Below are 144,179 nucleotides of genomic sequence, written 5' to 3'. Positions count from 1 at the left end.
TGCTTGGTAAATAATTTGGTTTGATACGATCATGATGTGGTTAGAGTTTGAACATTGCTCATCTGTAATGCAGATTAATGTCCAAACTGATTGTGGTGGATTGTGCGGTGACGGTTTAATAATGCCTCATACTTTAAGCTTGGGTCATTCACTGTGAAACTGGACCCATCTCACTCACCATCGACACCTCGACCATCGCTCCCTCCCCCCTGGCACGCAATCTTGGCGTTATCCTGGACTCCACCCTCTCCTTTGATCCCCATTGTCAAGACCTCCTACTTCCACCTTCGCTACATCATCTCTTGCCGCCTCAACTATTGCAACTCCCTCCGTCCTTACTGGCATCCCCTCCCATTCCCTCCATAGACTCCAAATGGTCCAAAACTCTGCTGCCGGCCTCCTTACTAACACCCGGTCCCGTGAACACATCACTCCCGTTCTCCACACTCTCCACTGGCTCCCCATCAAACAACGCATCAGTTTCAAAATACTCCTCCTCACTTTCAAAGCTCTCCAGCCCCCCCCCCCCCCCCCCCCTCATTCCCCATCGCCACTCCCGAGCCCTCCGATCCTCCTCCACTCTCACCCTGACCGTACCACCATCAAGACTACAAAGCTTCGGTGACCAAGCCTTCACCAGAACAGCTCTCTCCCCCAACCTGTCCTCCCTCACTCCGCATCTTCAAATCCCGCCTGAAAACCTACCTCTTTTCCCAAGCCCATGACCTCCCACCCCTAACCACCTTCACCCCTGGCTTCTTCCCTTGACCTTCCCCTCTACACTCTCCTAAAATGTAAGTATGTATGTTTTGTTTCTTTGTCTGTGCTATTATCTACAGTAAGTTAAATTCCACCATTGCTTTTGTTCACTGTTGTGCTGTCTTTTGCTTGTCCCCCGACTGTCATTAACCTTTTCTTGTATTAATTTTGTCGTCATTGTAAGCGTACAAATAAAATGAATTATTATTATTAAAAGGACAACGAGGAGTTTCTCCATCGGCAGAACGAAAAGCGTTTCCTTACTTTCGGTTTCGCGGCGAGTCATGAGAATAACGCTGCCGAATCGCCGTTTATGGTCGGAACTACGATACGTCACGGTGCGCGCGGAGGCTCATAAATGTAGTGTGAAAACGCTTCGCTTTTCTAAAACTCCTCGTTGTCCCTTTAAACAACTTTTGCCAGTGAAGACAAACTAAGATGATACTGTGAAACAGGGCCGGCTCTACGCAGGGGCAAGAGGGGGCAGCGCCCCCTCAAATAAATGTCTTGCCCCCTCAAATCCAAATTTTAGAAGTTGAGAAAGCACATTTTAATATACTCAAAAAATGGGTATATTACAAGTTGACAAAATTATCTGTAGTAGCACAAAAATCTGCCGAAAAAGGGACACTGTTCTTTTCTAAAATGTTCTGTTCTGTTCTTTTCTTTTCTTTTTCAGTATTCTTAAGACTACCTTTCAGTTTTGTCAATCTTGACCATAGTAGAACCCCCCCCCCCCTTCTCAGTGTAGGCCTACACCAGAATGCTTCACTCACATTTTAAAATCACAAACATTTTCTGGGGGGGATGCCCCCAAACCTTAGCTACTCACCTTTTTCACCCCCTCTGGGTTTGCAATGCATCTTCAGGTATATGCACCCCTAACCCCCCATATAATGTGGCTCTTTGCATTATGACAGTAACAAATTTGGGCTCTAAGACCCTGGTTGGCCACCCCAGCCCCTAGTTGGACAGGTCTGAAGATAGAGGCCTGACAAAGTGCAATCCACTTCTCCAGGTTGGGGTTGGATAGTCAACAACCCAATTCAATGAAGTTACTATAAGCACGGAGAAAAAAAAGTGCTGGAGCATGATGTGTTCACATGATGCCCCCTTCACATTTCTGACTGCCCCCTCATATGCCTGCCTAGAACCGGCCCTGCTATGAAAGAAGACTAACTGCTTCAATGAAATGTTATTCAGCAACCTTCATTTTTGTCATTTGCTATCATCGTCAAAAAGTAGTTAATACCATTGTACAGATTATTAAACAATTTTATGAGAAGGCCTGAAGAAACTAGGCTGCACTAGATGCAAAGATGAACACTGACACTTGAAGATAAAGTTTGTTTCAGGACTGCTGGATTGGACTGCATGTTTGTGTTAGTTTTACCTTCCAATCTTATGTATACACATTCAACTTGATAGATTTCAACAGGTAATAAAATACCATCACTCTGCTGATCATCTTAAACTCTCACTCCATCCAAGGTGTTAACAGAGAGGATTAACTTCAGAGAATACACCGCAGCTATGCCAAGAAAACATGATGCGCTGTGTGGTCTGCCAAAAAGAAAAGGCCTTTCTCTCTCACACTCCTCCTCCTTTTTTCCACCTCTCCTCAACAGACCCTGGCTGACATGGCTTATAAGGCGCGATGTCCTGCATCAACTGAATGTGTTACCCTGTTTATTTCTTGGAGCTATTTATTCTGTATTTCACCTACATTACTCCACACTCGGGCAAAAAATACAACACATTACTGTGGGAGGAAACAGAGATAACAGAAGTCTGACAACATTATTGTCCAATTGCTCTGGCAGTCAGGCATCTTGAACTTTGACCTTGTGGAGATTTCACACACACACACACACACACACACACACACACACACACACACACACACACACACACACACACACACACACACACACACACACACACACACACACACACACACAAATACGAAGAAGAAGACGCCATCGCCGCTTTTCATCTTGCATTATGTTTCAGAAGTCTGCGCCTTGCCTCCCTTCGATTTAAGACGTGTTTTTTAAGGATTGAAAATAGCCTACCCTTACTGTACATCGCACAAAACCGAGTGCTATAGGGCCAAAATCAATTGGAAGTGGTTACTGTAAATAAGGACAGGGCCTTATGATACTGTACAAGATAAAAGTATTGTTATTGTCAGTTTTAACATCTGCATACTCATGAATCAACCGGGACTTTTTGCACTCCTGGTTCCCCCAACTTTTGGCCATTTGTTAGCTGAACCAGGGTGAGACTATCAGTTTTCAAAACACTTTCTGGAAACCCTTTTGGTCTTGCTGAATGGACAGATTAGCCTCATTCAAATAAACGTGAGGTTTGCATTTTTTCAGCTCTAAACACAGCAGTGCTCTTCACCACTGTGATCTAAATACCAAATTAGGGAGTGTATTCGGAAGAAGGGTTTTAGGGAGTTCAAAGACAAATTAAGTCTGAGTTTACAGTAAGTTGATTATTCAAGACCATCTTTACATCACACTAATATGTGTATATGATGAAAATGATAGATGACAGTGATGGAGGTTGTCCAACAGGTTTCCTGTAGCATTTTTAAAACTTTAGGCCTGATCTCAGCCTCTAGCCTTGGTCAAAATGTTTGGATGATTCAGCTCCAGTCTGATTCGTATAGGGTCCTATTTTGTGACTGGCAACCATAACGTGTGTGCATGTGTTTGAAGAAATGCTATATGGCGTCTGGTTTTGAAAAGCTATATGTCTTGAAACCATAAACACAGGATGTATAATTAGGAGAGCGAGAAAAAAGATCAGCGTCTAGATCAGCGTGTGATTGTGGTTTTAAGCCTTGAGTCGAACAATATGCGGTCCACATGGTGAAAGCTCTGGTCTGCTTTTCACATGTGCGATGTGTTGAGGATACACACAAGAGCATGCTGTATTTATCTCTGTCAGTCGCCTTTCGCTGATCCGCCGTCATTGAAAGGAAGTGCCCTTTAGCTATAACAAAATAATGCTATTGTCCCATTTTCACCATGCTTTGCTGTTGTCTGCTTTTGCCATTTGATGTTTGGTCCATGCGTTCCACTGTAAACTCTCCATCTGTTGCCGCTTTTATTGCGTCTCCTCTGAGCTTGATTATCACTTTGGAGACTGGAGAAAGACTAGATATATGAACCATTTTATTGTTATATTGTGAGCGGTGCGACTGCTGTTGACTCTTCACCGCTCTGTCTTCAACAGGGGGACACACACCGGTCAGCATCTAAACCAGATCAAGCTGTTTTCCATTGCTTCTGCTCAGGCCAGCACATCATTATTTTGTTTGGATGTCAGCCCCGTCACATGTTTGTCATGCTCTCTGGATGTTTCATCTCCACTGTAGCCAGTGGTGCATTTTCCTCCACTGCAGAAAGAGGGGTTGCGATTGAGTGCTCCCATTGCACAAAGAGGGCCATTAGGTGTAGGAATAATAAATATGAGAATGGTTTTCTTAGGTATTCATACTCAGGCCCGAGGGACAGTGAAGACCACATGGTATTACCCAGGGGCTTCATGAGAATGATACTGAGGTCTTACTGTATCTGGCATAGATCAGCCAGGTGCCATGCTGACTCAAACACCGGTCGGTCTGAGAGGCCTGTGTAACCCAACATCAGCCCGAAGAGCCTGAGTAGACAAAACTCAATATCATCACAGTATGGGAGCATCGTTATTCACTTAAAATCAAACATCTACATCAAAGAAAAGGCAAGATTGTAAAAACCTTGAGGGTATAAGGGCAGAAAATTGATTTGCATCCCTCATTTGCTGCTCTCTCGTGCAGTCAGAGGTAAGACCCATGTGGCCAAAACCAAGACCATGTGAAAGTGTATAGATCACAAGAGGACAATGCAATGGAACATTCTCCTGCCTTCTGAGTCAAACGAGGTCATGCATTTCATCAAATAATATTTTGAGGATTATGCTTTAAAAAATAAATGACAGGAAATAGATAAAAGGCAAAAGATGAAGCCATCCTGAATAATAAAAAATCTGTTTTTCTCTTCTGCATTAAATTGAAATGAATAAATGAACAAAAGGCTAGAGGATCAGTTTGCCAGGCACATATTTTAATGTCAAAAATAACTTAATCTTAATCATTACATGAATAAAAAGAAGAGAGAAGAAGAAAAGAGAGTGATCTTCCAATCGTGCCGCGAACACAACAGCAGGTCACAAGGGGCTAAATGTCTCCGTTCCTGTGACTCACATCCTCACATTGTCACGCATCCATGACGTTGATGACATCAGTCAACACCAGGGCAACGCTGCATGGCGATACGAGACATCGCTCAGGGAGTCAAAGGTCAAGAGATGGGAATTAATGATTGCTGGCCTGTATCAGAGGCGTGACATTGTCAGCCCTCATGACGTCTGCATGAATCACCGCACAGTTGTATGTCATACACTAGAAAGGAGCTTGAACCCAGTGGGAGCACGACAACAAATCAGTTATCCGAATGTGTGCGTGTAAGAGCCAAAGCATGTCGCATGTCAGAGTGATCACGGCTGCAATAATGAACTGTGTGGGGATGAGAGAGACAGGAGATTTGATACTGGGGGAGTCCACCATCGTTCCAGTGTGTTTACAGTGTTTTTAGAAAGTCAGAGAGAGATGGAGAGAGACATCTAAGCCTGGACCAACTTAAACAAACTCAACCAATCACGTCCTAAGGTCACAGATCAGGTTGAGGAGACCGCGTGCTGTTGGGATTTGATGAGGAGCCAGACTAAATGGAGATCTAGACGAAGTGGGAGTGAGGAGTTTCTGACCACTAGTGGCACCATGGGGCTGTTTTTTCTACTGTATGGGTGGGTCTGGGTTTCCCTGTGGGTTTGTTTATCTCATGCAAGCGTATAAAGACGCACATGCATGAGCTGGTGATGTAGAAACAGGTTCTCGCTAATGATTTCACACTATTCCACTCCATGAAGCATCAAGAATCTCTTCAACATGCCAGTAAAGGCAGGGAAGAAGAAGAAGACTGCAGACTGTTAGCAAATAGATGTAAATGACGCAGGTCAGGATTCATAGTCAAGACATTAGACCACAAAAACCTAGATTAATTTAATTAAAAAAAAAAAAACATTTTCAGTGTTTCATTCTGTTATTTTGGTAATGATTTGATGTATTGCTTCATATGGTAAAAAAAAAAAAAAAAAAAAAAAAAAAGTAACAGTGGGAGTATTTAAAAGTCAATTACCTTCAATTGGAAAAGGGTTGACCGACATTTTTTTAAATCACAAAAATATACTTTGTAGTAGCATTCATTTTTTGTCAAATATTGGGGCAGCTGGAGATGCTGTAAGCACAACACTGAAACATTATCATATACAGCTAAAGCACACATTAAAAAACAGCTGCCTACACAGCAAACACAGACAGTTATCATTATGTATTAATATCTACCTTCCTTTTGGCTCTGTTTTGGTCTCCTCCAACTCCTGAGCTGAAAAGCTTGTTGACATGAAATGCTCTACTGTGTTTGACACTAAAGCAGCCGAGGTGTATACTTCTTTAATTCTCTGTGGGTTGATCCACTGATCCCAAAGTTGCCTAGTGTATAGTGCAAAAAAAAAAATTCAACAAGACTAAAAAGGTAGGAGAGTGGCAATTGCTAAATTACACAACTATAAAATGCTTAGTGTAAGTTCAATCAGAGAGACTGCTTCAATTCCTTATTCACATCCAATGGCAATAAAAGATTATCTGTGACACATATGAGTCTCCTCTGATTGAACTGCACAGTTAACTTAAATAAAATATATGTTATGGTGTGTTTTGTCTGTGAAAGTTTCCTATATTGTCTATGTTGTTTGTGACATCTTGAGTGTTGATGATACTGAGAAACACGCTGGTGGTTGTACATCAAGTCTTATAAAACAACATACTGTAGACAATTACCAGCAATCAGAGTCGGATCATCTGCCGGGACAGCATTTGTCATGAAATTAGAAGATTGGAATCCATTTGCGGTGACGGAAATTGTCATTGCCCTCCACATACTGTCCATGTGTAAAGTCTGCAGTGCAACATGTTGGTCAGGATCCATGGAAAAACATCAATTGTAATTAGGGGTTACATCAGCACGGGGTGGATGTTTTTTTCCCTTCACATGGGAACCCAATTTATGGTCAAATTCTGAGGTTAAAATCACAGAGAAAGTGAAGCAACAGCTGTCAGTCTGGTTCAGACGGGACAACATGGTTGGAATGAGGAACACACAGGGTGGTACGGTACGGCACTTGAGGTTTTTTCGCTATAGCGTTATCTTGGGCTACTGCATGCATAACTTGATCATACCCGGAGGGCCGAGTCCATTTTGAACACTGTGTGTGGGAAAAGCTACTGTGGGCAGGTCAGTTTAGCCCTCATAGAATAAAATGAGAGCTTTCTCCTTGCAAGGATGTGCATGCCTCATAACACAAGTATAATATACAAAGGATGTTGCATATACCTTAATGCAAAACAGGAAAAGAGAGCTATATACAGCCTCATATGATATAATCTTCGGGATCTCTGCAATGGGGTAAAATGATAGGGTGCACGGCGTCTGTATGGAGGAGGGAAGATGTCACTGAAACCTCTCACGATATATAACGCTGTGCAGTCTTTACTCATCCAAACATCGTGAAAAACTAACGAGCCAAAGAAGACACACTGATGTATCTTTACCCCATCCGTGGAGGTAAACACGGCCCCGGTGGAGTTACGGGGTGTGGCCGGCTGCGTGCAGGTCAGTGTCCGCACCCGTAACACTGTGATTATAACTGACCTGAGTAAATATTTCACAAGGCAAAAATGGGAATTAGGATGAAAGTAGGATTAAATACCAACAGATGTGTAATTACATCAATGCCATGTCCTCTGAAGCCATATCGCCCAGTGCTGCTGAGGTCACGTAAGGACATGGTGCATACAAGTACAAGTACTAGCACAGCGTGGTACTACTCAAGGTCTCATAACAGGAAACATACAATAATTTAACACTGCAGCGGTCTGGTGTTCATCCCCGAACGTCTGTGAATTAACAACCACGGGATACGGCACAGCATCCAGTAAAGAAACAGCAACATGAAATACTGTCTTCATATCTTGGTTGAATTGATCTCAGGGTGAAACGTTTCCTGTGGGATGTGAAAGTGGTGGGCGGTGCAGTGTCTCACAGGTCGTCTGGTGACTAATAGGAATGAATGATACAGAATGAATCAGGATATTTATTCCCTGTTATTCATGCATATGATCTGTGTTCGGAAAATTGTTTAATTTAAGAAAAAGAACAAAAAAAAAACTGCCATGGGGGAGACTGGATGCTGATTTGACACGAGAGCTCTTCAATTTCAGAGCGCAACAACGATTTGATCATAATGAATTATGTGGTAATTTGGCCTATTTCGGGCCCGAAGAGAGTTTTAGGCAATTTATACTACAGTATAAGTCACGGCATCTGTGGTCTCAAATTTTCCTCCGTTTCTGTCTTTAATTTGTGACCTCACAGGTTAAGGTCGTGCCAAGCGTTTATGTTTCATAGTAGTTTTTTTTCTTGAGTGAGTGAGTTTTTGTGCAGCTGATACCGTACGCTTCTCTGCTGCTCCAGCTGGAAGGCTCAGGAGTCAGATCCAAATCTTAGCTTACAACTTCCCACAAATCTATGGCGCTCGATTATTTCCTGGATCTTTACCTGTGCTCTTAATCAGGTGGGCCGCTTGCTGTGCAGCTCACTGGAACGTGGTGAGAATCAATTAAGGGGAAACTTGGAAGAGTTTTCTGTGAGGAAGAAACACAAATCCAAGGGAACGTCAGGGGGGGAAAAAAAGCTATAAAACTAAATTGTACAGAATTTGAAAAAATAGATTCACATTATTCTCCCAGCTGGTGGTAAAAAATGAGCTGTGAGTATCTGAAAACTGTATTTTTCTTTCCCCACTTAAATGAATAAAGTATCTTTGGGATGTCAGGTTCTGTTAAGAGGATCTACATTATTGCTGGGAAAGTAATGATGTCAGCACAAGTCCAGCTATCCATCAGAGTGTGTGAGGTCCCTGCTTATTGACGGTATTTGTGTGAGAGAGAGTGAGAGAGAAAGTCAAAATCTTCAACTAAACATGAGCAGATATCACATTTAAAACAACAACAAACAAAAAGCAATCTGCAGAGCAGTTGGTGTATTTTCCTTTGATCAGAATAACTGTGTGGTGTAAGATATGATGAAGCCTTCGAGGAAGTTTGAAGATAAGCAAACGGCAAACAGAGAGCGTGCACAAAGACATGGGGTAAAAACACAGAGTGGCTCGACTGTATTTAGCCATGTGTCAAACAGGGCATGTGGAGATGAGAAACAGCCTTTCAGTAAGAGCAGCCCTGGTGAGAGGGTGGATAAACACATGAATACAAAGACAAAAATGAATGCACTGCAGGAGTCACACAGAGGTTATGAGGAGAAGTGAGATAGAACAGAAATCAGTGTAAATCAGACTGAGAAAGGACCTACTGTAAATTACTGTGAAAAAGAATAAATGGTGGCAAGAAATGAAAATTGGACATTTTTAGTTCAATTTAGTGATGCATAAAATGAGAATTTAAAAGACGGCAATGCTGTCAATATTTAAGAGAGAAAGATTGAATTATATTTAAAAAACAAAACAAAAAACAACACAGTAAAGTGCATGAAGGGCATGACAGAATGGGAAACTTCTCTTCTAAACAAAATGTGACACAGCTTCCCTTTCAGTAGAACTAGCTGTGGAGAGCCGCCAATGCATAATGTTTAGAAGAGGTAATGAACTGGCTATAGACCTGATTTCTGTGATATATTGATGCATGTGCATGTTTATGGAAATCTCTGCGGTTGGTTTCCTCACATGATGTTCCCCAACAAAACATATGCGACTGGGGACTCCACAGTTGGAAACAGACAAAAATTGGGATTAAAATGTATTTCACTCTAAATTGCTGCTGACGTTCACGGAGACATTACTGTATGTGTGTCAGCTGTTACCTGCCAGCCAACAACACAGTTGTGTTGCTAAGGGGGAAAACTCTCAACAGGTTTTCATTTCTGTGTCTTACTTATTTTCTTTTGTCATAAATCAGTTTTATTTCTGTACAATGTTGCATAATTTACCTTTTAAATAGCGCCACCGCAAACCGGCAGCTATAATTTACTTAATCCCACTTAATGACATTGACTGTGCAGCATTTAGCTCGTTAATCCACTAATGCTTTGGATGGTTTTTTGCCTTGTGAAAAGCAGATATCTGTAAACTTTTAATTACTGCAACTTTAAATACATTATTCTGATATGAGTTTATTTATTTAATGATTGAACAACTAGAAACTGACACTCGCCAAACAATCTTATTCATTTGTCTGTCTGATTATTATCTGGACCTGCACCAAACTGATCACAGATCTCGACACCATAAATGTTGTAGCCTACTTATTTTATTACATCGATATCTAAACATTATTTCCTGAGAAGCGTTGAAACCTCACAATGTTATAGAAGTTGATTTTACTTTGAAATAAAAAAGGTGGGAGCAGGGGATGGAGGTTCCTGATCCCATCTCATGACCAAGTTTGGTGTGAAATGGTTCTGCACTATTCCTGCTGACAAACCAATTAACAAACACACACAAGTGAAAACAGGCCACGGTGATGTGATGAATAATAAACACAGATTCTGGATCAGCACTATGATTGTGGTGCAAATTTGTGGTCCTAGTAAAAGGTATGAAATGTCACATGTCACTGTGTGTGTGTGGGTGTGTGTGGCATGCAGTGCTCAGTCCTCTGTAAATTCCTTTGCTATTTTGCCCTTTGCTTGTTGCATGCTTGTATATTAGTGTTACACAACAGTGTCATCTTCAAAGTGCGCATCTGTTATGTAACATAAGTTTATGTTTGGCCCTGACTGTACAGTTCAGTTATAGGCAATTGTTTTCTGCCACTCTATAACAAGATCTAACAATCTATGATATAGTTGAATGCTTTTTGCTGTCAGACTCTATAATGTTTGACTATGGGATGCTATTATTCCATATATATTCTGTAAATTATGTTAGTGTATGCCATTTTATGATCTTGTTCCATGCTCTCTTTTGTGGACATGGAGCATCTGTGCCTCTACAGGCCTCAGCTCGGCCTTGTCTTGATGTAATACATAAATAATGCAGTTAGATAATGAAAAACATGTGAGTCAGAACATGAGGGACTCGACTCAGCATCCCCTCCAACCTAAATACATCTAAGTCAGAATGAGTTTTGTTATAAATATGTAAATGTTACATCATTACTTTTAAAGAACAGGTTTTGAAGCAAATACCCGTGGAGTCCACCTAAACACAGATTTAGTGTTATGTGGCCTACTTCGTATGATCTCATTCAGTCTGCTCAACATTTGTCAACACAGGCAGCTCTCCCTAAATGCTGGAAAGCTGATGATTTTAAGTCTGTAATATCATAACAACACAAACAGATGTCTGACATGGTATGTGATGATGAAGCTTGGATGAAACTGTAACAGAAAACCACATATGGCTCTGAGTGATAATTTCTACAATTATGGTAAACCAAACCAAACATATCCTGGGATCATTTGTACATGTGACAACAGGATTCATTTTATTTGAAAGAACAAATAATATCTGCTATTACATATTCGTTATTTACTCATGGATCTGTCTATTTAACAGAAATTATACAAACAAAGATCAATGATGTATCAGATGTGCTATGAATCAGGTTCATAGAACTGGCTATGACCCATATCATCTCTTTCTTTTTTCCCCTTTAAAAACCAGAAACCTTGATCAGAAGACCAGCTGGTCCAACCACTTTCTCATCTCAAACAAGCTGTTCTCATTGATATTAATACCAATAAGTCCAAGCTGCTCCACAGAGAGTTAGCAAAGTTTACATCAGGGAAAATGCCAGATGGCAAAATTATACAGTATATATTTTTTATGTCATTCTGTATTTGTATTTTTTTTTTTATTTGCAGTCACTGTGCACTCATATATTGATTTTATAATTATTTTAAATTGCTTTTATGTTTCCTGCTGCTGGGCATTAGACCACAGACTCTTAACTAATTACGTTAATCGGGCTGAGCTTTTACTTTTGTATCCAAACCAGGAAGAATGTGCGGATTTGATGGACCAATGGTTGGGCTGTGGGGGGAGGACCATGGCATGATGGGAAGATAATCAGTCGAGGGGAAACACAGGGATCGTGATTCATGACAAAACGGAAAAGCCAGCCGGCCGAAGGGAAAGCACCCAGAGCACAGCGTGACACAGACATGTGAGTCACGCTGGGCATCCACAGTAGTCACGTCACGTCAAGTCAAGTCAAATTTATTTATATAGCACCAAATGACAACAGAGGCTATCTCAGACCCAACAGATCCCACCGGCAGCATTTACACAAGGCAACAGTGGCAAGGAAAGGGTTCCTCGAGCACTGCATGAACAGTGTTTAAAAAGGTTTCATACTTTTATCTCCAGGACAACTGTGGAGGCCAGACGGACCTGTAATGAAAGAGCAAGCAAAAGCCTTGTGTTCAACAATTGTTTTTTTAAGATTGTAAACTCCCAAGAGTTGACATATCTCGCTCGGTCTCGTCGTCAGGCTCTTTGCACTGTTATTAATGCCATTACTTATGAATAATAATTCCTCATTTTCCAACTGGGACCTGACAGAACCACTCCTGAGGCATCACTGTATAAATAAATGAGTAATTCCCCATAGCAAGCAGCTGGTTGTACAGACATGCTTGTATTTACAGCACATGTTTCACTCCTGTCCTAATTTGGATCATCTACTGTATTAGAACAGTCTATTTGCCACAGCCACAATGTGAATTATACAGATACAACAGAGAACAGGGTTTTTTTCCTGGGAAAAGTCATGCACATGTTCCAATGAACTTAAGTGTTACAGTCTTTACAGTATCATGCTTGTTCAACTGAAGCTGTGAAATGAATGTAGTGGAGCACAAAGAACAATATTCCTCGCTGAAATGTGGTGGAGTGGAAATAAAAAGTGACATAAAATGGAAACATGTTCTGTTCTTAGACTAAATGTACTTGGGTTACTTAGATAATTACTTATACTTTGGCACTAATTGCTCAACTTACTGCCACAAAAATGGGGACTATTACTAGCAATTATTATTAGTAAAACCTAATATCATACAGGTAAAAGATTAACTAAAACAAGACAGCTACATAAGACCATTATTAACTCTTTATTGTCAGAATTTAGCTCTAAAAAATCTAATTCCCAGTTGTCTCACTATTCATGACTGAGCCCCAGTCTTTGTTCAAAATGAGAGAATATTGATAATCAAATTACAAGCTGGCATTTGAAATGAAAGTGAGTATTATAAGTGATATCTAATATCAGCTGAACCAAACAAAAGGACAAAAAAGGCTGTGCTTCAAAGTCATCTGTGCTTTGAACTTATTGTTAATGTTTGTGTAATAACATGCGTGCTTGAAAATCACTCACCAAATCTGTTTCATGGAAATCAAACCAATATCTGTCCTTTTCTTTCACGCTGGACAAGATGTTTGGCTGATGGTCAGACACACTGACTAACAGAGGAACTGATGAACCAACTGTCAAACAGTCCCACCACTATGTGGCTTAGGTCAAAAAGTTTAACATGACTCACAAAAATCTGGTTGTCAGATTCTCTGAGTCAACAGTGTTTCTTTCTTTTCTTTTCTAATTTGTACCACGTAAGTTTCTTATAATTTGTCTTTTGATTCTTATGACTGAAGACCAAGGCCTTTACGTTTTTTGAGTTATGGGTTAAGAGTTAGAATAACATTACAGTTTGGGATGAAGGAATGACCGGTAGTAACACAAATGCATGCATGTGTGTGTTTGTAACACAGGGTTCATTGCTATTTCCCCAAATATTTGCCTAGGGTGTAGGGCTGGTCGGTGGCTGAGTGTTGGGGGCCGTGGAGAGTGAGCGGGTGTGTCTGCAGCGTGTCAGTGCCTTTGAAAGGAGATCAGAGCGAGTTCTGGCCTAATTAACAGCATGTTTACACCTACACATCTGGGCCGTGTCGCCATCTGCTGAGTGACGGGGAATATGGAAGAGCATCATGGGAACAGGTCAGCACAGACACATGTAGAAGCAAGATGTTCAGTGGCGGCCGATGAACAGTAAAGTTATTTAAAGATAAAAGACTTTAAACAAAGTGCTCGGATTCAATTTTAGTGATAATAAACACTTATCTATCTGGGATATTCCACAGCTTTTGTTTTATAAACTTAAGACGATGAATGATTCAAACGATGATTAAGTCCACCCCTGTTTATTGACTCTCTCCAAATAAGAATATTTAGCCTGTCTTTGATTCTGTCATAAAGGATCATATTGCCTTGATCTTCACAGGGGATGCTTTCTACAAGCTAACATCAGCTTGTGCTTTCTTTGGCATCTACAACTTGTGTTAAGTGTGTTAAGTGTTATGTGTTTAGACACATCTGTCCACACACCCACATCCTACATGTTTTAACTAAAGCTGTGTTACAATATACTGGACATCCAGATCCGCCTGCATCCATCAGGTAAACTACCATAGACTTCCTGCAGTGCAAGTGTTGCACTAACTAGAAGCATCTGAGACCTGACCTGGGGCCTAAATCCTGCAAGGCACAAATTATATTAAGTCTCGTTACAGGTCCCATAATTAAGAAAGCAAAAAAGATTAACGAGTCATGTATGATAACAGCTTTTTTGTATGGTAGGCCAAGGGTGGTGCGAATATGCAAAAAAAAGGATAGTGAGCATGTGCAGTGTTGTTATTTTTACTAAACTCTCTTTATTTAAGGGTGAAAACTAAGTTGTCACTGTGGGTATCATTTACTGTGTGACAGCCCTTCAGTTTTCTTTTTTTTTTTTTTAATTTAAAGTAATTTGAATTAATTTTCCAAAATTACAGTGCTGCAGAAGTGGAGTCCCCCTGCTGCTCACTCGTTTGTGAACCACAGACAAGTGAATGTGTAGAGCCTTTGATTCAAGTTTCACTTTTTTAAGGAGTCTCAGCGGGGATCCAAGGAAATGTCTGCCAGCCACACCCACGCTTCCTGTTCAGGCCTGCCTCCATGGGGGGACACAAACCCAAAACAGCTATCAGTATTAAGACACAGCTTCCTCTTATCAACACTGCCACAGGGAGATTAAAACACTTTGTTCCAAAATGTCTATTATTACGTCTTAAATCACCCGTGTCACCCGAGATTATGGGGAACAAACACTTGTCTTAATTACAAGCAGCCACAATATTCATCATTTAAGCTGTGATTCATTATTATTTATGCCCAATGTGCCAAACACATTTGGGTTAAACTAAAGCCTTATACTAGACATGGCACCACAGCTATTCAGACTGAGTGTAAAACCCTGCAGCTCAACAATCAACTCCCTGTCATTGGAGGAAATAAACTGGCTTTTACCCTCTGCAATGAGTGGGTTGTTTTACAGTATCTCGATTTAAACTGCACTGTCACATTGAGGAGATCTGCACTGAGTCAGTGCTGTGAAGACCTTGCTTGCTGCAGGCAGCCATTGTTTCCTCCATTGTTCTCCCTGGTGACTTAAATAAAGAGAGTCTCCAAAGCCACACGACTCTAAATATGTATTTCTGCTGTGCTAATTAGAGACTGTCTATCAAGCGGGCACTGAGCCCAGGACGAGGGACGGCTAAATATACCAAAACAAAAACAAAGGTTCCAAATGGAAAATTATAAACATTTAGACAGAAAGTTATGGACAAAATTGCAAATATAACTGGAAAGGTGACTTTTTGTGTGCGTTTGCTTTAGAGGAGGAGGAGCACAGCCGCAACAAGAGTCGGTGGTTTGGTCACAAACTTTGAGACTGAGCGGCCAGTCCTTTTCAAAGGCAGGATAGGTCAAACTGTCAATAAGGAAGCAGTTCAGGAACAACCATCCCTGTTGTTTTACAATGGCTCAGCTGAGATGGTCAGTTTCAGATTTTAGCCGCACTGCAACAATGTGATTTGGTTTCACTTCACATGATAACCATTCACGCCACAAATACATTTCAGATTTTTCTCAGTAATAGAAACTGTGTCAAGTCCAGTAGGATGACATTCTCTCTGTTCCTGGAAACACTGTAACAACCTATTTTATTAAGAAGATCAGTTGTGTCCCTCACATAGTAGAAGACAATGAACGTATGACAGCCAATAAATCTGTACATTTTATTGTGGTATTTTACACTTTCCTGAGTTTTATCTTAAGTTTTCATATTTGAAAATATATATTTGTCGTTTTAAGAATGAAGAACCATCTCTTTTTAGTTCTTCATATCTTTTCTCAACTTTCTCTGTAGCTCTAGTAGCAACAGGTCGGTGTTAGCCAATCAGAAGAGAGGATACTTTGAGTGGGAGATTGTAGATAACCACCAAAAGGAATCAGATCCAGCAAGGTTGGATGGTGGGCCTGGGTGGGTGCGGTTTATGACATTGCTGTGGGCGGTGACTATGTCGTAGTGACATCACAAAGTAACAGTAGTCCTAATGACTCGTTTGAAGGCCCCGTGTGTGAATACAGAAGCATTTTGATACTGTCACAGTATTAATATAAAACCCAGACCTGCTTTAAAATAAAAAATGACATGGAAATCTCAGTTACATCTTCTGGAAATTTTAAATAATCATTTCCTGATAGAAAAGATCCCAGATTATATTCCTGGCGTTATAGGATATTTAGCTTCACACTGCTTTTACCAATGTTGCAGAAGTTCAGACTTGTATGCCGATGTCAGGTCAGAAAGATGTCTTTCAGCACATCATTAACCATTTCTTGATACTTATACTTTATCTAAAAACAGCTTTTCCTGTGCAGAGGACAGCTTTACTGTCACATTTAGTGATAAAGGAAAGAATTCTGATGCTATACTCTATTATGAGACATTTCATAGGGAAATTAAAAGAAAAAGTGTGTCTGCGGAATTCCTTTACGATAGATTTATCACTGCAAACCAGCGCCAGACTCAAATTCATATGACATCTCTCTGAGGAAAGTTGGCGCTGCTTGTTAAAGACATTCTTAGCAGAAGCATACCAAAGAAAGTCTGCAGTCTAAAATTTTGTTTGACTAAATTGAAATTCTAAAGCAAAAAAATTATTTAACTAAAACTCCAGAAATTTCTCAACTAAAATATCTGCATCAACATTTGGGATGTCTCCTCACCCAAACAACAACAGCTATATGTGGATGTCTCTGCTACACCCAAAGTACAGCACTAACCCTGACATCTCAGCAGCAGCGGCATGTTACTCTGCTGTGTTTTTCTCCAAGACAGTCTTGTTCATATTTTTGTCTCTGAGTAGTAGCAGAAGGCCAGTAATCTAATTTACCCCTCCAGTGCAGTTTCAGGGGTATCACGGGTCGGTCAATTGCCATAACTTCAACTGTCATGTCACCAGATCCTCTCACTCCTGCTCCAGTCCTAGCTCGAATAAAAGCGCTCTGACTCAGCCTCCAGGAAGGTGAAATGTTTTACTGTTCACACATTTCCCCCTTGCTGACCTCAAGTGACTCCACTCTTTTCTCCCTGCAAAATAAGCGTTCCTTGAGATCCTTCAGCACCGCCGCTCGCCGGCACATCTGACACATCTGGGAAACAAGAGTGGATTAAACGCTCTATGTGTGTCTACAAGTGTTTTTGAACAGGCAGCGTGCGTCAAGGGCAGGAAGACACGCCACAAGTCCTGACTAGCATGTTCAAACTCTGGAAATATGTGACCAGCAAAATGTTTTACAAAGCTCAGCAGCACTTTTTAATTTATGAACTTGAAGTTGAAGGAGAACCAAGATTCATGTGTTGATATCAAACTGCAATAATGATTCGGTACAAGCTACTGATTGACCAATGTTATAACAAATTGTTAGTGCAATAAATTCTCTGTGGTGATGAGTGCCGGTAATCTGAACATTTTTTTCCCTGAAAAAATAGAAAATACACTGTGAGCGCACTACTGTTAGAAGCTACTACAGATGCATTACAGGGGATACCATATAATAAGAATAATAGTTAAAGTACTAACGTAAACTGAACTTTCCCACTCCGCCTTTTCCTCTTTTTGTAGATAGAATCTAAACTGATTAATGGCACACTCTGAAATGACTCATGTTCCCCAGGGAAGCTCTTTATCTGCTGGAATGCAGGGAGATGCAGCTTTGTTCGTTTGCAAATATAAATCTCGGACATGCAGCTGAAATCAAAACAGCATTTTCAGGAGAAGGATATGAGTAGTTTACACTTGTCCCTCTCAGTGTATTACTACAGATGGACATCAAAGTGCTGGATGGAGATAAAGCACAGCCACATCCACTTGATCAAGCACATCCACATTCTTCTTTACCTATCTAGAGTTTTCCTCCGAACAGCTGCTGAGCAGAGTCAGCACCAGATGACCACACACAGCACAGTGTATAGTATACAGAGTGTGACTGTATGCATGCATGCATGCAACATAATATGAAACCTGGAAAATCTCACAGGGCTCTGCTTGTCAATCACTAATAGCTGAACTGGTGTTAACAGCTGCACTCTCCGTTCTGGTGGAACTACAGTACCATAATAAGGAAACGTTGGGGAGAAAAAATCAAAGTCTGATTCTGCCAACTGGTAGTGTTAAAAAAAATATCAGGAGTCAGGGGGGTGGATGGGATTGTTGCATTAACCAGACAAGAGATTTTCTGACATTCAGAGCTAGCTGGTCAACATGCTAACTTCAGAGAAAGTAATGATGTGACTAGATTAAACGTGGCCCTGGTTTCCAATAACAATAGCAAAACTTAGGCTACATATATACTCCATATATACCCATTCCACAGGATTGTCTACTTTTTATATAAGGAAATAATAATGAAATCACATCTTGATGCGACAAGTAGATACAGTGGCTTTAAACATCAACACCTTTCCTGTTTTTAGGGTCAACAACTTATTAAATTGGTCATGTTTGTTGATATTTCAGCAACTATTTAGATTAAATAGCTGAAATCTAATCTGAAACCACATTTTTTAATTCAGTTATCCTTAACATAAAATCTTCAAGGGAGTCAACAAGGGAATGCCTTCATTTTCAGTGATGTCATGTTGTTCAACAAACAGTATAAAAAAATACACATATAGAATAAATTAGTAAATATAAAGCAGCAAAACAAAGTTAAAGCAGTTATATTGAAGAGCAAAGAAGTTTGTGATCATGATTTTTTATAGACCGATAGATATAATTGTTTACAATTTTTGTGGGTCCGATAAATGGTCCAATCGTCTATACCAGAAGAAAACCAAAAGCAGGTTTCTGAGCTTTGGGACTTGGAGCATTATCCAATCCTTTGAACGGGTCAGATAATGACTCTGGGACCAGTTTAATGAGGAAGTGATGTATGACGACTGTCACTGGTAATGAATCTTAGTGATAAACTGGATCTAGGGTTTTAAGAGTGAGGGCAGAGGCATGTGCAGTATAGATGACATCACAATAATCAGGGACAGACGAAGAAGAAGACGGCCTCCATTATGCACTTTCTGCTAAGAAAATTGCTGTTTCTAGACAAATGTCCACTTTTTTCTGGTCTCATCTCCACACACACATGGCCAATTTACACTTCTCCGATTGTCAGAGCTTCTAAAATGACAAAAATGGTTGCATGCTACATTTCCACAAAAGGACATCTAAAACATACCCTGTAAGTAATCTATTGCAAGTTTCATCCATCTTTTATCTTTTTCCACAACTCCCATCGACACTGACTAGACTTAAGAATTTATTGTGTCCCTTTTTCCGTCTTGTTTCGTTGCATTTAGAAGATGGAGATGGTGAAAATTCAGATGATGCAAAGATTCAAAGGTAAAGCAGTCACACGAGACTCAAAAGAGTTTCTATTCCAGCTGCACTAGAGAAATAGTGCGCTGGCAACTCATCTATCTTGATTTTAATTATGTCCCAAAGTCAGAATCCAATCTAAATATAGAAGAACCGAATCTGTTTCCATTACAACCGCTGCTTTGATGACATAATCTCGCCCATAACTATAATGTTTTCCTCACCAAAAGCTTTTTGGGGTCTACAAAAGTCAACTCCACGCTGGAACTTTACAAACATGTTCCCCCCACAGTCGGACAGATGGTGTGCATTTGTGTCGTATCAACTTTCGCAGACAATAAGGTCTTGCTGCATGGAGAACAGAAACGCTGCCCTTGTTCGGTGGGGGAACAAAGTATCATCCCTGACTTAGAGACAGACTCCCTCTTTGGGTGTAAAGCGTGTGAGCCTCACATGCAAAGCTCCTTCAATTAAGGCTGGAAATTATTTTGTAGCCACACAAATTAGCACCACTTACGTCAGATGAGACTGAACCACCCTCTATGTCTAACAGGATGTCATTGGTACACAAACACCCTGTCAAGCCGACAGCCAGGGCAAAATTACCTCCGTTGGACCAAGAGTGTTTTTGTCTCTCCCCCCACCCTCTTGCCTTAGCAACCATTTGTCTACCCCAACAGTCAGAATTAAAACCAACCCTTGTCTGATTTTTTTTTCTTTTACTTTCATGATGAATTGGTTGTAGATCTTTACCCATGCATATGTACATATGGTTTGTGTTTTAAGACTGTTGTGAGCCCTTAAAAGAAAGCAGTGGACCACAGCCTGGAAACCCAAACAGTATATGCTGTGCAGTGAGCTTTCAGTCAGCTAATGTACAGTACATGCTTTATGTGTGGCTGTGTGTGTGTGTGCATGTGAGCTCTTGAAAGCACTTGCTTGCAGGTAAATGTTTGATGGGGTAATGAAGCTTTGGATAAACGGAACAAAAACACCTGGTGTTCTCTTTCTGTCCCTTGTGATTCCAGTAAGTACACGCAAGAGTCTCTGTTTTTTGTTTTTTTTTAGCACAAAATATACACATAGGAGCGGTATGCCTCATCGTTCAGCATTATATCATCTTTGGAGGTTCGTAGAGGTTTCAGTTCTGTCCTCAAGCACAGGATTTGTCTCACAAACACACCATAATATTCTTTTCCATGAAACTCAAAGAGCTGACAGCGCAACACAAGGAACTGATCTCAGAGTTCCCTTTCTTCAGTCTGACAAAGTCTTTGCACCATATCTCCAGGATGTAATAAAATATACATCCTGCTTTGCATTAGCATGCCCCTATAGCTCTGGTACACAAACCTTTGAATTGGATTCAGTTCTGAACAAGTCTTCTTGGAAAGATACTTACAATACTCCCTTAATATGGCTGTGTAAAAACAAAACTAGCTTCCTTTTAGCTTGAAAACAGAGAAATGGCATTATTTGGGGACAAGACGGTTATGTAGATCAGTCTAGGGCAGCCACAACTATGTCTTACATCCACTACTATTCAGTTTGGTGTCAGTCAGATGTATTGGATTTGTTGACCAGATCTGACTTCCTCTCAAGGGATTTTAGCATTTGGGTCACTTTAAAAATCACGTATTTAACCTTGGTAATGTCTATCTGTTTTTCTTGTTATGATCGTATCGTCAGGCAACACCATGGCTGCGTATTTCCGCCGAGTGACAGTCTCATCAAAACAGATTTAGACATCCAGGTAGAATTTATTATATCACTAAGGAAGCAACATGCAGAGACAAAACAAACCTACAGTCAGTAGTAGGACCAGAGTTTACATTGGCACAACCACTAACGCCGTGTCAGCCACTGCCAGTCACAAACTAACAACATAAATAAATAAAATGGTAATGAATGGATTTTTCTGATGTAGTCTTTGTTCCTCTAGTCATATTGATGCTCTCTTCTATTTCAATGTGAAGCAAGCAGGTGTTGGGTGAGGCAAAAGGTCTGATCCATATTTTTCAGTAAGGTAGTGAGTGTAGCTGTACTTCCAGCCCAGTTTACTGTAAGTTTTTTTTTCTTTTCACATTTGTATGTGGGAAAACCGTGTTAAATAAATAATTATGGGGTTTTATTTTATTTTTTACATAGCTGTGAACATGAGAAACTTTTAACCTCACAATTATCAAGTGTAAATATAGGAACACTGTATGTAATTCTGTCAGACACTGTGAGACTTGATGTGAAACGAATGGCGGCGGCAGCACCAGCTGTTGTTACTGCATGTATGTTGGTAATGCAAATCTAAATTGTCTGTGGCTGTGGGTGTGATACGGTGTGTTGCTCATTTGCTGTTTTCAATAAAAACCTGTCGTGTTTTTCTTATCGGGGGTAAAAGGAACATGTTTCTCAGGGAATGAGTTTCTACTTCAATTATTGCAGCAATGTAAGAGAAGGGCAAACAACCCTCAGTGATGCTGAACTGAAATGAACTGATTCAAGTATTTTTTCTGTCAACCACGCATCATTTTATTTCACCGCCATCATCATTTTCCACTTTAACCACAGGACAAACTATCCCAGGCTGCACCTATTATAATTAACTATCAAAATAAAATACCCAATTGGATGCTGGGTAAATACAAACCCATGAATGTGTAATGATGTTGTAAAACATGCTCCGCTAACCATTAAAACGCATAGCGGGCCATATTACAGGCTGGATTGTTCTGTAATCTCCAGTAATCTCTGGTTGTACGGTACATGCACCAGAGCATCTTCACCCCCCGTAGCTTCACGTCCTGACCTACCACCCCTGGTTTTTGCGTTTCATGTAAATATAGTGTGTAATGACACACTGTCAGCACACAGATGCTATTATGGCCTTCCTACCAAGCAGAGGTCATCTTTGCCACCCCGCCCAAAGGAGGGGCCGCCTCACCACCGTGGTTAAAGGCCCTGCTTTCACCCAGACCAAAATGACAGACATGACTTTATCTTTACATTTTGACCAGGGTTTGTGGTGCAGAGTGCTGAGAATCCTATCTGAAATTTTACAAGGATTTAGCAGATACTTGCTGATTAGTGGAATTGTTTCAGGATTTTTATTCTATTTTTTTTTTTTATTATAACATTTAGAAAACCATTTTGAGTCTTCGCCGCCTTGCTGATTCCAGATTGTAGAAACTGCCCAGGCGTTGTGAAAGGTGTCCCACCGGCAAGGTGAGAGGCGGGAGCAACAGATCTCAGCGATTATGAGAACCAGGGAGAGAGCATTTGGCACAAAGGCAAGAATCCGTTACATTCCTGCTTTGAGCCAGTCCAAGAAGATATTTACAAATGTCTCCCTTTGAAAGTTCAGATGGTGATCGGCTGTGTGTGCACTGTGGATAGTCTGCTTAGTGTTACAATACAATAAGTTCAGTTTTATCACAGCCACTCCAAATATACTTTTTTTTTTTTTACAAGCCACAATTCAAGATATGCTGCCAACTGGTTTTTATTTAGCAGCAGCGTGCTACTCGCGTACCCTCAAAAAATGCCAGTGATGCAGTTTTCATGTAGTGCACACAAACCAATTACCATCATATTTACAAATTGTTTACAAAGTGACATATTGGAAGCAGTTGCTCCTAGAAAACAGGAAAATCCAGCGCACCACAGCACACATCTTGATTGCTATATATGGGAATATTTCCCAACGGTACAAGGAAATAGCCAAAAGAGCAAACTGAGTAATGTTCATCATTTTAACATAAGGTTTTCCAGATGCCTGTGTTACATTAAAACAATGGGACTCTCTCTCTGTGGCGCTCTGGATTGACTTAAAGTCATTTTGTCAAGGCATTTGTGGGACAGTGAACTCTTTGGAATGACCTGTTTTCTGCATTGATTGGCCGTAAAATGTCATTTTCATTTCAGTCAGCAGTCAAAAAGTCAAAAACAATGACTTAGAGCTAGTAACACACAAACAAACAAGCAGGCAAACCCTTGGCTTTCATAACTGGTCAAACCTCTTTTGGCACCACTAACCTCACACAGTCTCTTCCAGTAGCTGCTGCTCTGACCTTCACAATGTTCACAATGAAGAGCTTTCAGGGCTTCTGTCTCCAGGTTAGTCCACACAGCATCTCTGCTGGGTGAAAGTCTGGACTCTGACTGAGGCCACTGCAACAGAGGGATTTTCATTGTTGAAGTCATTCTATAAGAAAGCTCCAACACAAATCCCCAAATCATGATGCTGACTCTTGTCATATTTCACCTTTGGGTGCCCTTTTACTACTGACAGAGTAAAGCTCCATGTTCTTTCCTAGCACTTGAACCTATATTTAATCACTTAAAACTTTCCTTCAGTGTTGTGGGATATCAAGCTGCATATGACATGTCGTCATGCTCCATTCAACTGTGCGCCATAATGTGCATATGGTAGACAGAGATGCTTGTCGACTCTAATGATTCCTGTAAGCCTTCAGCTCTTACTCTGGGTTCATTTTTGTCACTGATCATTCAGCTCTGTCTTTGGACGAGTCATGGTCGGACGCCCACTAATAAAGAGAACAGCCGCAGAACTAAATCCTCCCCATTTACAGATTGTCAGACTCTACACTGAGGGATATCGAAACTCTTTGAGATGACTCTGTAACTGTGTCAGCCTTTAAGTCTTTAGAGATCTTTTTGTTGCAAGGCGTGTTTCACATCAGCAGATGTATTTTCGTGAGTGTTTTTAACAATCAGTGTCTCTTACCCACATGTTCAGTCTTGCGTCATTGACTGGACTCCAGGTTTGATAACGCCTGACTCCTGTTGTTGCTTTTGTCCAGGTCGCTGTCGGAGATTTCACATACATTTTCAAATCAACCAATGTGAATACTTTAATTATGGATTCACATGGAGAAACATGATGTTATGAATTCTAACCAAGATGAATATAAATATCAACAACATTTGAGGACACATTTTTAGAGACAGCTCCAAAGGCTTCACTTACGTGCTTTTCCACTGAATATTGCTCTCTCTCTCTCAGAAGCTGTGTGTGCTGCAGGGCAAACACCAATAATTTATCACAGTCACAGTCGGTCTCACCTTTCTCTTAAACTCCACTGATGGGGGTTTAGCTCTGCGTTTAAGACACAAATGAAAAAGCAAAGTCCTTGAGGCGTAAGGCCATCTGGGTTTAAGCTGGTCTCTCTTATGTGCTCTCCACTGTAAACGTTTCATAAGCGGGTTGATTATTCTTTCCCTACAGGCTTAAACTGCATGAGGAGCAAATGACTGTAAGGCATCCATACTGTACACAGTGAGGGCGAGCAATGAGAGAGCTGTCAAAGTCACATCAACAACAACTATCGGGCTTGTTTGTAGATTGTAAACTGTACATTTACCCAAAATAAAATAACTGGCGCATGAAGAAAATATGTTATACCACAGGGAGGGATAAATAAATCTCACAAAATAGCAGTTTCCACATGTTTATGTTTTCTTTTATGTGTGGCTGAAGAAGTGCAGGAGACCCCAGATGAGGTTTGTGAGAGTTGAGGAGCTCTGTCCTAACGTGCTCTTCCAAAAAAGATGAACAGCATAGCTACAAAAAAGTAAAAAAACAAAAACAAACTGCTTGTATTAAATTCCTTATCCCAAATTCTATTAACACTGATTCACAAAACATCTATGACGAAACACAGAGATAACTTTAAGCACCTGGAAATATAATTTAAGTTTCAACATTGGGCAGCCGTCCTTTCTTTTATCAGTTTGAACAGAAAACAGACTGTGGCAATTATGTAAACCAGAGAAAAATGCAGCTGCTCTACAGACAGTGGATAAGTGAACACCTGGGATACAATGACAGCAGATTTTCAGACTCCTAGCTGTAACTATAAAATGAAAATTACAATGCAACCGTGATTTGATGCCAGTTCAGCCCCATTAAAACTGCATTAAAGCTCCACTTATCAACATTTTTATATTAACAATAGATCAAATGACTATGTTTCATGTGAATGGGGTATCTCACACAGCCCACAGTGAATCACCATCAGTGCCGCAGTTCCCCTCAGCTCTGCAGAGTGCTTTAGCATCAGCTCATTGTTTTGGTTTCACAGGCTGCAGCTTTAATGTTGTTGGTTTATTTAGACAGCATCAACGTCTCTGCAGCCGCTCCAGGCAGCTGACCCGGAGAGCTCTGATAAACCCTTCGCACACTACCCACCCAGCACTAAAAAGGACAAACTGGCAGAGTCGACTATAGCTGATGAATATGTACAGTGGGCTCCAAAAGTCTGAGACCGCTTTCATAAATTGTCTATTAGAACATTTTGCCGCAAGAGTGGATTGCATCTCAATGAAAAGAGAGCTAAAATCAAAGTAAAATTTAGACTGACATTCACCAGGTGGCACAGAAACATGACTCCAAATGAATGCTAATGTTGCTACATGTCTGCTGGATGTATAATCAGACAAGGCTCCTGTAGCTGCTCTCACAAAGTGAAGTAATTAATTCTGCTTTATGAACACTGAACCAAACATAAATTTACTATATTACGTATGTATAGTGACTGAAAAAGAACAATTTAACCTAAAAAGTAAAACAAATAATCGTCTAAGCTAAGAGATTTGTTCAACAGAGCAGGAGAGACTTGTGGCGTTTGTTCTTTAATGCCACCCTGAGGTGAGACTTCACATCTACCCCCCCTGAAGAGTTCTGTAAGTATCAGTCAATACTTCGTCCATCTAATCCTGATACAAACACTGCTTCTTCCGACGTGAAGGAGCTTTACATTTTTCACTCTTGCTTTCCCCAACTCACTTGCACTGCCTGCGCATTACTGTAGATATATGAGCGGCAGAGTGGTTGTGGACACATTTTGCTTTTTTATTTTTTTCGCCGGCGTCTGCTAATGGAGGCATGGGCAGACCTCCAATTTCTGACGGGCAGTTTTCATGGTTGTTTAAGTAATCGTTTACCCACCATTTCTCAGAAACTCATGCAGCAGATGGACAGAGGTTTGGAGTTCATGACTCTCATATTGAAATTTGAAATGGTAAAAGATAGACAACTAGTTTAACAAGGAAAGACAATTTTCTTATGGAAGCAGTGATAAAATGGAAAGGTCTTTAAACTTTATAGCGGGACAAAAGTTCAAACTGTGGCCATGATGTAATGCACTTTTACAGTTTTAAATCTTTAAATCAAAGTACAGTAACTGAAACGCGTTGGTTTGGGTTTTCCCCACGGACAAAATGTAGCTCACTGAAAAATTACTATATAATACAATAAATGTGTTGGCGTGTTGTAAAACAGGTCTTGGCACTGTAAAACTCAAATTTTTCATCAGAAGACCCATAAAATTCTGACTTTACCAGTCTGGTAGGATATATGTTGCTCTTAATCATATGAGCAGAAGTGTATTATATGCAACTTGTTTGTGTCTTGCTGCCAAAACAACAGAGTAAAAATCCCAACAAATTTGAAGCAATGCAAATCACCATACTGATTCAGATTATTTTATTTTCCTTAAAAACCACAGATCCATTTTTTAGTACAGTAAGGTTCAGTTCATGTCAAACTAAATAAAGATTAGAGCACCGTTGGACACAATCAATCTAAAGTAACAGCACAGAAAGGCAAACGGTCACAAATGCAACCAAATACAACTTCCCCACACAGTATCCAACTTTTTTTTTATTTAAGAGGAAATCGAATTTGAGAGTTTTCTTCATATAGCCCGCATCAGGACATCTTCCCTTGTCGCAGAATCACGTTCCCTAACCCAGAGGTAATGTAACAGTCTTTTAGCTGGATGACGCGGAGGGACATGGAGCCCATCTGGATACTGCTTCCTGATTGGATGGTCAACAAAGTGTCTTTTCCTGGCTGCTCTCCAGTGATTGGATGAAGGAGGAGGAAAAGGGGAGAGCATGGAGTTCAGGGCTACCAGAAGCTGCCTCTGGAGAATGAGAGGTTCAGTAAGTTAAAGAGAATAACTTGGCGTGACAGTGGATGGCAGACGAGCAGGAAAAGTCGAGCTGGATGGAGATACTGAGAAGTGGGGAGGAGAGGTGACATGTTGGATTCAATTAAGTGTTTTATTAATGGCTCCTTGCTCCATCTATATTGAGGCCAAAATTGTAATGGCTACAAGTCAAGATGAAACTGACAGTGATTATAAAACCGCCCGACTCTCCAAAGGGGAATTATTCAACACTACGGCAGCTAATGAAAGACAACAGTCCGACCAACACAGAGATTGGAGGTTAGGGTTTCACAGCCCAGTGGAGCACGTCCATGACAGGTAGGCTCTGTTAACACTTGCCGCTAAGACCAGTCTTGGGTGGTCTGATTACAAGTCGGCAGCTTTAAATACAGGTGTGTGTGCACCTGAAACAGATGCCTAGCGCTCCTACAGATACTTGAGCTTCACATTGAGGGGCTTTAGTGGAAAAGGAAGCATGGCCACAGAGAATAAACACCCTTCAGCACATAAAGGGCCTGGGCAGTTGAGTGATAACTTTTTACTACTGGTTTTTGTAACTACAGAAACTTTCCACAGTATTTGTGTGATGCTACTGCACAGAACAAGAACAAGACACAGACCACATGCAGTGTTGGAACAATTAAACAGGTATTTTTCCAATGTTTACTGAGGTACAAACAGATAATTCTACACAGCTTCTTATTGATTTTTTTTTTTTTTTTTTTTTTTTTTTTACATTTCTGACATTTTAAATGCACCAAAATTGTTTCCATTCAGGACTGCAGAGTTTATACACTGATGATTAAGGAGGCCTTTTCAGATTGGCTGGAGCAGTGGGACAGATGTGGTCCACAGCTGAAGCCATCCCCCAAGTCAGTGGATTGCTCCATGCACCATTACATTTTTGCCATTTCTTTGATGGCGACTGATAAAACAGCAATTTTGAGAATGGCTTAGACTGGCAGGTAAAATTAAAAAAAATAATAGATAAAATGAATCATTAAATATCATCTTTGGAATATTTCCATCATTATGCCAAAAACTTAAATTAGTTATGGAGACCAGTTGATTTTTTGTGTTACATAGTAAACTGAGCATCTTTGGGTTTAAGACTTTGTTTGGCATTTGCATATTGTGGAGAGCTTTTTTCCCCAATATTAAGAATATCCTGTAAACCAACTCAATTGAGAAAATAATCTTAAAGTTGAACAATAATGAAAACAACGATAACGGAAACTTTTTCAACCAGATATAACCTGAAAATGTGTCCTTTGTTAAGAACAACTGACTGGAAAATGTGGTCATGCGAAGATAAGCAAAGCTAATCGTGCCAAGTGGCAGTAATGCTGGAAAGATTAGATTGATATGACTTGAACATGTCGAATGAAGCTTTAAAAGGGCACCCACTGTTTTCACATAGAAAATTCAATTTACCGGAGAGTACAGGGATGATGTCATTGGTTTCAGACTGGAGACTACAAAGTCTTCCGAAGTCTGCACACATGACTTATGGAGAAAATGTTATTAAATACATGGATGTTTCGGGCCAAGACTACAGATTTACTACCTGGGCGTGCACAGTTTGAAGGATGTGGGGATTCGGTGTATTGAAAGACTTCGTCAAGCTTTAGAGGAAATGCAGGCTTCATTGTTTTTAAGAACTTGATCCACTTTTGGAAATAAAAGTCAGGATATTTCAGCCTCTAGTTTATTGATTTTGCCTCTTTTTAAAATCGTGTATCTCTCTCCAGTCCACTAACTTCGTGTGGTATTAATTAGCTGCAGTCCCGTCTTTTCTTTTCTTTTCTTTTTTTTTTTAACTGTATTTGCCGTTTCCATTTGGAATAAATCTGTCCAGCTCTTGCTGTTGGCTTCTTGGCAACTAGTTACACACTTCCATCTTTATTGTATTATCATTAGGTGTAATGTCAGTGTTTCTCACTAATTGAAGCAGAAAGCATCTTTAAATGCAGCCACTGTTGAGTTTTAGTCTGTTTACAAATAGCCACTCAAATATCTCCTTTAACTAACGTGGTCAAATGCAAATGTTCATTTATTTGCTTGATTCGGCAGATAAAAGTCAATGTGAGCTGGGAAATAAATATGGGGTTGTGTGGAGTATATAAGGGATGTACTACATAGTCATGTGTTTAAGTCAAATTTTCAAATCTTTATGGCTACATTATTAAATTAAACTATGCAGTTCATAAGTCAGTTGTTGACATTAATATGAACTAATTTAATAAAAATTGCTGCATGTTCTTCACTAATGAGCTTCAAAGGAAGCCGCCAGATCTTTGTACCTGACAGAGGCTCAGTAGTTGATCATCCTCTTGATCGCATCAAAGCACTTCCACTTGTCGGGGATGTAGAAGGGTTCAAAGATGTGGGGGAAGGGTGTGTCGTAACCACAGACTCTACTGATGGGAGCCTCCAGGTTAAGGAAGCACTGCTCCTGCAAGAAGAAACACAACACAAATGAGGGACATAAACTCTTGTTCTTGTTGTAACATCAGCACTCAAAACAGAAGCATTCAGGCTGGGAAGCCGATCTAACATGTTAAGACTGTGTGTGTACGGCCCGCAGCAGCACGTCACCAGTATTGAATCTTCAAGTGTGGCTAAAGAGATGTAGCTCGGTTCTCATTGCACAGTGGTGACAGCCGAGTAAATCACTGCCTTGTGCACAAAGCAGATAAGGATGTATCCAAATCAACTTGTAATTTGCACCTGTTCACTACACCTCAAAATGATGAGCAATGTAACTCATCGAGTGAGCAGGGAAATAGAAACAACACAGCCATATGCATACACAGCCTGCAGTGAGGAAAAAAGTCTGGAGTTACTCAAGGTCCTTCAGCTTCCAACTTTTTTTTTTTAAAGGAGCTCAATAAAGAGCAAACACCATCTGCTGAGGAAGACTCTGAGATATGGTATATATGGAAAATGCTAATAAGATATTTTGTCAAATTAATGTTGTCAAGGTCAAAAACGACGCTTTCACGCTCAGTAGTGTTGTTGCCTACGAATAAATGTGTACTACGATTGGATGAGACCAACTCAATATTGTTTCTGTATTAAGAGAGAGCAGCACGGTGCCTCACAGCAGCCCAAAGACATGCACATTAGATGATTTGATGTCCACTGGTGTGAATGTGAGAGCGAGTGATTGTTTGTCTCTATGAGTCGGCCCGGTGATAGACTGGTGTCCACACCCAGTGTCAACAGGGATTGGCTCTAGCTCTTCCCAATGGCCCTACAAGAATAAACAATAAGGATGGATGGATGGATGTTGAGGAGAGGAATGCAATATGGAGAAGAGACTGACTCCAGGGAAAATGAGCTTTTCTTTTTTACTTTCTAATTGTTGCTGTTTGTTATCAGTCTGATGATTTAAATGTATCATGCCTGCATGTTCTGATAATTTGAGGGTGTTTCGTCATTTTCTGCACATTCAAACAATTAAGTACAGACACTTTTGTGGCTCAGCAGTTTGGTCTAAAGGGGATTTGTTTCCAAACTAACATCAGCTGTCGTCTTGGCAGCAACCCTCTCACTCACAGAAACTTCAGACACCTAAGTTTACCCTTGTGCATAGACCTCTGAGTGTCCAAAACTATCAAAAGTGAATAAGTAATATTGACAGGAACCTAAAATGCAGAACAGAGTTGTTTTAAATGGTGGTCAAACTGCTAAATGTTATTTATATTACCGTACCTGGCTAGAAAATCTGCTTCAATCAGGCTCCTCAGAAAAGGCCAATGCTCAGGCAATTTGGCCCGAGTGCAAAACAAGCCATGACTCGTGTCTCTATATTGGCCTTTGACCTCCTCCCATGGAGACAAAGCAGAATGAAGTTGGCCAAAACACTCCAAATGGGACAAACCCCCTGATGAGTTAAATGAACACATTTGGACGCATGCACACAGATTTGCAGAAACCAACCTGAAGTACCCTCTCTCCGATTATACCGTCCGACAAACAACTGCCGCACAGCACCCTCTGTGTGCGTTGCCTGTTTGTGCATGCATGTCTGAGAGACGGCACACAGTTTGACCTGTTCCTTATGACACCGACAAGCATCAAAAACTCAGCCATCCGTGTAATCCCTCATTACAAAACCCACCCAACTGGCTGCCATGGCGTCGTATGGCGTTTGGCAGGGCAGGACTTGTATGTTTCACACTATGTTTTTTTTATTTCTTATAAAACTTCTGGCAGAGACCAGGGAATGTCAGACTTAATGAGGCGGCCTTTTGTGCTTTTCTGCTTTTACAGGCTGTAAAAATACAACACAACAAGAGAAACAGAGGCAGAGACTGTGGCAGAAGCTGCTGCTCTCTTTGCCTGTGGAGCTGCCATGGTGCAGAAGAAACTTTTCCAGTCTGGATGTGTAACTGTAAAATGTTCATCAAACAGGAGGGGACATATGAAGCAGTTAGTGTAACAGGTGAATGGAGAGAAAATATCAATCCTGTAAAATCTAAGCTTGAGACTTTAGTGGAGTAGCGTGACTGTGGCAGCGGTGGATAAAGCACTTGGAGCAGTGTAGGAAAGCTGCAGAGATGGTTTTATTTATGATGTGATGACAAATTTCAATACAAATCAAACCATCTGATGCTCTGAACCGATGTTCGACGAGTGGAAAAAAATAAATATAATGTTCAAACAACAATGAACTGGTCAGATTCTTTAAATTTATGGTCTGTGAGTGTGGTGTTTTATGAGTGTCATTCAAACAGATTGAGTGTCAGTTTAAATTCATTTAAACTTGGCCTTAAAAAAAGCCAAACAGCTACAAGGAAGCTGCCATCTAGTGTGTTACAATCCCTGAGTAAGCCAGTAAAGCTAGTGAAGACGGGCCAGCCCAGAAATCACGGGGTCTCTCGTTTTGGTGCCAGTGGGAATGAAACCCAAAACCAGGGGGAGCGCGTCCTGATTTGCTGCGCAGGGCTCAGTGCTGCTGGCACTGTTATCTGCCTGGCAGCTGGACTCCTGCACCGTTGGACTGGGAGTCTGCTCCTCCTGGCTTATTAAGTGCGATTAGCTTTAATGAACGTGAACTGAATGGAGACAACTAGTTCAACAAATCCTCCATTGCTTTTCATTGCTGTTTTCTCTTTCCTGTCTGACTTGAGAATAACCTGAAACTGATTCTCCCCAACAGGCTGTGGCAGATCCTGACAACAACTCTACTTCTGGTGATGTGAAAGCCTAATCTCGGTATTTTTTTTTCTTTGCCCCCTCAGTGAGTTTAAGCATGTTAATTTCATGTGCTGACAAACGTCCGTGGCCTTAGGGCTTGTGAAGCCCTCCACTACGAAGTTTGCAGCGTATTCACACTCTGTTGTGTATTAAAAACTGTAAGTCAAGGAGAAAGCCGGTGGTTGAAGGCTGAGGAATCTGGAATCTAGACCCAGTGCAACAATATGCATCACAGGTGTTTTGTGTTTCTGCTTGCAGAGCCTCAAGCAGGCTTTACAAAGACAATGTCAAAATTGTTTTGTAAATCAATGAGATCTGCAGGAGTGGTTTCTACACACATGAGCTCATTTCAACAGCCCAGTCTTGTTTTAAAGATTAATTTAACATAATTAGCGGATGGCATACCTGACTTAAAAAAAAGGCAACAGCAAGTTGTCTTCGGATAAATTCACTTCACAAAAAAATCCTGAGATTGCCAAAGTCAAACAGGAGTGGACTTGAATCGACTGAGGCCCCTGGAGCAAATCTGGATGTGGATATTATCATCTTTGATTTGACAGACATGCATAAGAGGGTTTTATCTTGTCAGATCCAGTTAAACAAAATCAGAGCATTTCCATAAATCCATAAATCTGCTTCATTGCAAACTTGGCTTAAGACTACAATGTGCAGTGAATGAGCTTCAGTCAAAGGTATTTGTGAAATATTGCATTTCTGCAGAAACTGAGGAGAGAAGGAACTTTCCTAACAAGCACCCCGAAAAAATAACACCAGAAGGTACCTTGCTTTCTTCTCATCCCAGTGTATTGATGAAAGTGACAACGTGATTACCCCAGTCCACTGAGATTACAACCTCAGGATCTATTCCCTGCCCTACTACAGACAAACACTCAGACAGTACCAGGGAGTTTGCCTTTTTGTCTGGATCACATCTGTAATCTCCTCTAAATACATTTACTGGAAGTGGGAGAAAAGTACAGTAGTCTGACTGCCTGCCTGCCACCACAGCTGGATGGAGGAAGGCCACACAACTCAGATTTCATTCAAATCGGTGTTTATCTTTTGGGAAGTGCATCATTATATGTAATACACTTGAATGTCAGAATAAAACTATGTGGCATGGCAAGTAACAAAAAGCAGGCATCCTACGGTGGCGCAGGATTTATAAATACAGAACAGCGGGGGCTCAGAGCTGCAGTGATGATACCATGTCTCCTGTCGCATAGAAGTCAGTTTGTCAGAAACACCCGCAGGTTGGGAGGTTGCAGCCAGAGGTGGTAAAGTGCCAGCGTCAGTGAACAAAGCCTCTGACCAGCTGGACTTCAACTGAAAACAGCCTGAAAGTGGTTACAAGTCTTCTACATGTTTCTATATTTCTCTGGTTGATGTTCAGGTGGAAGAAAAAATTGATGTTGAAAGTCTGAGAGACTGGTGACTGACACTAATGTGTCTCCTACAACCTATGGCAAAATGCTCAATGATAAATTGGTTCTACTGTAAATATGCACTTTAACATGCTTGAGCCTGCTGACACTGTCAAAGTGCAGCGTTAGATGGCCCATCTCTCATGTTAGCTCAGGCAGGTGTGTCAATACACAGATGAATGTGACTGTTGAGACATAGAGAGATATGCACTGACTACAGACTGCACTGAGTGCTGTCTGCACAAATAAATAATGGACTTGCATTTGCATTGGCCGTACCAATGACAGTCTCATACAGCATGGTTTTCAATACATAATATAACTATATAACCAAACCTGTGACCACTGCCAGGTACAAGCTAACAACATGCATGACTGGTTATGTTTGCTTGCCACTGATTTTGCTGCACACTGTTGACTCCTTGACTTAAAGGTAGGGTTGGGGATCTTATTCTGTGGCATTGTTTTACTGAATTGCTTGAAATCCTCTCCACACCCCGACTGCAACCAAGTAATTTAATGCTTTTTCACAAAAATGAAAAAGATCAGTCACCTGTGGAACAAACAAGCCTGGAAAAACACCATCCAATCATGTTGAACGCAACATTTTCAATGATTGGATTGTGATGTGTCGATCAAGCTGCCGTCTCTGTCTCGCTCTCCCTCCTCTGCACGTACCGCTCTTCCTGCACTAATTGCGTGGGCGATCAGAGTCTTCAATGAGCAATGACCGCGGAAAAGACAACGTCAGTGATACAATGTACCACACTGCAGTCTGGTAGGTGGCAATGAAGCTCTAAGCTGGATGCTGGATGGTTTATTATGATGTCAGGTGTTTTCTTTCACGTGAATGAGCCATGAGAAAAAGCTGGCGGACAGTTTGTGATGCTGCGCAGTGTCGGGCCGCGAAGGCGATACGGTAAACTTAATGTGAACTACGTGGCTTTCCGTGCCGTGGTACCTTTGTGTGTTGCGAGGCTTCACCCTGATGTGAACCCAGCTTGTGTATTTTCAAAATGTGGCCTGCTAGAACCGTTTTTCCAGGATCTCCAACCCCACCTTTAAGGGAGAACAAGGCCTTCATCTCAGGTCAGGTCTAAATCAAAAGGGACTTCATTTCTAACATTTCACATTCTCGGGCCAATGCAAACTGATAAGTTGTTCAACTTTTAAGTTCATAAATGCTGTGAAATGTCACAACACTGACTCCATCAACCATGTCAGGCTTTGCCAAATGTTCCCTGAATGATGTTAAGCTATTATGACAGAAACTCCACAATTTTCTCATTAAAAAGCAGCTTTCCCTTAGGTTGGTGATTGATGGCAGCTTTACATCGATCTGGAGAACAGCAAGGAGGAAATGACCTGAATTCATTTTAGTGTAAAGAGGAGAAACTAAACAACAGAGTGATGGAGCACATCATGACTGTGTTGCACTCATGGAATTGCAGCTGTGGAAAATTTACATTATGCTAAATCTTCCATTAGAGCTGTTGAAATGAATTACAAGTAATTCAATCCCCTACATGTGTTTTTTTTAAACATACAAGCATTTTAACAAAAAGAGGCGCAGGAAACATGGCGTCTCATTAAAATGCAAAAAGAAAAAATTAATAGCAAGCCTTGTGTCAATGAAACTGAAAAAAGGTAACACTAGATCACAGGCATGTATTAGTTACTGTGTATCCCTTATCTGTGTTAAATAGCCAGCTCCACCTTTAACAATAAACGTTTCTCAGTGTCTCTCATCCATTTATCTATCTTGTCCCGTTCTTAATGAGTTCTCATGGTGCTTCTGGCGAATAAGATAAACTGACATCAAGCAGATTAAGGGTCATTGACCTGTATTAGTGATTGTAGTTCAGAAGTTGAGAAACGACTCTGCACAACATCCTGCAGGGAAATGAAGGCTAATGAGTGAGTCAGGCTTTGGGGTATTAAGCAACTGATAGGAACAAGCAGCAGCAGTCCAGCATTATATAACATTCATAACCTCCCAACCCAACATGGTGGTACCTGTATCCAATTCACTAGCCCTTTTAAAGGAGCCTTCCTGTATAAACACTGTCCTTTGAAGGCAATTTAATGTATCGCCTGATGGAGAAAGACTTGGTGGGGGGGTAGGGGGGGCAATGGGGGGGCTACCATGACTTTTACAGTGGAGCATAATGCCCCAGGCTGCGGTGGTTTGACTCCGATTCAGAGAGCAGAAAACGTGCAAATCTTCATCCTCAGCTAACACCGACTGGGCCTGAGTCTTTGAACCATGTCCTAGAACAGTACCGCAACCACAACTCGGCGGGAAATGCTGGGCTGGATGTTACATTTTAGTTAGTTCGAATTACACACAAATAATTGAAAACACTACCAGTGGAACCCAAGGCGGTCGATCCAAGGGTCCCCACAGTTAATTCTGAGCCCCACTCGGTCCCAGTGCAGCGGGGCGTACATTAGTGTGGAAAATAGACCCTCTATTATAAAATAAAAAAGACCCATAATGTGATACTTTTCTGTCGTCACTGCAGCTTGGACTGGTTGTCCACACTGCAAACATCTGCCTCTAACTTACCTAACCCTCAAGGACAGACTGACGAGCTCCTGTCCCCGTCAACGGGGCGGTCATGCAAAACTGTACATGCAATGTTATAATTTACTGTATAAAATGATTTGTATTTGCAAGTTTGACACTTAAAGACTGTTCTTCTTTCTTCATCTGCTGAAAGTGAAATGTTTTTCTGATACCAAAAGGTTATCTATAGATTCTGGTAGAATTGATACATGATAACATGACGCACCTGAATACATTAAAAACATGAAAATACGCCCTTTTATTTTTATTGAAAGTTGAGTAATTTATCATTTTCGTGTCATGTGTAAAGCATCAAATCACTCAGCATGGACTTAATGACAAAATCCCTGGCCTGCTCTGCAGTCTATCTGGTTTGTTGTCTGCGCCTCTTTCTGATTGTTCAGAGCGGCCAACAGTTCCAACAGTTCTTGTAACACATAGCGGTCACAATTATACATCATTTCATTAAATCTTTCACAACCAGTGGAAAAATTATTATATTTCTCCGAAGCCCAACTGATCAGCCAAAGCTTGGACTTCTTGGAATCAATTATAGTCAAGGCTGTTGTGGTTTGTAGAGTTAAGGGGAGGGTGATTCACCACTTCTCTCTGTGCATCCCTGAGGTCCACGAAAGCATTGTCTTTAGCCGCATCTCGTTCTGCCCCTCTCTGTCCTATTCTGTCATCAGCCAAACACTCAGGGAAGGGCCAACCAATGACACATTATTAAATCATGAGGGCCACAGCCAAAGTCTGATAAAGGAAAACTGGCCAAGACCTACCAAAATCCCCTCTGTTCTTAATATGAAAGAGAAAATCAAATCCATAAAAGGGATCTTTCTGGAATAGCCCGAGGCGTTTAGGTACATTTAAAGCCACTCTCGAGAAATAACAGACTAACTTAAAACAACACAACCCAGACAACGCATGCTAGACTATACAAGAGTTACTGACAACCAGTTTATCTTTTCGTCCCTTGATTGCCAACGAGGCCCACGCAAGTAAACAAAGAGGTGTGGTACAAGTTAAGAACTTCAACATACCCGCTGCTGTTGATCTGTATTAGTTTCACTCTGATAGCGTCAAAGTGAGGATGTTATTGTAGTCCCTGAGGACGTGTGACTCAATCTTTCTGCTAAAAGCTGTATTTTTAGTAGCTTATCATCCCATTATCAAGGCCAAGTTGAACTGTACAGTAAATTGAACAGAAAAACAGTCTCACTCATAGACGACAGCATTTCTGCTGCACATTATAAACATTAAACTAGAGACTCAGGATTTCACCTCAAGGTGCATTTCATGTAGGACTGCCAAGATAAGTCGACTAATCGTGATTGCGTCGATGATTTTGAAAACTAATTTAATAGTAGACGGGTCGCTTATTTTTTTAAGTTTTGTTTTTCTCTCAAAACTGCCGCTGTACCTTCCTTGTACTTGTCTGCCTTTCTGTCCTTCACGCACATGCGCAGTAGTGGTAATCGGCTTCAGCGATGAGCTGCAATTTACATATGATCTGATTAGTCCACTAATCGCAAAAATAATCGGTGACTAGTCGATTATCAAAATAATCATTTGTGGCAGCCCTAATTTGATGCTAAGTGTGTTTAAACATAGTGATAGTAGTTCTAATTCTCAGGTAGTCTCTCCAGGACTGCATAATTATTTCATGCAGACTAAAAGTTAATCATTTTCTCAAAGTGTTTTTCAGACTTTTGAGTTCTCTTTCCCCATCCGCTGCAATATGGAAATGTTAACTTGGAAATGTTGATGCCTGTTGCCCAGCTTTTTCTGATATTTTGCAGACTACATGATCATTTGATAAATCGTTAGATCAACTGCTGAAAAATATTGTCTGTTGAGGCTGCAGACTGCAGAGTGCTTTTCTATTTATATTTTTAAGTACTTGTGGACAAAACATTAAAAATGCTGCCTCACCATGTTGTGCTTCTATCTGCATAAAAAAAGAGACAGATTCAATAGATTATAAAAAACAATAAATTGCTTTATTTAAAATTGTAATACTGAGAATCCTGATCCCTGAACCTAAAATATTTTATTACTATTAAATCAAACAATCTGTAACCCAGCCTCCATCACTTCCCACTTCTTTCATAATCATTTATTATTCTAAATGTGTTATTATATAATATCATTTGCAGAGTTTGTGACCCTCAGTCTGCTCTCCGGGAGAATTAAAACAATATCCCCAAAATCTATCGTCTTGAGCATAAATCCACTGTAGCAGTGAAACATGTTCAGCTTTCTCACAGGCTGCGGTGGCTGTAGTCAGCTTGGATTCACAGCGGTTACAACAGATTCCAATGGTGACCCAGATTCACAGTGAAGGAAAAACAATCAAAACAGCCAAGTCCTCTCAAATCACTCAAGTAGCATGATCCCCTTCTTTACTGTACACCCACGTGCTTCATATATACCAGAGGTACCAGTAGCATGGTGCACCATGGTTCAGATCCCGACACAGATGTGATGTTGTTCTACATGGACCCAGACCTAGAACCTATAAATTATTGGAGATTATTAAATTATGACACAAAGTTTTCAGCTTTTACAGAGCCGGTCCTCTGATGATACTAAATATGGTGTGGCTAACAAGATGTGAAATGGAGTTAACAATAAGGTAAAGGGCGGGGACACTTATTCTAATTAACTTTTCTTCTAATATTAGGCACGTTGTTCTAATTGAACACATTATTCAAAGTCTTTCCATTACTCTGTGTACCTCATATTACAGCACTTACTTTCCTTGAAATCAGTAAAAGAACATTTAATTATTATTTGAAAAGTTATTTTAATTTTGCCCTTTCAATTTTAATTGAAAACTAGATTTTAACGTAATGCTTGTTAGGTCTTGTGAGATGGAGGCAGATGGTTTAGTGGAGTAACGTTACTATAGCCTCATGTGCTGAGCATTAAGCCATCACATAAGAGGTTTGGCTGGTTGTTACACTCCACTGGAAGCCATTCAACCCTTTATTGAGAGACAGACTGTGTGTGTTGAAAGAGAGCACAACACACTCTCTTTGAACTAGGAATAAATATAATGTAATGTGGGGTTTAACAGTATGACAGAAGCCTGTGGGTCAAAGTGTAGCCTTTTTAAAACCCCGACCAAGAACCACTCCAAAAGGGTTTCTTTCCAACCAGAGCATCCAACTTGCTTGAGGCCATCTGAAAAGTGCAGTTCGATGCAATCAGTGAACGCACCAACAACTTACATCATCCATACACAATGTGAAAACATGGAAACATGGAGATGAGGGGGGATGACTCACTGGCCATTTCAGCCCTTACTGGCAGGGCAGCGAGGGAGCCGGGTCTGACCGACCGTAAATGAGGAGAGGATCGATTGATTTTTTTTTACTGCTTCAGATCTAACTTCATGCGTATTTACAGGGAAACTGCAGCAGGTAAAGTAAACAATGTTTTGCTCAGGTATCACAGGGGGAGTCTTCATTGTTCAGACACAAATTCTCAGAGTGTAAGACTCAGGGGGAAAAACGCCACACATACTGAAGATAATTATCTCACCATGTAAATATAGACGTAGTTGGGATGATGGGAAGGGGAGGCCTTTTCATTTAGTCATGGCATAACACTTAGCTCAGACTTTGTCACCCACTGTCTCTGGCACGTCTTGGGTACAGTGTCCAGGCCTTCTCTATTGCCAGCAACAAGCAATATTTCGTAAACCTTATATGGGTGGTTAGCGCCACTGAATCAGCACTCCCTGACGAGTTGAAGAAAACTCCCTCTGTTCAGCTTTATACATTCAGAATGAAACTGCTAATTAGTCCTCTGGTATTCATTAAACCCTGGAGCCCAGGATAGTTTTTAAGTTTTTAAGAGGGTTTTAACTTGCTTTTCAGAAGACGTTTAGCTGCTCAGTAGTCCCATCAATTCGTATGTTGGTGGCACTGTACGTGTTCTAAGGACACTGATTATACAAATGTTTTTTGGTTCTTCAAAATTTCTATTTTTGGCCGTTATGCCCACAGGTTTTCATCGTGGAGGAAAAATCTTATATACATGGAAAGAAGAGAGGGTCACTCACCATGTAATATGTTCTCAGCATCAGTGGATTTAGTTTGTTGTACTACTTTAAGGAAACATGGTCTTAGTTTGGGAACTCAAGTTACCATAACTCTTTGACGGATGGAACAAGAAATTATTATACACCCCAACTATGTCAGCCACACCTTTACTATTAAGCTGTTAGTGTTTAATGTTTTGGCCGATACAGACCATGAGAAATTAGCTGTTCCTGTTTACATAGCTGCAAAATGTACAACTAAAATTACTGCAATACTTTTGATGTTGAAGATAAGTTTCAAAACGAGTGACTGTGAAGTCAGATACAGTTAGTGTCATAGTCTTTCCTAAAAACACCCCATTTTTGTGCGCGCATACAAAAATGTTCGTTTTGCATTATGTACAAACAACGATCAAAGTGAATTTCATGTCAAAGAGCCCATCTGATACCGCTCTAACTGAGAAAAAAATCATGAACTAAATAAAAAACTGTTGCTCATTTTTCTGGGGGATCACCTCCTGCCTCCAGCTTCCTGCCTAATGCCTTGTCAAACACTTCCATAGCTGACCGCGGGGTGCGGGGTAGCACAGCACCTCCACTGCTCTGAGGCATGCAGTGAAAGGCAATTTTGGCTTTATTACAAAGTGGAGCTTTTATTGACAAAACCACTGCAACCTATTAAGACCGGTACCTTTGAAGACCATCTCCTTCCCCTGGGAGCTCCACAGCCCAATAAAATCTCATCAAATACAGTATGTTCTCTTCACACACACACACACACTTACCTGTACTGTGGAGCTGATTTCAGCAGCAAAGCCTCCGGTGACTGGAGCCTCATGACTGATGAGCAACCGTCCGGTTTTCACCACCGACTGAAAAACAAAGACACATACAGCTGATTAGAGAAGGTTCAGAGTTTGACCTTTTCACAGTGTCAAAGCAGCACTGTGTCTGAACCCTGTCTTTGGTTTTATCTTCTGCAGAGCATAATGATATTGCTCTAATCAAACAACCGTTTTTATGACTTGCAACTGAAGGTGAAACATTTTCAAATTCAACTTTTGTGAATTACTGAATGCATTTGTACTTGTTAGAGATGCTTTGCAGAGGTTATAGCGCAGATATGAGGCGCCACTGGTGCCATTGTTCCACAACAAGTTTTTCAGATATTCAATGGTCTTGTTTTTTTCTGCTTTCACAGGGTCACCTTCAAAGTATAACTACTGCAACACAGCACAAACAGTTTGAATGGAAATTACAATAACACATTTATGGATGCTTCTTGCCAATCTTTAACCAATCAGATGTAGCTACAGTCATGCCACTGCCAAAATGTCAAAATGTGATTAGTCAGGACCTCTGTCACCTCTTTCACCTCTGACCCCAACAGCACTGGGGAGCACGGTCACAGAGTTTAAGGTTAAGTTTAACAATAAGGAAGTGTAACCTATGTAAAATGATAAAAGGCCCCCCACTAACCCCTCTCACCACATGGAACATGGAAAAAGAGGATTTCTAAATTGATTGTTTTACGCATTAGTGCAAAACACCATGCATGTTTATATAAGTGCAGACAGACCTGCAGGGCACCAGCACAGCCTAATGAACAATGATTACGCACTCACATGAATGTGAACCACCCACATATAAATTTAACTCACACACTCTCAGAAAATAGTCGCTCCTGCAGCCATTTTGGTAGCAGCTTAGAGCCCCGCATGTGGCCCGGGGAGATGGGTGTTACCAACTAAGACTGGTTCACATGCTGCCTGCTGTGGTATGCTATATCTGCTTACTACCCTTGGACTGCATGGTGTGTCTGGGACTATGTGTGTGTGCATGTATAAAATGGATACGACACAACAGTATGAGCTGGAAGGCTGATTTAGGCTGGTACACAGGGCCAACGGGACAATCATGGACATTAGAGGTCTCAGCCTCCCAGGCATTTGCATTTGGGTTTTCTGTAACCTGACATTACTGCAGAAGGATGCCTCTGCTCCACCCGTTATCTACCACAGCATAAAACCAATACTATACTATAATCTCATCCACTTGCCACTGGTCCAGACCAAAGCTATGTCTGTTCTCTGCTACCTCAGCAAACCATTTCTCTCCTCTACACTTTCTATTCATTTCTGGCAATAAATTGTGTAAATACATCTGAAACTCGACTCAAAATCTCTTACATTACGACTTAAAGTAAACGTACATGTGTATATAGAATGAGTGAAATCCCTGTTAAGGAATGATTGCTGATTTTTCCACTCAAACAGTGACAATCCACAGCACACACAGCATTTAAAGATCACGTGCCTCACTGTTCCTTTAAAGCCACAAACCGAAGAGCCTTCATAGCTAATTAACCCGCTATAAATAAGCATCACATGTCCATATGGCTCTGTAAATTAGGCCTGACATTTTTTCTTTCCCCCCTCCTCCACTTGGACCACATAATATCAAACACAGGGGCATTCTGGCGCTTCATGCTAATGCTACACAGGCAAATGTTTACATTGCTGCGGTCCTGGGTTTGGCTGCGAAGCACTAAACTGTGGCAAACTGTACCACTATCACCAAGCGGTACTGGAGGCTAAATGAGTCAGCACTGTAACACTAATATTTTGGCGGCGCACACTGGAAGGCACTGTATTGTATGGGGATGTTTTCGAAAAAGCGTGGCAAGCGAGGATTCCTCAAATCATTAGTGCACATTAGAGAAGTAAAACTCAGCACTCTTGTCTGTTTAGCCTGCAAGCTTTGAACCGGATGAGGTGAAGGAGTTTAATTTGCAAAATTTACTGGTTATATGACACTATCTTCAGGAATGTGGAAGTTAATAACAACACTGTAAGACAATAACAACAGTTGGCAATCTGCACAGAGAGGAGGAATCAGGCGAGGAGCTGAGAGTAGGGCGATGTCTTGATATGACATGTTGCTGTTAGATTCGCCTTCACGCGATGACTCATACAGGTCCTGTGTATAAACAGAGCTGCTGCCCAACCTCCTACTCTACCCTGATGCTGAACCCATTCCTCGTTGCACTCACACACACACAAAGCCCATGTCAAACATAACGTCTAATTTACACTAGCCCTTTTTTAGACAAATATTCCTGTCCTGACACACGGTCTTTGATAAGACCTTGCTTTGTGTCAGTTTAAGCTGTTGACATTGAACCAAACAAGGCATATCTCTGTCTCAGTGTGTGTTTTAAAGTTTTAGCATGCCAGCAATTCGGAATGAGAAGCATGACGTACAACGCAGCTGGCTCTTGTTCACCATCCATCCTGCTCTGTGACTACCTACGATGTGGGCTCATTGCCAGAGCAGTGATATCCCCTCACCCTTTAAATTCTGTGTTTGCACCTTTTATATGGAAGGGGCGAGGTGTGAACACATAGCAATAAAAGAGGATACGTTGTGTTGACAACCATATTTATCTCATTTCCCCAATGGTCATCTCCCCTGAGGGGAGACCCATCATGCTGCAACAGGAGCGCATTCTTCAAATGTTTTTGACACACACACAAAAAAAAGAGCCGGTTACTGTTTTTACAATATCGAAGGATAGAATTACAGACTCTGAGGCCTTAGTAAAAACTCCTGACCTACTTAATAAACTGGTCCCCAATAGGCGCTGCTTAGCCACAGCGACTTTTATTGGCACAGCGTCCACCAGATGGCATAAGCCGAGGGAGTATTCCAGTAGTGGTGCTGTGATGCCAGCTCTTAATATGACAATATGTTCAAAAAAAGTGGCAAAATGCGGTAATGTCTGGGACAGCGAATGCTCCGGGTGCGCTGGTACAGGTAATGCAGTTCATATGATGAGCTGAAGTCACTGCACTGTCGTCACAGCGGAACAGGAAAAAAGATTACCCAGCGTTCCATGAAAGCAATGACATTTGCTCACTGTAATGCTATGAAAATGACACAATGCCCTATGAATATTCCGGTGCATACTTACTTAGAGATATTTGCTTCGACCCTTGCATATTTTGATATGATAACTGTATTTGCTCATCTGAATAGACATGCATTATATTGCGGGACCTTCTGTTGGGCTAGTAAATCAAAATTTACAAGACAAAAGCCAGATTTATAGATCACACAAGGGAGTCCTGTCTCCCGCCTACGCTGTGGGCTTCTTTAAAGATCCTTTAGTGCCGTACGTCTCCAGTTCAAAGAAACCACAACAAAATAATCGCGTTGAATCATGCTTTGATTATTCTCCAAAAAGAAGATCTGTTAACATTATTTCATTGACTTTAGTAATACAAGGATGAGACAGAGGGGAAGTATTTCAATAATAAATATGAGACTTTTATGTCTGGTCATATCTAAGGTATTTTATTCACTGTAATAATGTGGGGATTACAGTGAGCAAAATCCTTTTCAGTGGTCCCACATGGCATTACGGTTCACCCTCAGGTCGCCATGGATATCTACACCAAATTTTACAACAGTCAATTTACTGACCAACAACAAATTTTAACATCTTGGTGGAAAAAGCAAAAATCTTCGCACATTTCCTTGGCAGGTGCGTCGGAAGATGACAATTAAGTCCAAATTAAACAAAGAGGAGTTCCCGCACACATAGCCAACTTGCAGAATTTATTGCGACGTTTCGGTACTACCTTTTTCAAGCAAATGTTTTTTGTTTGAAAAAGGTCTAGTACCAAAACGTCGCAATAAATTCTGCAATTCTGACCTTTTTCAAGCAAATGTTTTTACCGAAACGTCGCAATAAATTCTGCGAGTTGGCTAAGTGTGCGGAAACTCTTCTTTGTTTAACATCTCGGTGGAGCCAGAGGAAAAGTGTGGGGCCTCAATAGAGTAGAGTCACTGAGACTTGTTCTTGTGAGAACCATGACTATCTATACGTAAGGTTGTGTCATGTGTATCTAGTGGGCAGTGGGACTTCTCATTGGATAAGAGAAAACTTTGACCTACTGCTACACACACTCATTTTTACATCTGCGAGGCTGTGACAGCACTCTAACTTCTACATAGTAATTGTGGCTGTTGCCTTTAACCCAGTAGCTTCCGGTTGCTGGATGGGTTTTCAGGAGACTGAACCATCCACTCTCATCTTGTGGTTTGACCCTTCTCCCTGAAGTCATCCAGTCCTCTTATTTGCCCATGACAGCCACCTTTCATGTCGGTAAAATTGGGACTTTAAAAATGGGGGGCGAGTTGTTTCTTTTAAGAGAGTGGTGGAGCCACAGGAAGTACAGTGGACCGTGTAGGAAGATGATCAGTTAGACACATCCAAGGGGTAAATTGTATGCCTAGATTAAGTGTCGGCAGTTAAACATGTCATGAATCTTTCCATCTGACCTCAGAGAGACATGCTGGCAGGGGAATATCTCTGTCACGGTTGTTATGGACACATGCCTGATGAGTTTATTACCGAGTGGCTTGTGTCTTGTGAAAAGAGGATCCTCTTCTGCAAACAAGAGGGATGAGAGAACAGATAGCGATGGTGCAAAATGGGCTAAAATATCATTGTATATTGTAATGTTTCCAATGTGTGATATTTTTCTGAGTCTGCTCAGTCTGAACTCCCACCAAGACTGACCCTCATAAACACTGTTTTGGTTACTTCTTATTATTCCACTGTTTTGGTTACTTCTTATTGTGCCTTAGCATAATATGAGAGAGCTGCTTTCTTGGCTTTCTCTACCCTTTTGCACCTCCTTTTATTCATGTGTTCAATACTTATTCCCCGAGTCATTTCACTTTATTACACATTACTTAATTTATGGGCATAAATGTTTGGATTTCTTTGTATGTGTTCATTACTTGGTTTGTTGCCGACATCTGGTGAAAATTTCAAGTCAATAGCCCTATTAGAAATATATTTTTTGAGATTTTATTTTCCCTGCTCTAAGTATGTTTAATAAACAATGAAACACCTGAAACAGCAAACACAACAATTGTGTATTATTTAAAACTGTAACATACTGTGCGTACAGCCAGTGTTCAGTGTGAATGTATGGAGATATTACATGTTGGATGTCGCCCAAGCTGAAAAAAGTGAGACAGTGAGGTCAGGATGGAGGCAACATACAGAGTATCGCGTGTGTGTATGTGTGCGGTGAACGCTGAACGTCTTGGTTTTCATTTCTCTGCCCATATTAACGTGTTAGCGCGTGTCCCATGCCTTGCGGCAGCGTCGCGTGTTCTGCAGACACGTGTAAGACGAACGCCTCCCAGCAGTAACAGACAGAGAAAACATCTGTTGATAGCGATATTGACATTATCCCAGCAATACAGCGTAGAGCAGACAGCTTTCTCTGCAGATAGACATACAGTCTAGGCTGTATCTGATTAATTTATATGGCCGTAGTATAAATAATGTCAATATCATGCAGTGTGTCACTGGTGCGTGCTCCCTCCCTGTGTGTGACTGTGTGTTTTACTGCTGATGACAGACGAGATGAAAAATTTAAAGTTGAAATAGGTGAAGAGTGATTTATTTAAGTGAAAACAACACAGAATTTATAATCTGTAATAATGTACAATTACATGGTGGTGAGTTTGAAATCTTCATTCCTTCCCATTTTGATTCGCTCTGCGCTGCAAAATATTCTTGGACTTGCTTAAATGTCAATTTTGGATGTTTCCTAACACAGTCTAGCTTGTGAGAAAAGCCAACAATCTCAGAGGATTTCTTTAAAACATGTCCTTTACTACTTAGATTTTCCCTGACAACAATTACACAACAAAGCAAGGACACACACCCGGGGCAGCGGTGCTCGATTTAAATTGCCAGCTAGGACACTGTGGCATCACCTCAATGACACCGGTTTCATTTCAGTAGAGGGTGGACACATGCTTATGTGAGGTGGTGCAGATAAACCTGTAATTGCTTCACACACCAGCTGACTTTATGATAAATATTTGGGGCCATTCTCATGCTCAGTTTGGCTGAATTCCACATGAACATTCGGATTGTGCGCTTTTCCCATTCTGTAGTTCGGTTGGCTACTGTACTGTGTTTATAAAGCCGCCGTCTCCCTTCTGTAAGATTGCAGCTTGATACATCCTGCTCGCTGCCACGGCTCTGGCTCCGAGTCAAAACAAAGGGCTCCGGGTTTGGTGGTGGCCAGTGGTAGTTGGGCTGGGCGACAGCTCTGGTGGCTGCAGCTTTACTACTCATTGTGCTGCAGGACTGTCATTAGATGCCGGAGTCGTTCCGCTGGCTGCAGGGGAAATGTTATGTTTACTGCCATTCCCATACACACCCAAACCTAATGAGCAGCATGGGGCTCGTCCTCTTCCATCCACTCCGTCCTTGCCACTTCTCCTGCAATCCGTCTCTTCCTACGTAAGGCTCCTTCCTTCCTGACTCTGTGGTCGGTCTCATCCGTGTCACGCATTTTTCTCCTTGCTCCTCCCTCCATCTATCCTTCAATCCATCCATCTATCCATCTTTGCTTTCATGAAGCCTATGCTCTCAGTCTCAGCGCTCCCCACCACTACCTCACCACTGAGAGACAGGCGGCCAATGACCTGGCATGGCCTCCAAAGGCTAAGGTCAGAGCTGTCACTCTCCGAGGGCACAGCTCTCTCACACAGGGACAGATGGGGGCCCCGCGAAGGCATGCACACACAGACACCACAACCACATATGTATGTGCATGTGCATGTGCACGCCCTCCCGTGCAGGCACACATGGCATTTCGTACACTGCTTATCCAGGATTGGTTGATCTATGTTTACGGTGAAAGTAAGTTTCTCTCACGTGTTGCTGATGCTGGTGTGGTATTTCAGCTTTAAAAGAGTCGACTGAGTGAACAGGGCACGCAAGAGCATATAGGAAAACTGAGATCCAGCTAAACGGTGACATTTTTATAGATGTAAAGTAAAAACAGAGCAAAGGCTCTTTCTAAAAAGGACAGTGTTGAGACTACAGGGATGAGAAGTGAATAAAAACAGTCCATATACTTGGAGCTAAACTGGGATGTGGTTTGACTGGTGCAGAATCACATAATGTGCTTTTAAAGTTTTCAAAACACAAGTGAGTCTTTCCAGAAGAAGTTGCCAACACTTATTTGTTGGATCTGTATTTTTACGCCACTAAATTGGTCGGGGATTATTTAAAAATAGTGGTGATGACAAAAACAAAATCTTCCGTGCTTGTACTGTATGAAAACACACACACATACACAGTAAGTCTGTAAGTGACTCCACATCTTCCCATATAGCAACTTTCCTCAGGCCGTCCATCAAAATGCGACAGGAAGAGAAAGTTTTAGTTCTGTGCCGCCACCGAGGAGTCGTCCTTGCCGCTGGACCCGCTGGCTTCGCTCCCTCCTGCCGACCCTGTAATTGTGCGGCTACCACAGGGTCCTAACTCATGCGCCACCATGTGATCTCTGTGACAAATGAGAGTCAGGATGAGGCCTGACTACTCGCTCGGTGCCTTTAAAGTGGCGCTCTGCGATTAGCGGAGAGGGGTGAGCGCTCGGCGAACCGGAGGCACCCCGTTAGATCACAGCGCTGAGAGAGAAGAGCGGGGCGGGAGGAAGGAAGCTCCAGCGCTCGCTCATTCTTTCGGTGCCATGCAATCACTCCCTCCCCCCCCTCGCTCGCTCTCTCCCCCTCTCACGACAGAAAGAGAGAAAGTGAGAGCCAGAGTGAAAGGGTAAGGGAGCGCAAGAATGAAAGAGCAGAGGAGAAAGTGTAGAACAGCCTCGGCGCTGGGCGGAGGGCCAAGCCATCCTCCAGAGGAGCCAGGACGCCAGAGGAGACCTCAGACAGAAATAACTCCAAACATCCCATAAAGACCCATTAAAACCAATTCAACTCAATTACTCTCTGACACACACACACACACACACACATATACACACACTACCCTTCTGCCCTGAATCCACACTGTAACGCCAACCGTGCATCAGTGTGTACACACAGACACATGACTACTACTGCACACGCTCCAACTGATGACAGCTCTTTATGAATGTCCTACAGGCGGCTGCGTATATGAGCGGACGACGGCGAGGCAGTAAAAATCAATCAGCGATTTTTAAAAGATCCTATAAAGTAATGTATAACATAACAAAACGGGCGGTTTCTGTGGTTGTAACATTCCAACTACCTGCTGGGAGAGGATTCATACCCAGCGGGATAACCTGTGTAAAGTGAAATTATATAGCGTTCAAAGTACATGAGCTGGGATTTTTTGATGATGTTAAACAGAAAGACGCTCTCTGCGGCTGATTATGCTGGTCTGCATCGACCTATGTGGTGAGGCCGTGCAGTCTGTCTCTGTCTGTGGCTGAGAGGCAGAAACAGGAAAACATACATGATGACAAAATCAATGCCGTGCCTGCCTCACTCTCACTGTGAAGCTCAGAGTCGTCAATAGTGATCTGGCAGCTTCTACTATAGAAATAAAAGGACAAGCCAATTAAACCATTAGGCAATTGACTTAATTGGCAGCTATTTTGCTCAATAAAACAACCCGTGACTCTTCAAGTAATGACGCTAAACGTTCTGATATGTTGCTCTAAAGATTCATGGACACTTAACTTACATTTTTAAGACTTTACTATCAATTAAATTGTTGATGGAAACAAGTCCCACTAATTTATCGTGGGGTGAAAGTGTCCAGAATCATGTCTGGAGATATTTTGAGTTCAAAGGAGCTCATCTGACGGTTTATAAAAGACTGAAATCCAGTATACAAACAGTGCTGCAAAATATTTCAAGCAAATGTTGGACTTTATAAATGTCTATTTTCACACCACTGTACTTTTGCCATGTTCAAATTAAACTATTGCTTGCACACTGACTTTATGAAACAGTGTGTATGTATATGTCTATGACTTTTACTACTAGTTATCATATCATACCTGTAGAATTTATGTTGTATTTATTGTTTCATTTTTTCTCCACTAATTATTAACTTGTAGTAGGCAATGTTTTTGTAGTTTTTAACTTTTTTCTGTCTTTGAAACATGTGTTTCTGTTTAACAACTGAAAATCTATGAGTGATGCCAACTCTCTTCACCTAAGGGGGTTTTATAAAAAAAGACAAAAAACAAAACTGCAAACTCATAACAGGCAGCTTTGTGGGAGAACTCATTAGCGTAAAAATTATACTAAGAAAACAGGCCTCTTTCATGGACTTCAATGTTTTCGCAGCATTTTCATGAAATGACTACAGAGGCAGCAGTAGAGCTACACTTACACTGTGCCGAATAAATACAACAAAAAAACTACAGTACTAACTGATTTGGATGATCATGATGATAAAATGTAAGCATTGAACCGGCCTAACTACAAAGACAAGGAAAGAAATGCTTCTCTGATCATGTTACTACACAGTTACCATGTTAAAAGTTACCATAAGATACAAAACACAACACAAACCAACCGCTGCAGCAAACTGGGCCCTACAACAGGAAGCTGGTCTAATGTGTCCCAGTATATTCGTGATATTGTGACAAGCATGTGACAAAGGCAACTGCAGCTGGCTCCCATCATTGTAGCAAAATTAAAAAGAAAATAGATCCAAATGTTAAATCTATTGTCTCTTTATTAAACAGTGACTTGTTTTGTTTAGTAGAGTCAATGATAAACACACACCAGTCAACATTAATCAAGAAATGATTTTTAAAGTTATTCAGTACATATTTTTTGGAGAATAATTTGCTACTATTTGTAAATATTTGTTTCATTTTGCGCAACCAGGAATTGGGACAAAGAAATCTTGAGTAACTGCAAAAAAAAAAAAAAGAAAAGGTGATTGATGTGGAACCTTCATCGAAGTGTGTAACCCAGCACACCGCTGCACAGCTCAAGCTACAGCTGCCAGGGACAAACAGCAGCTTTGACGATTCAGAGATTTATCAAGTGCAGCTTCAAAAGGCCAGATCTGACACTTTGTCATTGACAGAATAATACTAGATCAAACTACACTCAACTCAGCCTTCACCCCCAAAGACTTTCTTCCTGTTAAACTGTGATTGTTTTCACTGGTTGCAACAGTTTGAATGAGTAGAAAGTGTGTCCGTGTGTGATTTCTGAACAGACATGGAAATAAATGTCTCTTTGGAGCCAAACTAAAATCAAAATTAGTTTTTTCCCTCCCAGGAAATCACTAAATACCTCCCTGGTTTTTGAGTTAATTAATTTTTCTGCACCAACAATTCTCTGTGTCATGATTATAGGATAAAATGATGATTTGAATTTGACATTGGTGCACAATGGAGGCTCAAATCTCCCACCATCAGTCATGAGACGCCACTGGAAACATTAACCCAGGGACTGTAATCACTAATATATCAAGTGTGTGAAGTATGCTGCTTTTAAGTAGGAGAATCATGACACTTTTTACACTTCAGCAAAAAAACAGATCAGGGTGCCAAATGTTGAACTCTGTGAAGTCAAATCTTTCAAGACGGAACGCAGCCAGTGAAGAGACAAAAAATAAGGAGTAAGAAAACATGACAATGATGAAGAGTTGAAATATTTGTTAACAATTCCCAATCGTGTTTGAAAGGGAGTTTCAAAATATTGCAAAAGGAAAAAAATTGCATCACAAATGAGTAAAATGTGTTTCCTATTAATCTTAAGGGCTGATATGAAAAGAAAAACATAAAACCTCTTAAAGATTGATGAAATTTTCTTATTTCTTTTGGTTGCAGTTCAGTTTATGTAACTGACTTAATGGTTTTTAAAGGACCTGGAGAATCCCTGGGCAACAGATCCGATGGTATGCGTTGTATCTGAGCGGACGTCTTGGACGTCTCCCTCGGTCCTTGTGACTTCAGATGCTCAGTGTTTTCCACTCGGCCCTGCTATCGGCCTACAGGCTGACCTTGATGATCTCAATCTGCCCACGTCTCTGGCCAAGGCTCCTTAACTAATCCGTCCTCTCCGGTGGAAAACTGACGACCTGGCCCATACAAGTAACAACCAGTCCAATCTAAAGTGCCTTATGCTTTTAGAGGGTTTGTTTCGTAACAAAAATGGCCACTGCCAGAATTATCATCTGGTACCAAAATAGTGTTTATCCAGCAATTACTGCACAGGAGAAATAGAAGACTAAAGTGCCTCGTTTTAATTTTACACCCATTTTCATCACTCTCTCTCTCTCTACCTAGGGGCGAGTGACACAGTACAGTGATTCGTGCTGGTGACGGGTTATAGTCTGGCTTTTTATTTAAAAAAAACAAAAAAAACTACAGAGTAACCATGGGGAGCAATCACAACGCATCTTCACTCTCAACGACTATGAGCACCTATGATTTTTCAGTGCGTCTTGCGTGTGGATTTGCCATCTTTAAGGCTGCACTTCTCCAGTGAGTGACATAGGGAAGAATTTGAGAAATCTCCAGTGCCTAGCTGTGGAATGTGAGCAGGAGCTTACCGCCAGGAGGAAGACTGGAAAAGAAGTCAGTAGCAGACAGACACACACATGTGGGGGGATCGGAGGAGACGCAGAGGGGACGTTACTCTTACTTTCTGGTTAACCACAAACAGACTTCATCAACCACAAATTCTGTGATGTACACATGTAATCTAGATAAATTATCCAAATGCCTTAAACTGAAAAGGCCCGGTCAAGGCTTTATGCATATTGCAGGGTTTCATTCGGCCGTACGTTTCAGCAGCGACACCCGGAGAGGGAGAGAGAGACACAGAGAGAGAGAGGAGCTGGATCCATCACTGACAAAACAACCATGAGTAATTTTCCACTGATATAACCACCGAAACACTGCTGCAGTACGACACATGGCAGAGTTATGACACACGCACACACACAGTGGCCAAAAGGCACATATGACCCCCCCACACCCTGCTTTTCCCCTTAAATCCCCTCACTCCCCTGACTTCAACCTTACACTGGCTCTCTCTGGCCCCACATGTTTTCTTTCATTCCCTCCACAAAGTCCTGCTGGTCGGGTCTACACAGCTCAGTGTTAACACTGTAATTACAGATGTGGGCTACAGTAATAAGAATGCACGGAGTGGGAGGAGTTACTTTGATTGTTTCCAGTGTGTGTGTGTGTGTGTGTGTGTGTGTGTGAGAGTGAGAGAGAGAGAGAGAGAGGGAGAGAGATCCAGATTGAACACAGAAATTGTCTGGATTCAAAAACGACCTTCACTGCACTTTTCATTTCAAGAAAATACAATTTTTAAATCTCCAAAAAACACATCTAATAATACTGAATAACAGCTAATTAATCAAAAGGGTTGACATCTGTGGTTCAATCTTTCCAAAAATGTCATTTTTCCCCACACAGAAAACAGTGTTCTCTATTTGAAGCGCTCTTTTGTTGACTTAGCAAAGTTTTGACAGTTACCTTTGAGAGCCGTTTGTTAGGTCTTATATTTTTGGCCAATCACCAGTGTGATCTCAGATAGCAGACACACAGAGTGTTTGAAAAATGGAAAATAGCATAAGAAAGGCAAAATCACTGGTTTCTGCACTCCACAAACACATGATATTAATATCATGTAGAACAATTGACTCAACAATTCAAAATAATTAGTAGATTAAAAGGCAAATAAAACAATACAATGTTTTCTACACAAACTATGTATATTTCACCCTCAATTCACTTTATATGTGCAACAAATACAGAAACTTATAAAAAACAGAAGCTATAAAATCTAAGCTTGAGCTTCGTGGAAAGAAAACATGCCTTTTGTTTTCTCTTCTAACCCACAAAGGAAAAAAAGCTCAATTATGATTCATATCTCTGACCTTCTGGACCAATATCACAGAAAACCTTATCTGCCATGTTATCTCACATAATTAGCGATTATTATTAAAATGCTTTATAGCTGCTCATACAATTCTTTTCATAGATTCACGTAAGAGAATGATTTATTCTGTTATTCATTTTTATTGCTTTACCGCTATTTTCTTTATTTTTTCTCCCTCTACTACTGCATCATGCTCAATTATCGCAAGAAGAAAACAAAGTCTAGAACTAAATTTTAACAAGAAATTAGAAAAGTATGTCTATGTGCCATTACTACTGTCCAGATACTTTTTCTCCTAACCTTGCTCTTATTTGAATAACACTAATCGAAAATACAGTGGAAACAGGTCCTTCTTAATAATTACAGCCCTCATCATCTGGAACCCACCTGTTGGTAGTTGTGATTTGCTGCTCTACATCATTATAATGACAGGCTCAAGGTTCCTCTTTCAAATTGAGAAATGAAATGGGTTGTCAGTTCTGCTGCAAGTTCCGCAGTCAGCTTTCATGGAAATACAGCGAACAAATGAGCCGCTGAGACGAGGCCAGGGGGGGGATCTACTGCAAATGAAAAGTGATGTTGCTGAGTTCAGATTATGGATGCTGCCATATCTAAAAATTCAGGAGCGGAGATAAATCTGGTGGTGGGCTCGGAACAAGATGCAGTGAACGAGTTTCAAGGCTGGCTTTAGGTGGAATCAGCGCAGTGACGACTTAAATAAAAACCTCCTGTACCATGTTGACATGCAACAGGCAAATTAGGATCAAGTAAGCGTGTGCGGGACCAGCTTTTGCCAACAGACTTGCTTCGACAAGTTTCCACAAGGCCGTTCAGAAAACCTGGCTTTGTTGGACGAGCTCCACACATTTTCTTAGCTCAACATGATAGTAGCTGAGGCACGAGGATAATGAGGCTGCTGTGAGCGGTGGATGTCGCAGCAGACTTCTTAAGTGGTGAGAGAGGGAATGTGTCCAGCCCTTGTAAAATATAAATTTGTCACTTTTCTCTGGCTTCTGAACAATCACATTAAAAAAAAAAAAATAATAAGAGGTAGAAAAAAGAGAAATATCATCGTTTATTTTTTCCACTGACCACCTGTCAAAAAATAAATGCTTCAACTTGTGCAATGGTTAATAAGCTGACATCATCATTTACTCTGTAACCGAGCTCCGGGTCTCCTGTGAGCGGATTGAAACACTTGATGTTTATTATGGAGTTATTAAAAGCGCTGCTGCCAGATGTGGCAGAACAATCCTGTGTCAAAACTGGGGAAACGGAAAAACCCCTGGCAGACTCCTGCCATGAGGAAAACTGATCAAACTGCAAACTCACACAACCACACTAATTCTAACACACAAACATTGTGACATTACGTCGAAATTTCCAAAACAATGTTCAGAGGAGGACGAGGGGAGTGAGGTTGGGGGGGGGTGAAAAATCGGAGTGTCAATATTACTTGTTTGGTTTTCCCATTGAAAGACAGAGCCAGACTCCTTTGGTAGTCATAAATATTAAAAGCTCGGGTTAAAACTGCTTCTGAGTTCTGGGTTTATTCATTATTAAAAGACGGTTTTCCATGTGAGAAGGCCAGGATCAGTTTTGCATAAATACAGACAATCACATATTCTGTGAGGTATCATCTCTTTAATGATAATGTTCCATATTAATGTGTGGCGGCGACAACTTTAGAATATTTTCCGTCGGTCCGCGGCGGACTGCTCTGCTAAAAGTTTCTTCAATGGCAGCTTTAAGTGATAAATTATTCACCCCATATAATTATGGTAGGTGGTATTAAAAACAATAACCGCAGCCATCTAGACGGGAACAACACGCTGGACTTGACACTGAACAGAAAACACTGGATCACAGACACAGAGTCCGTTTGCCTTTGTCTTTTTCCACCTCAGGGAAAAACAAACAAATAAATCCGAGTGGTGTGCTGTGCTGTGTCCTGTCCTGACTGCTCTGTGTTTACCTGCCATCTCTGACTTCGGACACACATTACAGCTTGAAACCATTAGGAAAGAGAGTTAAAGTGGGGGCGAGGGGAGGGGGTTGATAAGGAAGTCTTATCTGCACCATGAGTCAACAGACTACAGAGCACTCAGAACATGCAGACGCTGCCGCCTGCATCACTTCCAAGAATCAGAACAGATGCTGCTGCACATTCCTCCTTAAGCCCCCCCATGTGCACACACACACACGGACGCACAAACCTCTTTGTCCTCTATTAAGCATTCATCAAATTCTGTCCTTGTTTGTGAGCGACGTATTATTTACAGTGGGGTCAAAAAGCCTGAGAGAGCACAAACGGTTAAGCTGTCTCAGCCTCTTGGACTCCACTGTATATGCTGTAAGACTTGAGATAGCAGTGCACTTGTGCACCACGAGTCCTTAAGTGATTCCTCCTGCAAGTGTTTTTGAGGGTTGAACAGGTTCAGCCAAATTGGTTGCATCACTATGAGGGCTGAGGTCCAGACAGCGCTGCAGTCACACAGACTTCAGCCTGAACGCCGGCCAAGAGACACATCTATCGAGCGAGAAAGTTTACACACGTTTAAGAGAAGACAATGAACTGGAGGAAAAACTGTTACCAGGCACACTCGGGACCTGCGGGGCACCTTGAGTCAGAATCGGCTCTGATCCCAAATATTAGTACGCTGCAGTTGGTTTGATAAATCAACATCCAAATTTTAAAGCGCTTTAGCAAGATTACACACACATCTCGTCCCAGGAGACAAGAAAACAGTTTGACAAGTCCTGATCCTGACAGGTTTGAACAATAGCTGGATCTCGCAGTAAAAAAAAAGCTCTTGTTTGAAACATTAGGTTCGGCAATTCTCACTACATCATATGGCTTTGAGCGATACGCATCATGTGAATTGTAGATACGGTGTGAATAATATGATCCTACTGCATCTGAAGTAGCCAAAGTCAAACTGAATGTCTTCGCAGAAGTAAATTGCATCCCTGCTTTTTGTAGAGACCACCTGTTCACATTGTTGTATTGTGGTGCAGAGATTCTTGCTGGAAGTCACGTAGCCACAGTATCCCTAACATAGAGCCACTCTGCACTTTCACAGCCTGTCCCAACGTCCACTGCTGTGACCAGTTAGTGTTTAACTGAAGAAATAGATTCAGTTATGCAGCGATTTCAATGCATAAATTCAGGGATGGATGCACGCTGGGTAAACAAGACCACACACCGAATGTACAGGTGGACAGCAGAGACTTGGTTTATGATGGAGGAGGGATTGGAAAAGGTTTTATGGACATTTTTTATATATATATATTTTTTTTTCAGCTGTGAAATGCTGTTGCCATCAAAGGTGACTGTTTGATACTACTCAAAAGACAGCGTTTGGACACAGTATCACTTGAGGTCTTTTATAGGAGCAGATGGGACTTGCAAATTCATAGGCTAGCGGAGACTTGCTAAGAGGACATGCCCTGACTAACCTACTCCCTGTGGTTGAAAATTAAAACAAAATCTGTGGGATGATTCCAATAATAGAGACAGGCGGGGGGAAATGACAGACTAAGCTTTGTGCTCAGCGAGTAACTAAGAGATACCAACACAACAGAGGCTGTAAAAACAGCTTCTTTCCCAGAAGATATTACCACTCCTTACAATGACAGGCTCTTAGCCCACTACATCCTGTGGAGTTACATCTTCATAGAAGCATTAGTGAGTAGTCAATGAGCAAAAAGGAGGAAGAAAAATTCGCTCTCATCTCTCTGCTATAAGACTGGTGTGTAAAATAATGTACAAATGGGTCACGAGGGACAAAGAGGAGGAAAATATCGAATTAGTCCAGGGGATACTATGGAAATAAGTGAAACAGTGTAATCTCACATGAGTATTTCTCAAAGCTTTTCATTAGTGACAAGCACAAAAGCGAGTTGGAGTGTTTCGGCGGGTTTTTCCTGCATGATGCAACCGCGTTTCGGTCACATCAGTCAGCTGATGTCAGCAGGATTGTATCGGACAGGTCTGTGTGGGGAGGAAGTTTCTGCATGATTGTGGCTCTGTGATGGAGAACAAGACCAAACACAGGCCTTTTTGAGGACATCCACTAAGTAGCCCAGGTACGGAGGCTCCTGTCTGACAAGACCTCCGTGTGTGTGTGTGTGTGTGTGTGTGTGTGTGTGGGGTGCTGTGGTAAGTGCCGTCTCTAATCAAGGTTACAGAACCAATGAGTGTGTCATGGACCGACCCTGGTGAGCCACTCCAATTCTCCGTTGGCCGGATCTGGAGTCTGGAAAACCTGAGAGTTAAGGCTGAATCACCAGTGGTGGACTAATACAATAATGGGAGCTGAGATTTTTTTGTACTGCCGACTGCTCAGCTTCAAGCCAAGTCAAACAAATGCGAACGCATGTAAGAACAGAGGTAAATGTTGGCTGAGCTGCGACCTGAAGGACAATGAAAGCCGTAAAAACAATAGGGAGCGAAGCTGCCCGCTGAGCGAGGGATCAGAAGAAAGCTCTTCTGCTGCATGTGTTCCCAACATGAGCGTCTTTACACAACTACATCTCCACACATACTCTGACCAAACACGACAGGGAGACTTTCCACAGCATATCATCTGAGCCATGGGTCTGGCAGAGGTAAACCAGCCATTTTGTTTATCCCTTAAAGAACGACTATTACATTTACTGGACCGCTGTAGACAGCGCGACAAAATAAAATACACTCACTTTTTCTGTGCTTTTTACAGAAATTTCTGCCCATGATTCCCTTTGTCAACAAAAGGGTCGAATATATTTAGATCCAAGTATAGCTGGTGGCTGCCAGAATGAATCCCTCAGGAAACAGAAAGATGGCAGGGTCCTACAGAGCGCTGCCTTAATGATCTCTCATGCTGAAAGACACATCATTCTTCATTTATTTTATACATCCGTGCTCAAAAACAGCACTCGGGCTACATATAAATCAGTTCACCGCATAATACATGCACATATACACACACACACATCCGTGACTGAAAGATACGTAAGGTAAATGTGACTCATGGAACATGAAACATTTAAATTGGCTGCCAGCAGCCGGATGTGTGTCTGCAGCCTCACACACTGTCTGTGCACTCGCTGCATCTGACGGCCAGTTAATAAGCGCTACAAAAGGCCAGCTTTAAAGGGATATGCGTACGCCGGAAAAGCTAGACACCAGGTGTACAATCTTTTGAATTAAGAAGTTGACAACTCCCTCTCCAGCTAAGAATAGCACCAGACCCCAAAATCTGTTTACCAGGGGATAACACCCCCCTTCAAAAGGCTCCGCCAGCTCTGGACCTCACACCCACATACAGTGGGCAAACATGGTGAGTTGCTTTTTTTTCTTTTAGTATGTTTAAAAAGGCAGTTGTTGTATTCTACCTGACCTCAAGGATAAAACAGTTACCTATTATTCACAACATCTGATATTCTTGTTGAATGCAAAGAGCGCCTCCTGCAGAGAGTGTAATTATGCAAGTGCATTATGGATGTTTTTTGGGTTAATGAGCATCTTAATGTTTGTTTATGATGTGGTTGTTAAGAGTCAGCCAAACCCATAAAGGTTTCATTAGTGCAGCTTAACATGCAGGAGCTTCTGAGGGACTGTGCAGGAAGTTGCCGTTACTGTTTTTTTAAATTTTTTTTAAGGAAAATAAACTAATAACGAGTTCAAAATGTTTCTCGATGTCTTTACTCTTCCAAAACGGACAAAAGGACAACAGCAAATCACTGATGATGAGCTCAGAAAGATACATAAGAGTAACAATTGCTGGATATGTTTATAATTCCATGTTTTATATGATCAAAGTGGACTAATAGTCAGGCTAATTAGGTAGATTTCCTCCAAATCATTTAATACACTTGCTTCATGATTAATTGATGATCTGTGATAAACTGAGAGTCAAAAATCCCCAACATTCACTTTTTCCTGCCTCTAATGAAAGTTTAATACTTTGCTCTGTTTTATATCATTGTAAATTGAAAGCCTGATTTTTGAACAGCTGCTAAGGCAGAACTAAAAAATACAAAAACCTTGGACTCAATGAATTTATGATGTGACCTTTTCAATACTCTGTGACTACGGTCTAGACGGCTAATCAATTCATGACAAAAAATAAATAAATAAATGACAGATTAATCAGTAATGACAGAACTTTAGTTGCAGCCTTGAAATGGTGCTCTCTGTATAATTTTAACTACTTGTGCATGGGTGGGTTCCAGTGTGACGAAACCCTTAATGTCTGAGCACCAGCAAAGCTGCAGCCACAGAACCATTTAGAAGTGATGCCAGCCCAGAGCAGCTGTGCAGCACCCAGTAGTTAGGCCACCATGTGCAGGGTTACTGAGTACACACAGGGCCGCATTTCTCATCTCATGCATTTGTATCTATTCTCTTCTTTCGTGCAGAAACATGAGTGTTAAGAGTTTTTTTTGTTTCATATGGATTTTGAAAACACATTCTGAGCATCTACCACAGAGGCCAAATGGTACTTTCAGACTGTTTGCACAGGAGACAGAGATTTCCATGATAAACTGTTAATTGCTCAATTGCCAATAATAATTTAACTGATTAAAAAATGTGTAGTACAACTATAACGAACACTACGATGGCGTTGTTGTCTGGCGTCTGGTCGGTGTAGTCGAGCTGCAACCTCTGAGGCTGAAAACTGAAGTAGCAAAAACTGCAGTTCTTTGAATGACCACTTGAGGCTGGCTGCAGAAGTGAGTCAGTCCTCAGAGCTCTAGTTAACCGATTCATTGTTGTTGACCGACTCTACAGCAGAAAAAAAACATTTGTGCAGTGTGGTACAAAAACTGGTTTTGGTCTCTATGGCCAATTTCCTTTATGAATGTCAATGCAGCCAACTATTGATTTCTACATCACTGCAGTATAAACGGTTCAAATAGCCCTTGAAGTGCAAAAAAAGAAAGAGTGTAAGGTTTACAGTGATGGAATTGATTAAAAACCAGACGATCTTTGCATTACAATGTCTGCATTTTTCATTGAAAACCAAATTACACACAAAACAATTTATTGCAACACTGTAAGTTAATAACAGCTTACTGTTTAGGTTTCAACTCGTTCCATCATATGGTAAGTTAGTTAAATGTAATCACAAAGAGCATATAAACAACCCCGTGTAATTCAAGTCCAACTGCATCTGTAGCATATGTAGATTCCTTTGTAGCAACACAAGGCAACGTTCATGTCGAGCGCTGCAAATAAACAGCAACAGACACTAAAGGTTATCTCAGCGTTGTGCCTTCAGCACCTTTTATGCATCCGAGGAACACGACAAGATATTTTATTCTGGCTTTGTGCATCACACCGGTGCTGATTCCACCACCTTTTATCCGTTCTGACAAGTCTTACATAAGCTCAGCAGCACCGCAGGACTCTTTCCATCTGACTCCAGTCAGAACATCTGGACATTTTCCCTCTGTGGTTCAGATTAATTAAAAGATACAACCAAAGCTCTTAATTTGTATTCCCATGCATATATCTGGGTGATAATGATCTTTATTTCGTTGGGAATCGATTCCAGGGCCTTCGCTGAGATTTTTTAATAACTTGATTAAAAGTCCCTTTCTGTGCTCAGCCAGCAGAACGCAACAAAAAATAACGCTCTCGACGGAGACATTGAGGAGAGAGAAAAACACTCCAGGGATACCAGTGTATCAGTGTAATGCAACAGCGGCTTTACTGCCAAATGTGAAAGGAGCAGGCCGTGTGTGTGTCTGTGTGTCTGTGTGTGTGTGTGTGTGTGTGTCGGTTTATGGGTGTGACAAGACATTTAAGGGGGCATTTGGTCAGAGGAAATGACAAGGAGAGATGATGTTGACAAGCCCGAGGTGGCAGGCCTGGCATTAGGCCCACTAAGCAGCACATAAACCCACTATTCAATTTCATGGCAGCAGTTTTAATGGGCCACTACTTCACTTCAGAAGTCTCCTCTTTGAACAAACAATCTGTAACTGACTGCCACTCACTTCGAGCTGCAAGTCTACAGTGCCAGAACAATACTACAGTCTCTGCCATCAGTTCCAATGGACTCCCTATGAAATTACTACCCTCCTACCGCAGTTTCATCCTGCGCTTTAACTGTTGGTTATAAGATTTGCTTGGCGGCAGGCGCAGCATGGTGCTCACTGACAGAGTCGCATGTTAACCAGAGGAGCACGAAAATTGGACAATAAATATGCAAAATTAAAACCTATCTGGTGAATGTGCAGCATGTGATATGTTCAAGGCCCATTTAAAAAGCAGTGATCCGTGAGCGGAGAGGATGCAGACACGTGGTTCGGGACCTGCTGTGCAGCTCCTTGAGGTCTGCCTTAATACACACCTTTGGTTTTCATTTCCAAAGAGCTTTTCAAAACATCAGACTCTCTCCTGCTGGTTTAGTCTGCCGACGTTCGCCTTTGGTGAGCAGGGAAAGAATCTCTGTCTGACGCTGTTCTCCAAACTGTCTTCCATCGTGCTCCTTCCCCCCCATTTTAAAATAAATAAAGATGAAATACCCACTGGAAAGCAACTCGTTTCTCTAGGCCACCCCAATTTAAATATTTTGTTTTGGTGAGAGCCATAGCCTCTGTAAGACTGAGGCAACATAAACTAGTAGTCAAGTCTTAGCAGCTGTGGAAGGAATCCTGTTTATCAAGAACCAAAGAGAATTGCACCGGCCAGAGGAACATTGCTTCATATTGCATCAAAATACATGACTTTATGGTAGAAAGACTCTCACGAATGAGAGCAATATTTATACCAAAAGGCAGTTTTCGTGCCTAAGTAATTATCTGTATATTCACAATGCGTTTCAAACCATTTGCTCTTATACATTAAAAGTGACTCAAGTGATGCCCCCTCCGTTTTTATGACTTGAAAACAATTACTTAGCAGAAAATGTGAAGAGAATGACACACAGTTTTATGTCTTTTTAAGTGTATTTGTGTTACCTTGCAAACAGTTTCAACATCCCAAGGCAGGATGGTCTGTAGGTCGATGACTTCGCATGACACTCCCAGTTTCTCTTGAGCCATGGTGGCCACCTCTCTCATCACATGGATCTGAGTGTAAAGAGATGAGTTCATTGTTAGAGCATAAAATCATTCATGCATTTGTTGTTCATTTTTTTTAGAATAAGTGAAATTTACCATAGAAAAAAAAAAACATAACTATGTTACATTCTCGTAGGCCTACTCTAAAAGTTAAGGTGATAAACCTGTATATTATATAGAGATACTGTGAATAACCCTTTTAATGTAAATAACAAAATGAACACAAAATTTTCCAATTCATCAGAAGCATTTAACTTTAGCCACTGGTCTTTTGTGTTGGATTACTATGCAATGATAAAGTGGTTCCCTGACATCCAGCTATCATGCAGCATTTTCTTTTCTGTCTTGTAGTTTTCCAGCCTAGCGACAGAATGACAGTTTGGCGTCGAGAGTTGTTCATAAAGTTAGAGAAACAACGACGAAAAGATTGACTGTACTGTTGTGAAATATAAGATTAGGCCTGGCAGCTTGTTTCTGAATCAAGGCTGCGAGTATTTCCCCATGGAGTGTGCAATCTGAGAATTTATGTAGCACCTTGACCTGCTCAATAATCAAAAATGACATCTTCTGCAACAAGGGAACAGTTCCTCACGGTGCAAATAGGCTTTTTGTTTGTAACATGTAAATTAGCAACCTTTTAAGAGCTATACTGACATCCAGGGGGTAAAAAAATAAAATAATAATTTAATCATTGTTTTCTATTCCCCTACAGAAACCACAGCATGAGGTCCATCAGTGCCTAATAAACACAAAGTTGAAAACAGCGATTTAAACCTTAAAATACGGTGCGAGGGTTCATCCCGTTATTTCATCACTTCAGTAATAAAGTACTCGAGTTCACCAGGTCCATGTTTACTGGCATGCGTCGCTGGCCGCTTCTAAATAAGAATCGCAGTGATAAATCTGAATCATCAAAAAATAGTAGAGTTGTCAGCAGTTACGACAGCTTTAACGATACAGAGCCTGGCCTCAGCCTAACAACTGGGCTCAAGTATTATTATCCGCAGATACAGTGGACCTTTCTGGGGAAGAAAACATTGATGGAGACGGACAAAACCTCCTCTGTTCCAGTGATCAGAGATGTTCTCTTTATATGAGGACTGGACACTGCTCCAATTACTCCACTCTGTGCAAGTTGTTTTCTTTACTCATCTGCACAGGGCCTGACAGACAGGGGAAGTAATGAGGTGGGAAAGAAGAGTGGCACTTCAAAAAAAAAAGGAGAGCCATGCTTTCCACTACTTTACTGGATCCTCTTTCTTCTCCGTCAGCTCTTCAACAATAATAGTGGCTTTGATGGCGACGTCTTCTCCTTAACGCTCTCCGACGCCCCCCCTATGCTGCAGGTACATTACAGGCTGGATAAGCCTGCTAAAGTGGCCGGGTACAGTCGAAGTCAGTTACGACTCCTGGTGAGTCTCAGGCACCTTCATACGGAGCTGCAGAAAATAAAATCTCTCTGATGAAAAGAAAGGCAATAATGGCAAGTGTGCAGCAGACATGTAGTGTTAACACGGAGATAGCCAAGAACGGCCCTGATGCTGTGGAGATGTCTGAGCTGATACAGCGGCAGACAGCCAGCTGAGAGACCCCTGCTGGGACGGAGGCGGCTTGTGATGGACTAAATTTAATCCTCTGCTTTCCTCTGTGGCTTTAAACGTCTTTTTACGGGGAGATGAGACCGGGCTCCTTATTTTTCCTGTGGCCATGGAAAATGATCCAAAGATGGATGACAGCTCAGAACTGCTCAGGTCATCGGCAGAGTGCGTCAGTGCCACATGGGATCACCTACCTGTGTCCCCCAGGCAACCAGAGTGACGTCGCTTCCCTCTTCTAAGACCTCGGCCTGCGACAGTGGGATGGTGTAGCCCTCCACAGGAACCTGCTCCACTGTGGAATCACACACACAAACACACACATTCAACAAAAAAAATCATTTATATTAATCTCGCAGCAAATACATTGCATGTGAGCTCACATGAAAAGTCATTAAGGGTCGACTCCGAACCCATTTATTCAGCATTTTTATTATGTACCCTGTGGTTTTCAAGTAAAATACTCAGATTCCAAACTGACCGTACCTCTAAATGATAGACTAGATGACGATGAAGTGGTGAAATGACAAACCGTCAAAGAACACAAATTCAGACTAGAACATTTTAACTGGCCCAGTTCAAATGCTTCTTCGTGCATTTTCCAGAACCTCATCTGTGCGTGTGCCTTTATCAGCACAATCGAGCGCATGATCTAATGAGAGCTTTTGCCAGCTACACGCTCGTAACCCCCGAATAATCTTGACAACAAAACGTTGGCGGGATTGGATATCAATCAGAAAAAAGGGGCCACATAAACGGAACGTCAGTCCAAATAAGCGAGGCCTTGCAGCCAGCCTCTCTTTGAACCAAAGTCCAAGATAAAGCGCATGTAAGTATATGGTTTGAATAATGGTTAATAATGTCTTGGAAAACTGAAGCTCACTCATGGAAAACATTACAATGAAAAAGAAAAAAAAAACTTATCATAAACTCAACTGCCATAACTTTTAAACACATAGCTTATTAGCAATATTGATACTGCGCAGACACAACATCTACCACTTTAAATCTCGTTCCCCTCATGGTTTTGGCTGCAAAAACTAAAATAAAATACAGAGCACAGGATCTAAAAGTGTGAGTGAATTTCGAGGGAGCCGACCAGCTAAAAGCATTCCTACATGGCAACGCATGAAGTCAAAATTACAATTAGGCAGAGTAATTATACTCTGCGGAGACGTGGAGACCTTTCTGGAAACCTTGAATGATTTCCATAATCCTTTCAAGCCTTCGAGGAGCCGTAAAGGAAAGAAAAATTGCCCATCTCAATGACTTACTATGCTACAACAACATAAAGGGGCTTGGGTGAATCATGTGCAACTTCTGGTTTAGCGTTCCAGACTAGACAGAAAATAGGCCATACGAGTGGAATAATAGCATTTTGCAGAAAGTTGAAATTGAATTATGAAAACTAGGTTAAGGTTTAATAAGTGGAATCTCAGGCCCTACATGACAGTGTGCTTCAATGAGGGAAACGTGTGGTTCTTATTCTCTTCTGCACTAGAAAAACAGGAGGCCACTACAATTAAAAACATGACTTCATAACCCAGGCAGAGATCATTAGAGGCATGTGGACCTGGCACGACAGTTGGCATGCTCTCTGCTCTGCCCCTTTAGGAAATCAAAATAACTCCTGAAACGCAACCACGACTGAACACTGAGTGAGACGGATGAGTGATATTTCGTACAGCTGTCAAAACATAAAGAGTTTTAAAAAGAAGATAACCAGAAACAAAAAAGGGGACAATGAGTTAATCAGGGTGTAACCAGAAAATGTGTTTCTTTTAAAGTGAAAAATAAAATAAAATAAGATACAGGACTGTGATTAACCGACCCATATCTTGCCACAGCCTCATAAAGATGTATCCAGAACATTTTATATTATTCCAACTGGAAACGCTGCAAGAAATAAGAGTGATTGAGACTTCCCTTACACAGTACATCACCGATGCACTCTCTCAACACTTCCCCAAAGGGATACTAACCTACAACCTGTGCCAACGCAGCAACAACACGAGCAAAAACCCCGCAAAGACATTGGACACCTGCTCTGGTTTGTCCCTGTTCAATCACATCAGTTTGAGACATGACGCTTTCGTTATATCTTCATATTTACAGTGATTCGCTCCGACAAGGCGCTATTCATTGCAGCACACATGATCGTAATGGGACCAGTCAAATGTCAAAGAATTCTTCCACTGAAGCTTAGGCCAACGTAGCTTTGACAGTTTATTAGGCCACAGCTGTGAGGTATTAAAGACATCAACAATGATACAGGGAAAGATTTGCATTTATGTGTAGTTGTATATGAGTATATAGTTGCCATGAAGTGAGTTGCAGTTCGGGCCCCGTTGTTCGAGTCTACATTTGTTTACATTGCAGCAAATTGGCACTATTAAAAGTTGCTATATTTTCAGTTCCTATTTGCACTTCAGCCACTGGTGTACAGACAATTATCACATTTTAAAAAGCTAAAAAGGATTGTCTTTTTTAAAAAGAAAAAAAAAATCAGACTTGACTTGGTATGAATTTTCACAAAAAAGCTTCACATCTCTCTTACTCCTTCAACTCTGTCGTCCTCAGGCTGAAAATCTCTTTCTGCATAACTACACAATACAACATTAGTCATCATTAGCAGTCTATATAGGTATAAAGGTCTGGTACTAAGATTAACAGTATGACATTAAAATCTTGCAGTCAAATCGATTCATTCTAATGAAACTGGCATATATATATATTTTTTTTTACAAATCAGCGGATGAACCTATATGAATAAGATCCATCGACCAATAGAAAGCTCTCGACAGTGCTGACCTTTGAGGAAATGGAAAGGTGGGAAGTCTAACATGTAGCCATAAAGTCTAACATGAGAGACGCTACCATAGGTTATTAGGTTTGTTGCATTGTTCAGTTTGAATTAACCTCCTCAGTATGAGAATAAAATGTACAAATAAAGGTACAAATAAATCTGAACAATAAATGATGTGAACATATCATTTCATTAAATAAGCTAACAAATTTCACAGTGTTCTTTTTTTTATTCAATTTTTTCTTTATTATTGTTATATTTCACAGTTTTCAAGCATGTTAGCCAAATATATCAGCTTGAATAGTTTCTTTCCCAAGACAAAATGCCAGGAGGTGAGTAAACACCAGTGTCCTGAGACATTAGAAAGAAGCCAGAGAAGCTGTTGGGAGTAGTGCTCACATGTCCCAGCTTGCTAGCGTGTTAGCAGTTAACTCACCACCTATAATACATATATTTTTCGTTAGCTTATTTGTCTTTTGGAAGTAGCCATAAAGCTTCAAGAAACAAATTCCTCATCATGTTTTGCTCCAGGCTTTTAATCCTACCAAAAAAACAAAAAAGCAACAATGTGGGGATTAGATGAAAAATGTTTTGGACACTGATCACTAACCTATTTCCATGACTGAAACAAACACAGCAGTCAGCTGTAACATTTCACAGTCTCATCTGGCTCTTATCAAAGCGGGAAACTAACAAAACTTGTGAAAATCTTTGAGGCTGGTAGTACCAATCTGTTCCGGCTCTGTCTTTCATTACTATAACATCATCTTCAGACCTCCAACACCGTCATCATCAGGGATATCGAATTATCATCATCAAGCCAAGGGAGCACTGTTTTGCAAAAGCTGCCAACAGCTGTTAAGAGTTTATTACGACTTTCTTTTTCAACATCTATTTGCATGGCAGCCTGTCCAGAGCCAAGCTGGCCTGAGGTTTAACCATGCTGGCCTGGACTCTGGTGGGGAGGGGGGATTCAGCACGGCACTGTCAACACTTCACAGCCCATTTAGATGGTCTGCTTCACACTTGTGATCCTGCTGATCTCACTCACATTGTTTGCAGTCCGGCATATTGTTTGTCTTGTCTCACGCCTCTAAAAAGGCAGAACATTTGTTTTCAATAAGGAAACCAGGCGAGCGGAGAGTGGGACAGGGAGGCACGATGCTGGAGGGACAGGTTAACCAAGATTTTAAAAAAGGCTTTGCGAACGTGTTGACTTTTGACCTGGACTCATCCGTCTTACCTGCTGCTCTGTACAGGATCTTGGGCTCGAAGAATATGCAGGGATTCTGGTCGGCGATGCAGGAGAGGAGCAGCCCCTTGGCCTGCACTGGGCCGCGGGGTATTACAACCTGAGGAGCACAAAACACACTTAATGAGGCTACCATATCCATACTGCAGGAAAATATTCAGTCCCACGATGACATTTATAACCGCTTATTACTAATAGTAAACAGAGGATGATGTACCGAGGCCAGAATTCAGCAATGGAGATGGACAGAAAAACCGAAAAAGCCGGGCAGCAACAATATTTCTCTCTTCCTCCCACCTGTCATTGGAAATGGTGTCATATGATTACGATATCGAAGCTGGACCTGGTATCTAGTTTAAATTTTGGGTGGGATGGCAACAGCGGATCAGATGGAGCAAAAAGTGCTGATCGTATGCACAAAGATTAACATTCATCAGGCTGACCTTTGCTGTGAGGCAACATGTTTACTGCTCTCAGCAGCGGTTACTCACAGTGGATGAGCTATGGCTGTAAACCATGTCAGCCAGTCATTCCCAGTCTGTGGAGTATGAGAAACTTTCAAGATGATGAGGATGGTGATGATGATGAGAGGCATGCTCAGAATTTATATCTGACACTTTAATTTACACTTGTTTACTTTGAGCACATGCCGTTATCCCTTCTACACCAGCAGTGTTTGGTGTGTACAGCACTGCATCCTTTATACGTCTAGTGAAGTCTAGATTTCTGTGGGCGCAACAATGACTTTCCTCCGCAGGAAGAATTTTGCACGTCGAACCTGATGCTTACATGCGATCACTTGCCCGTTCTAAATAAACACAAACATAATTTGTTTGCAAAGACCACATGCTGTTGTTTTTAGTCAGTTTGTGCCTTCAAACACTGTGAGCCTTTTAAACCATTTAAAATGAGTGATCACAGTCTACAATGTTAGAGGTGACAAGCACTGTCACCTGCAGCACTGACACACAGTGTCTTCATTAAAAGATGTATCTTCCCAAGGTAGGAAAAATGTAAACGTCAAACTTCAACGTAACGACGTGTAGAGTATCAGACTGTTCAAAATAGTTTGCTTTGTCATCCAGTAGAGGGAACATTGTCAACATTTCTCATCAATTAAGTCATTAAATAAAAATGTAGGCGCACAACAGCAAGCAAAGCAAATGCTAATCACTATAGCAACACATCTGAGAAGCAGTGTGTCTTCATGGCTTCTTTGCAACAAGATAACGCTGTTCTTTGTAATATAATGTTGACTACAATGACTTGTCTGCTAACCTGACAGCCGAATGAAAACACATGAAGCAAATGTACAACTTTGTGTGTAGGTCTATTTCTTTACCCACGGCATATCCCTCAGGACCTTATAGGAAGCTTTTGTAGGGCAGAAAAGAAAAAAGGCAGGGGTCTACACTCTATGGGTCGCACTTGAAATAGTTACGATGAATTATGTGCTAGTTCAAACTTATCTGAACTTGACATTTTGGTGAAAAAAAAAAAGATAGCCCTGGAGGCGAGTGGCTTGCGTCATTGTTTTGTAAGAGCTCAGTTCATCCTGCACTCAGTCAAATACCAAACTGACGTTTCAAGATTTACGCTCTCAAACACAATGTTTTCATCTTGACAGAGAGAGAAAATTATATATATATAAAAAAAGATGCATTTACAATTGTGATGATCGATGATTTCAAATCATAAAATAATAATTTCCTCAGTCAATGCCACTCCCACCTAAAAATTGACTTTATTGTTTGCCAAATGAAAGGAGCATAAAAGGCCATTTTAATATTCTTCAGGAGTTTCCTAACAGACAAAAGTTTTGACTTCAATAACCTGGAGATATTTCTGTGGATTCAATCTTTTTTCACTTGAAAGCAATTTTAAAATTAGACAGCGTGGTTTGGAAGAAAGTCTGAGATGTACGACAGAACTGGGCACATTTCTACTGGGCAGGGTGAGGAGTTTGGAAGAGATGGTTGAGAATAGAGGTTGTCGTGAAAACTGCATTAGTGCGTGTTTAAGAAGCACTGTTCTGGTTAAGATATCTCTACAAAAGTTTGTGTTCTCACAGGATGCACCGAGGGGAAGTGAAAAGCCAAAACTCTTCCAGCCAGCAGAGAAAGAACTGGAGGAGGACTTGATACCTTGGGAATTATATTACTCCTTTGAGAGTACACAGTAGTTTTCACCTTGGTTTTCATCTAACCAAATCCCTTTATCTCACCTCCACCTCTGGCTCTGACTTTCAAGATTTACATTTCCCCCCCATGCAAGACATTCCTCTAGATAATGGCTGGTATATGTCATATCTACGATGTTTTTAGTGCCTTTTGATTTATTGCTGGTGAGTCAGTTCTTGAGACAACATACTTGTAAAAACAAAGTCCAAGTTTTTCTCCCAGATTGTTTTGTGGATAATGTTGCAAGGATACAAAGTTGTTTAACCATGCACCTGTGGCCCTGTAACAAATACAGTTCCCTGAATTTTAGGGGAGCAGCCTCAGTTGTGTTTAATAATGACTGTTTGATAATAAACTTACAATGGTAATTAAATTATAAAAGTCCTTTTGCTACATTTTCAGCCTATTTCTTTGTGTGCCAATAGCATGCAAATGAGGCTGGAGGATATGAGAAAAGAAGAATTTGTTGTTTCAGCTTGGAGAATTTCTTAACTTGTTTTTACTTGTTGCATCACTGAGAAAATCATTTGTATTCATTGCACTTATTCTCTACTTTCTTGCAGTGTTTACTTTCTCTATTATGGTTCTATTAGCATGAATATAACCAATGACTGTAAACTTGGACAGCAACAACGTAACTGGCCCCTTTCATAAACCATAGTGTTCTGCCAGAGTACTTGAACATGTATCAGGACATGATGTGAAATTCCAACATTGCAAAAACCGATAAAAAGGGACTATAGAAAGAAAGAGAAAGGTAATACAAGTCCGGACTTGTAATGAATGCGTGGCTGACCTTGATGCCAGGGCAGTGGGCGAAGAAGGCCTCTGGGCTTTGAGAGTGGTAAAGTGATCCGTGACCGACACACCCCCATGGAGCCCGGATGGTGAGGTTGCCGCAGTCGAACAGGTTGCCAGAACGGTAGCGGTACTTGGCTGCTTCATTGACTATCTGGAAAAAAAGACCAATACGAGTCAGGGTAATACAACCCCAGAAAACAATGTGGAATACCTGAGTTATTGCAGCGACAAACACAGTAAGTTTCAGGATATCAACAGAGAATTTGAAATTGTAACATAATGCAGTGAGGTTTTATGAGGGCGTACTGGTTTATACCACCTGTCAGGAGGGAGAATCCTGATCTGTTTTAATGAAAAAAGGACCACACCAGTGGCCACTGAATTTCGGCTTCATGTGTCAGGTCGGTCTCTCTGTTATTCCTCTTAAAGCTTTCAAAAAACCTACTTCATTTTTAACGATCAGGATCACCTCAAGTGTCTGGTTTCTTTTACCCAGCTCCTCAGTTTCCTCCGCAGATACATGGCCTTCCTGCAAAAAGGTTTTCCTCCCTGAAACTCAGGTGGGCTGTTAATTCAGATTTTATGTCTCTCTGAGGTCAGCTTGGACTGCATTATTTTAAGCGAGAGCGCAGAAGGAGAGACGGAGCCCACTCAAGGCCCAACACCAGATTAAATCTACTCTGTCTGCATCTCAGCAGGAGTCTGTTAGAAACCAGCTCCATTATCACACATTCTGTTTTATGTGGCCTTGACATAGCAGGGACTTGCATTCATCTCGTCGAGGGTGAGAATACGCAGTGACGCTAGTGTCAACAAGTCTGCATGGTAAAACGGCAGCGCTATACCCACCGTCCTGCCACATTCATCTTCCTCAGGCAATCATCAAAAGCAGAAAGGCATTGAAATCCTCTGTTTTTGTGGATGTGATTTTTCTAAGATGGACTATAGAATATAAAATGAGGAACTTGAGGTATTTTTATTAGGCCCATGTATCCAACAAGAAGTGTTCTGCACAAACCATATATAAAAGCAACTAAATTAACTTAAAATAGCAGCTAAACGTGAGAAAATGGAACAGAATCTTTTTTCATCACCCATTGTTTCTCTCTTGCATTATTTTCAACAGGTATGCATAACAAATACAACATACAGTACTAACTTAGTATCAAGGAGTAGAATAATGATTGTCATATATTCCATAATTCTTAAACCACAGCGGAAATTTTGACTCGCCATCGCAAGAAAAGCACAGGAAGAAAAAATGATTAAGCTCACCTAAATGGAATGAAGTTGTTCTAAAACTTAAAAGTCACACCTGTGCTTTTCCTGTAATGACAAGCCAAGATGTCCTTGTGAAACTAGAATGTCCGCTTCCCAGTTATGTGCCTTCTCCTCGGAGATTAGTTTCAGGTTACATCCCTGTTTTATACAGAGTCACAGGAAATATCAAACATTTGTGTGAAGGCTTGAATAACTGCTAAAAAAGATCTTCTGAGGTCAACATGAGCTTTGATGAGCAAAGTCTCATCAGTTAGTCCTCGAGTCCACGTGAACATTTTTTAACAAAGTTGAAGAAATGTCTTCAGGTTTTTGTGGCCATATTCTGTTCACAAAGTCCAAACAATGTTTTCTGATGTCAGCACACCCTTGACCTTTGATGCCAAAAATCTTACAAGTTCATCCTTAAAGGTCCAGTGTGTAAAATGAGGGGAAAACAGTGACATCTATCTATTCAGATTCTATTATTTATCCATTAAATAATTATATTGTTTATTTATGAACGTGAAACTCTTGAAACATGTTCTCTGGTTGGCTGGATTTTCCATTGCATACAAATAATAAAGTTTCCTTGACTTGACCTTGACATGGCGGCGCAAGATGGACACTCTCTCACTCTCAAGAACCTTGCTATATGTATGTATATAAAAGAAGAATTATAAGGCTATGAAAACCAAACGGATTTTATTTCACAGCGATTATACACTTGTACAAATATTCTTTGGTAGTATATTCAGATTTTGCCAATAAACCTTGACAAATATTACACACTGGACCTTTAAGCCCTGAATGAATGTGTGTGCCAAATCTGGACACGTTTTGTCAAGGTGTTGCTGAGAATGGGCCTCGACACATGGACGAACAGATAAACGGTGTCTACCTGGTCAAAAGCAGGATAAATGTAGTCGGCAAACTGGATCTCAGCGATGGCGGTGGCCCCAGCTACAGCTACGCCAATACCAAATCCCACAATCCCCTGCTCACAAAGGGGAGTGTTGAAGACTCTGTCCTTGCCTGTGGAGACAGAAGAGAAGAATAAATATGATGAAGAAGCTGGTGTACAAGGAGCTAAAGGGAACCCAGGTGCTGATTGTTGTATCAACTTCCACACACAGAGTTGTAAAGTGAAAATCAGTTTATCTGATTAGGGTGACAGGCCACCGGTTGCAGCGGGTGTTTGAAGAGCAGCAGGGTTTGTCTGATAACACAGCAGAGGTTCACACTGCACACTTTGGTGATGAGAAGGCAAAGAATACTCTCACTTAAAATGCCATGTAGTCCTAAAATAAATGAAGTGACAAGCTGATGACTCCTCCTCAGCTGTAGCTAACCAACCCTGTGATGTGCACGCAACCCCCATGAAGTAAAAACAGAAAAAAAAAAGAAAAGGACCGACCATTTTCCATTCTCCACCCTATAATGTGGCAAAGAGCCACGAGAGTGGGTGTCTAAATTTGGATTTGTGTGTTATTTTTTGCTCTCATCTTTGTGTATTTGCTAATTTGGTCGTTTCTGTTCTGCTGGGAAGCGTGCTTCTCAGCAGTAAAACCTCTGCCCTCATATGCCCTGCTCTGTGCTCACAAAGTTCAATTAGCAACCGCAGCACCACAAACCCTTAGAGGAATGAACAATTAAGTGATCAAAATTTAGTGCCTTACTGCGCAGACTGAACCAACCTCAAATATGCAGCCTCATGTGAAAGTGACAGTTAACGACATGTGTGTGCGCGCGCGAGAGTCTGTGCTTCTGTGTGTCAGAACAGTGAGACAACTGAGAAGCAACACAACACATGAATATTATAAATAACACGTTAACTGTTGAATGCATCGTTGTTCACATGAGTCCAAAATACAACTTTAAAATAGAGGGCAAGTTTGGAGAACTTTTATAGTTGGTGCTGTCTGACACCGACGCTGCTCTCAGTGAAAAAAAGGCTAAACACATTAGAGAGAGAGGGAGAGCTGGTCAGAGCGCGGAGTCAATGTGCGCTGCTGTTTTCAGGGAAACGGCACTCAGGAGAAGCCAGTAACCAATGGCGGTCGGGCTGGATCGCCGAGGCGAATGCATCCGCCTTGTAAAAAGCCACTCATATAGCGTCCACCCTGCATTAACCTCTGTTCTGTATAATGGCTGCAGGTGGCAGAGGTGTGCACCATCCCTTTCAGCTGTGAGAGGGATAAAAACAGCTTTGCGCTCGTCACTGTACACAAGGATGAGATGAGATGGAAAATAATGATCCCTCTCCAAAAGGTCAACACTTCTGACGTCAATGAAAACAAAAAGGCAAAGCCGGCTACTGTAGGATGGATTTGAGGCTCCTCATCATTAAAAAAACAACATCAAAAATAAACCGATAATGAAATCTATTGACATCCAATTCATTCATGCAAGTTGTCCATCAAACACAAAAAAGAAAAACAATTAGGTAATATAATCATACAGTTGCTGTGTTATGGGTATTCAACCTGTTTTGAATTTAGTGGGAGAGACAGTTGGACTTGCAATTTGCTCCCAGAGTTGCTGAAAATGACATTTGCACAAAAGGTTGTATATAATTAATAGATGTCGAAGCAACTGGTCAGAAACACTGGCTCTTCCTCTACACAGCACAAACCTTGGACATGCCCATATAGCCCGTATATTACAGAAAACTGCTTTAATGCCATTGCCAATGTCATTAGTTACTTTTGTCCCTGAAGCAATTGATCTCCATGATCTTCAACTTAAGGTCCAAACTGAAACCATTAGCTTGATTTTAAATGGCAGATCACTGAATAATACAGGGGACGTACATAAATCAACAGTTACGTAAACTGTGGATGCGTTTCTCTTCATGGTTCCTACTTAGAAATAAGGCGCAGGAGCAGCTACATCCCGGCATTCCTTTTTCATGGAAGACGTTTGACGTTTTGTCGTTTCTCAGTGAGAAAACAGGTGTAAATAATAAATTCCATTTAGTGGCTTCAGTCTCAGGTCACTAGTTTGGTTCCTGCTGGCTCGCTGTCTCGCTGTCAGGGCTTTACTGAGACACTTGAATCGAACAAAGCCATTGTTAATGTTATTAGTAACACATGTGCTTTCCTTACTATGACAAGTTAAATGTCTTCTGTGGAAAACAGAGCAGGGCTGCAACAGTTTCTGTCTGATCTAATTCAGCGCTAGGCCATAATACAGCACCAGTTATTCAAAATAAGGAACCAAATAAAAGAACATATCGCATGAAAACTAAAAACGCTGGCCCACACACAGATACTGGATAGATTGTGTTAGAAAGCTGTGGGATTTTCAATGTAAAATTTCACATTTAAGCAATATTTGTCAAACAAGAAGACTCAAAGCAATGAGCACTGCCACACTGTAACAGCCTACTGTTTCAACTTTGTAACACAACCCTACTTTGATGGACAAATAAGGGTAAATAGATCCCTCTGGTCCTCTGGGTGAACAATGAACAGTAATATAACCTTGTGTAGGTGACACGGCGGGGATACTATTCATAGTGCTATGCTGCCATCTAGTGGAGACACCATCTAAAGGTGACTGGAGAACAGGTTGCTGAAAGTTTCAGCAAACTCAGCAATGGTGACAGCAAACGTTGGAGTGGGGGAGAGCGAAGGAGATCAAAACCTCTCACCATATTTGTCCCTCAGGCCCACTGTGCATCGGAAGACTCCACCGAAGGCGACATCTTCCCCAAAGATGACTGAAGGTAAGAGAGAGAGAAACACAAATCACAAAAGTTAGTGATAAGTACACGTTCCTCAACACATAAGAAGAGAGGAGGAAAAATACACATAAGGGTTGAGCGGTAAATTCATAATGATTGTAATTCAGTCACAGGAATAATCATTACTCAAAAAAAATTAACTTGATGTGATTTTTCTTGGGTCTTGCACCAAACAAGCATGCTCGCTGGGAGCTAAATAATCAACAGAAGTATCATCCTCTCCAGAACAAATTGACCAGGTAAATATATAATATTAAATATGGTTAAAAAAAAGAAAAAAGAAAAAACACTGAATAAAGCAGTTTCACATTGACACATCAACAGTCAGTGTTTCTGTGATGATCATGGGCAGCGAAAGTAAAGGAGGGACTGTGAAAAAGACTATTTGCTCAGCTCGTTTATAACCATCTCAAGGTCTGACGACCAAAATCCTTCACTTGGTTAAAGATTATAGTTACTACAGGTTACGTGATGCTGACATAAGACTATATTATGTACTATAAGAAAGTAGTCAAAAGGAAATGTTTTAATGTCTGGCTGCTCAAGATAACGCCTAAAAAGCTGAGTTTACTATGAAATTGACTCTGAATGTAGCCTAAACATACATTTATTTCAGCTGCAGACTGTATTATCGCATTTCTCCGTACATGATTCACATTTTCAAATCAAGGACCCATACATTTTTAATAATACTGTACACCTTTTCTACACAAGATATTTACCCAGTAAAGTTTAATGTTGATCCGGGGCCACTGAAGACCTGTGGGCCACATACCATTTAAGCAATTATCTAATTAATCAAATGTGAAACATGAGAATTTGCTTCTTTTTCTCTGTTTAAATCACTTTTGGACTGATGCTCTGACATAATAAGACATTTGATGAAGCTGTGGTAGTTTAATAATACTGCTGCCATACTAGTGGGAAAAAGTTGGTGAGCTTTATTTGATATTTATAGACAAAATAATTGATTGAAAAGTAGGGTCTCATCATAAAATATAATGGTTTGCTATTGATTTTGGTAAAAACCTAAGAGATTTTTACTTTCAGAACCAGGGAAGTAAATGACCCTTACAATGAGGACACAGCTTAGATCTAGACATTTCCTGAACGCTTGTCCCTGAAACTGGCGACATCGGACAGACTGCAACAACCCAACAAGAAAGAGTCTGTGTAACTAACATAATATTTCCCCTTATCAAGATCACAGAAAGCAACTGCATTCCTGCTAAAGAAGTAACAGGGTCAACATTTTACACATTTTCCCCAAGCACTGCTATAAATCTCCACATCTTATTTTTGTATCATACCTGCTGTGGGATCAGTGGCAAGAGTGTTGTCCAAGGCACTTGTAACTGACTGGAACATGTTCATCTTCTGTGTTGGACCTGGAAGAAAAACATTTTCAATAACTTGACATTATCAACATTGCATCTAGATCCAACATACTTTAAATAGACTCAAAAGTGACCACACCTGTTGTTCCAAAAAATGAAACCACATGATGGAAAGTTGGCCAGGATTCACAGACTTCAATCAATGGGACAGACACCTCATTGTTACAATAAAGGAAGAAACACTTGCACCACCTCTGTGCTGAGTCGTCTTACTGGCTCAATGAAATTTGAGAAGCTGTTTTTAGTGCCAATATCCTGGTAAAATGTACCGTAGGATAAACAGAAAGCCTGCCTCACAATGTAGTGTCATATATGGATACCTCTCTCTGGTGTGATAAGGACACGTCTAAAATACTTTAGTGCCGTCAGGTTACATTAACCAGATGCAGTGTGGCCAGCAAAGTGAAAAGTTACCCCAGTCAAGTTTTTTTTTAAACTTAACTATGACTTTGTTTTTAAACTGTAAGAGTTAATGAGGTGACACTTCACCAAATGTTCTCCTCGACGAGGTGGGCAGGCATATCTGCGCTCAGGTTTAACTTAACAATTCAAAATATAGGGCGAATATAACTTTGACATGTTATCTAATCAAACAAAATATTTGTGATGTCGGTGATTAATAACATTGTCAAACGAGTACTGACTCTTCCAGTGCTGCACAACTGGTTGAGAGTAGCTAACGCTAAGTCGGCTAGCCGGCCACTCACCATACTGTGTCGGGACAGGGTCAGGCTGGTAGGTAAAGTGCGCAGCATGTCTTCGTTGTGTCTCTGTGCGAGAGCTGCAGCTCGGCGACACTTTCAGCAGAGCGGCCCTTAGTGAGCTGTGAGCCCCGGTGCCGACGCCGGTTATGGAAAGTTTCGAGTTTGCTCCTCGCAGGAGAAATCGTGCAGCCGCCGCCATCACTGTTGTTATGCCTGAACAGGAAGGGCAAGATGAATCAAAGTGTGCAGATCGTCTAGTACAATGCGGAGGGAGTACTCGGTGGAGAAAAAAAAGGACTACATTCCAGGACCAAGACGAATTCACGACCCACTTCCGGGTTATCTTCTAGTATATTTGACCAGTTTCATTCATATATTGAACACTGACTCATCTTACTGGCCTTTGTTCTCACTACTCTTCACTAATGTGTCAGCTAATGATATTTACAGCACTGGTCAAGGCAACATAAAAATGGTATACGAGTTCATCTGGGGAATTTGAAATAATAGGCCTATATTAAGTAATACGTGTTTGTGTGAGGGAAAACAAATATATTTTATATCAGGCACAACTAATTCAAAGATAAATATCAAGAAAAAACATTTTCATCATGTAGAAAGTCGTCGGAACAGTGGACTCGATGGTAGTAAATTGTACCTTGGCTCTCTGTGGTAGCTTGGATTAGTAGCGGAGTGAGAGCTCCTATTTCTTCCTCCCTGCCTCTCAGCCTCCATGGCTCGATGAAGGCTGTGATTGGTCAAAAAGGAGGGCGGTGTGCACGATCGAGACATTGGGGACAGTCTGTGCACTGACTTTGGATTACAGATGGTCACTGATGTGAACACAAATTACAAAGACCAAATCAGTTTTCACAAATGACGTGATCGTGTTCGTTACAAATTACCACTTTGACAACTTTAAAAACGGGGAAAAGTCACTTTATTGTTTTCCAAGGTTTGCTACCCTGAATGCTTCATTACTTGAAATAAAAAAGCTTGTCTTTGATGATGGGGTTGATGTTCTTCACCTAATTAATGTCAAAACCTTATGAAAAAGTTGTATAAAACATTCACCCCAAAAGGAATTTGACTTGTTGATTTGAAACACCACAGCTTGTTTCTGATTACATGAATATCAATGCAAGAAGTGGAACAATTCAGAGACACAATGAAATACTCACCTCACTTTTCTGATTCAGTCAGTAAAGGCTACTTCATTCGTGTTTAACATATTTATTTGACCTTCTAGAGATTATGTACATTTGTAAGGGAAAAGGGTATTTATTTACAGATAACTTGAGGGGGAAAGAAGTTTCTGGAAAAGCAAAATATCCCCATCATTACTGTTCCTCATCTCTATCAGGGAATTTTGATTTAAAGCAGAAGTAAGTGATATATTTGTGTTAATATAAGTCTTAAATAGTTCTATCTTCTGACAGCAATCACTTACATAGAGTGTTTGGACCGAAACACGGGTCTGTCAGTCACTCTGCTCTGAGCCGAGGAGAAAACTTTTCTCGTATCCTACAGTTTTTATCCAATGAGGAGAGAGAACGGCATGCAGGGCTGTGTGTGCAGCCAAGGGACGCCGTGAATGTGGTGACGTAGGGACGAGGACTGTTATGGTGCGTTCAAGGAAACTCGTAACTCGTGTTTTTCCGACCTGTGAAGTCATACCAGTTCACGGGTCGGAAGTTACGAGTGGCCGTTATAGTGCACTTTCACAGGTAAAACAGGTCGGAAAAACACGAGTGGGTTGCCTGGAACGCTACAAAGTCGTAAGTTGTGACTTGAAGCTGTAATTTACGGTTTCAAAAGCCTACCTGGAACGCAGCATTAGCCAAAACGACCGGATCGCTTACTTCTGCTTTAATGGTGATTTTGGTATATACTGCACTCCCAAGCCTTATAACAACTGAGAGAAATAAACCCACAACTCTGAAAGGTACAGTATATTTATTAGACTATACTGTATGCTTACATTTTGATTCTGTTAACAAGTAAAAAAGAAAAAACAAGCTATATAGGTAATTTGAACAACATGAACATACAAATATTGGGTTTGTTAGTTTCTAAAATATGGTTTGTCTACCAGTTACATACAGTGGTTAAGCATCAACAAAAAAAAAGTGCAGGAAAAAAAATCAACATCACATTTTCCAGGAAAATTAGATTGATGACTTTGCACACTCTGCAACATCCAACTTCCTGCCGCTGCTGCACATTTTGGCCAGATTCTATAAAAAAAAAAGCAGAGAGTAAAGTTATTATTTAAGAAACCCCTATATGGAAGAAAATTCAGAGGTTCTGCTGAATTGAGAGAGAATTTGCAGATCCCTTACGTTTGCAGCTCGTATGATGCTGTTTGGCGACTGGAGCGCTGCCAGGTCTGTTAGGATCTTCTGGAGATCACTGTTCGATGGAGCTTCTGAAACAGGTCAATTGAGGGCAGGTCAGTGTCATTGGGTGAACAGTAAAACTGGCTCCACACATGGACAAAGTGATAGTGTGTATACCTGGCCGCAGGTATGGATGCTCCAACAGCTCTGCAATAGAGATTCGCTCTTTCGGGTTTCGTACCAAGCACCTCTGGAATAATCAGACAACAAACACCATTTACATTACTACTGCAGTACCTGTAGGATTTGACATTTCAAACCTATAGGTTTGTTTTGTAAAACATTTGCTGACAATAAATGATTTAACATGGTAATTACAATTGCATATACTGTATACTGAATGCTTGCATAAAATGCCGTATTCTAATTTAATGAAAATAATGAAACAACACAGAGGATGTTTTGATTCAACACTGATCAGACAATCTAATGGGATGTGACAAAAAAAATCCCCAAATAATGAACCTATACTGTACATAACTATTGACATTATATCATTAAAAAAAAAAAATACAATTTAACAGTTGAACACAAATGGATAATGGTGGATAAATGCCCTTTTTTTAAATGTGTTGAGGTACCAGCAGCGACTCATGTAAAGGCATGTTAAGTGTACTGGAATCTTTTTGTTTGTTTAGTCGATGTTTCTCACCTTCAACACATCCAACAAATCCTTCTCTGAGATATCAGGAAATTCAATCCAATGGGAAGGATCAATGATGGCGTGCAGCTTGGCAATCTGGCTGGTGATGCTCTGGAATGGAGTCTTCCCATAAGTCATATAGTACAGGATGCACCCAAGCGACCACACGTCACCTTTGGGGCTGATCTGTGGAACAAAGTCAGACATTGTTAACCTCTCCAGGTTATTGCACAGATCGTAGAATCAGAGAGAGAATAAAACAATACCTTTGAGCGTGCTGATCCTGGCTGGGATGATGTGTCTTTGATGGCTTCAGGGGGCATATAGTTCAGGGTTCCTACCTGTGTTGGACATAAAACCATGTCTTTACATACAGAGTCCAACCAATCAGGCTGCATATTAATGCCACAAGAGACATACATGACATTATCATAAACAAAAATCTTACTTGTGAATCCTTCATGATGCTTGTCACATCTGGTTGGATTCTGTTTGCAATGCCAAAGTCAATCAACTTCAGTGAGGCATTCACAATGACAAAGTTAGCTGGCTTCAAGTCACTGTGGACGATTCCTGCATTGAAGAAGATATAGATATTTGAATTAATAAGGGATCAAGATCAATCCAGGGAGTTTTCACATCTATGGTTCATTTGCTGTGGCCATGCGTTTTGGTCTGTTTTTCCTGTTCAAACCACCTGAGAGCATTCACTGTTTATCGAGCAGATGTGTCCGAAACACAGTAAATACAGAAAGGAACAGAAGGTCCTGTCTTTTGGAGCAGCATATCCCCACATTTCTGAGGGAGAAACTTTGCCATGCAATTAAACATGGAACAATGACAGAGTCTGCTTGCTGCTGTTCCTATTATGAGATTCTACAGTTTGTTGTATCCCAGAGACTGCAACATACACCCAGCCACAGGAGTCGTGAGTTGGACCAATATCGGATCACATTCCTCCAACAAATGAACCACTCCAGAGTTCTTTTAGGACAAAAACACGATCTCCTCCTGTCAAGGGTCTTACCCATGATTGTTTTGGTCTGAACCCAAGTGTGATTACTATGTCACACGAAGCCAAACAATTCGCACCAAAGCGGAAAACAAACCAGCTGTCTGATTTAACCAGACTGAAGAGCACAAGACAAAAAACTACCGTGTTTGTGGATGGTATGCACCGCCTCCAGCATGTTTCTCCAGTAGAACTTCCTGTCCAGGGGATTCACAGTCTTGCAGTTTCGCAACCAAGTGTTCAGATCAATGTTTCCACACTCCATCAGCATGTAGATATAGCTGTTGGTAATTTCACTGCAAAAACACACACACAATCATCAGAACACTTGTGCCATAGATCTCAATTCAAACTAATAGTCCAGGCAAAATAGCGTTTTACGACAGACTAATTGTCACAGAAGGTTTTTCACCATAAATAATTTCTATGAGGTGTCTAGAACAACATACTAAAAGTCCTAAGAAATCCTAGTTGGGGAAATATGTTTAATTCGCATCATTATTTACTGTATAAAGTCTATGGTGCTGACAACAATACACCCCAATGGGGCTATTTTTTTTCCATTACTCCTATCACAATGAAACTTTACATGATGAAAGTATCCATGAAATGTAACATTTTTTGTATTACAAGCTTCTTTGAAAATTAATTTGAATATGCAAATGAGCCTTACACTAATCAAATATGCCCAAAATACACCCGAATACGCTTCTTTTTTTCCTTTACTCCTACCACAATGAAACTTTACACAATGAAAATAGACATTAAAAGTAACATTTTGTGTATTACAAGCTTCTTGGAAAATGAATTTGAATATGCAAATGAGCAATACACTAATGGAATATGCCCAAAATACACCCGAGTAGGCTTATTTTCTTCCTTTACTCCTACCACAGTCACACTTCACACAATAAAAGTATACATGAAAAGTAACATTTCTGTATTTCAAGTTTCTTGGAAAATCTATTTTAAATATGTAAATGAGCTCAAAACTAATTGACTTATGGCCAAGAAGCCATAAAGCCACATGAAATGTTACTTTTCATGTATACTTTTATTGTGTGACGTGTGATTGTGGTAGGAGTAAAGGAAGAAAATAAGCCTATTCAGGTGTATTTTGGGCATATTCCATTAGTGTGTTGCTCGTTTGTTTATTCAAATTCATTTTCCAAGAAACTTGTAATACAAAAAATGTTACTTTTAAAGCAGAAGTGAGTGATATATTTGTGTTAATATAAGTCTTAAATAGTTATATCTTCCGACAGCAATCACTTACATAGAGTGTTTGGACTGAAACACGGGTCTGTCAGTCACTCTGCTCTGCTCTGAGCCGAAGAGAAAACATTTATCGTATCCTACAGTTTTTATCCAATGAGGAGAGAGAACGGCATGCAGGGCTGTGTGTGCAGCCAAGGAACGCCGTGAATGTGGCGACGTAGGGACGAGGACTGTTATGGTGCGTTCAAGGAAACTCGTATTTTTCCGACCGTGAAGTGGTACCAGTTCGATCTGGTACGAGTTCACCGGTCGGAAGTTACGAGTGGCCGTTATAGTGACTTTCACCGGTAAAACAGGTCGGAAAAACACGAGTGGGTTGCCTGGAACGCTACAAAGTCGTAAGTTGTGACTTGAAGCTGTAATTTACGATTTCAAAAGCCTGCCTGGAACGCAGCATTAGCGAAAACGACCGGACCACTCACTTCTGCTTTAATGTCTACTTTCATTGTGCAATGTTTCATTGTGGTAGGAGTAAAGGAAAAAAAGAAGCCTATTCGGGTGTATTTTGGGCATATTTGATTAGTGTAAGGCTCATTTGCATATTCAAATTAATTTCCAAAGAAACTTGTAATATAAAAAATGTTACATTTCATGGATACTTTCATCATGTAAAGTTTCATTGTGATAGGAGTAAAGGAAAAAAATAGCTCCATTGAGGTGTATTGTTGTCGGCACCATAGACTTATACAGTAAATAATGATGCGAATTAAACATATTTCCCCAACTAGGATTTCTTAGGACTTTTAGTATGTTGTTCTAGACACCTCATAGAAATTATGTATGGTGAAAAACCTTCTGTGACAATTAGTTCTATATTTGGGTCCAAAATGAGCTAAATTGCCTGGCCTATAAGTAAACATGAAAAAAAAACTGCATTCAGAACCTACACAGCTGCTCCATTTCCATGCTGTGATGTCACATTACAATGGTATCCTGTTAATAGCGATTATTGTACTGTATTGTATAACTTTGTTTGTTCATATACTCACTAGTCATACAGCTTTATGATTTGACTGCTGTACTGCTGCAAGTGGTTCAGATGGTCAATCTCATTTTTATAACTTTCTATTGTCTGAGCATCAGCCTCCTCGAGGTCGACGTATTTCACAGCAAACAGCTGCTTTTTGTGATCGAGGACCTGGTACACCTGGAAAAACAAGAAATCAACCAATGACAACAAAATATTGTGACAAGTAAGACAATGAAATGAATGAATCAATGAAAACAAAACGCTGACATTTTTCAATTCTCGTGCAACATAGAAATTCACAATGTTTCACCTTGCTTGATCCACCACGTCCAATCATCTTTAGGATGAAGAACTGTTTGCCCTTAATGGTAATGCAGTCATTTGACAAAGCAGTAAAGGAAGCCTAAAAAGGAGATTCAAAGAAACACACATGCGCTCATTACAGTTTGGGTTGTCAACACTCAAGAAATGTAAAATATTCAAGAGCTCCTTTCACTTGAGGCTTAAAAAAATAACACCAAAATAATAATATGAACATGTTGTGTACCTGTGGAGTCTGGAAGCAGGGAGCCTGGTGTAGAGGTGTGTGAGACTGTTGAACAGGTCCATTTCTGTGTGGTGCTACTGCAGAGGAAAACAGCTCAGGACCCCTCTTCACCACAGGAGTAATGAAGCTGTGGGAGAAGAGATAGAGGAAGTGTGACTGGGAATATTCTTTGTTGGTACAAAGAAACAAGACGTACAGAAACAAGAGTTTATATGACAAAATTTAGTTTAAAGTAAATTAAGTGCTGATGATAATATTCTAGACCAGTGGGCACCGAATTAAAACATTACCTGCTAGCAGAGGGGGTTCTGTAGCTGTTTGGTGTCTGACAGACTGGTTGTGGGTTCGGTCTGGATGGAGCTTGGAGGGATGGAGTGGGAAGGGACTCCGGCATGCGAGGAACAGGTCTGGGGTCAGGTGGGGTTGCACGTTTATCCTAAAAGGAGGAATGATCTGATTAATAGAAAAGTATTTTCAAACTTGCTGATACTCTAAAACGGCTTCACCTTTATAAAGGAAATAACTGAAATGACTTATTTATGTACTACCATGTTTGTATAAATACATTGCACAGACAGTAGTAGTAGGTAATGTTATCAGACCTCTGGAGAAACATGTCGGTTAACCAGAGTTGGCATCTTCCACTCTGGTAAGTGCTCTTTGCTGGCAGGTTTAGGCTGCTCTACTGAGCGGTTCACAGGGACTCGAGTAGGAAGCAGAGGTTCCTGGTATCCGTTGCCAGTTGAAGAACTAACTGGAACAACTGTTTGCGAATCTTAAAAAAAAAAGAGAGAGAGATATAAGACATACTGAAGTTGCAAACCATTTCCACTCCAATGTTTTGTTCTTCAGAAATAAAGTCTGACCTGTGAGATGTTCTTCCTCCTTGGTGGCCACCAGCTGTTTCTCTCCAGCTTTCAGGTTACGTATGGCCACCTCCAGGAGTTCAGCAGGCTGGGCATTCAACGTCTGGGCTTTGTGCAGAATTGAACTTGCTTTGATCAAGTTACCTTGATAAAATAGATTTAAAAAAACATGATTTTTTTTTTGGGATGAAGGATCAAACAAAAAAGTAGTTGCTTCACAGACTGATCAAAGTTTCCTAAAGCAACATTTCAGAAACACTGCTGCAGTAGTAATTGGGTATGTATTCCCTTATTCATCACCTGTCCTTAGCATGCTCATTTTATTTTCATACATCTACAACATGCATCAGAATGATTTATGGAAAATGAATAGTAGCAATAATCCATTATACCTTGAGACACCTCAAACTGGGCATGTGCTACATGGACAAAGGCAAAGCCTTTACAGTTAGATCTTGCCACTATGAAGTGGTCCTGAGCTTCATCTGGGTCTTCAATCCTGCAGATAAAGAAATATTGTTATGTATATGATAAAATACGAGGTGAAAACATTTTTGTATGAATAATATTTTAACATGTCTAACAATGGACTTTTGGAAGTGTTTTATCTTAGTTTTTAGAAATGTATTCATATTGCCCACAGCTACTATGAAATGTCCCCAGCAGATGCCACAGATTCCCAGACTGTAATGCAGGTATAACATTGTTATCCACGTACCCCTTGAGTTCTGCGTATCTGACCAGTATTCTGGCATAGTAGGTGTTCTTGCTGTATTGTCTGATTGGCAACCTGGAGAAGATTTTAGAATAACAGTCCTTGAGTTTGTTCAGGAGGCCGTTGTCTGTGTGAGGGTTGCCTCTTTTCTCCAGGCTCATCAGATATGTCCAACACGACTCGGGGGAATTTGTTTTGACAACCTGGTCAAAACTGTAAGTTACATCTGCCGGGAAAAAACAAACAAACAAACAAACAGAAAAAACACTGTATCATGATAACAGTAAATGTATAGGACTCATGCTGTTATAAATATTTCCTTTGACAAAGCATGAAACAGCAGGGCACAGTCGATTTTCAAGGTCATATAGTACCTTCCATTCTCTGTGTGTGTAGGAGTGTGGTAGTGGAGTCCACAGCTGCCTGATCCTCCCAAGGGCAATGCTCTGGGCTGACAGCTGGTGGCTGGGAACAAAGCAATATAAAAGAAAAGATATCACCGCTTGCTCTTACTTCTTTACATCTTTACAAAGCAGAGAATTAATCAATCAAGGCTTGACTCTGATATCGCGCAAAATCTGATATCACCAAGTAATCAACAGCCCAGGGCTAACCCTAACCCTAACCGGTTGGTTATAACAGCGCTCCTGGGCTGTTAATTACTTGGTGATATCAGATCATGCCTGATGTCGCATACCGATAGATCCAAACTACATATGCGTACTTACTTGAGGATTCATTAAATCCCTTTCGAAAACATTTTTCTTTGAAGATGAGAGTCCAAATGATGGATTCATGTTGGAACCAGATGTTTGCCTAAGATAAAAATTAAACAAAGAAAGCATATGTAAAACTTGACAAGAAAATAATCACACATTTGAATGACACAGTCAATCAAGGGAAATGACAAAATACTATTTCATGAATTGGTCTCATGTTTCAGTACTTTTTTGTGAAACTCTCTTTCTCTGTTGTATAAACAAACAAACAAAATCAAAAGCAGTTTGTTGCAAAAGCAAAGTTCACCTGGACAAACTGGTGGGAATTGATGCATCACTTCTTTTGGTTGGCTTCTTGTAGATGTAGTCACCATCATTATCGTCATCCTTTTCTGGGATAGAGAAAGGAACCACAGGAACTCTCCCAGCCTATAAACACACAGCAACTATTTAGTTACTACTTTCAATCATACTTTGGGGAAAAATGCATGGTACTGTCATTTACATTAACACAAGAAGAATCGAATGTAAATCTCACCATGCCAACTGCTCTCTTGCGTTGAGATACAGACTTCCAGCCTGGTAGTTGGTCATCTGATGATCCACCAAAGGGTTCTGTCCTATAGTGCAGACATCAAAATAAAATGTAATTCCCTAAATTAAGCACAAAAACCTCATTATAAAAAAACAATCTGTTCTTACCCTGAAGCAAAAATACTGGAGAGCTGCAAGTCACCGGTCCCATCGGATGTCCGGCTTACTTTTTGAAACTCTGAGCCTTTTTTGACAGAGTCTTGCACATTAGTGTTGGGAAATTCTGACAGAAATAAACAATAGCAAAATATGAAAATCAGCTTTAACCACAACAACAGCTCATCAACAGTCAAATAGTGCAACCTTGAAATGAAATGGAACAAAACATGAAGAGAAACCCACGTGGTACATTTTCCTTATCCTCTGAATAGGGGAATTGTGGTTTTCCAGTCTGTATGCTTTGTAGGACAGCCTCGAGCTGTTCCTTTGGTTTTGCTCCCAGCTCGATGGCATTTTGCAATATGTAAACGGCTCGCTTTGTATTGCCTAGTAGAATGAAAGACAAGACACTGTAACAACCCAGATAACATGTCGAAAAGAAAGTTTCTTTGCACAAGAAAAGCAAAAAACACATCTTGCTACCTTGAGATTGCTCAAACTTTGCATGAGCAATGTGAACAAATGCAAAGATCGGGCTGTGAGATCTTGCCACGTTGAAGTTTGCTTCTCCCTCATTAACATCTTGAATCCTAATCAGAACAGAAAGAGATGTAAAAAAGCAAAAAGACAGTTTCTAGCCCACTGATATCATACATTTCTGGGTTACTTACGCTTTTAGCTCTGCAAATTTGACCAACATTCTTGCATAGCTCTCATTCTGACAGTGTCTTCCCAGTGGCATATTGGAGAATACTCTGGTATAAAAGTCAATGAGTCTTGTGAGGTGGTTACGATTCAAGTTGGGGTCCTCTTTCTTCTCCAGATCCATCAGATATGAGAGACATGATTCAGGTGAGTTTGAGCCAATGACCTGGTTAATATTGTCCGTGTCATCTGTAGCAAAAGCAAAGTGTTGTCATTTGATGAAGTAAACACATAATGTATGGATACTAATGAACACACAGTGACAGAATTACATGCAGCTCCATTACCTTCATTGAGATTCTTTTTTAGTTTTTTGATCTTTTGAAAAAGCATGGCAAACTGCTGCTTTCTGTCTGTGTGCTCCTCTTCCTCCATCTGAAAGTGAGGAGTTAGTAAATACATGACATAGCACGGACAACATGTGACTTTTGCATGACGTTTACCAAGACACCAAACACCGCCCAAAACAATGAGAAGTGAATGGTGCTTTATATGGCATGAAATGGGGATTAACAGTTAGGCTACTCATACGCCCTTTCAAACTCAAGCAAATCACTTTCCAAATTAGGCAATAGTGCGACTGCCATTTTCCATATCACCAGAGACGTAGTTGACATTGTTAGCAACTATAAAATAAAAAAAAATAGTAATAATAATGTTACCGTTACGGTAACGTAAGTTACCATGAAGTGCAGCATTGTGGATCGTTTGTTAGTAACTTACGTTAGCGCTAATTATCTTTTTTTTCTGACGCGGTCTTGTATGCTATGTTAATAACATGACAACATCCATATACATTTTATATATATCTAATAACACATGCAAGATAACTAATGTGACACGGTTCCTCCTTTCCAAAATAATCTGCATTCGTGTTTACAAAGTGCCTTAGCCGAGTTAGCTAGTTAGCTATCACGTAGCGCTGTTGTTAATGACAACTAGCTCAGCGAACAGGTGTCCGCGTGGGTCCCATAAATGTAGGGTAACGGTTATACACATATAAAAAACTGTATCTGTAATAACATTAAAATAAAATATTTAAAATGAAAGACATCTCACCGTGTTTACGCTGTCAATGCTCTCTTTTCTCTTATGGGGCACTGAAAAAGCTCGACCCCAACTGAAGATTTCAAATATGCCACTTCCGGCCAAGTCGTGCGTTGATTGGATAGTTTGTGGTGACGACGGGATGCGTTCACTGTTCAAACTAACGACGGTCAATACCCAAAAGGGGAAATTTAATGAGAATGCGAATTATAAATCTTAAACAATTATTATCATAACACTATTATAATTATGTATTTTGAAAGTGCCAATGTGAAACTACTTCCTCCTTGGCTTTCCATTCACTGTTTTATTCTCTATTGCAATGAGGAATGGATGTACGGGGATATCAATTATTTGCTTTTTATACTTAATATTTACTTTTATTATTTACTTTAACAATTATTTTCTATTTAAACAAATATTTACTTTAATTTCCCTCCAGGGGACGATTAAAGTATTTTCTATTCTAACAATTATATTTGTTACTTTGCCAATTTCCTGCAGCACCTGAATGCATCAGCACCACGCTGTACACTTCCCTGTTCCTGCTCCTCCCAGTTTAAAGATGGCAGCCACGGGACAGAGATGAGCGACGACCCAAATTTCGGAGTTTTGTCATGAAACCTCATCGGGGTGTACAGTTGTTACATGCATGGTTTTGACATGACAGCGATATAATTTATCACATCCACTATGCCCCCTTTTGGAGACAATTAAAGGGTTCAGAGGTACAATGTTTTCCTGTGTGCTAAGCTAGCAAGCTACGGTTAGCAAATAAATGAACCTGCCTTTTTGCCACACAAGAAGAAAGCAGCTGCTCTGAGTACGTTGCATTATCATCTCTCAAGGTGAGTAAAGCTGTACACCGAAGATGTGCACATTCAAACGTGAAGAGATAATGTAGTTGGCGTCTGTGTAGCTTAAACAATCGCAGTGCTTGTATTGTATCTAACGTTAAAACAACTCGGATGTCTTTTTCGGCGGTATATAAATTGCGTTTGCGTTTTGTACATATGCATGTATTATTTGTTTCGTTGTGTTTAGTGCATCCGTTTACACTACAGCGGGGTTGCATGTTAATGAGACACGGTGTCACGGCTCCCCAGATAATGAATAGACAGGTTGTTGGTACATTATGCTTGTGTACGTCAGCAAATAACAATTACTGACTTCAGATCAGCTGTTCATTAGTTTAACTCTACTCTTACCTGTTTTCTTTACTATACATTTTGGTAGGATTTAGCAGGTACGACAAGCAATGCAGTCATTGTAAACCTGTATTTTTTTTATTTTATCTCCACTCTTTCCCAACAGTTCAGTTTCATCATGGCCATCACTCAGTTCCGTCTCTTCAAGATTTGCACATGCCTCGCTAGCTTACTTTCTTTCTTTAAAAGATTGATATGCAGGTGAGTGTGTCTGAATGTCCAATATATGTCATTGATTAAATTGAAGTCTTTTGCAAATACATACACATTAAAAAAGTAAAAAAAAATAAAAAAAAAAAAACTCACCATCATGTTTTTAAGAAACAGCCCAGTCTCCCTTAAATCATGCATCTTCCTTGTCAATTCTTGCATCCTGTTCACTAGTATTAATATTGGGTCATTTTAATGCAAGATAGATTGTATGAATGGTGATTTAACACTATGCTGGCCCTCATGTGTGCATTTGATATGTGCTAAGAACATTTAATTGGCAAAGTTTTTCTTCCTGGTTGGACAGTGTTCAATGTTTGATAACATTAAATAATTCAACTTGACTTTTTATTGAATTGTATCACTGCAGGACTGGAAGGGGGCGTAAGCTCAGTGGGGATCAAATAACTCTCCCAACAACAGTGGATTTTTCATCATCAGTACCAAAACAGGTCAGTAATGGATTTATTAACAGAACCAGGCACACTACCACTGTAATTGTTGCACATTATTGCTTATATACATACGTTTTACAAGAAACTCTTGACCTGAATACAACCGGTGAATTTGACTTCTACTTCTAGTCTGCACAGCCAGAGATTGAAGAATGGAGCTCTTGGGATGAAGATGCTCCGACAAGTATTAAGATTGAAGGTGGCAATGGAAACGTTACACCCAACGATGTGGATGAAGAACCCGACTACTTCAAAGACATGGCTCCCACCATCAGGAAAACACAGAAGGTACATTTACAGACAGCTCAGCTGTGCATCTAAACTGATAGACTGGATGCAAGATTGCTTCCTATTAAAATTATACTCTGGTGTTTTGAAACTGTGATTTTACTTTTAGTTGGGAAGATCAATGAAAATGTATTTACTGTGTGATCAGTTTTGTTAGTATGACAGTGTGAACAAATTTGCCTCTGCTCTTTTTTCCCCTAAAGTTTAATGTATGTTTTTCAGATGTAGACGTTTTTAATTGCTTTGTGTCAGACTAGACTAGAATGCTCTGCTCTCAGACGTTACAGGGAAACCTCGCAACTCTGCATTTTGTAGCTTGTTGGATTGCAAGTTTGCAAATTTTATATGCAAGACCCAGATGGGTTAGAAACAGACCATTTTGTTCACATTTAAGGAAGTGGTCAAATGTGGAAGTTAACCATCTGGACAGAAGCCACAAAGTGCCGCGGTGTATGAGCTGGCTCGCCTGCTGCTTTAGATATGAAGGGAGATCATTTGTTTTAATAATCTCAAGGTAGCATGTGGTGTTTTCTTTTTACTAGACATGGTACAGTAAAACACATGGTCAGACACGGAGAGAGAGACTTAGTTGTAAAGCATTTCTGACACTGATGGAAGATCTCTTGATTATCCCCCTCTCCCTTTTGCCCCTTAGGAGGTCATTTGCCTCCTACCAGGTCATTGCCTAAATAAGAATGCTTTCTTAGCAATTTTGCCTGGTTAAATAAAGGTCGGAGATAATATAGCAGTTCACCAAATTAGTTAAAAATACTCAATAGTTTCCTTATGTTCATGATGTATATGGACATTTATCCATTAAAACATAAATGCATAAAGCTATGATGGGTAGAAGAGTGCATCTGCATTGTTAATAAAGGTATTTTCTTGAATCGTGCCTAATTTCGATATAGAAACTGCTGCATCTACGCCCGTATGTGGGATTATACTGCATCACAGAGTTTAGTTTAGTTAAATTCTGAGCTTTTCTTCTCTCTCCCTGATTTCCACTTTGCAGATCGTGTTGAAGAAGAGGGAGCCTTTGAACTACCTGGTGCCTGATGGCTCAGCAGGATTCTCCAGCAGACTGGCAGCCTCGCAGGATATGATGACCTTCAGTCCACCCTCTGTGAGTTTCAAGCAGGTTTTTTGCTTCTCACATTTGTTGTTTGATCTTTTAAAAGTTTAGGATCAAGACAGGTTTCTGGTGTAGAGCCCTATAAGATGTAAATGCAACTCTGTCCAAATTTCACATAACTTTAATGCAGAAAATCATTGGGAACAGAATGAAGAGGAAAAAGTGAAAATAGTACAAGATTGAAATAAACAATCTGAGGTGTCACATCTCTACAGGCTGCTATACAAATGCATATGAAATATATTTCAGTTAAATGTACAATGTGAGATTGTGTTGGAATGAAAATGAAAGTTAAAACCTGTTGTGTAACTCACTGAACTTGTATTGAAAGTTTAAAGCTACAGGAGACGAGACACGGATCTAAGTGTTCAGTCATTATCTGTCCACACAACTATATGGGCCTTCAGTGAGAGAGCTACTTTGACAAAACAAAATGGCCTAGAGCTCCTCTCATGTGTTAAATTACTGGTTATATTTATTCATATATAATATCAAATACTCAATTTGATCTATAAAACAAATAGCTGAAAGGGAGAAAAAAAAGGGGGCGGGGCCTAAGTTGACACTTCCACTATTACCAAGTACGAATGCAACAATCTAGACAATACAGCTTCCTACATACAATATAAATCTGGTGGAGCTCAGCAAGATAATTTTCTAGTAAATAAATATTGCATAATGTAAAATACTTTGTTTTTGTCTTATTTAGGACATCAACTACAGGAATATTGTTTTTACAGTCGCATCTGCAGGGATATAATTGTACACTTTGCTGTTCTTCAGGCTGAGCTTGGAGAAATGGACAACTGGCAGGAGGACACGAATGCCTGGGAGGACGAGGGTGATGCTGCCTGGGGAGCAGAGGAGGTGCTCAGGTAATACAAACAATATAAATGATAATTTGTCAATTATAAAACAGTGGGGACAACATCACTACATTGACACATTTGTCACCTCCTAAGTTGATATGATGACACATGTAGTACCACAGTTGTAAAGCAACATCAGGATGTGTTTGAAGTCGTGTTTTTTCCCGCCTGATGTATGCATAATGCAGAAGTGCACAAGTCCATTCACTCCACTTTAGTTCAGTTTTGGGTTCACCAACTCCTGGGGCAAAGTTCTGTCTCCGGCTGCTAAGTGCTCCACTGTGTTCACCAGCGTGTCTCTAACTGTGTCTGTCTGCTGTTTGCTGCTGGGCAGACACTGTGCTGTGGTCTTTTTTAAAGCTTTCTCACTGAAAACAGCTGCAGCTCAGAACACAACAGTAAGAGAGAGCAGTGAGAGTGAAGCAACAACAGTTCAGTGGCTGCCAGACAATGAAATGCTAATCTGGAACTCACTAACAAGCTGATGGGAGCTGCAGGTTTTATATTGTCACACTATTTTCACATTGTCACATGATATATAGTTGCCCTTTACTCGTGAGATAAATGTCACATAAACCAATATGTAATCATACTGCATTTGAAAAAGTGCTTTTTTTCTCTCACCGCCCATGCCACTGAACTGTTCTACTGCCATTTTTTTCAAATGTGTCAATCCACAATGACCCTGAAGATTCACATGTAAGTCACACGTCAGCCGGGACAGTCATTGTTTGTTCTTAATGACAGCATCTTAAGGCCGTTATAGGTTTAAGAAAACTTTCAAAAAGATGACCATGTGTTAGTATGTAACTCCTTATGATAATCAGATTGTCTCCTTTTCAAGCAACCTCAGTTGGTTCAGAAAGCTGGTTCTGATGACAACGATGGCTTAAATGAGGAAATTAGGTCAAAGAGGTCATTTTTGTCTCGCATAAAATATTCATTCTCAGTCGGGAATAACATTGGTGTGATATGATTGTTACACCAAGGACTTAACTGTATGTGCCCTTCTTGTAATAGACTGGGAGGCTTTGTTTCAAAATATATGAAGAAAACATGAAATACACAAGAAAATAATCCGCCATCCAGCCACATCAGCAAAAAAAGAATATGGGCAAATTCCCTTTAAACATGTTGCTTTCGAACAGACAAAAGTATAATAGTGAGAATGTTAACAGGTGAGTATTATCGGCAGTGGCACTTTTCTGTTTGAGCAGTGCAGCTTCTCGTCATGGCCAGCAGGTGGCAGTGTGTACCGCTTTTTACAGCAGCACCAGCACAAGCAGCAAGATATTGTTTTCCTCACTCCCAGCTGACCTAGCTTCTGTTGATGTGCTCAGTAATGACAATCGTGCATTTGTTCTGCCTTCGTTTAACAGAGAACAGAAGATGGCCGAGAGAGAAAAGCGGTCCATGGAGCAGCAAAGGAAGAAGATGGAGAAAGACGCTCAGAGGATGATGAAGAAGGAGCAGAAGATTGCAGTGAAGCTCTCGTAACACTTTAGAAATGCTCACATTTGAGCCAAAGGAATAGGGAGTGCAAAAAGACACTGAATCAAACTTTAATCTATCTTTAAAGTCATCAAACCGAACAGGATTATCACTGTACACTACTTATCCGTTAGAAAACTGTCCTCCTCCTCCACCACCTCCATGTTTCCACCAGCAGCCATTTTAATCTGTTTTTCAAGCTGCAGAAGTGTAAAACGCATCATTCTTCAGGCAGATAACGCTCCTGGTCTATTCGCTGTTCATGTCGCAGGGTCATTTCAGTCCTCAAGGGAGAGTGGTCTTCATACAATCCAGTTCATCATAGGTTAAAGGTTAGAAATCTGTTAGGTAGTGTAGAAAAATGATCTGTTTTGGTTTTTCCCAGGAACATTTGTAAATAAACTGGTACCTGTGCTACCTTTTGAGACTCAATTAGGGAGTACAATTCCTTTTCTTTGTCTTATTTATAAGCTCAAAGGACAAAGACGTGTAATTAATTTTAAGCATCACTGTATACCAGTGACATCCCTCGGTTTGCTTGATTATTGTGTTTTTATATTTATGTCTGTTGTTGTCTGCGAAACAGATTTTTGTTTTTCCAATGAATGTTGCTTAATATTTCATCCCGTCTCCCTGTGCTGTGCAGCCGTTAGAACACTGGAAACCTGCATTAAACTGAAGGCTGAGGATTTTTAATTTGGTACGGACAAATGGACAAATGACCATAGACTAGAATCAAGCCCAACTATAAAAGCTGTGGGTTCCTATGGTAATCTCATAGCAACTGATTTACATTGACTTTTTTTTTTCCTCATGCAAAGGGAGCTTTCCTCTTGAATAGTTGATACACTCACTGCACAGACACTGTCCCTATAAAACATAGATCCTAACCACGTCATAATCCCAGACTAGTCACCCTGGCCATTAAAGAAACATTTCCCCCCCTCTTCTCTCAATCTGGAAATGCAAGGCGCTAACGGTCTTGCCAAAAATTGGCACCACTGCCAATCAGCAAGCTGTTGTCACGGAAACAATGGAAAATGAAGAAAGGCCTTTATTAAAGTGTGCATTGGGTATGTTGTGAGTCCATGACTTATGATAGATGGTGTGAAATGGCATGAGTGGGACAAGTTTCTATACTAAATGTTACAATAAGAAAAGCTTTGCAGCAGTTTGATCTTATACATCTAATGAAATAATGAGTTAACATTATCTATGAAATTGACCAGCTCGGAGTTGCTGATTCTGTTCACACTTTGATAATAGCATGGCTGATCAATGCATGATTGGGTTTAGGAGTAAAACCGAAAGCAGGTGTTTATTTGAAGGGAATTCAATCTATATGGATTCGTGCTTTCTTATGAAATGCTCTTTTCCCAACTGTTACCATTTGAGAAAAGCTGCATGTTATTTTGTTTTGTCATTTTGCACTTTTAATTTTTGTTTTTTGTTTTTCAAAAATGAATTGCAGAGAACCACATGGTTCTCATCTTCTTTTTTTCCACATTGGTGAGTATGATTTCATGTTTCATGAATTGTCATGGTTGAGCACAAACAGGCACTTACATTAAAAGTAAAAGTCCACAAGCTCAATCTAGAGAGTCTGGCAGATTGTATGCCTGCTGTATTAATCCTACACAGGATTTTAATAAAAGTAATTTGATTCAGGTGAACATCTCTGGTCATGAGTCTGCTGCCTGATCTGTAGTTTAAGAAACACTATCTGACAGATGGATCGACATATTGCCTAATCTTTAAATTTGCGAGGAGTGTCGTGTCTAGGTTTTTTTGTCTATTTTTTTTGTTTTTTTGTTTGTTTTTTTGCACTCAGGTCCAAGCGATGACAGAATTGGACAACCACTCCAATACTTTGATTCAGAGTGTTTGTATATAATGCCATGGCAATAAAGCCATACATTTATGGTTGCCAGAGGGTGAATCCTGCAGACTTTAGTGATATCCTTACCCGGCACCATGAAGTTGAGATTTTTATTTACAACTGAGATGTCAAAGTGATTAATTAACATTTACACAAATAGAATAGAATACCATACAATAGTACTTTATTAATCATTTGCAGGAAATTATTGTGTCAGCAGCTCCAATAGAATAGAAAAAAATACAGATATGCATAAAATAACTAGCAATAATATTAAGGATACAATAACAAAATCTGTAAAAAGTTATAAGGTGATATAAAACATATTTATTTATTATTTATAGCACACTGGGGTCAAGATTTAAGTTTTTCACTGTTATTGTAGGCCTATTAGACCTTTTATGATTAAATATTAACCTCAGCTATTGTATTTATTGATGATTAATGAACGTTATCAGGATAATATTCTTAACCAAGATGGCCAACACATGATACTTGCTACTGCTTAACATTAACATGTTAGCTATCTGGGAGACAGCGCTGTAAACCCCTCTAGCGCAGATGTTCAGCCTTGTTTTTATCATCACCACCTTATACTGTCCGACAACAAGTTGACCTTTAACTTCAATTGATGGACAGTTGTCATCGCTCATCTGACCTCCATCACAATGATGTCACTCCCATCTGTGCAGGGACACTGCCTGTCTGCCAAAACCTCTCAGAGACTGACCCAGTTTCAAAAATTGGAAAATGTACGTCACCACTCTCCAGAAAGCGAACAAGCTATAAGGCTGAATAATTGTCCTGGGAGGCTTAAGAATCACACAGTATTAGGGCTGGGACGATATGCTTTTCTCCCGATTCGATTCTTCTACGATTTTTTGGATGGCGATTCGATTTAAATTGCGATTCTACGATATTGCCGATTCTCTCGATTTTTAGTCGCATTTTTAACATTTATCTGCACACAAATACTGTAGGAGCCTATAAATTAACATACTCCATTATAAAGTGAACTTAAACCATTTTCAAAGCCTGTACTCTCTGTATGTAAAAGAGGCTAACAAATACACATTGCACAATATTTAAAAAATTTCAACAAAAAAAAAAAAAATTCAAAAAAAAAAATGTTTTTTCAAAAAAAAAAAAATCGATTTTTGAAAAAAAAAATCGATTTAAAAATCGTCAAAAAAGATATCGCGATATCTATGTGAATCGATTTTTTCTCCCACCCCTACACAGTATATTCTAATTTTACAAGACTGGTGTTGTACCAGACTTGACACCATTGCTGCTCATATATTAATCTAGAATCCAGACTAGTGCTGGGATTACAGCATCTGATGACTCATTAGTTTAATGCCTTAAAAACAGAGGGATCATGGTTATGTAACTTAAGATACATCGCCGTATGGCAGAGTGGAAGAAAAGAGTAATCATAGCAAAGACGCCAAGTGTTAGTTCATTTAGAATTAATCAGCTTTTCTCTCATTTTCATTTAATGTGGCTGGATATTATGTAATGACTAAAAAAAGAAAAAAAACACTGGTAGTTCTTGTGGGTAAACCTCCAACTGCTCAGGCACTGACCCAGTTTTTACTGGTGTAAGGGTACAAGCAGCATTTTACAGCTTCTGAGCAATCGCAGTAAAGTGGATCTAATGCACTTCACATTGTCAGCTCCACAACCCAAGGGACGTCTGAAAATACAGGCTGGGAAAGCTTTTACGTAAGATGAGCCGTCCTGAGGATATTGCTTGGTTGCGCATAGGATTAGACGAGACACCCGCCCCTATTATTAATTTATGAGAACTTGCTCAAATTAAATAATACGTGGGCGCTCCCACTGTTCACCAGTCACAAAGTCAAATCTTACAAAGTCAAATTATCATCCCCATTTGGTGGTTGCTTGCTCATCATCACACACCTGCAAATGAAAAACAGGAGTCCAAACATATGGCCAGAATTATCATGCTTTAATAAAGATACAAGGACAGTTGATGTAAACCACCAGTATTGCACATAGCTCAGGCACGTAACAAGTGTGAGTTGCTTTGAAGCTTCAACTTACTTCTATGAACAATACACAGGCTGTACTCAATAAAGCTCTACTCCGAGGGAGGGAAAAAAAATAAAATACTTCTTCACAAAACAATGACAGTGAATTCACATTAAAGCTTTGGCTGAAGGTTTAAGGTTTCTTCTGAACAGTAACTCAAAACAGTTGAATTTTGCGAACCTGTCGAAACACAAACTAACATTCAATCTTTCACCTTCTAAAAAATCCCATCCTCAGCAACATCAACATAAAGAACTTTTTTTTTTTTGAACACGACAACTGGGAACACCACAGGACAATGATAACACTTCAACCATCTACCCAGATGATCAGCTTAATAATACATGTAAATAATAAATAAATATAATACCCACTTTATAAATAATCCCTTCCATGTCACCATTTTGCTTCAACTCATGGTAACTGTACAGTGCAAAGTAACAGTGTTGGAACAAAAATAACTGCATTGATATCATCAGGTGTCAAACAAACAAACAAAAAAAAAAGAAAAACAAATACTCAAAAAGATGCTTAAGTGCTTTTAGTTCAAGGTTAGGCGTGTGCATGCAGGTTGGAAGCCATTACGCATCCGGCCTGTGAGTGACATGACGAAGAGACTGCAATCCCATGATGCAACAGCCCCTGATCAGAGCGGCGATGTTGTACACCGGATAGCTTCCGTCCACACCGTGTCGCGAGTACAGCCAGGCCACCGTGGGTAGCACGGGGGCCGCCACGGCAACCAGATCCACCAGGAAGCTGTTGCTCCAGTATCGCTTCCCAACCACTTCCAGTCCTGGTGACAGACAAATTTCCTCATCGGCGACACCAAAGTCCAGCTCCTCCATGAAGCGTCGGCTCTGTGCAGGCTCCGAGCTGCACATGCCGGAATCGGTGGAGGTGTCGGGACTTCCTGGCTGCTGAGCGGTACTGGGCATTCTCGGTGGGGAAGGTGTGGAGACGGGGAGACTGGCAGTGGTTGGAGATGAAGTGGGCAGGTTCGGGAGGCAGAGAAGACTGCTGGAGGCTGATGATGAAGCCGCGTCTGCAGCTGTAGCCCCGTGGAACTTCAGCAGCTGGAAGAGCAGAGCTTGCAGGTCTGGAGACATGGGCATTATGTCGGTCTGGATTCCTTTATCCTCTGTGGTCTGCTGGGAGGTTGTGCTTGAGGAGGAGATGGTGATGGTGGTGGAAACGACGTTTGGCAGAGCCTGTGTAGATTTATCAATGGACTGTTGCTCCTCTAACAGTGCAGAAACCCCAGGCCCTGACTCTGCGTCAGCCCTCAGCTTGCCACTCGAGTCCTGACTGAGGTCCACTGCAGTGGACATGAAGACCTGCTCCAAAATGTCCGCCCTGTTGGCCATCTCGTCGTTCACCAGCAGCCCGCTGTCTGCCATCGCCTCCACCCCTTGGTCTCCCAGCTCCATCCCGCCCTCTTCCTCCTCTGCCATCTTCTTCCCATCACTGTCAGGACTGTCACAGATGAAGTCCAGTGTGTTTTCTTCTTGGAGGTTGGCACCACTCTGAGCCAGCTCCATGCTGTGAAGCAGGGACTCCAACTTCCTGTTTTGAATATTGATATCAATGAAGTACTTCTGTATTCCTTTATCTTTCTCCATCAGGCTGCTCTTCATGGTCTCCACCACCTGACGCAGCTGTTTGATCTCTTTGCGAGCCTCTTTGAGGGACAGCTGAGCCTCTACCCGGTGACACTCCTCTTCAATCCAGTCCTCTCTCATTCTGCAGAGCTGGGCCTTCAGTTCCTCAATCTCTGTCTCTCTGATAAAGAGAAAACAAATGTACAGCATTACTTCAGTTGTTCAGTGTTGAGGAAGGTTTCTGCAGGGATGGGAGGGCTCCCATACCTGTATGCCAAATATGAAGCTAAAGTTAGCTTAGTGCAAGGTTTGATATAGGGGTAAACTAACCTAAAAAAGGTAGCAAAAAAGAATCCACCTGCCAACAAAAATCTAGCCTGCTGTCACACTCATTACTGAGAGCAGGACATGCATGTTTTCAATTCACACAACCCCATCTTATTTGCTCTGAACAGAGGTCAAATCACAATGTAAAAGTTTGTTCTCCTAGTTTTACCCATAAAAAAACAGTATAAAGATGAATCTGAGGTTTGTAGTGAGCTTAAATGCCTGTTTTTTTATTAGGTATCCAAGGTAGCCATCTTCCAGTTACCAAACTTTATGCAAAGCTTACTGGCTATTGACTATGGTTGTTTGCAAGAATGCAAATTTGTATATAATGTGTAAAATAATGTCAATCTCCTGATACTTTAAAAATAAATAACTTAGTCTTGCGCAAGTAGTAGCCTAACATCAAGCCATGTTATGCAATGCCAATTTCCCTGTAGGTTCACACTTCAGAAGATGTTTATAATTGAAAAGAGCTGCAATATGTATGATAACATCACAACCACAGTATCGCTCTTTCCCCTGATACGACCACCACCATCCATATTAAAAGCTACAGATGCAATACAAAACACAGTGGCCGCCATGATGCTTAATCTCAACTAACCTGTCATGAACTCTGTTCTCAGACTCCATCAGTTTGGTCTTTAGGTGTCTGATGGCCACTTCTTTCTGCTGCAGAGGAGTGAGGTACTGCTCAGGGTTTGGCGGTCTGATTCCATGGTTGTCTCCACAGGAGTGGTAGTGGCCAAGGTTTGCTCTTCTGTCAGGTAGAGATATAATTATAACACTGGTGAAAAGCCACATAGAAAACTCTGGAGCCACCGTATCCATCAGCTCCCTAACTAGACATTTTAAAAGCAGCAGCAGAAAACAAACCAGTTAGACATTTCAAAGTAAAATTGCTCCCTGCAGAGGGTAATTAGTCTGACTGAGAGAGTGCTGTCAGGGCAGATGCTCTCTGAAGCCTGGAATTACTGTCTGACACAGGATTACTGGCCTGCAGACTAGAGGCAAAAAACCCTAAAATGCTGGTTTATCTAAATACAAGCAGAGTTAGCAAGGAGGGAAATCACCTTACTAGAAAAAGCTCTAATCTACAAGCTAATTGCATTAGCATTCAAATGCCCTCTGCATATGTCCTGTGATCAGTGTTATCATCCTCAAAGAAAACTGATAAAAGGATTTGTGTTTTTTTTTTTTCTGTAGAGGACGAGTGGGTGGATTTGGACAATATGCAAAGCAGTCTGTAAGCCCCTCTCTTCCACTGACTAGCACAACATCCTAGCAACCTGGGATACTTGAGGCTTTGATGCGAGCACTATGCGTCCCTGCCAGAAATAGAAACAGCCCAGGAGAAGGTAGCATGTGAAAGGAAGAGATGTCACATGACACTTAGCTAGGCACAGGAAAGCTGACAGCAGAACGTCTTAAAGTGACAGGAGAAGGGTTTTTTTTTTTGCTTTTTTTTTTTTTAAAGGAAGCTCTCACTGCAACATAACAAGGGCAGATTTTGCTGCTGCTGGGGCTGCGGGTTGAATGTTTGTCTGCTGAGAGAGGATTTTTATGTTAAACCCTGTGCAGGGCTGAGCAGCCAACAAACAGTAAGCCTACAGTACAAAGTACACCCTACCAGTAATTTGGAGTCTGGAGCCCCTTGTCAAAATTCACGGTGGTCCACCCCTTTGAGCTTCAGGCTGTTCAGTTCACACATGAATTCTGCCTGTGTGAAATATTTATGACCCTCCTCCCTTCTCCAAACCAAGGTGCATTAATTCTAATCCAGTTACAAGTTGGCTGCAGCCTGTATGGGGTCGCTGCCTGAGTACCGTATTCAGACTATTGCTTAAAAGAATCCTCATTAATCCAACCCACAGCCAAATCATGACCGATATAATCCCAGCCAGCTGCAAGAGGGGAAATGATAAAAACAGCCTCACCCTAATCCAGCCACCCACTCACCCACTGTAGCTACATGGCCTGAGCCACAATCCGAATCCCTCAATCTCCAAAAATCTACTAACTTCCGCCTCAGGTGGACATGGTTGAATTTGCAATGAATCCAAATGGAGACACGTGGCAGGGTTAGAAGTACATGTCCAGGAGGCCATAACAACTGATCAGAATATTTTACTTTGAAGCTGCAAACCTTGTTCTGTGAATATTAATAATGCATGGCATGAGAGCACTTGTTTGGTACCTGGAGGTGGGGCTGGAGTTGCAGCTGCTGCTGTTGGTTGAGGAGGCTGCTCGTGGAGGAGTCCTGTAGGGAGCATAGAGCTCTGAATCGCGGTGGGGTGTCGGGCTCCCGGCTGGTTTGAACACTGGCAAAGGTCTGATGTGGGTGCTGCGACTTAAAAGGATGTAAACAAAACCCCCAAGGAGAAGTTTCAAGTGTTAAAAACAAAGAATTATATCCATAACAAACATTTCCCCTTTAATTGAGATCATGCCCATGTTTTTGAGTCTACCACTGACCCTGCAAAGCATAGAGATAATAATGCATGTGTTAAAGTCCATACCTTCGTGAGGGAGCTTTCTTTCCAGCTGAATTACAGGTGAGGCTCTCCCTGGTCTTTAGGCTGCCTGTGCTGCTGGAGGAGCTGAAGTCGGCCTCACTTCCTGCAGGAGAAAACATCAGCATGTTGCGCAGGCTAGCAAACATTTTGAAGACGATTTAAGAATCTTCCTCTGAATTAAATGTACAATACATCAGAAAGGAACACAGTCAAGTCAAGCTAAAATCTAATCTCGCAGGGGTTTCTGTGCTGCAGCTTCACTTGGTGTTGTATACTGTTGGCCAATCTTAGCAAACATTAGCTAATGTCAGCAAACATTGGCCAATGGTAGAAAACTATATTGAGTTGACCTAATATGACTCTCTCTGTACTTATGTAACTCTGGCACCATATTTGTGAAAGTATCAGAACATTTCACTGGTTTTGCCTTTAAAAAAAACAAGGGAGAAAATTATCTATTGTTACATGTAGCTTCAAGCCTCAAACCTTCCCATTAGTTTTAACGTAAACACTATCTTATTTTATCATGTTTAACCATTTGTATACCTTCCTTCATCTTTGCACCTTTGATATAGGCTACGTTTATCAGCAGCACCGTCTTCTCCTGTTAGAAAGTGCAGCATCAAACAGGACTATCATGTCCCCCTCTCCATAAGGAGTAGGCTACATCCACAAATCTGCCTCCCTAATGGAGTAAACAACCAAATACCACAGCCTCAGACTCTTATACAACAGCTTTTTGGGCGAGCTGCTCCCCATAATCTATATCCTAGTTAGGCTAATGTGAGTTTAAAGAGCAGGGCAATACAGATAAACCACTTCATGTGATTACAAACACCATTAAAAAACAGAAATACCCAACATCCAGCCATTATGTGTAACACAATCTGCTCAAATGTTGCAACACACATTTTATATAAAGGGCCTCAGCCTCAAAGTGCTAAAGCTTTGAGCATCAGCCAACTTTATTGTTCAAAACTGCCACTAAATATTTTGTTGAAATTCTTACATTAAATCTAGTCATACCTGAGTAGCATCTCTTCATCGCGTTTAACAAAACCATATTATGTCCAGTGACGACTGTGTCAAATAAAATAGTTTAAAACTATAGTGATCCTCCACCCCTTGGTGAGTCAACTGAGAGCATGTGCACATTCAATCAGTGTAGTAACCTCCTGCTAATCAGCCTAATTGGCTAAGCTCCCAAATGTTTTCCTCAACCAATCAGCTTTCTGCCTCATTTTGTCTCAAGATCAAGCAGTTTTTCTCTCATGACCCCAGATTTAGACAGATTAAAAGAGAGGAAATTTAATTTTGGCATAAGAACTGGAGTGAACTGTTTCTGATATCTGTTAACAGAGCACAGATGTACAGAGGATAATTTACTCCAGTTATTGCTCCGCTTTTAGGCAAGCAGCTGCTTCCCAGTCAGTGTTTGTTCGAGTCAAAAAGGATGGGAATCTGTTAGCTGCTGACATGTGACAAATACTATTATTGTACTTTGGCCTTTGGGATACCACTGGCATGCTGAAGTTGGATACCCTATGTGTTTTTGTATAAGAGTCTGCACATGAGGAAAAAAACAGAGAGGGAGTCATGAACAAAAATAGATTCACAAATGCCGATTATTCCCTTAGAGTGGAGGATTAGATCATGATAGCAGAGATTTCAAATGTTGTTGATCCTCTTTCTGTTTGTATATTTCATCTTTTCTTTTTCATCTCTGTATTTATTCTTTTTTTTTTTACCTCTAGCTTTCATGGCCGACCTCAGCTCCCTCTTGTGCCTCTGCGTGCTCCGTTGTTCACCGCTCCACTCGGCCATCACCCTCACCCTCTTCACTTTGGCCTTGCGCTCCGGGAGGATCGGCGATCCATGGGCACTCTGATCTGAGCCTGACGGGGTTTTGGAGGGGGACACAGACTGACTAGTGGGGCAGCCGGTGTCATCTATTGTAGACAGGTACACACAGACAGTAATAGCCACGAACAGGCAAGTGCAGGGCGGGCAGCAAACACAAGCAGTAAGTCAGAGCTCAACGTTCAGCCGGGGTGTTATCTGACAGATAGCATAACGGCTTTCACAATGGCTCATCACTTTTTTTTTAAAAAGTACTTATCAAGCAGTTTTTGTGTTGTGGTTGGTTTACACGGTGTACACACATACATGCACACACACTGCACACACAGAGTGACATTTTCTTCAGTGTAGAATTTGTAAGGAGTCCAATTTGGGTGAACATAAAGTAAACATAGATGCATTTAATGCTTGGCCTTGCGTAATCCTGCATGCAAATTATCATCTGAATTAAAGATTCTGCTTGTATCACATGAGGATTTATGTTTACACGGCCAACCAAGATCAATACACCACAATCTTGCATCTGACAGCTTGTACGTTGTGCTGGGTGTTCATAGTATCTGAAGTTTATATCAGGTATGAACTCAGCGGTGCTCGGGACTAAACCTGAACTTCTTACCAGAGCAGAAGCTGTTGGTGCTGATGGTTCTCTTGGAGTGGTCAGAGCTCATGTCACACTCCTTGCCCTCCTCCTCTGAAAAAGGTGAATCTGACAAAGGTGATCCTTTGTCCTTTGGCCGGAAGGGATGGAGGACCAAGCGTGGGATGCGACTGCGGGGGCTTCCTTTCTCAGGTGACTTCTTTTCCTGTTCAAAGCAACATCTGTCACAGCTAGAGGCAATAATGTTTTGCAGGAACACAACTTGGCTTAATTTTTTTTAAATTCATGAATGATTAATTATTCTTATTCATATTGGGGCCTCATGGAATAACTGTAAGCTCAGAGTTTACCAATCTTTAACTTTACCTTATATCTGAAAAAAGCCATTGATAGGCTATATGAAATGTGCTAATATTGTCAAAGTTTTCTAATATTGTCAACTCAATATGCAAAAATCTACAGTATCACCAACCAGATGAACTCACCTCATACTCTTGGAACGGTCCCATTGTGCTTCACGTAGCGTTTTCTTCTGACGAGTGGAAGAGAGGAGAAAAACCAGGTGAGTCATTTTTCTGTGAACTGCGTATGTGGCAGCATTTTTGACGTGGCGCTCAACAAACAAGGGCCCTCTGTCTGAACTGTGTTACTAAATCCCACCCACTGCCACACACACACACACACCCTGCCTGGTACAGATGGCATTAGCCTGGAGCCAAAAATGGCCAACACACACTGAATTTATGACCTTATGAAACAAATTGTGTCACATCTAAAAATAAACATGCTACGGTGTTTTTCATTTTAAACCAAAAAAAAAAAATAAAGCCATTTAATTATCAAAACAGGGGCGTCACCAAAGTAGTCAGGGTTCATCTTCAGGTGAACCATGAGAATTTGTCCAAAACGTCACTGTAATTCAACAATAAGATGTTGGGATGTATCACTGAAAAAGTGAAAAATCTCAAAACCATGACAATCCATCCCCTCAGTTTTGAGGCATGTGACCCTGAATCGCATGTGACCCTGAATCGAAAATGCCAATCTTGTGGTTATGCCAGAGGAAAAGTCAGAGAATCAACATTCAATCATTTATAACCTGGGAACTATGATATCTGTTGGGGCGTGTTACCATGTAGACTGAGTCCTAACAGCAGTGCCCTCAGTTTGACCTGTGGCCCTTTACTGCATCTCATCCTCTCTCTCTTTTTTAAAAAAGCATGAAAAGCACAAAATGTATCTTTAAAAATATATTCATGTGTCTAATAGCTGTTGAGATTTTTTTTAGTCAGGACCAAAGTAGTGGGCTAACCAACAGACTAACATCCCCTCCCCTGAGAGACATGCTGCTAAAAACAGTAAAAGAGACAAGACAAAAGCAAATATATCAAAGGAACAGATTTAAAATAACTCAGTTCACGCACTGCCTCTGCTCACAAAGGAATTAAATTCAGAGTCTGTGCAGATACAGCTCTAAAGAAAAGTGATTACTGGTATTCTTTTCATATTTTGGCTTTTTATTATTGTTGCTTCTAATTAAAATGATCAGATATGAAGCACAGAAGAGTGTCTTACTTCACTGTGTGATTCTGCAAAGCACAACTACACCGTCGCTACTTATCAGCTCTCGGTGCCAAAACTGTACGGCTGCTTGCCAAAAGCTACAAAGTGGTTCCATCAGTGGGACATAATGGATGATAGAGGTATATTGTATCCTCTTCCAAAAATGGGCTGAAGTAAAAACTAAAATAGAAATAGTCCCCGAACTTTCCGAATTTGACATGCACATTTAAAGTAGAAAGGAACATTTCTTATTGATGTTCTGTTGCTAAATAATGCAGATTTACTGTCATGCTTGAATAAACTTTACGCAATCTCTTCACTTCCTCTCTCCTGTTGATCGCCTCTGAGCATCATCGACTAAGGGGGTCAGTTGCATAAGCGTGTACATGTTTTTCTTTTCTTTTTTTTGCATCACGAATGATGTAATTGACCCCAAGGCCTGTGTGCTGCTGTCGCATCGATGAGTCTGAACCCGTCTTCCCTGGCTTCATCCAGATGGTACTCCCTTTTTTTAAAGAAAAAATTGGTTGGATGGATGTCAGTCCTGCTTTGATCACCTGCTCCTCACAATAATATGACCACTCCATGACTTAATTTAAGTCACATCCCTGTGTGAGCAGCCCAGACTTCTGCAAAAAATCCTCTTTCTTTCAAGCACCAAGCACTAGAGGATTTCAGAAATAGAACAGAGTCGTGGGAATCAAACTCCACCTCCTATCATAAGACTCAAAAATAGATCTGAGCTCTAGGTAGTCACTCTGCACCGCCTTTCCAACACTTTCACTTTCTTTCTGTTTGAGTTCCTGCATTCCCCCCAAACATTGCAACACAGTGCCATCACACTGTAGCAATGCACACAGCTGCCTGGTGCACTGGCACGGCAGAATCCCATTATAAGCACCAAGCAGGGCAGAGCAACCAGAGCCGTGCCCTAGCAACAGTCTTAGCAACCAAGGGAAAACGCTGCATGAACAATTCGAGCCCAATGGAAGCAAATTATGTGTAAATCTGCACAGAGTGTAGCTTCTGCTGTTCTTCTTAAGATGCTTTGAAAATATCCAGTGTGTGCCGAGGTGATGAGGGGGAGTGGAGTGTCCACCATTCAGTCGTGCAACGCTTTTCTCAGAATGAATGAACACTGTGTCCTTGAGTCTGCATGAGTGAGCTTCTTGAAACATGTTTTATAGGCTGTGTCTGACTTTGATTCTATCATTTTGGTACATTTGTTTTAAATAAATATGAAATATTTTGCTTAAAAAAATCTCTTACAGTGAGTGCAGTAGAACAAAACACTTAAGCAAAGAGCTGTGATGATGGATGGTATGAAAATATTCCAATTTACCTGGAACAATAATGCACAATAGGAAATGAATAAAAAAGCATGCAGTTAACAAGAGAATTCATTCAAAAACAAGGAAAGGTAAATGAGAGAGAGGTGTAGTTTTTTAAAAATATAAATTCATGCAAACTCAAGCAGCCTTGTTAAAGAAATGCACACAGACATATAGGATCCTCGAGCCAAATCATTCAAACAGTATCATCTCATTATTTGTTATTGTGTGAATCTAATTTATTTTGTTTATGGTCACACAGTAGCTTGTATCCTGAAGCCCTGAGGTGTTTGGATACAGACAACCATGCAACCTCTAGTAGCTGAATCAAATTTTTCCATCTTAACTGTGGACACGTTCTTCCTGCCCTCTTTTCTTATTGTGTTTTCACTTGAGCCCATGCTGCACTAAATAGGATCATGTATGTGCTCCCCCACTTGCCTCCAGACAATGTTGATTGGCTACCTGCTGAGCAACACTAAGCATTATCTAAGTTGCAAACACAGGATTTTCTACTCTCTTAAACCTTAGCTACCGGTGATCCCTGCAGAAACTCATCCAAAAACAAGCCTGGATGGAGGGAGGAAGTGCACTGATTCAAAAAGTAGTTGTACTGGCCTGGGATAGGAAGACTTGGAAAAAACCTGTCAGTGGGATGCTCGGAGGATGTGGACGTGAGTGGTAAACAAGTCTTTAAGCCTCCACTTGAGCTGTTTCTCTTATCCAGATGGTCTACTTTTAAAACAGCATGGCGTGGGCGTGAATAATAATTCCCTTAATCCATCCCTGTGCTTTCTAATGTTGATCATGCACATGGACTAATGTGAGGCTCTCTTATCCATTTTGATATTAACCCCATGATGCAGTGAGCCCGTTAGTTCTATCCTAATGTGATTGTTAATGAAGTGTTGAGAATAATTTTAGTGATGATGATGTTTAAACTCATGCTGATGAACTCCTAAACCACACACTGTTGTGCTGTACAGCTTCGGATGGAGCTGCCACCATGTTCCCTTTGTTTTTCTTACACCATGGAAGACATAATTGTTCTCCAAAAAAACAAAGTGAATTAATTCAGAGAGACGTGTTGTTTGCAACGCTTGCCCAGAACTCACTAACCCTGAAACAAACTGCATCATCATTGCATGATGTCATTACTGGCTAATCTCTTTCACTTTCAGGAATCAGGGCAGAGAGTATGAAGCACATTGAAACCAAAGCAACTTCTGTAAAATGGATTCCTGATAGCACAGATAGTGTCATACTTTGATAGGTTTGTTCCATTAAACAACACTATTGACTGCTGTGATGATATCATGATAACAATATTCCCTAACAGCATCATTCTGTTTATCATAGCACCACATGGTTTTCACACAGGAACTCTATGGTGCTTTTAAAACCCTTTAAAAATATGTGAAATTCTTATAATAAACTAAATTAGGATCCCACTGCTCCAACTAAGTCCCCCTCCTTAATGCCCTTCCATGTGTTTACATTCCTCCCTTTGTTCAAAACACCTCACTTCAGAGCCATTATCACTGACTATAGTGTAATCCTGAGGGGTATTATCCATATATCTCTTGACAGTGACAGCATCTCTTCACAATCTGCCCTCAAACAGTTCATTGTCCAATTTTCGTCACGTTGTACCCAGCAGCGAGGTTTTGTTTTTGTTTCATGTGGCGCCCTCACAGTTACTGGCAATGTTTTTCTCATGCGCAGAGATGCCTCTAGAATAAAGACATGAGAAATAGGCTACAGGGTGTAACCAATGCCAATGTAAACAACAAACTTTAAGCCTGGTGTGGATGGATTTCAACCATCACCTCTCAAAACAAGTGAAAGCCGTTAAAAATGTGGGATTATTTGGTAATTTAAAAAAAAAAAAAAAAAAAAAGAGAGAGAGACTCGCCCCTGAACTTGTAAACAGCTCCTCGCCACCAGCCACCTGCTCCCATTCTTACAGTTCAATTTCATCCTTTAACCCCCCAAAAAGGAGTGAAATATACAGTATAGAGGCTTGCCTGGCTGTTAAATGGAGGGTTTCCTCTCAGAAGATGCCGCGTTTATGGGTGAAGCACAAAGGGTCGTTCCGCTGCTGATGCTCCTCCTGGTGCCAGCCTCCGCTCTGCTCCCACTGCTCTGCTCTGCTCCGCTCTGCTGCTGGGATGTGGATGAGGATGGTGGATGTCGGGCGGAGGAGAGCTGTGTGCAGACTGAGGACACACGATTGGACAAGAAGCGAGACCGCTGACATCGCACGCACAATATGACTATACCATCCCAAGTGTGTTACATAACGCGTGAGGCATTACTCAACCAAGGCACCAACCCCCCTCCATCATATAGAAACATATTAGCCTGCTATGCTACGGACATCGCGAGTATGACCACATGCTTGATCTCAGTTTAAATGTGTCATCATCCCTGATCCTTTCAACCATGAGCGATACCTATTTAACATATGACGTATGCCTCGATATATTATTCATATACTGCATATTGATTCATATGTTTATTGATAAGGTGCACACTCCAATTGGTGCTACTGACTGATATATGAATATATTTCCACAAGATTTGGTTGCCAGATGAGAGATGATAGTGTCTGAGTAGGTAGATAGATGGATGGATAGATAGATAGATAGATAGATAGATAGATAGATAGATAGATAGATAGATAGATAGATAGATAGATAGATAGATAGATAGATAGATTAGATCCTTACTGGCCTCATATATATTCATCATAGAAGTTCTGTGTGTTTGTGTGATACCAAACACCCTGTCAAAGAGCACAGTGTGAGAGCCAGTGGACTCTCCATGGTGCTGAAATCAGGGAGAAGCCGTGGCAGCTGCTCCTGGTCTTATTTATATCCATTTATATTCAGATTCAGCGCCTGCGCATATGGAACTTTCCCACATCCACATATTAAAAGCCTTAACACCTACTTTAACCTACGACAAAAATAGATTAATTTGTTGAAAAAAAGAAAGAAAGAAAGGAAGACAGTGCTTGCCATACCTATACTTCCCCCAAAACTGGATAGGCTACACGTGCAGAGTCCAGACTGACAGAAACCTGTCAGACTCAGGCCTCAGTCATGTGACCCGTGTGATGTTTAATCTCGTCTCGTCTGTACAGGTGTTCATTTTTTTTGTAACTGCGTCAAACCGAGGAAGCAATGAACCCTGGGTGGAACTGAGTCAAACATTTGCATGTGGCTTATGCCATGAGCAGCAGCGTGTCGCCCTCTGCTGGAGGAATAACACACTGCCACACGGTGCACCGCAGGTCAACAGACCCACGGGCACTGACATTTAAAATCCCTTCACTCTGACCTGAGACACAGCAGTAGGCTACCTACAACACAGTTCAGATTCTGTATATGGTTAATTATCCAACTTAAGTTAGGCTACCAAGTTTATATCACATCAAACAGGCTCAGTTAGGCCTACGGCAGTAATCAGAGTCGCCAATATACATGAAATCTGACCATCTAATCACTAGACCTATTTATTCTTAATTCTTATTTCCCTCTGAAATGACAGTGACCTTTATTTGTCCGGTCATGTGCATTGTTATCATGAGCCTTGATTCAAAACATAGTCCTTATAATGAAACAATGAGTCAGTCAGTTTGTGAAAACAAACAATCTGTTCTGGTAAAAAACAGCAAATTAAATAAATCTGCACCACGTTGCCTGTAATGACAAACAACCTTATGAGTTACAGAGTTTCTTTGATATGGCAGGTTTAGTAACACACCCTCCTCCTTGTAATAGTCAAGGTTTAAACCATTTGAATGTGGGAGCTCTGGGTTACACATCGCACAGCTGAAGCTTTTAAATAAATATGGACACGAAGCCAGATTTTCCCAGATGGCATTAAAAGCAGCATTTTGTCAAACATCGCGTTGTAACAAACACTAGTGGCCACTAGAGGTCACTAGTATTATTCAAAATGCATTAGACACCAAACTCCAGACTAAATATTTGGGGTCTGGGGGTTTGTTTTGAACACGACATCTCTCCCCTCATCTAATTTTAACAGGTTTATCCTCTCTTCTTCACCAATGAACACAAGTATCATCCACTCACCACTGTCAACCACAGAAGCGTAGTTTGATTTTTCTTTTTTTTCCTTTTGTATCATTCGTTTATGTAATTCATTAAATCCTCCACTAACGTTTCAAAATTCATTATGTTTCTTAAAACAAATGTCACAACTTTATGAGCAGCGTGTGTATTGAGTTTATCTGTGCGTAAAATCTCATCTAATCTGATCTGAAGTGTCCTTGGGAGATTCCAGGGCTGTCAATGCCGTTGATAAGAACTGCAACTGTGTTCAGTTTCTTCTATAAATCATTGAAAGCGTAGCGAGACTGACAATAAGCTTCATTCCATTGTAAAGTTCTTCACTAAATCATCACAAATAAACTGGACAAATAGCCCAAACTGAGGTAAATGACTGTTCTTCTGTGGACAGTGACAGATCAGCGACTGGCCGCTAAACCAACAACAACAACAACAACACCAACACCAAACTTTCCCACAAGGACTCCCGTGTCTTTATCTCGCGGCAACCCTCTGGCTCTAGTGCTCGTCTGTTTGCAGGTCTGTGACATGAAATTGTTTGGGAAGCCGTGCACTGAGCGACCATGTGGGCGTGTTTCTCTCGGCCCAACAGTCTCCGCTCTTGTGTGGAGTCCAGAGCGCAAAACGCACTTCTTCTGGTGCGACCAGAGAGCGCAAAAGTAGCAGCTCTCCGACCTTCACGCGCACACACCATCTCCGGCTCCGGCGCGGCTCCCACCTCCCACCGCCTGAATCCAACTTCACTGAGCGGGGTACAAAAAAAAAAGAAAAAAAGAAAAGAGTTTCTCAACATCTCTCGGTTACTCTTCCAGCCATGGACGCATCTCGAGTGGTAACGCTATCTCTGGGCCTGCTCCTTGTTTTCCTTGGGAATATACCGTGTTTCCAGTCTGCTGCTATCATCTCTCCCTCTGCGCCGAGGAGGAACAGGGGAGCCGGGATCTCTCATCGAGACGGACAGAGGTCATCCAAATTCTTTAAAGACATCTTCGCGTCCTCGCATCCTGTCGCGGGCCATCACAAAGAAGACCTACGGGACTCTATTGTGCCGCATGAATACATGCTCTCCATATACAGGACATACTCGGCTGCAGAGAAGCTCGGACTAAACGCAAGCTTTTTCCGCTCCTCGAAATCTGCCAACACCATCACAAGTTTTGTGGACAGAGGGACAGGTTGGTTTCAGTCCGCTGCTTCTATGGCACAACAGTTTTTTTTTTCTTCCTCAAATGACTGCTCCAGCATTCTCCTCTTAGACTCTGCCTGTTAAAATATGGTCCAAAAACAACCGGTTCTAACCCATAAAAAAAAACTAAACTACAGAGCAACAGGCTGACTGCGGCTACTTTTACGCACGTTTTAAAATCAGGCAAAAGGAATGTGAAAACGCGCCTTAACGAGCACAAAATATCAATAAACCTCAGGCATTAATGTTAAGAGGAACATTTCGGAAGCTTGTGAGCACTGGTCTAAGTTTCATTAGGATCTCTTTTGCCGAAAGGTGTAATTTTTTCCGAATATTAAGTTATATTGCACTTAAATTAACCTCTGGGTAACACGACAGTAAAACACTAATTGAGGCGTTCTCTAAATGAAGGCTGTAAATCACTGTCAGTGCAGGCTGCAGCAAAACTATTCCGCTCCCAAGCTCCACGTGAATAGGGAGGAAAGTTTTTTTTTTTTTGTTTTTAGTCAGGATATTAAAGCAGGTTGTTGCTGCCTGTTTCATTTTCGATTTTTCGTTGGTCTCCAAACTCAAACACTGACACACGAGGCCATATCATATTTAAATGTATAAACTGAGTCTTTAATCCTACACTTGTTTAAAAAAAACAGTGCAATCTGTTGCCATCATGGTGCCCGGGTATGGCCCAACTTGTGCTGACAAAGGGAGCTGGGGGGCCATGGGGGCAGAGCTGGTCGGTGTGAGAAGCAGGTGTTTGGGTCAGTTAACATGTGTAACTAAGTGATTTGACCGGCCTGCGAGGACAAACACACTCTGATAAACACAAACACATCCAACACACACAAGGGGACATAAGCCGAGTTAATCTTTGCAGGAGAAATAAAAGCTATCTTTGTTTGCGTTCCCTCCTGTCTCAAACACTCCGAGCCTCAGCTCTGGGACGCAGAGTGCGCGCTGCAAAAAATGTCCATCGTGATGAGCTGTGGAGTCCAGAGTCGGCTGGTTCAAACCTGCTGTTATTAATATTCAAGGATGCTGTGAGGTGTAGTTTCACTTATTTCCACTGCACCTCAACTTTTCCAATAGGCTACTTAAATTTAAATATTGAAATTTCAAAACAAAAAGTACAGTTATATATATTTGGCACGTCCCCCCCCCTATGTGTGACACTCTCACATTTGCCCCCTTGCAGACAAAAACAGATTTTTTAGAAAGTGAATACAAAACTGAGTGCTTCATCAGTGTGGCTCTACTTCTTGCAGTGGGAAGTGATTTGATAGGAAAAACGCCTCACTCTCTCTATGATTTTGATGTGATGTGTCACTGGCTCTGACCCCGAGCTGGACCCTCTGAGAGCTGCTTGGCATCGAACGGCTGATTGGAGTATTTGAACTCGGTGATCTAATTGAGTGTTCATGTCATAACATATCAAACACTGTCTATTCTCCCATAATGACCCAGCTCGGCCACGATGGGCACATCACCAAAAAACGACGAGGGAGGGGAAAAAAAGGAAAAAGAGAAAGAGCACTTCCTCTGCTGTGAAGTGGCTCGTATTTTTTTTTTTTTACTGCGGAACCTCCCTTTGCGACCGCCACTTTAATTATGGAAAATTATTATTTTTCCCCTTCTTCTCGTTGTCTCGGCTCAAGCGCCTTTGGTTGCTTTTGGGATTCCTCCCAGCATCCCGTAAGTGTTGCATTGCATTAACCTGCAGGATGAACCTCGGCTCAGTAACCTCGCGGTGATTTAAATCGTCTCCGTCAGGGCAGAAACGCACTCAGCGGAGCAGCGTTTGACGCGCAAAGTAACAGGTTTCGCGTCTTTTACGCGTTTGTTCATCCATGCGGAGACAGGTTTTACTGAGTGCACCTCCGTGATCTACGGCTTCTTTGGCGTTCACACTTTTGTAGGTAAATGGATTTTGCTTATAAAAGCAGGCGGGGTGTTTCCTGGAGGTCAGAAAAGGCAAGATCAGAAAATAATAACCCGAATCTGAAAATTACTTTTGGCACTAGGGGTAACTCATTAAAGCGCAGATGGTGCAGCCCGGCCTCTCTCTCTTTCTCTCCCTCTCCCTCTCCCTGTCTCTCTCACCCTCTTCCACACCCCCCCTCTCTCTCTCTCTCTCTCTCTCTCTCTCTCTCTCTCTCTCTCTCTCTCTCTCTCTCTAAACAGAGGCATAGATGACAAAAACATGTTATGCGTTCGAGATACAACCAACAAGGTCAAACCAAAGTGCACAGGATGCTGCTTTAACACAGCAATTATTTGGAAAACAAAAAAACTTACCGCTTTCTCCCCAACTTCTCCACTGTCAAGCACCTTAGCGTAATGGAAAAATATAGCTTTTTACATAATAATGAAATTAAGAAAGCTTTGTGCATTTTTAACTGTCAACACGAATATTATCTCTCAGTAATATCCACAGTCTGCTCGGTCCATGCAGGCGCACGTAAAGGGGGGAATGTTGTCGTTGGCAGGATGAGATGAAATATAAGAGGGGAAGTGCTTTAATGAGGAAGATGGGGATTGAGAACTGTTAATTATTTGGTGAACTTGTATTCGATTTGTTTGAGGTCTTATAAAAAACAGAAACCTAATGTGGACCATACGCGCAGAGTCGCTGAAACGAGCACAAGGTTTCAATCTGCTTTTACTGTTTGACTCGGCAGGGTTCACGGAGGGAAACTGACAACTGGACTCAAATGTCTCTTTGGAGCAAGTTTTACAAATGATATCACAGGGACGTGTAGACGGAGACATGGCACTTTTATTAGCAGTAAAAAAAAAAAAAAAGAAAAGAAAAAGAAAGTTCAGAAATTATCAAAAATCCACAGTGGCGATGAGCCTTTATTTATTTATTTTTACGAACCACAAATCATCACAACATGCAATTAAATTCATCTTTGAGGATTAAACCACATTTATTGTTTACACCAAATGGGGTACATTAAAAAAAAGATTGCTTTGGTTTCCAACTTGTTTTCTTGAACTAACTGTAGGCTTTTCTTGTTAAACTCAGACTACTGACGCTCGTTTTGGGAAAATGTCAAAAAAAAAGGGAAAAGGGGAAAACCGCAGGAAATAAGAGAAAAAGTCAACTCTGTTTGCAGAAGAAAGAATATCTTTTGTTCAAAAAAATATCTTTTTTTAAATCGGAAATAATGATAAAAACGGATGAAAACCAAACTCTATCCATGGGTTTAAACACTGTGAACTGCAGCCTGATCTTCGTGATAACATTATGATAAGCATGGTTTTTAAGAAGGGCAGAAAATAGGCTACACGATGAAAAAAAAATGAAAAAAAGCTGATAGTTACAGTCTGGTATTTCTATCTGCCTGACGCATCATCTCTGTGTTATATTCCAGTCTCATTTGCTTCGCCTTGATGAAATGTTTGCAGGCCTCCTGGGTCTCCAGCCGGGAATAATGCATTAATTGTGTATTGTTCCGTTGAGTGTACAGTATGTCGCCTTTGGTCCGTTGTGTCTGGGCAGCACCCAGGGGCCTTCACATCACTAGGCCCCTTGTTTTTTTTCTCTCCTCTCTTTCTTTGCTTTACTACTCTGCAAGAGGTCTGAGAAAAAGAAAACGAACCACTCATTTGTGACTGCTGCTGCTGCGTAGATTTAAGACTTTGTGAAGCTGCAACAAAAAAAAAAAAAGGAAAAGACGACTTCCACCCTGCCAAAGTGGTGGAAATTAATAATCAATCTGTCATCAAGTAAAATGAAAGCAGAAATATTTTCATTAAGACTCAGTGGATTTGATTAAAAGTGGCGTGGAATTAAAACATCGCCAGATTTTATTGGATTGTTGTTGCTGCATATGTCAAAAAGAAGAAAATTTTGACTCACATGACAGATGATTTAAAAAAATAAAAAAAAGGAAGAAAGAAATATGCGATTATGTAATGGAACAAGCGAGTTTCTATACTTCCTGCATATGACATGACGTTTGTTTGCTTTGCATCTTAATATGATTTCAAACAAAATTTTCAGGAAATGAAATGAAGAAAGTTGAGGAGCAGCAGTTTTCAGGAGGAGGAGGCCTTATAGTAGACACAACTGTAAACTGAACCCTCGTTTAACCTTCAGCATCACTGAAGATGCACAAGATTTTATTATCAGGAGTGTAATAATGTGTCGGCTTGTGTGATCACATCACAGACAGCCAGAGGAAAGTGGGTTTATGGGTAGTTTGTAATGCATGATGGACTGAGGTGATAGAAGCGACTAAGTGCCAGTAACAACAAGCGTGGTGTGAAATGTGAGTTTTTTTTTTAAATATATATATCCCTGTCCAAACTGAGAAGTTGTTAGTTTGTTTCAGGCAGGTTTAGGGTGGACATTTGAAAAACAAGAGAGAGAGGGGGGGTGGGGGTGGTGGTAATAGTGTGTGTGTATGTGTGTGTGTGTCGGTGGGGGTGTGGGTGTGTGGGACTCTGTGGGAGAATGTGAGTCCCCCTCCCTCCCTCCATCCCTCTGAACACTGTACACCCTAAGTGAATCTGACTGCAATTATTTTCTTCTTTTATCCTTGCAGACGATCTTTTGCACTCTCCTCTGCGAAGACAAAAGTATCTGTTTGATGTCTCAACCCTTTCAGACAAAGAGGAGCTGGTCGGGGCGGAATTAAGGATATTCAGGAGAGCGCCCGGGGATCTGCAGACTTCCCTGCAGACGACGGGCCTCTACGACATCCAGCTCTACCCCTGCCGCTCGGACAGGCTGCTGGACTCCAGGTCACTGGACCCGCTGGACTCCACTAAAGCCGGCTGGGAGGTTTTGGACGTGTGGGAAATGTTTAAAGCACATCAGCATCATTATCACCACCCTCATCATCATCATCAACATCATTTCCAGCAGGGGAGCCAGCTCTGCTTCCAGCTCAGGGTCACTCTTGGCAAATCAGACACCGAGGTGGACCTGAGGCAGCTGGGGCTGGACCGGAGCGGCCGGTCCCAGCAGGAGAAGGCCATCCTGGTGGCCTACACCCGCTCCAAGAAGAGGGAGAACCTGTTCAACGAGATGAAGGAGAAGATCAAGTCGCGGAGGTCGGTCGGCGAGAAAGAGGAAGCGTCTGCTGCGGTGGTGAAAGCTGCAGAGGAGGAGGCGGCGGTGTCGCTGCGGGGGGGTCGGGGCCGGGGGGGAGGAGGAGAGACCGGGCCGCGGCGCCGGCGGAGGACCGCGCTGAGCAACCGGCACGGAAAGAGGCACGGGAAGAAATCGAAATCCAGGTGCAGCAAAAAGGCGCTGCACGTAAATTTCAAAGAGCTGGGCTGGGACGACTGGATCATCGCGCCCCTGGATTACGAGGCGTACCACTGCGAGGGGGTGTGCGACTTCCCCCTGCGGTCGCACCTCGAGCCGACCAACCACGCCATCATACAGACGCTCATGAACTCCATGGACCCCAACAGCACCCCGCCCAGCTGCTGCGTGCCCACCAAACTCAGCCCCATCAGCATCCTGTACATAGACTCGGGCAATAACGTGGTGTACAAACAGTACGAGGACATGGTGGTGGAGCAGTGTGGGTGCAGGTAGCGGCCATTGTTGTTACAGAAAAAAAAAAAACTTTAAGAGACAGACAAAATCAAAGATATGTCTTGATGGGTCCCAGGTTGAAGATATAAAGTCCTCACAGGTCTGAAATGCTTTTGACGCATGACGCACGAGTCTTTATTCAAAAGGGATGCACACAAGAGGCGGTATCTGCTATTTATTCAGACTTCAGTACAGTCACATTAATTTACACTCTCTGCCTTAAAGTGTTACGCACATGCATTCCCAACCAAGCAACAAGTTATCACTCATCAAACAGGCTTTTGTTTCGCGGAGTGAGACCGCGTCCATATGGCACAAGGATTGGGAACACGGTGTGTGTGTGTGTGCGCGCGCGCGCGCTCGCTCTGGCTGAAGGCGAGATGGGAGCCTATTGAGTCCAAACTGTGCACCTGTTCGTGCCGAGGCCAGAGGACAGTGGGCTTTGCCTGTTAGCGCTTTGTTGCAACTCTGCCGTGTGATCCTGCCAGGCCGGATTCTTTTGGGTATGTGCATCCAGGCTGTAATTGCCACTGTCCAGCTGAAGTCATTACAGGCCCGAGCAAGTGCCTGTTTTTTTCCTTCCAAATATAAATAAATAAATGATTAAAAAAAAAATTCAAAAAAACAATAAAAAAAGTTAAATGATACATAAATAGAGAGGGATAGAGAGGGTGAATGTCTAATCTACCAAACACACACACACGCACACAGACACAAACACACTGGTCTGATGAGAGGAGAGAGGATGGTGGTGGTGATGCCTTCAAGAGATTTTTTTTTTTTTTTTTGGCCTTACTGGAGACCGGTTGACAGGCGCTGGGAGATGCGTCATACGCCTTTGCGGACGGAGAAGGACACAAAACCAGACTTGTGTTGTGCCAGAGTGGGGCCCTGTTGTAAAAAAGAAAAACATAAAAAGAAGAAAAAAAGACAAAAAGAAAAAAAATAGAAAGCACACATTACTGAGGCGAACTTTTTGCTCAAAATTCTGCATCTTTACGAAATGCACTTCCACAACTGACTGCGCCAAGGACACGCGGTCAGCGAGAAAGTTTGTCCTCTTTGACGACGAAAAGATAAAGAAAAGACTCGCAAACGAGACGATATTTAAATGCACATTAGCTTTGAATGCACTGCTGTTCATTTTTTTTCTTTTTTGAGCTGTAAATATTTGTACAGTCGAAAACTTTACAAAGTGCAACGAATGAAGAAATGAGAAAACGGCATTTCTTTGTAAATATGCAAAATGCACTCAAATCGGTATAATTTCTATTCTATAATTATTTTATTATTTGTGATGTACAGAGTTTCATGATAATCATATATTTCTTACATTGATAAGAGTAATTTAAGGTGTATTCGACTTTTTTTTTTTTTTTTTGCAGAGGGTGGAAAATACCATTATTAATGTCTACCTCATAATTGCATATAGGATCTGAGTTTTGAGGTGCATTCAGTTAGAGTGTAAAGAGCTTTTACAATGATATATAAAATCATTTATATACATATATTACTGGATAATATTCCACACCATTACTGTACAAATAAAACTGAAAACAAAGTCCGCCAGCCTGGTACTTCTGATTATTACCGTAATTCCACCTTGTTTCCATTCATGTCATTCATTTTCACGTGGTTGAAGATGAAGCCTTGACCCCCCACCCCTAAAACAAACAAGCACAGCAATCTCATGGGAACATTGTGTGGTTTTCCTTATGACTGCAATGAGAAGGCCTTTGTTAATTTGTTGTCATTCATGGATTTATACAATTAAAAATGTATGGAATTTTTAAATGTATGGAAATTTGAATAGGTTTCTATAGTGTGAATTTCAAGCTTGCAAATCTTCTCATAATTGTGATATTTCCTTCTATCACATTGATCAAGACTGATTAAATCACACCAGTGTCTTTGATTAACATGATGCGGAATAAAAAACATTGAGGTATTGTAAGTATTTTTGACAGATCTAGGCCACTGTAGTTATCATGACGTTCCAAGCTCAAAGCTTTTTTCTCTCTCTGTAAATCAAAATCAACTCTGCCAATAAGATGTATACAGTGCATATGAAGCACATATACCTTTGCCTTCAGGTATGCTAGTTAATCTGTTCTCCCCCCTTTGTAAACAATCTCTCATCATAGCCAACAAATCTCACCATTCAGCGACTGGCTGCAGGATTGCACCACAAAAAAGCCATATAAACATATGGTGACCATCCACGTAGAAGGAAATCCACTGACTGACTGTCACTGATATGGCACTGAATGTACAGACCCCAGCTATTTCCCAATGAAGTAGCCCCGCCTGGGTCAAGTTTACTTAACACTTTAATGTTTCCCAATCTGGAGATGAGGGGAGGAAAAAAAGAGGTTTGAAAGAAGGGATTGCTTCCATATAGGCTATCGACCTTGGCCTGGAAACAATTAGGAAATTGCTTTGAAATGTTATATGTTGTCCAGGCTCTTGTACAGTATCATGTCACTCCCCACATGTTTGCAAGGGGGAAACAGAGGATGCTAAGTGCACTCTTTAGCAGTCGCTGCAAATGACTGACACAACAACCATTCCCTTGAGTATAACCAAATGGCCCTCTAGGCTATATGTCTGGGACACCATCGCCGGGGTGCGACTGCAGGCCCTCCTCCCTCCTTCCCTCCCTCCCTCCCTCCCTCACAAGTGCACTTTGGGAGATACTACACGCTCCACCACAGCTCTCTCTCTCTCTTTTTTTTCCAGAGACGAGGGCTTGTGCAGCTGATTCTGGATTAGGAAAGCAACTGTACAGCAACTTGTGAGATAAAGCTTTACCTTTTTTTTGATTTATATTTATTTGACAAGCTCCCCCCGGTCTGGTGGGCACTGGCCTGGAGGTGAGGCTGAATGTTAGGGGGAACAGTTAAATGGTGATGAAAGGGAAAGGAATGCTTTGTTTACCCGCTTCAATCCCTCACTCTCAAGTTAAATGTTCTAATAAAGTTCTTCATCACAACCGCCTTATTGTCCCTCCGCTGCACACCGAGGCAGACAGAGCCCGGGGAAAAAAAAAAGAGCTGTGTTTATTTGAAACTTGCTCCTAATATATTAGTCTAAGCGAACTGAAAATGGCAAAGAGATGGGCCCTTTTCATCAGAAATGTGGAGAATGTATAACACAAATAGTCCTGACACCCCACATCTGTGCGTGGACGCTCCTCTTCAGCTCTGCAAGGCTGCACAAGTGAAGATCTACTAGGTGTTGCTTTGAATGGAAAGCCCAGGAGTGTCTGTAAGATAAAAAAAAAAGAAAAAAGAAAAAAAAACACATCTTGGCTTGGATAGAGACATAGATGTTCTTCATACTCAACCTCTCTTTTATCAGTGATGTCCTCATCAGTGACTGGAAGGACATAACTCTCACTGATCTCTCAGGCAGCGAGGACCTCTGAGCAAGAAGAAATTTGTTAGATTAGAAAATTTATAGTGAGGACTTAGATCTTGTGCTTTCATTTGTTGGAGAAATGCAATTTAAATGAAGAGATGGGGGGAGAGAAAAGAGGAGCTCGGTCGCTGCCAAAGCCTGACTTTTAAGCTGCTACTGATAAATTCCAGCAAGCAAATTATTATTTATTTGTCACTGACTGTTTCTCTGCTCACAGATATTATTCTGCCTCTAGAGGGGTCCCTCCTTCTCTGGTTACTTCCAGTTCCCACCACTGTGCTTTGCAGATACTGTAGTTTCCCTCTCCAATAAAGCTTGACACCTTCCTCCAGCCAAGAACACAGGCCAGGGCAAGGAGGTGCTTCTCTGAACTAAACAGACGCACGATAAACACTCCACTCCAGACTCCACAGTATATGAGCATTTGCATTTGCATTATTGGAAGTGTGTATATTTTTTACATGCATGTGCGTCTGTGAATGTGTATCAGTGGACAGAAGGGCAGCAGCATACACAGATGGACAGATGAGTGGTGCAGGAGAACAGCAGATGCCTGAAGTGACCCCTACTGCTGCCTTTCATTGAACCACTGGCTTCAACACAAAGGCAGGGGCGGCCCCAAACATTAAATACACTTGCTTGTGCCTTAATGCCAGAGGTCACTACTTTTCTTTTTCGTTTTTTCTTCTTTTTCGCCCCTGGGATTCATTTTCCTTAAGTCCTTTTGCAACGAAACAAAAACATGTTTTGTAAAAGGTTTTGAAATAACTTTGGCAAATGAGAAGCAAAACTGTAAGAAAAACGGCGGTGGCCCTTGGTCGTGTTGTCAAAGCAGGGACAGATAATAAACCCCAGACAGAGAAGCCGTAGTGTAACAAAAGAGCTGGGTGTTTTCTTCTAAGGGGGCATCTGCCTGTCCTTTTTCCTCTGCTTCTTCCTCCGTGGCCTTACTGAGGGCACATCCCTGCCTCCTGTCAGACCATACGGTAACAGGAGGACAGCAGACACCTCCACTTCGCCACAGATAACCTGCTAATTGCATTAAACTCACTCCCAACTGTGCTTTTGAAACATGAGGATGAAGCCAACGTGGCTGATTTCATCCATGTTAGAAGCTCTCATCTTTGCGTGCTTTGCCGGAGGGAAAATCATTCATGGGTTTTATCTCAAAAAAAAAAAAAAGACTCAGGAAACATCAAAAAACTAAAGCCAACTTCGAATACCTGTCCAGAGAAGCCCATTTTTCTTCTGTTTATTTTCTAAAGGAATGTCTAAGGGTGCCCTTTCACCCCTCCTCATCCATTTACTGCCCCTGGTCTATGTTACAGATGGTGACCCGAGTCCTCGCCATCTCCGACTAACAAGCACACCTTCAGATTCTCCTGCAAATCACTGCAGAAAGGAAGATTGTCTTTTTTTTGTATGCTCGCAGTCCATCTTTTTTCTCTCTTGTTGAGTGTATCTGTGTGCTCGTGCGAGGGTCTGAATGAGCTCGAGTCCAAAGTAAATTTACTCAGTTAACTGTGACAATGCTTATGTTTGGGAGCAAGGCGAGGACGTGACCCTGCTTCCAATTCACATCCACAGAGGCTTGTGGAGAGGAGAGGGAGGGTCATTGACCAATAGCGGCTGGACAATGGCATTCACTATGCGGGACACTTGGGCCGGCGGAGGGCAAATTAGGCCTAAAATGTGTGTTATGACTCACAATGTCAAAGGAAAGGACAGGAATGGAGTAGAAAAGCATGTCTTGAATAGCCTGGAATAAATTTTACGGTTTTAAAACAGACAAACACCCAGAATCTCAGAGTCAGTGGCACAATTCCTTCCCTCCAGATCCATGCTCAATCAATGTCCATTAGCTTTTTCACTCCTCTACATAAGACATACCCAGATTCAAAAGGGACTTGGGTGGTAAAAAAAGAGTTTTTGGTGCTGCATTGTAAAACGAGACATGTAGGCAAACAAACATGGGTCAGGGGCAATGAGGCAGCAAGACAAGGATCTGACTTTAGGAGAGGGGGGTGATGGTGGGGTAGAAGGTGGAAGGAGGAGGGTGGCGGGGTGCAAGAGGACTTGATGGACAACTCCACAACTCGGCAGAGGCAGAGCTTTCACTTAAAAATGGTGCCTGGCCTATCTCAAAAGGTCAGAGCCCAGAACACTAACACACTACATTAATCATGAGAGGCTGCGGCTTACCTGTCTAGCGTTTCAGCCGTGCCGTACAGTTAACCTCAATTATGCTTGATTACGAGGTGTGGAAGACGCTGGGCCCGGACCGAGCCGTGCAAAAGATCAGGCATCAATAATGCAATTTTGGATTAGATTAGATGTACCAGTCTGTCACCACGCAGCATGGACAGGACAGGACGCTCTCTTGGGGAACGGTGCCCTGTCAGGTCAGTGAACAGGTAAAGGTGGATGTTTCTTAACATGTTGGATCTCTGGAAGCTGGAAAGAGGGATAAACATATACATATGCATATGCACAGACATATGCATATGCGACACAAACGCATACACCAAAGCATTGTGTGGTGTACCAAAGAGAGCTAAAGGCTTCATGCTGTCCCAGCCCCCTTCTTGGTAATTGCCCCATTATGTGTTGGTGGTGGATGGAGCCATTACAGATGTTTTATGACGGGGCCATTTTCATTTTGTCTTCCCAATGAGGGACAGATTTATGGTGCGAGGCAGTCTTCCATTCAGGGGTAACCCCCCCTGTCCCCCCGCTTCCCTCACCACCGCATTCCCTAATACACAAAACGCACACACTTGCTTGTGTTTACACACGGTGAAACAGAAATGCATATAAATTCACTGCATTATCTTTTATATGACTGTCATAACTGTGAGTCTGACATGCCATCCCCCCACACCCCCTCTGCCTCCTCACCCAGCTCACTTGCAGTGCCCAAGGCTGTGAGTGAGCCTGTTTGTTGGCAGCAGCGTATGAGCGGAATAAATGTTTGATGGCCCCGTGGAACAAGGCACACTTCCAGGCCGGTCGTCAGTCTGTTCCCCAAGGGAGGGTTGGGAGGGAGGTTGCTGGGGGAAGACCTCCTCGAAGAGTCCCTGGTCTGCGGGGAAGCAGCAGGCCTCGAATAAAACCAAGTCTGACACTTTCTCACCAAATGTTATCCTACTAAAAGGAACCATCATAAAGGGCAAAGTAAACAGCAGTTAGCTTTTCAGAATTAATCTCTTTTAGCTCGCGCTGAAGTGTTTGAAGTGCTGAAGACTCTTTGGCTGTGCGGTTTCTTTCCAGAGGCTGTTTTGGTGTGGTTCCCCAGAGTTCCCGTTTGGAAATCAAATCTTTAGCTCAGTAGCTTTTATGCCAAGAAAAATATTGGTCATAAATTGGTGCCTGAATGGCAGTCTAATTACAGGGCTGCAGACTGAAAATTTACCCTGCAACTCATGGCTACAATTATTAAGGTTAACAATAGGGACACTGGGGTAGCATTCGCAAAGCTTCAAAGAGCTCAACTTATTTTATGAGTCGTTTAAGTGGCACAGGGAGACGTTCTGAAATAGGAGTAGGTCCCTGTCTGTGTTAGAAATAGTTTTCCTTTCGTGCACAAACTGTGGAAAGTTGTCAGGTACAAGTCTTTTAACAAACAAGGTCAACAGAGGAACACTCATTATTAATCATTTACCAGGGCAGCACAAAGAGAGCTGGAGAGACTAGATAGCCCAGAGGACCTAGGGGTTTGTGACTGAAACACCGCCTCATTGTGTTACACACACCGGCCACTGTGATATTTCTGACACCTCGCTCCTATCAGCCCTACCTGGCCGCCGGTAATTGATTTTCTCATTGTGCTGCTGATCGCCTCAGACAGGACGCCCCCGCGTTCTCATTCCTGAATTCGCCTCAGTTTGACTTTACCGAAACATCCACTGTTGCGGCTCCAAACAATGAATTTTCGTCTGCAGCTGTTTGAACTACGTTAGGAAATCCGACCTGGCTTGAAAAACTCAGTGCATGGATGTGGAGTTGAATGAATGATGTATAGCTGACCATGTCTGAGGTTAGTTTCTGTCAATTCTCTCAAATACTGCTCTTTATTCACTGCAACATAAATTCTCCCGCTCTGGCATGAGGAATGGAGTGAGGTTTGTTTGACCAGATGTAACTTTATCAGGGACTCTCTCTCCCCCTGCTATTCTTGTGTCTCTCACATCTCTTAGCTCTGGCACAAAAAAGTGAGCTCTCACACAATATTTCTGTTTGCCGTAGTCTGACCTCTTTGTGAACTGCGGTAAAGTGAAAGGCACTTTCAGCCAGGGGGAATCGGATGGCAGTAACCATATGCCTTTCAACTGATACAAAGGTGGGAAAGGGGGAGGCCAGGGGTGTGTGTGTGAGTGTGTGTGTGTGTGTGTGTGTGTTGGGTAGGGTGTGTAGAAGGCGGTGAGGAGAGAGGAGGGGAAGGGGGGGCGGTTTGCATGCTAGGGTGAAAAGGAAAGTGCCGTGCTGCATCTTTTTGTGTTGGTAAAGTGGTGGCAGTTTAGGGTCGGGGGGGTTTGGGGGAGGAGAAGAGGGGGTGTTGTTGGCTGGATGTGGTGCTGAACTCAAAGCAACGTCCGGCCAACTGACTGTTGAGATGGAGCCCTCTTATGGATGAGTGCAATGAGTAAACAGCATTCCTTTCCCTCTGTCTGACCCTCTCCGTCTCTCTATTTCTCTCTCTCCCTCTTTTCTTTCTTGTAGTTTGTTTATAGTAAAACACTTCATGTGCAGGTTAGTTTCTGCTGTCTGACTTTTCTTTTAACCTGACCTCTGACTGACCAGCCTCTTGATTAAAAAAAAATACTGTAAAACATCGTAGAGGAATTAAGTGGAATCTTCCAATCCTTCTTCATACCTTAAAAATCAGCGTTACTTGTTAACATGTCCATGTGAAGCTTTTTAAACATGTATCCTACAAGACATATCAAGAATGAATATTTCAAACATTGCATTGCAAATTCAGACAGCCAGGGTTGTATTTGCCATAAACCAGAGGAATCATTCCTATCAGCGTAAAGGGACACGTGGCAGGTGAAATAAACCTGAAACCTTGTCAGCACAGTGATCTGCTGCTGGCAGTGTGTTAGCCGTCGCCAGTTACGTAAGTTAGTAAGCTAACGAACGACATAACATTTAAAAATGTAAGTAAGATTATCGACAGATTCTGAAGAAATGACAGTTTCGCCATTTTGTGAAAGACATCTTCATGGTGGTGGAGGTGATTGTGTTATTGTAGCATCCTGACATCAGTCCAACAGGAGGTGGATGAAATCGAGTTATCCAAGGACAAGAAACCACTGTTGGCTGTGTAAAAGTTTGAAAGAATTGATAGAAGAAATAGAGGAGTTACAAGAAAGTTGCACCTTGATTCCAACATCAATTTCCCCAATTTTTTATAATGGGATCACTTCAGAACTGATGAATTTATCAAGTCATCTGACCTAAATTTGACTGGAGTTTTGCTCAGACTTCACCAAACTCATTTAATTGTGTATGCAAATAAACATAATTTGTATATTTGCAGGCTTCCCTTCATCTATTTGCAGGCTTCCCTTCATCTTCAGCGCTGCTTTATGTTTTATGCCACAATACACTTACTATGTCCAAAAAAACAACAACCTTTGCTGCTGAAAAATAACTTGCATTCCCAGAGTTGAAAAGTGAGTTAGGCAGAGGTGTGAGAAAACAGCTCAGACTCTTAAGGCCTTTTTTGATCCCTGGCCTCTCATGTCCTCTGTTGAACCTCTCTGGACTCTGTTCAGGTGAATAAGGCTAAGGATAAGGGTCACAGGCTCAGGGGTAGGAAGGTTTGGGACCTAAGTATTTTGTTTTCTCCATCTCATCTCACCCTAATTTAGCAAAAGTTGTTGCTGTCTGCACAACTGTCTACACATTTCCAGACTCTGCTCTGCACATAATGTTTCACAAACCTACAGACACTGGGCTGCAATCGCACATTTGTTGTATTTGTTATACTCAAGTTCAACCAGTTCCCTCAAGCTGCCACCAACATTTATGGTTACTGTGTGTGGCTTCAAACCACAATGATCAACAAAGGTCAAAGGTCAGCTGGAGCTACACAGCCACATGTCCTTCCTACCTCACCTGGACCACTTATGTGAACTATTTATTCACTCCCAGGCAGCCAGCGTATCGACTGTACAGTCATTCAACCAGCTAGCTATGTACTCATCGACTGTGTCCTCAGCTCAGCTTTTGATTGATCGCCGTTTCGAGTTGGAACATTTGTAGCTTCTGCCAACATGTCTTCACCTCAGTTAGTGCCATCCCTGATGAATACAGGTCTCTCTGGTATGATGACGTACAGCTGTGCGGTATGTGTTCACATGCCTTTTTCATTTAGTCGGCATAACTCAAAGACAAACAGATGAGTTTAAATCTAGATTACATAATGGGATACAGAAGCAAACACTCTGAGATATAAAAATTAAGCACAAATGCCTTATCAGCTTGAAATCATGGCCAGTACAATGTCGATACACGTACAGTGCACATCTTAAAATGATCTGCTGCCTTATGACTATACAGTCAGTAATCTCTGTGTATGGTTACAGTAGATATAGGTAGCCAGCATGTTTAGTAGGAAAGGAGGTCAGACAGGAAGAAGGTTTGTTACAGAAGCAACATTAATCTATTCCTCTCGGCGCTCTTTGAAGAGCAGCAGCAGCTATGACAGGCTAAATGTTTCCAGAGATGTCACATTTCCACAAAATCTAAAAAGGCTCTTGCGAGCACTCATCCTTTCATGTTTGATTGTGTGTTGGAGATCCTATGATAAACAGACGAGGGTGGTGGTTGGAGGGGAAAGGGGGCTGGGTGGAGGGGGTTTCGGAGGAGCGGGGCGGTGGATGGGAACGCGCTTTTGCTGCTCGGCCTGCTTCGCCACCGGATCCAGATGCTTTTGCAAATTACCTCTTTGTCTATACTTCAGAGGGCTACAAAATGCACGTCTGAATTAAAAGATCCGGCGTTTCTCTTCAGACTTCTAGGATTGCAGGGTTATTGCACAGAATCTGATTAATCTGGGGCAAACTATTCCATCCACCCCTGTCACTTGTGCACTTATTGGCCCTAAAAATGCATATCCACCCTCAGACATTGAACAGATGCTGCAGAGCTGCTGTGAACCATTAAGCATGTGAGATGCAGCTCATCAAGATCAAATCGGAGCAGAACTGGGCAGAGCAGGTACATTTAACACCATATGTCCTCTGGAAGCCAAATACGCTTCCTGTGAGATTTGGAAATCACTTTGAATAACGAACAGAAATGCTTGGTCATCACGCGGAAATATGTTGGCTATACACACACACGCACGCACTCTCTCTCTCTTCCTGTCTGTCTCCATCTCTCTCCTCCTCATTCCTCCAAGGCTTTGTGTCCCTGTTTGTCAGTCCTGTCCCGCAGTCCTTTCCAGCACCACTTAAGTGTTTTGTGTCTCAACACTCTGTTAGAGAGTCATAAAATTCTTGTGGAGAAAACAGAGCACTTCCAGCTGAACTCAAGAGAAGGGGTAGTAAAGAGAATGTAAACTTAGGCAAAGAAACAAAACGGAAAGGGAGGAAAAAATTATGTTCTCATAAAAATAAAATAATAAAAATACCAGAACAGTAGTGAAACATCTTTTCAGCGTTTTTTAATAAAACCTCTTAACAAGCATGTGCATTGATGGATACAGTTTCATGACAGAGTTCCATTCAACTTGCCTATGACTGCCTTTCAAATCGCAGCGGTTCTTGGCCTACAGGCTGCAATCAATAGTTTATGAATGAAAAATTCAGTAGTCGTATTAAATATGAATAAACTCTGACTATCTTGTCCCTTTCTGTTTGTAAGGCAAAAACATTGTCGCTCTCTGCTTGACTTTAACCTCTGGGGACATGAGTCCGCCTCCCATTACATTTAGCTTATGTAGAAATAGCACTCTGGCATGCACAGATAGAAAGTGCACAGCACAGATGCAAAGCATTTGTGCTCATAATCCTCCACCTCTGGGGAAGTTGGTGGCAGTCTTCTCATGGTTTGAGGATGGTGCGGTCACAGATCTCCTGGTGAGTTTGGTATGAGCCATTAGGAGAGGAAGGAGGAGGAGGAGGAGGTAGCAGAGGAGGAGGAGGTGGAGAAGGAGGGCATTCCTGATTTCCAGCCAGGCTGATCGGCAAAAGCCTGCTCCTCATCTGTCCCACAGAGGCAATGCTCTCTGCAGCCAGCAGGGTGTCCTGTGCACATCTCGCTAGTGCAGGGAGGGTGAGGGTGAAATTGAGAAAATGAGTTTGAGAGAACAGAGTTGATTTGTTCTCAAGCCTGTTTGCTTTGGTTGAAAATCAGGGGATGAGTCCCACAAATGCACCTTTTCAATGCATCTCACACGGCAAAATGAATAAATATCCATAAGTCATCAACAAAGGCCACGTGAGAGCCATTCCTCCCTTCACTGCTCAGCAATCTGGGAGATCAAAGGACTCTCTTCTGGGGTAAAACCTTAACCCATAATTCATGGCACGTTTAACCCGTAATGTACAGTACTTCCTGTTGCTGGGTGGGATCACGGACGGATCAGAAAACAGCTTCTGAACAAGGTCTCAGGAGGTTTGCTGTGTTCCTAGACAGCTGAATACACCAACAGACAGGCAACAACACTTCATTTTGATTCATTTTTTGTAACCCTTCTGTTTGGTTGACATTTTTTTCTTTTCATCTTGCACATAATATATCGAAGTGGTAAAATTCTCCTTTCAAGCTACAAGCTGAGTTTTCTCATTTGATAAAGATGACAACATGGAGAAAATATAAAAACATTAAGCCAAATTTAAAACAACATGCCATATGTGTCATGCATTATTTAATGTAAAAAACCTAAAAAACATGTTGGCTAGGTCAGTGGTTCCCAACCTTTTTCTTAAGGGACCCATATTTTTACCATTGAAAACTTTGGTGACCCCCCAAGATAAAGGAAGATAAGGAACATCATAACTTCTTTTACATGAAATACTTTATTATATTTGAGTAATTTAATAACAGCATGGAACAAACAACCTGGAGAACCTGTGTATGATTACAACATATTTCTTCAGAACTTGTACTTTTAAAAACATAATTGTGTTTTCAAAAGTACAAGTTCTGAAGAATATGTTGTAATTTTACACAGGTTTTTTCTCATTGTTCCATGCTGTTTTCCAAATTCATTGTGCCTGATATTGCCCTGCTGTATATTACGTATTTAATGTTTTAAAACTGTTGATATTCAATCATCTATTGATATAGGCTTATAATTTATTTGTTTATCTATTTAAATACACAAATAAATGTTTAATGTGGCCCTTGAATTTAGTTGATTTTGTCACATATATGAATTAAATGCTTAGCCTACTCATTTATTTAACATTTTAATTACATTAAAATTATTAGACCCCTTAAAATCAAGAGGGCTTCGTGACCCCCCCTGGATCTTTGGCGCCCCCCTTGGGGGGTCCCGCCCCCCAGGTTGGGAACCACTGGGCTAGGTTAATCCTCCAGTCAGCGCCACTGACCAAAGGCACTGGCTCATGATCTGGAGTTGGTCCCGGGCGCCGCACAGTGACTGCCCACTGCTCCTCAGGGATGGGTTAAATGCAGAGAAAGAATTTCACTGTACAAGCTGTATATGTGACAAATAAAGTACTTAAAAAAAAAATCTATTCAGTTTATCCAGGATAATAAAGGAAAATGCACATTTCCTTATTCTACACAGTGATTTTTCTTCCTACGATAAAACTCCAAATATTAGACCATAAACCCAACCGTTATAAATTTAACTGTATAAGACTCTAAACAGAAGACATGCATGGTGTCAAGAATAGATAATTTCTGCCTCAAGAAATTATGATATAAGTAGGAAAAATGGTTAATTTCCAAGCTAATTAGGGCTTGGTGTCTTCAGGAACGTTAGGTTTTTTGTTTTTGCCTTTGACTTTTGAGAACTTATAGATATAAATACATATATAGGCTGCGATGTTGCTATGACTGAGTAACTCGATATTATTTCCCAGTCCTGTTTTTCTTTTCTTTTTTCGTATTCAGCGTCGCCAAAAGATTGGATTCATTGAGAGAAATTCTCTGGAGTTTTCACTGCACCTGAGCAGCATGTGTCTCGACTGTGGGAAGAAATCGGATCACCTGCAGGAAACTCACACAAACATGGAGACTCCACACAGAAAGGAGCAGCACTGAGATTTTTTTTTTCTCCTTCAAGAATATTCTCTCCACTGCATAATGTAATGGTTTGTCCTTGTCTGAAGACGAGAGCCCCCTGATAGCCATAATATACAGTCAGCCATGACTCTTTGGCTCGAGTTCCTGGACTCAAACTGAACTTGAGTGCATCTGTGCACAGTAAACTTTTCTGTTTTCTGTTTAGTCTGGCTGCAGCATTCTGCTAGAAGATTTTGAAACTTGCCTCCTCAAGAAAGAAAGAAAGAAAGAAAGAAAGAAAGAAAGAAAGAAAGAAAGAAAGAAAGAAAGAGCACTTAGAGGGAACTTTGTCCAAAAACTGTCCAGCTGGTTGAGAATGCAGAGAAACGTGCAGAATGAGAAAGCAGGGAAAGACATTGCATCTATTAATTTGTGTCAATAAATGCATGAATTTACAGACATGTCAATTTTACGAGCCTCTGGCCAGAGTGCCAACACTATCCACTAACAGCAAGTTGGCCAAATAAAATGGCTCAATGATTGACTGTGCTCACAGGAACAACAGTTAAAGTTTGGCATAATGTTCCTGCCTACCTAAAGCAATTTTATAGCGTGTGTGAGTGTGTGTTTTTGTGTGTGTGTTTAATATTTTTTGAACATCTGTTGAGAGTGAGCGCGGCACATATTTAGCTTTTAATACATATGCAATACAGATGCACAAGTTTCCACACGTAATTCACATTTTCACTTCTCTTCTCAAAATGAAACAACTTGTCATTAAAGCACGTGATCTGAGCTTGTAAAGAAAAATTACATGAGCTATTTGAAATCGATAACAGAGCCCCCCCCCCCACTTCCCTCCCGCCCCTCAACAGAAATGAGCAGGACTGTTGTGGTCGACTATTTGCTGATTTATTGCCCTTATATACTACTGTGTGTACTTAACTTGCCTCGGAAAAAATGTGTATAGAAGTTACAGTGCAACCCCCCCAGCCCCCTCACACAGACCACATTGTGCTCTTCACCAATCATATCGCAAGCTTTGCAATGTCATTTTAGGTGGGAGCCCTTGTAGGAGGGCCTGAACGGAGGCAGGGTGGGTGGGGTGGGTGGGAGGGAGTGAGGGATGGTGTGGGTGGGAGTTAGTTCTTAGCCAGACACTAGGCTGAATAAATAAACCCGGAAACATTAAAAGCCCTTTTCCCCTTCACCTTTGAACTTGTGCATTAGATTATGTAAACATACATCGAGACGTTTAGACACAGCTTGTCCTGACACTGTGCTACACACTCCGATGGTGCTTCCTCGTCTGCCACTGCAGATCCTGCCCTCAGGTTTCTCTGTGAGGGAGCGCAAAGGGTCAGGAATAAAAGTAACACATTATATGGGAGAAGAGTGTCTTTTTCTGCTGTATTCTCAAATGACAACATTCTGCCACAGCGTCCTATAGGGCTGCATTTTTTGCATGTAAAAAAAAGGTGATTTTCCATGTTGTATTATCGGTGTTTTGCATGAATAGAAGCAAATATTATTAGCTCTGGCCAGTAGTCCAATATCATAATAGAAATATCTGTTTTCTCCCTGATTGGGAAGCACGATTACAAAGTATCAAAATATCAACGCCTATGCTGCAAAAAGCCTTATTAAGTAGGTTAATATCTGTTACTGGTGAAAGTGACCAATTAATGGAGGACAATACAGGTGGTTGCACTAAAATTAAATATTAAACTTTAACTTAGAAAATATTTGACAGTAGTTGCTTTTTGATGAAGACATAACGTCACAGTAAGTCAGCCATGTTTTACCTGATTGAAATAGTTTATTGTGAAACAGCATCAGTAAATGTGCAACGAGAGATAGTGAGGTTGATGTCAATGGGATATTATTATGCTAATTCACATACATGGCATGCTCCACCACAATGAAAGGTACAAAACTATAGAAAAAATCTGAAAAATGTAAATTTATTACATTTCATGAAATCTTATTACAGGGGGATTTAGATATGATTCAAATAAAATATGACTTGTAGACATATTCTTGAGTTTCCTTTGGTCTCCATTTAGGTTGGCGACTGAATGCAGGCGTTTCAGCAGTGTGATATTTACGCAGACAGAGGATGAAGTTACCACTGAAGAACTACCTGGGTGGGCAGAGAGGAGAGGAGTTCGCAAATGGGCAGTCAACATGCACACACATACTCAGACACACTTACACATTGAAGGTAAAAGAGGCGAAAAGTAATGCAGGTCTGAGGTAAGTGTTTCAGCCTCACAAACCAACTTCAGCCTGTGGGGGGTCATGTTTTTGTCCTTAAATAGAAGACAAGTCCCCAGAATCTGAATAAATGTTTTAAAAAAAAGAAAAGAAAAGGAAAAAAAAAGTAGCATACTCTTTAAATCAGGAGAGGCGTCATTAACTAACAGCACTCCAAAGCCAAAAAACACAAAATAAAGTAAATGAAAAAACATTTTTAATTTAAATGTCCACATGAACACAGTACCTGCACAGGCCACTCAGAAATCCAGATGCTTATTTTCTCATGCATCTGTCCTCAGCAAGTAATGTTTCCCTCATATGTGTTTGTGCATACAGCATGTCTCTGTTTATGTGTGTGCTCATGCCACTTGGTGTGTGTCAGCGTGTTTGTGTGCATATGACCTGCATTATCCAGCTTTACTTTGGTTACAGAGTCCTCTAGGTTTTTTTTTTTTTTTTTTTTTGACTCAGGAGCTCGAGCCCCGAGGCAGACAGCAGGGGTTCTATACTTAGTTTCCTGTAAAAAATACCTCCGCACTCCACATCCTAATTAATGTGAAGGGCATGCCCAAGATCCCTATAAAATCATACAAGACTATACCAATTTCCTGGTAGCTTGCTCGCTACATGTGCTTCTTGTTCCTCTGCATAAGAGTTTCCTTCCCTGCAAACCCCGTGAAGATTTATACACCAGCACCACCACCACCACCACCACCATGCCTGCTCCCCCACCTTTATTCTTCTCTCTTCTTGCATTTTAGCTCAGTGTGATTTGTACCTTATAACATGATACACAGAGATTAGACTTTCTGTCCCTTTTACTCTGAAATAAAACATGAAGATCCCATGAAAAGGGACTGTCGGGGCAACATGAGAAACACATGGCGTCTGCTGGTTGAATGAGGAACTGGCTTAAATCATTTGGCTTGGAAAAGACTACAGAAGTTTTTCTTTGCGTGTGTGTTTCTTTGTATGTAGCCTATGTGTGTGTTTTTGGGGAATGTGTGGTTGTGTTGGTGAGTTGGCGCTGAGTTATAAGAGGCCAGAAAACAGAAAATTATAAGGGAACACAGACTGATTGCATGCACGGCTGCACCCCAACACTCAGAAACAGTAACAAAGGCCTCTGTCTGAAACGTAACAGATCCCCCTAAACACACACACACACACACACGCACACACACACACACACACACACACACACGTACACACGAAGGACCTTCACAAAGCATGCACACAAACCTTCATAACATTGTTACCATGTTTTTTTCTTCCCAGCTGTATTTGTTGTAAGAGATGATCTTTTGTTTTCATTGTTTTGTCTTAAACCAACAGAAATATTACACATTTTTCAACCAACTGAACATTGTCAATTGTCTTTTATGTTGAACGTATCTGAAGTGAAACACTTGAGGCACAAGATGTAAAAGATGCTGTTGCAACAAACCACAGAAAAGAAAACAAAGAAAATTCATCCAGTGGAGCAATATGGGAAAGTTGAACTGCTCAACTTTATGCAAATGTACAAGAGTATATTGTCCATCCCAGTGTTGGACAGTTCCACAACTTTTGATTCTGGTCTCATTTTCTGAGCTTAACCAAGTAGTAGTTGACTAATCTTTTCTTCAGCTGGCAACCTCATTCTCACCTTGCCAGTGGAAGAATCCCTGGTTAAACTGAGAGATCAGGATCAACAAATGAGATATGATGTAGTGAGCTTCTGATGTGCTGTGAGGTGGGTTTATTTTTCTTTGTACAAAGCTAGGCAAGATGTTTCCTCATCATTTTGAAGTCATACTTTTGTCCAATATTCGTCTGTTTCTTGTTTTATTTTGTAATATTCACTTCTCCTCCTGTTTCAGCTCCTTTATTTCCTGCTATCATGTACTTCCCACCTGTTTGATTGCCTGTACCACCTTTCTGTCTCTCCTAGACAGTATTTAGCCTGTGTGTTCCCATGTCTCAGAGCCAGTTTGTCTTTGTACCCTGTGTCTTGTGTTCCTGCCTTTTTAGTGTTAGTTTTTGTGCTTTGTCTGTTCTCTGCTCTATTTTACCTGAACCTTGCTGTGACCTTTTCCTTCCTTGTTTTTCCTGCCCGATCTTCTGTTTAACCACCTCTATGCTAAACTCTTTGCAAATAACACAAAACTTAGGACACACTGATGATTGTGGCCCACAGTTTCCAATACTAATCAATACATAAGCTCGGGGGACGTAGGAGAAAACAACTATACACTTGTTTCGCAGTAATCCAACTGAAAAACTTGGGCTGATCTTGGATTTGTATGTGTTAAGGAAGCATATCGAGCACTGACAGTTAACTGTAAGAACTTGACTGAGGTGATGTTGATGTAGCAGGTACAGTCATTTGCTCACTGAGGCTTTAAATGTTAAAGAACATGACTTTGAATGGATCGTCTGGATGTTTCCTGGTTACTCATTAAAACTCGAGAATGGAAGTGACCAGTGATGTGTACTAACTGTCACTGCTGCAAGTGGAGCTGAACAACCAACTTCACTTGAGCAGGTGTCAAGCTGCCCAGTGTTGCATCAAGAGGGGCATCTGGCATAAAAACCTGTGCCTGATCCACACAGATAGTGTTTCGCTCTGGCAGCACATACTGGGAGCAAACAATAATATCTCACAACAGTAGAGTCAGTGCGGCCGCCTGAAAAGCACACTTGCTGTGGCCTTTGCTGCCTTTGTAAATGGCACACAGGCATGACCATGAAAATGGCAGCAGCTAATTGTTAGCTCAACTTTCTGGGACAATATCCAACTGCATGACATAAGGATAGACATTGAATTCATTTCCGTATTTTTTTTTTATTTGATGTCTATTTATAGCTTTTATTTGTCCAAGCATCGCTGGCCCTTCTTGGCTTTAATGTACACCAGTGGTAGTGACCAACATCCGCTCTCGACTTTTGCTTTTATGGCGGTCCACGATGAATCATCCCAAACTCACTGAAGTCCTTTACACAGACCAGGTCCCAGTTGAAAGGAATGTGTGCGAGCCACTGCAGCTCATCGGACGACTGTCTACGGCTCGCCTGCAGCTTCTCTTCCTGATCACTCCCCGGAGACCCATTCAATCAAACCCCCATATATTTTGTAATTAAGTTTAACTGATGACTTTATGCAATAGTTGTGTTTTACTGTCTCCTTTAAATGCCATTTATTATCCTCTAAGTTCTGGAGGTCCGAAAGCAAGACCCTCCCCTCGGCTCAGCCAGTCAGGTCCGACTGAGCCTGCTCTGGGCCATGACCCTACCCCCCCCACCCCCCCACCCCACCATCCTCTAAACAACCCCACCCTCTCCCTTTCTCTCTCTCAGGGTGTCTTATGACTGACCAAGACAGTTTTATTAGCCTCCAACCAACCGGGCAGGAAAGGGGGACCTATTGCAGCCGGGTCTTTGCAAACATGCTGGCAGTCGAGGAAACAACTGGCAGAAACAAGGAGATTTTCACTGAGAGATTGATGATGGAGCTGAGGGAGGATTGATAAGCCAACAGCTTGGGGGGGTTAATGGGTTGTGGGGTCATGGGACATCAGGAAACAGTGGCTGGACTGAATGAGAGGAAAAGGTGGAGATGCGCATCGTGAAGTTGTTTCCAGTGTGGAAATTGTTTGTTTTTAACAGCTCGGTCAGCTAAAAGCAAGAGACTCAAGTCGAGTTTTTTCCCACTTAACATAGTGTAATGATAGATAATTAACTCTTCAAGATATATTTTTATTTTAAAATCCTTTACTCTCGACCAGAAATGACTGTATTCTGAGGGAAAGAACAGCAGAGCATCAACAGGAAAGCAATGTACAGTGTGTGCCTGTTATTTCCATACAGAAGAGATCTTACGATACCGATGTCATTTAGCACAGCTACATGGGCCAAACAATAACCACAGCTGCCCAGCTGGCTCCTGCTTTTACCAGTTTGTCCCCAGATGTCTGGGTAAACGGTGCAAGTCCCCCTTTCTTTCCAGTTCCCATTGGAGGTCCCTAACGCGGTGAGACGACCCGGGCCAGGCAGCATATGCTGTCAGAGCACCGCTGAGTCTGCGTGCAGTCAAAGGTTAGATATTCCAGAGGCCTTTAATCAAGAAATGTTCTCAATTTCCTCCCTCTGTGTTCCTCTTCTTGACCTCTGGTCTTCATAGTAATACTAGACGTGTACTGTAACACCCAAGACAACGCTGCTCTTTCATCTTCTGCTCCTCATTAGAATTACTAATATGTCTGCGGCTGACGAAAGGTGTGCGACTGTCTGCATGTGTGCGTGTGTGTGTCAGTGTGTGTGCATACTTGCATGCATGCTTGTGTGTGCATCTGAATTTGGCCGAGCAGAGAGGGAATACTTGAATAACAGCCTAATAAATATCAGGGGTAGGTTTATTGGTTTTGAAGCATATTTGCCGTTTGTTGGGAAACACTAAACCGAGGAAGGTTCCTGGCAAAGTGGCAGGGTGGTGCTCTTTTCTGGGTCACGGAGAACGCAGAGGAAATCTACTCTGACATTAACAGGCTGCTATAGGAAGTGTTTTTGGATTAAATTAACATGGCATGAGAGGTTGGCTGGTCTGAGCCAGGGGTGAGGGCACAAGTGTGAGGAAGGTTGGAGTTAAGGGGTCCATGGGGGCACGTTTGCCCAGTTGATAGGTGAAGATGATACGAGACCAAACGATCAGATGATGAAGGTGTCAGTGCAGCTGCAATCTAGGTTTAATTATGCCCCGGGCAGCCGAGTGCGTCACCAGTCACAGATGACAGAGCTGGAGGATGAATCATAGGATGGACCGACGCCGAGACTTGCTGCTTTTGAGATGCGAGGGAATGTGGCAAGGGTTGGGGTATGGGTGGGGTAGTGCTTGTTGTTCCTTTTAAAGCCTCTTTAAAACTTTTAGGTTCTGGCATCGAGTATAGGTGTTCGCCCAACGGAGGATGTGTGATGGGTGAGGGCACCGATTCCCCACTGCCAACAGTAAACCCTGCAGGAGATGTTGTTCTCCACTCAGTTTTAGTGTTGTGTGGTACAAAAATACCAGACTTCTCCTCAGGCACCATATTCTCTGCAGTAACACTTCAAATCATGACAACGATTTAAGAGCATGTTATGTATAGCAGCTCTCACCCATTAAGTGTCCAGACCTCTTTGAGGGATTGTACATTCTAAATGTATTTATTTTTTGGTGAGATTTATGTCAACTGTGTAGGGTTCATGTTAAAAAAAAAAAAAAAAAATCAAATCTATGAAAATCCCAATGACACGGAGCATTGGGCATTTGCTTTGGTGTAAAAATTGATCTCATCAAAAAAAAAAAAAAGATCTTATCATGCTGGTAAAACAAAAAACGTATCTTCCATAAATTTTTCATAAAAAAAAAACAATAAGAAAAAACAAACAAACAGAAAGTTAAAAAATACAGATGAACTCCAAATGCTGTCATATTAATGGGTTCTCCATTGGGAGACGTTTGTACCTGCATAGTGCAGGTTCGCTCCTGTGACCAGGTGTCTTTTTGACCACTGTTGTGCAACCTCGTGAGAAACTTGGCGAGAATCTTTACCCCCACTTTTCCCTTAATTTTGAGGAGAAGGAGCAAAAACGTGTTTCAGCCCTTTGTCCTTGAAGGAGGGTCACAAAACCTGGAATGCACAGGAAGGAAGTCACAGGAGCAAGGCTATCTGTACTCGCCCCCTTCCTCTACTTCCCTCCTCTTTTGTTTCCCGCTCCTTCTCTTCCTGATAAAGGAGAGAAGGGATGATGGAGCAAAGGAATAGCCTAAGTAAGGCCAGCCCTCGGGTGGGGGTCTGTGCATATGAGCGCACATGTATGTTGTGGTGGGAGGGTTAAGCGTTTCAGAGGCGGCAGTCTCCCTTCCCGGGCTGTCTCTCATCACGCCGTTGACCCCCCAGGAAGCTTTAGATGTCCGTCTGGCTTCATAATTCTCTTATCGGGCTAATCTGGGAGATAAGGAAGGGGGAGTTGAAAGTGTAAACCCAGCACTGCAGCCTTGGAATCCAGTTGCAGCGGGTCCATTCTTTACCTGCCTGCCTGGGAGACTTGTTAACTTTGTGTGTGCTGTGCCCATGTGTGCATTGCGCTGCACAGAGGCTTGTATATGCAAGCTTTTGTTTGTATGTGTGTGTGTATTCATATGTGTGCACATACCCTCCCTCCTCCTCCTCCCATGCTGATACGGTTGCCCCCCACATGCAGGTCTGCTGGAGTATGATTGATCTGGGCAGAGGTAGTGGTCACATCCTGAACTGGAGTTGATTTCCTCTCCTCCCCAAATACAGACCTGGTGTTTATCATAGGCTCAGTGTCATGTTTGTATGTTTTCATAGATCAGTGCTGTTATGGGAGGCGGTATAGGAGCGTAGAGAAGGTTGAGAGGAGGAAGAGGAAAAGAAAAAAAAGCGGTTGAAATCAGAGAGTGTGTTCTCTTTCTGTCTCTCCTGCTTTCAGACATAAATCTCTGTGCAGACGGAGCGGATGCAGCTACTCAGGGAGAGTGCTAATTAATCGACTGAGGACAAAAAGTTTCGGATCAAACCAGCAGATTTATACAAGATGCTGTCACCAGCAGTGGTCCTGTTTGATGTCAACTGTTTTTTTCTTCTTCTTCTATTTGTTCTCTCCTTTACATACAAAAATACACCAGGGCTTTACAAATGTATCAATCAGAAAAATGAGACAGAAAAAATATATACAATATTGCAACAGTTGAAAAAAAAATGAAATGGATTTAAATTGACTAAATACTTTATTACTTTATTTTCCCTCATTGATTTTAATGCCTTTAAATGGGCTTTCTTTGAAAGTGGAGCTTGGAAAGATTGGAAGAGGAAAATTAATATTTCATTAGGTTTTACCTTTTCATTGTATATTTTAAAAATTAGCTTATTGTGAAATCGGCTTATATCAACAACACCCATCACAATCTGTGGGTGCTGCTTATGACTTATTGATACATGAGCAGACAATCAGATGAGTTTTAGACAT

General features: G+C 41.3%; 5 protein-coding genes across 5 annotated transcripts; 2 read left to right on the top strand and 3 right to left on the bottom strand.

Annotated features, from left to right (window-relative positions):
* Positions 1–27,176: 27,176 nt before the first annotated feature.
* Positions 27,177–79,677, bottom strand: bckdhb (branched chain keto acid dehydrogenase E1 subunit beta). The gene is made up of 11 exons (XM_083989405.1): positions 79,455–79,677; positions 78,661–78,738; positions 77,258–77,326; positions 74,504–74,637; positions 72,341–72,496; positions 69,356–69,464; positions 65,504–65,601; positions 63,610–63,720; positions 41,703–41,789; positions 29,972–30,123; positions 27,177–27,641 (listed from the first exon to the last, which is right to left on the bottom strand). Exons 1-10 carry the CDS (start codon positions 79,648–79,650, stop codon positions 29,983–29,985), a joined length of 1,179 nt encoding a protein of 392 aa, XP_083845531.1. The 5' UTR covers positions 79,651–79,677; the 3' UTR covers positions 27,177–27,641; positions 29,972–29,982.
* A 1,789-nt stretch (positions 79,678–81,466) lies between these two features.
* ttk (ttk protein kinase) lies at positions 81,467–91,081 on the bottom strand. Its single transcript, XM_083990550.1, has 25 exons — positions 91,058–91,081; positions 90,286–90,373; positions 89,965–90,187; positions 89,777–89,883; positions 89,537–89,680; positions 89,303–89,417; positions 89,139–89,220; positions 88,908–89,029; positions 88,610–88,697; positions 88,256–88,346; positions 87,885–88,107; positions 87,559–87,665; positions 87,167–87,310; positions 86,903–87,075; positions 86,591–86,736; positions 86,301–86,427; positions 86,064–86,156; positions 85,773–85,930; positions 83,650–83,801; positions 82,942–83,066; positions 82,760–82,834; positions 82,503–82,679; positions 81,968–82,040; positions 81,794–81,879; positions 81,467–81,688 (listed from the first exon to the last, which is right to left on the bottom strand). Exons 2-25 carry the CDS (start codon positions 90,371–90,373, stop codon positions 81,620–81,622), a joined length of 2,988 nt encoding a protein of 995 aa, XP_083846676.1. The 5' UTR covers positions 91,058–91,081; the 3' UTR covers positions 81,467–81,619.
* A 515-nt stretch (positions 91,082–91,596) lies between these two features.
* ebag9 (estrogen receptor binding site associated antigen 9) lies at positions 91,597–98,303 on the top strand. Its single transcript, XM_083989631.1, has 7 exons — positions 91,597–91,893; positions 92,360–92,454; positions 92,834–92,915; positions 93,048–93,206; positions 94,222–94,332; positions 95,125–95,216; positions 96,590–98,303. The coding sequence occupies exons 2-7, from the start codon at positions 92,372–92,374 to the stop codon at positions 96,705–96,707; spliced, it is 645 nt and encodes a 214-aa protein (XP_083845757.1). The 5' UTR covers positions 91,597–91,893; positions 92,360–92,371; the 3' UTR covers positions 96,708–98,303.
* A 2,237-nt stretch (positions 98,304–100,540) lies between these two features.
* Positions 100,541–108,055, bottom strand: sybu (syntabulin (syntaxin-interacting); the record flags this gene model as incomplete). Its single annotated transcript, XM_083990317.1, has 7 exons — positions 100,541–102,420; positions 103,174–103,329; positions 104,767–104,919; positions 105,089–105,188; positions 106,834–107,034; positions 107,565–107,751; positions 108,032–108,055. The coding sequence occupies 7 exons, from the start codon at positions 108,053–108,055 to the stop codon at positions 101,220–101,222; spliced, it is 2,022 nt and encodes a 673-aa protein (XP_083846443.1). The 3' UTR covers positions 100,541–101,219.
* A 7,156-nt stretch (positions 108,056–115,211) lies between these two features.
* On the top strand, positions 115,212–122,855 carry gdf6a (growth differentiation factor 6a). Its single transcript, XM_083990180.1, has 2 exons — positions 115,212–115,715; positions 120,277–122,855. The coding sequence occupies exons 1-2, from the start codon at positions 115,355–115,357 to the stop codon at positions 121,278–121,280; spliced, it is 1,365 nt and encodes a 454-aa protein (XP_083846306.1). The 5' UTR covers positions 115,212–115,354; the 3' UTR covers positions 121,281–122,855.
* Positions 122,856–144,179: the final 21,324 nt, after the last annotated feature.

Source organism: Trachurus trachurus (assembly GCF_905171665.1).
Source record: "Trachurus trachurus genome assembly, chromosome: 16".
NCBI lineage: Eukaryota > Metazoa > Chordata > Actinopteri > Carangiformes > Carangidae > Trachurus > Trachurus trachurus.
The sequence above is the reverse complement of the archived record's forward strand: the minus strand, read 5'-3'. Positions and strand labels throughout refer to the sequence as shown.

Excerpts from the sequence above, each read along its gene's own strand:
- bckdhb (XM_083989405.1), bottom strand. The coding sequence starts at position 79,650 with ATGGCGGCGGCTGCACGATTTCTCCTGCGAGGAGCAAACTCGAAACTT. Across the intron at positions 74,638-77,257 it reads GGGCCTGAGGGACAAATATG|GCAAGGACAGAGTCTTCAAC; the intron begins GTGAGAGGTTTT and ends CTGTCTCCACAG. Across the intron at positions 41,790-63,609 it reads ATGTTGAAACTGTTTGCAAG|TCGGTGGTGAAAACCGGACG; the intron begins GTAACACAAATA and ends TTTGTTTTTCAG.
- ttk (XM_083990550.1), bottom strand. The coding sequence starts at position 90,373 with ATGGAGGAAGAGGAGCACACAGACAGAAAGCAGCAGTTTGCCATGCTT. Across the intron at positions 83,802-85,772 it reads ATCATAAAGCTGTATGACTA|TGAAATTACCAACAGCTATA; the intron begins GTGAGTATATGA and ends GTGTTTTTGCAG. Across the intron at positions 81,689-81,793 it reads GCATCATACGAGCTGCAAAC|AATCTGGCCAAAATGTGCAG; the intron begins GTAAGGGATCTG and ends TTTTTTTTATAG.
- ebag9 (XM_083989631.1), top strand. The coding sequence starts at position 92,372 with ATGGCCATCACTCAGTTCCGTCTCTTCAAGATTTGCACATGCCTCGCT. Across the intron at positions 92,455-92,833 it reads TTTAAAAGATTGATATGCAG|GACTGGAAGGGGGCGTAAGC; the intron begins GTGAGTGTGTCT and ends GTATCACTGCAG. Across the intron at positions 92,916-93,047 it reads CATCATCAGTACCAAAACAG|TCTGCACAGCCAGAGATTGA; the intron begins GTCAGTAATGGA and ends TTCTACTTCTAG.
- gdf6a (XM_083990180.1), top strand. The coding sequence starts at position 115,355 with ATGGACGCATCTCGAGTGGTAACGCTATCTCTGGGCCTGCTCCTTGTT. Across the intron at positions 115,716-120,276 it reads TTTTGTGGACAGAGGGACAG|ACGATCTTTTGCACTCTCCT; the intron begins GTTGGTTTCAGT and ends TTATCCTTGCAG.